This window comes from Biomphalaria glabrata, chromosome 4 (assembly GCF_947242115.1).
Source record: "Biomphalaria glabrata chromosome 4, xgBioGlab47.1, whole genome shotgun sequence".
NCBI classification, from domain to species: Eukaryota; Metazoa; Mollusca; class Gastropoda; family Planorbidae; genus Biomphalaria; species Biomphalaria glabrata.
Window position 1 is genome coordinate 2360530 of NC_074714.1, and position 121896 is coordinate 2482425.

The following is a 121896-nucleotide window of genomic DNA, read 5'->3' on the forward strand; positions in this document are numbered from 1 at the left end:
CTTCATATACAAGGCAAGATAAACATAACTAGATTTAAAGTGAATTTTTACTTGGCTTGTCATCAACCAGCAGTTCCTCTTATAAAAAAAGACTTAAAGCGCATGTCAGGTTTAGGAATTATATGTGTAGCTAAATAGCTGTACACGATTAAGGTCCCGAGGTTCAGCCTGATAAGAATATCATTCACACACAGTCGTACATAGAGTAACGAACTAGGTGGATGGAATAAAATAACAACAAAAAAAAAATGAATTTAATTGTATGAAACTGATATATGTATATGTACAACGAGGATGATAAATAGACAATATATATATATTAGATTTATAATATATATATATATATATATATATATATATTAGATTTATAATATATATATATATATATATATATATATATATATATATATATATATATATATATATATATATATATATAATTAAAGATATTATTCAATATTAATTTAAGCACCTCTGCTACTGCTATTAACTTGTCACCCTGGTTTCATAGTCCACCAGACTCTGACCGACTGGCGTCACAAAACTGCCAACCTCGGTAATAGTAAAGTTAGACCTCAGATGATCGCCAATTTGACAATGACAAAACTGTGATATATATTTCTGAGACGGCAGGCGACGCCCACACTAGCACAGACTCGAGCTCAGTACATACAACTCCAACACTGGCACCCTATAAACGAAATAACTCACCTTTAACAGGGGGGTCCGAAAATCCTACGGAATAACAAGTCCGTTTCAACCAAATTCAGAGGGTGAACTGCCTCATGACAAATAGATGTCACCGGACTTTGTGACGTAGCAAAAACTATTCAAAACAAAAACTACAAGGCACTCTCGCGCCGTACTTGTACTACCAGTAGAGGAAATAAAAAAAAACAGAGTTAGGAGAAAGAGATAGACACTTGTCTATACTACGCGACAGTGCAACATCATTGATGTGAGCATATTCGTTGAAGATAATGAAAAGATGGAACAAGCATGCGCACGGGAAAATTCGATGCTTAAAAAAAACAACAACTTAAAATCCTCATGTTCTTGGCTTTTGGGCCGATAACTATTATCATCTTGTTGGTCATTTAGGCGTCGTCGTAATAAATTCTTGTTGAGCTTTTTTTTTTCTAGAAATCGGTTATTATTATATTAACGAACAGGCATACTTTTTTTTTCCTTGATTATTTTTTCGGGGCTTTAGTGCCCCACTTGTAGTAATTCAATGCGCCACTTTTGGTTCATGCTCTATAGGTTGCCCATCCCTGTTATACTGGATACTTGACTTACTAGACTTAATCCTCCCAGTGGATTATAATAATAATAATAATAATAATAATAGTAATAACTGAGATAGAAAAACAAAGAAAATATGGGAACCTAGGCTTGGAGATTAAGCGTCTATGGAAATTGTCCAAAATAACAATATACCCCATTGTTATATCAACCGACGGAATAATAACAACTGACCTCACAGACACCTTCAAGGCCCTTAACATTCCTAGGAACATCTTCGTTGCCTGTCAGAGGGCGGTACTGCTGCAGACCTGCCACATCACCAGAAAATTCCTCAGTGGAAACTGTTAAAGGGACTACGATGAATTTTGTTTCTCTTTAGCGAAACTCGACCCTGGCAGCGCCAGAGAACGACTACTCGTTCATTTCTAACATAGTAATAATAATGATAACAATAATAATAATGAGATAACCATAATAATAATAACAATAATAATAATGATAACCATAATAATAATAATAATAATGATAGCAATAATAATAATAACAATAATGAGGATCCTAGCCAAGAGCCAGTCCTTTCAATGTAAAGTAAAGTTCCCCTTTCAGACCTTGAGGTCTATAGGGCAGATGATGTAAAGGTCTCATCTGTTTCTGTGGCTTACGATTAACAAGGGTGTCAAGTGGCCAGCACAACGACCAACCGCCTTTACTTTTCCCTAACTAATGTCAGGTACCCATTAGAGCTGGGTGGACTCAGGGGCGCCCGAAGATCCCGAAATTAAAAATCCCAGTCTTCACCAGGATTCGAACCCCCGGACCCCGGTTCGGAAGCCAAGCGCTTTACCGCTCAGCCGCCGCGCCTCTCCTTTCAATGTAGTCTAACGTTATATATGTAGAAGTATCCTCGTCGTTTGACATCTTCTAGTACTGATTATTATATTGATAAGAAACTAATTATACACTCTATACATAAATTCTTTTTTTATGCCCTAGTTACCTCTTTTTGACAAGTTTAACAAAAGTAGCACTGCATATATTAGTAATAGTAAATATTATTGACCTTTTTAAACAATCGCTTTTTGTTTCTCTTACAGAATGTGCATCCGACATTTTTCCGAATTATCCCCCCTGACGTCCACCATGTCTTGGCTATTCTCAACTTTCTGAATGAGAACAAGTGGCTATACTTTTCTGTGCTAGCACAGGACGATGATTTTGGCCGAGCCTCTCTGAAAATATTAAAGTTATTTGCAGCTAAGATGGGCATGTGCGTTTCTGTCACGTTGAGAGTTTCGGACAACAGTGATTTTAAAATTTACCTGGACACTCTAATAGCCTCGCCTGCCAAGGTGGTCGTGGCCCTGATCTCGGAAACAGCTGTGGCCCATATGATCAAGGTGGTGTGGTCGGAGAATGCAGCTGGGAAACTCATCTGGGTGGGCTCGGACCGATGGTTAGAGTATATGTACTTTAACAACGTGATGGAAGGGAACTTTGTCGTGTCGTCTTCGCCTCTGGAACTCCCAGGGTTCGACACTTATTTCTCAAGTATTAAATACAGCGACTCCCCGAACCCGTGGTTTAAAAGAGCTTTGAGAGACCTAGGATGCGACAATAATGAGTGCGCGTACTCTCTGCTGCGAGAGAAAGCGGGGAAAATAACGCTTTCCACCCCGGACATCCACGACACTATGATGATCTACGCCCATGGCTTGCACAGCCTCCTGATAACGTTGTGCCCTGGCGAGGAAGGGAGGGCTGCGGTCGAATGTTTTAACAAAAACTCTGACAAGTTCATTGGCTATCTCAAGAGGGTCAACTTTACCGGTGCTTCGGGTCAGATCTTCTTCGACAACAAAGGCGACCGAACTAGCATCCTGCGCATCTACCAGGCAGTACGCAGGCGTGTCCTCAAAAGGGAGGACATCAATGAGACAGAGGTGTATACGTCCCACATGAGCGTCGAGCAGGTAGGCTACTACGACATCCGTAAAGGCAGGATAGTCAATTTCCACAACTTGACTTTGACATTCACAAAGTTCGATAAGAATGAGACGCTAATAGAGTCGCTGTGTAAAATCCCGTGCCAACCCAACGAGTACAAAAGCATCCTTAAAGGCTGCTGCTGGCTGTGTCGTAAATGCCAGAACAATGAGAAGGTCGTAGACAACGACACGGCCTGCCAGAAATGCCCGCCCCTCTACTGGCCAGGTCTGTCGAACAACAAATACTCCGTCTGCGAGCCCATCGAGGTCACCACCTTTGACTGGTTGCACCCCGTGACCTTAGCCTTGCTCATCACTAACGGCTTTGACATTCTTCTGGTCTTCTTCGTGCTGGGCACGTTCTGGCTGAGCCACTTCCAGAAGGACGAGGAGGGTCCGACCTGGCTGGTCATCATTCAGCTGGTGGCCATCGTCTGGGGCTTCATGTCGGTGCCCATCTTCCTGATGCGACCAACCACCTTCAACTGCAACGCGGCTCACACCTTATTTTTACTCAGCTTTTGTGTGCTGTATCTTGCAATGTTTTTGAGGACCGTCGAAGTCTACAGAAAGTGTTTTAAAGTCATTGAGGACTACGAGTTGAGGTATACCAGTAAGAATTACCTAGTGATGTTTACCATCATATTGGTGTTCATTGAGGTAATCTTTTATACTATCTATCTATCTATCTATCTATCTATCTATCTATCTATCTATCTATCTCTAACTATATCTAATTCTATCTCTATCTATCTATCTATCTATCTATCTCTATCTATCTATCTATCTATCTATCTATCTATCTATCTATCTATCTATCTATCTATCTATCTATCTATCTCTAACTATATCTAATTCTATCTCTATCTATCTATCTATCTATCTATCTATCTATCTATCTATCTATCTATCTATCTCTATCTATCTATCTATCTATCTATCTATCTATCTATCTATCTATCTATCTATATCTATCTATCTATCTATCTATCTATCTATCTCTAACTATATCTAATTCTATCTATCTATCTATCTATCTATCTATCTATCTATCTCTATCTATCTATCTATCTATCTATCTATCTATCTATCTATCTATCTCTACCTATCTATCTATCTATCTATCTATCTATCTATCTATCTATCTATCTATCTATCTCTATCTATCTATCTATCTATCTATCTATCTATTTATCTATCTATCTATCTATCTATCTATCTATCTATCTATAATTCTATCTCTATCTATCTATCTATCTATCTATCTATCTATCTATCTATCTATCTATCTATCTATCTCTATCTATCTATCTATCTATCTATCTATCTATCTATCTATCTATCTATCTATCTCTAACTAAATTTAACTATATAGACCTTGTTTTTAATGATTTAACTGTATAGAATTTAGCCCTTGTTATGTAAAGGGAGAGTGATCCTTAAAGGATTACGGGCACGGCATGGCCTAATTGTGCCGATGTGCCTAAACTCAAAACTCAAACTCAAACTCATTTAACCTATATCTATCTATTTATCTATTTATTGATAATTTGAACAAAATTTTAATTATTAACCTGTCTTCTGACATCTTAAAGGTACAAATTTATTTATTATGTAAACAATAGAATCACATTAAAAAATAAATCGGATACGAACAGCATAGTACACCATTACCCATTGACATAAGGTCTTCTTCTCCTGATCAAAACATTGGCCTAGGTCTAGTTATTTTAAACATTAAACGTGTACATTCATACGAGTTCTAGTCTAGATATAGTAGACTTGTGGGAAGCGTGGTCGAGAGGCTAAGTGCGCTTGAACTTGGCTGTGCTTGACTACCTAGAAGGGGGCTCGAGGTTCGACACCCGACTCGAGCTGAGTTGTGTTTACTGAGCGCCTAAAGGCTGCACGGAAAACCAACTCCTAGGTACCCCCTCCCCCTCCCCCCCAACTGGTCCACAAATGAGACTGGACCAAAAGCGCTCTGAGCACATAAAATCATGAAAGTAGCGCTATATAAAAGCTATAATAATACTAATAATCAAGATTCTAAATCTAGTTCTAGATCTAGATCTAGCCTTAGATCTACTAGATATACACTTAGATCTAGCTAGATCTATGTTTAGTTTGTATGACAAGTGACAATGGAGATATTAATTTTTATTTGCGAGGAAAAGTCTTGTACACAAAGTAGGTCAAGAAGTTGTTTTTTTTTCGTGTTGCCAATTTATCTGATTTTGTATAAAGAAAAAATCTTTTTTAGCTTCTCTTTATTACAATGTAACTTGCTATTAATTTTGAATGTATGTATATGTTTAATAACTATTATTTAAAAAAAAATAAGTGTACGCTAAATGAATATATGGAGATGCTGTGGCTGAGGGGTAAAGCACTTAGAACCGGAATTTCCGTGTTCGAATCCTGGTGAAGACTCTAGGTGGACCATTTCGGGGGGTCCGATTTTGAGTTTGAGTTTCCACACAAACTGTCTTTGTAAACTTGTTCTTTCTTTGTTTTTTGCAGATGGCTGCATTTATTACCATTGGTGTGCTGTACCCTGTGCGTGCTGTAAGCCTCCAGCCGATTATTAGCGAGAAACTGGTCGAGTTGGTGTGCGAAGTTCCGGTTCCCCATACCATTATATTCCTCTTGTTTTCAATGGTGCTACTCCTTCTCTGCTCCATCTTCTCCCTCAAGTCACAGAACGACCCTTACGGGTTCGAACGGAACCGCTTCGTATCGATGTACGTGGTGATCTCACTGATCATGTGGATCGCCTTCATGCCGGCTTACTTCACGGCGATACACCACCGGATGAAGACCTACTTCCGGCTTCTGGTGGTCCTAGTCAACCACACCAGCGCGCTGATACTCAACTTCACGCCAGCCTTCCTGGAGATGTGCCTGCGGCGTAGGAAGGACTCGGGCCCAGGAGGGTTTGGCTACTTCCGGAACAGCAGACAGTCGGGGAACGCACCCGGGCAAACGGCCGTCCATGCGACAAAGATAAGCCGTGTGGAGAAGAGTAAGCCCAGCACTGGAGGGTCATCTGATATCAGAGATGTTCACAAAATTAATTTTAGCTTGCAGTCTGTAAGTTTTAATTTTATTGTCTCCCCTCTCTCATTGTTCTCCCTCTCTCTCGTTTCTCCCCCCTCTCTCCCATTTCTCCCCTCTCTCCCATTTCTCCCCCTCTCTCCCATTTCTCCCCCTCTCTCCCATTTCTCCCCCTTCTCTCCCATTTCTCCCCTCTCCCCCCTCTCTCCCATTTATCCCCCTCTCTCTCATTTATCCCTCTCTCCCATTTCCCCCCTCTCTCCCATTTCTCCACCTCTCTCCCATTTCTCCCCCTCTCTCTAATTTCTCCCCCTCTCTCATTTCTCCCCCCTCTCTCTCCCATTTCTACCCCTCTCTCCCATTTCTCCCCCCCCCCCCTCTCTCATTTCTCCCCCCTCTCTGTCCCATTTCTACCCCTCTCTCCCATTATTCCCCCCCTCTCTCCCATTTCTCCCCCCTCTCTCCCATTTCTCCCTCCTCTCTCCCCCCCCCCCTCTCTCTCATTTCTCCCCCCTCTCTCCCCCCTCTCTCTCATTTCTCCCCCCTCTCCCCTTTCTCCACCCTCTCTTTATCTTCCCCTCTTTCAAATCACTCATTTTTTTTCCCACAAAGCTTATATCAACTTACTCTGTCTGTCTCCCTTCTCGGATCAAGTCGAAACTTTGGGCTTACACAAGACATAATCAATAACAAAAAAAAATTAACCGATATGTCAATTAATTACTGGTAATTAATTATTTTTTTTAAATATCAACAAAGGAAATTAATCCTTTAGTATTCACATGTATGGCTAAGTATGTAGAGTTTACTCCCATCATATAATAATTATTATTTTACACTATGATAATAATAATAATAATAATAATAACAATAATCTTTATTATCCGTAAGGAAATTTGTCTTACAATTTGTGCATTACACCAAACAAAAAACATTATAACTCTAAGAAACCAAAATGTACATTCACACCAGACTCACTCATAATTTACATGTGACAAAGTTTATACCAGATTGTTCTTATTTAATGATTTGATTGCCAGGGGAACAAAAGAGTGTTTGTGTCTGTTTGTCTTTGCTATCGGTGTCTTGTATCTCTTTTGTGATGGTAAAATCACAAAATCCTGACACAAAGGGTGATTCTTTATTTCGAGGATCTTGTTAGCTTTTTTATAGATGTTTGTCTTAAACAACTGCCCAAATGGGGTTTGTTTTTTGCCAATGATTTTGCCAGCAGCATTTAGGATTCTATTAAGTTTATTTTTATTTTTAATGCTCAGATTGCCATACCAGGCAGTGATATTGAAACTTAAAATATTGCAGATTTGAGCGTGATAAAACATAGCCAAGGCCTTTTCGCTAACATTAAACGAGGACAGTTTTCTTAGTAGTCGTAATCTTTGCTGCCCTTTTTTGCTGATATAATCAGTATTTGCAGCAAAATTTAGTTTATTGTCTAGGATAGTACCAAGGTATTTAAAGGTTTGCACAATTTCAATAGTCTCTCCAGCTACAGAAACAATATCATTTTCCTTCTTGTCCCTACGAAAATCGATATATATATCCCTCACTCTATCTATCTATCTGTCTATCTATCTAACTCTCTATATATCTCTCTATCTGTCCGTCTGTCTGTCTGTCTGTCTATCTATCTATATCTATCTATATCTATATATTGACTCAAGATAACTGTATTATTTGTTTCTTTGTTTAGATACTTGGTTTATCCATCACTCGTAGCTCTAGGGAGACATCATGGAACGTGGACCCCAAGTAGATGTTGAATGACCTGAGTTCAAAACTTTGTTTGGCAGACCTATTTAGTTGGAAGTCGCGTTTCTCTTTTTGTTGTTGTTGTTTTTTATTCATTTGATAATGTTTTTTTTTAAAAACTGAAAAATTAACATAAATTAAGATACAATGAACAATAAAGTGTTTAACTTGATGTTTGCATTTTGTATTTATGATACGGTCTCTCTCTCTCTCTCTGTCTCTCTCCTTCTCTCTCTCTCTCTCCTTCTCTCTATCTCTCTCTTTTTCGTGACTGATTTTCACTTTCTTTTATCTCTTTTTCTATGTCTCACTGGAGTCGCGGTGGCTGAGTAGCCACGGAAAAAAAACTGTATTCTGTATTCATCTTTGGACTTCAAGACAAGCCTTATTATTTATTAGTACTAAGTCTTATGTTATTAGTACTAAGTCATATGTTATTAGTACTAAGTCATATGTTATTAGTACTTAGTCTTATATTTATTAGTACCAAGTCTTATATTATTAGTGCTAAGTCTTATGTTTATTAGTACCAAGTCATATTATTAGTACTAAGTCTTATGTTATTAGCACTGAGTCTTATGTTATTAGCACAAAGTCTTATATTATTAGTACTAACTCTTATGTTATTAGTACTAAGTCTTATGTTATTAGTACCAAGTCTTATATTATTAGTACTAAGTCTTATGTTATTAGTACTAAGTCTTATATTTAGGCTATTAGTACCAAGTCTTATATTTATTAGTACTAAGTCTTATAAAAAACAATTAGAATAATGGCAGTAGCTATGTCTTCGAATGTCTTTCAGTAATTGGACCGTCTATTCTTCGATGTTGTCCTTCCATCGCTTTCTCTGTCTGCCTCTTCTTCTTCTTCCTGGTACTGTTCCTTAAATGAAAGTCTTTGCGAGCCCTTACCACCTAATGATATGGCCTTACAGCTTATGTTTTCTGTGGTCAGCGGGTCATCTTGGAGCTCAACAGCTTTCGAATTATTCCTTTCTGTTGAGGTCTTTTAATAAGTTAAAAAAAAAAGATCCTTCGGGAATGATTATGACGTCATGGCCCAGACCACAGACCTATATATATATTATACCTAGACTGGACATAGACATCTCTATCACTGCACACAAATGTCGTGAAAAACTTCCAAAAAAGCTGAAACAAGGTTTTGTTTCGTAAAGAATTTATAGAAGTAAAGTTGTTTTTTTTTCAAATTCTAACCTATGTAACATATAATTTAAGTGTTTAGATCTAGTTATTGAACATTGAAAAAAAAAAAAGCACTTTCGTCTCATAATTATTATTTCGCAATTTTTAGATGCATTGTCTAGAAAGAGCTAGGTAACCAAACTCTTTAAATGTGCATACGATGATTCAAATGAACACTTGATTCATTTCGATCTAGGACTTTTGATACATTATCTCAATGGAAACCACGAGAAAATGGCTTTATTTCATAGATTTACGTGACGATACAGTTCTGTGATTAATGGCCCAGTCTATTTAAAATCCGCCAAATGATATTGCATTATTTCTAAACTTTGAAAACTAAAGATCATTACATTTCTAAGACAGAAAAGATTGATTTTCCTAGATTCGGGGCGACTTCCCTTACAGCTTTATATAGAAACACTGAATAACAAGCAAAAGAAAAAAAAAATCCTTTTTTAAAAACAAACAAAGCCTATCTAAGGGAAAAAACTCAACACTTACAACCATATCTCTAAAAAATGTAGAAGTTATTTCCCATATTCAATCTTAATCAAAATAATCAATTACCAATAATTAATCGACTAATTTGTTAGTTTGATGAGTTTTTTTTAGGTACAATAAATATTTATATAATTTTAAACTTGATCCATGAATAGGTGTGAGAGAAATAAAGTGTACCATTACATGAACGGAGTAAACCTACATACTTAGCCATAAATATTAATACTGAAGGATTAATTTTTTAATTAGGTAATTAATTGACTTATCAGTAATTTTTTTTTATTGATTATGTCTTGCCTATGCCAAAGTTTCAACTTGATCCTAGGATGGGTGCTGGAGAAATATCGTGTAAACAATATTTACCAGACACACAGACAGACAGACAGACAGAGTTTATATAAGTTTTTTAAAAATAGATTCTGGTGCATAGGTATCCACATTTTATTGATTAGCAACGTTTGACAGAAACAGAACAATTCCAATACTAATTATACAAACTTAAATGTGATATGATACATAACATGTTCAATAATAAATATATAAGTATTACACAATTTAAAAGACATGAAATTGATTTAAATTACTAAGGACAAACAGGAAAACTAAATGAAAATTAAAATAAAAGAAAGGACAGGAAGAGAGCAAAAAAATAAATAAAGAAAGAAAGAAAGAATGTAAAAAAAAAAAAAAGAAGTAAAGAATATAAATGTAAGGAATAAAAAAAGAAATAAAGATTGAAGAAAAATGTAAAAAAGAGGAATGGAAAGAAAAAAAAAGGTAAACAACAAGTACAATTAAAAATTAAAATTAATATGCTAAAAAAATTAGCCAGTCTTAAGAACGTTACATTTCTTGTGTTGCGTCCGACACCGCGTATCCTTAAACGCGATCGAGAGACTTGATAAAATTCCATCCCTTTGAGGAACGGGAAAGCTTAATTACCACTAGTCAAAGTTCTAGACTCGGCTGTCTGGTTGGGTGGTGGAACAAGATGGAGGCCGGATTGAGAAATCATACCAACTTTCGATTTCCGCCGCTTAAGGGGTGTAAGGAATCTACTCTCGACATCAAACGCACAATTTGGGGACTAGTCGATGAGGAAGAATCTGGTTTAAGGCTAGGTTTTGGAGTCATTTGCTCAAACTCCTCATGCTGTACTGGTTTATCCACAGCCGTTGACACTTTTCTTGCGGACGACTTCCGAGATTTCCTTCTTTCTGAGAGGTTCTGAAGCAGCATTAACGGCCCCGACTCTCGACTTTGCTTGATGACCCGGCTTAGAATGAGCGAGGGGACAAAGTTCAGCACGAGGGCGCTGAAGTGGTTGACCAGCACCGCGAGGATCAGGAAGAAGATCTTCATCATCTGGCTGGTAGCCGTCAGGTAGGAAGGCATGAAAGCGATCCACATGACCAGGGCAATGAACACATACATGGACTGGTAGCGGCTCCTCAAGCTCTCCCTCTCCTGGTTATGGGATTTGAACGAGAAGACGCTGCAGATCAGCAGGCATGTGATGGAGAAAATGATGAACACCACAGTATGCAAGATGGGGATATTGCAAGTGAACTCGACCAAAGGCTCTCCGAGTATGGGCTGCTGCTTGTAAACAGTTACAGGGTGCAGAAAATGTAAAGCTGAGTAGACTGCCACCTGTTGAGGATATAAATATCAAAAGTCACCTATTTATAATAGTAAAATACAACAGTTTTAGAAGTGTAGATCAATTCAATATTTTCTTATATATATATATAGTTCGTCCATCGTGATTCGATGATGACCACTTTGTCATCCAGGAGGCTGAGGGCTTTGCACTGGGGTTTTATGCCTCCTCATGTGGCTGGTGAGACCTATGTGAGCCCGGAATGTTCGGCCGCACACTGGGCAGGTTATTCCAGCTGTTCTCTTGTCCTCTGCAATTTGCGCGCCAGTTTACACAGCGAGACGCCATGCTCTATCACGAGCTTCCGTCTCCCAGAACCAGCGGCGTAGCTAGGTATTTTGGGGCCCCGGGGGACTTAATCTCTTTAAGGAGCCCCTGCCTTTTGACATTTCGACATCATGAAATTTGATAAATCAGAAAATGTCATAGTATTTAATGTTAAAAGGAATTTCAGACACTCCTTTGGGGGCCCTCTCAAGTGGATTTTTAAATATGGACACCCCCAGCCGAGCTACGCCACTGTCCCGAAAAAAAATTTAATATTTGTAGGAAAACAGAAATTTACTCGCATAGATGTATATTTTAGTAAAAAAAACAACACAAATTTACAGGTTGTTACAAATCCAGATCTATATGCTTGTAAATGCACAGATCTACTTATATTTCCATGCAATATGATTTACCTGGATGATCAGGGCAGCTGTGATGTAAGCTTTTTGATAGACCCCATCTGTGAGGTTGACGACATTCACGTCCTCAGCAGGCATATGGTACTTCCTGTAGGCTTGGATACAGATTAAGAATTGGCACAGGTACTGGCCACTAAAACTGACAGTGAACAAAAGGTTGGCGGCGTTGCAGGTCAGGGGCGTCGGGGATTTCAAAAACAATGGCACGGAGGCGTAGCCAAGGACGATGAACAAGACCTGCATCAGCAGCATTGGCAGTGGCAGGTCCAGGGTGTCGTACCTGAACTTGAGCATCGCGCAGACGTAGACCACCATGATGACCCCGGCCAGGTCAGCGATCAGCGTGGCTATGGTCACAGGGTTGGTCATGTCGAAGACGGTCAGCTCGACGTCCACGCAGACGGACAGCGTGCCGGCGTTCATTGCGGGCCAAGTCAGGGGCGGGCACTCTTCACAAGCGGTCTCGTTGTTGACAATTCTCTCATTGTTTTGACAAAGAAAACACTGCCAGCAGCATTCCCCTTTCTTCACCCTGATCTCTCTGGGGGAGCATGGATATTGACAGTGGGATTTGATGTCCAGTTTACTTAAAGGGAAATCGACCCAGTCAATATTTACATTCATAAGAAATTCCATCGCTTTAGTCTTTATGTAGTACGTAGCGAGATGGACCACCTCCTGCTCTTCCTCGATCACTTCCTTTTCCTCTACGAGGATCTGATAGACGTAGACCTTCTCCGGATCCAATTTGTTGCCCGACTCACGATTGAGGATGTTCCCAGACTTGCCACGAAAAGACACTTCCTTCAGGTACTCTAAAAACTCGCCGGAGTGTTTTTCAAAGCACGTTTTCGCTTGGGCCCCTTTCGCGCTGGGGCATTTCTCTCTGAGGAGACTTTGCAGGCCGAAAACGTAGACCATAAGTGCGTCGTGGATTAAAACATCGTCCATTGTTATGACGGACATCTGGTCGATCACATACATCATGCAGCCGTCCAGTTCGCAGTGGGACTCCTGCATAAATTTCTTGATCCATGGTATCAGTCTTAGAGCGTCATGGCGAAACTCGACAGTATCAAGTCCCAGGTTGAGATGGGTGAAGAGGACCATGCCGTGAACCAGCCATTCCGACTCCACAAGAGGCGTCCAATCCTCACTGAGAAGCATTACTAGTTTTCTCCTCTCAGACTCTTGACCTATGACGTGCAGAAGACTGTTCACAGTGGCCGATTCTACGAACATCATCACGACCTTTGACTGGCTTTGAGTAAGAGACTTGATAATTTCTTCGCTGTCCGAGGTCTCGGTGACAGCACTGGCCATGGAGATGCAGATCTTTTGGGCTTTCAGCTTTTTCACGATAAACTCCAGCAGGAGCCTCCCTGCCTCGTTATTTTCCACCAAGACAGACACCCCCATCCATTGATATGCCACCAGGTAGCTGATCATGGCCTCAACCAAATTACGCTTCATTGAAGACAGGTACAAGACACTAGAGTGCTGACTCTGACAGACGACAATGCCCAGGTGCATAAAGAAAGAAAAAAAAATGCATTGTAGTTATTGTAATTTTTATCCATCGTAGCTATTGTAATTTGTATCGATTTTTCAAGCTCCAGGCTTCTGGAGTATAAATTTGTATTTCAATATGACAGCTGAACTTATCTAGTCTTTACTTATCTTATAATTTACAGACGTCCCTTCAAAACATGAAAAAAAAAAAAGTTATTCGCGTATATTTCTTATCTTATCTTCTTATCTTATATAATCTTATATTATAGTCTAGTCGTGCTTGTTAATTAGATTGATAAATTGTTCAGGAAATCCGTTCCACGCTCTGAAGACACTAGACAAGAAGGATCATGGGATATCCTAGTATGTGGATTGAGAGAGAAAATTAAAACCCTTTCAGACCACGTGGTCTGAAGGACAGATGATGTAAACGTCACTGGTTTATGTGGCCCACTGTTAACTAGGATGTCATAAGCTTTACGATCAGCCGCCTTTGCTTTTCCCAACCGATGTCAGATAGCCGTAAGAGTTGGGAGGACTCAGAGGCGCCCTAAAGGTCCCGGAATTAACAATAAGAATAGTTTAATCTATACTATAGAGTGCTTTTGACAAGCATAAACAACTAACCATAGAACAAGTACAAGAATATAAATATTGTTGTAACTCTAGGTTAGGCACTCAACGAATAGGCATACAACTCAACACAGTGTAACAGGAAATAAAGACAGGTGTTTATTCACTAGGACAAACACATGGCATCCTTCAGCTTCCTCAGAGTCTTTCTACTAATTTACCAGTCCTTTAGACAGCAAGCCGAATGTGGACCAACGACATCCTTCCCCGCTCCGTTCCAGGTCCCTTCTACAACCTTCAGGCAGCACAAAAGCTTGCTTCTTAGTTTCCAAACATTCAGACTCTTCACAATCCCTGATGCACTGTTCTTCTCTCCATTCTAGTCTCTTCCTGATTACGTTCACTAGTGCGCTAGTGCGCATCTCAAGCACTGGTGCAAGGCAGGGTTACAACAATATCTAGGAACAACTATCAACAACAAACAGACATGGAATAAGCACTGTCAAAATCTATACACGAAAATTCACCAGCGACTCTTCTATCTCGGAAAGCTAAGAAAATTCAACATAGACAAAACAATAATCAAACTTTTCTACACAGCAACCATCAGTAGTCTTACTAACTTTTCCATCACCTGCTGGTATGGTAATACTTCACTGGCCCAAAGACTTAGAATAAATAGACTAATTAAAAAAGCATCGTATATCACTCAAGTACAGCTACCATCTCTTGAAGAGCTTTTCCAAGAAAAATGCCTTTGCAAATCACAATTCTTAAAGACAACCTGCACCCATTAAACCACTGTTACATCAGATCTGATCGACTCCTTTCCATTAGGAGTAAAACTGAAAGATTTAAAAACTCCTTTATCCCACTTTCGGTCAGAGTGTAACAAGATCAGCTGTCGTCATCGAGCCCTACCTAGAAGTCAAATTCATAAAGCGCTGGTTGTGAATCTGTATGTGTTTTCGTGTGTGAATGTTGTTCGAATTTTTCATCAATATTGTTTTTGTACAGTAGTTACGCTGAGGTTGTCAATTGTAGTCAAACTGAATTTCCATTTGATTGGATCAATACAAATTATCTTATCTCTTATCTAATCTTATCTTATAATGTAGGCTCAAGGTGCTGGTACATTACAAACATAAACACGAGAAGTTGAATGTCTGTCTGAGATCAATGTCCGTGCACTGAAAAAGCCTGCAAACCAGCGGTTCTCAACCTTTTATGCACGGCGACCCCTTTTTACGATCTCCCACTCTGCCGCGACCCCACCTCACACACACATACACACATACAGCAATAGAAGAATAGACAATAACAATCCACATTTTTGATAGTCTAATGCGACCCCTGGAAAATCGTCAATCGACCCGCCATAGGGGTCGCGAGCCACAGGTTAAGAACCCCTGCTGTAAACCGTAACGTTTGAGGCAACGTGGCATTACTAAAAGCTTTGAGTCCATGGAGTGCAGGTCTATCTAAGGGACACATGGATTCGAACCCGCTACCTTCGGTTCGAGAAGCCAAGTGCTCTACCCCTCAGCCACGAAGCCTCCATATGGAATGAGAAATTAGCTTTTATCTTTGTGTCCTTTTGAATATTTTATTAAGTTGTCTTGTAGTATGTGGAAATTATAATTCAGTGTTTTATTTATTATTGTTACTTTTTAATCTACTTGTCAGAAGTGTCTTCTAGTATGTTGATTGTAATAATGGGCGTTATATTGTAGTCAGACCGTAACATTAAACAGTTACTTAAAAAATATAATAGAATGAAATTAGCAAGACTGCCAGGTCGTGTGATATTTAAAACAACTATGTAATATATGTAATAACTTGTGATGTCAAAATGCATTTAAGAATATAAGAAAACGCTTGCTTGGCGTCGGGGATCCGCCTCGGAACCCGCTGAGGGAGTCTATAGCGCTCCCCCAGACCCCCTGGCTGTCAAAAGAAGGGCCAGCTAGTGTAGCTGGTTCTTCCAGAATGTAGCGGGCAGTGTCAAAAAGTCACCAGCTGCTGGTTTCTCCTTTTGTAATTGTTTTTGTTTTGTTTTGTTTTTGCTCTAATTGCAATATAGACCACTAATTGTTTTACTCTGATATATCAGAACTGACGCATTAATGCTTGACCACAAAAGCCCTCTGAAGCCCTCTAAACACAGTGTATATGAACCTCTGACCTGTAGTTTGTGAATGATCCGAGGCTCGCTCCAGACGCTTATTACCGGTATACCGGCACTACTGAACAAGATAGAGGTAGGAGTTTGTACGTACGGGTTTGCGGTCCCTATCATACCCACCACTTTGTAAGACGTCAGATAGTTGGATTCATCTAGTGCGAATAAAGAGAGATAAAGAAAAGACACTGGCGGATAAGATTAAGGGAGAAAAAAATAGGTGGAGAAGGAAGAAAGAAAGAAGACAAGAATACTAAAAGAGAACTAGAGAAGAAAAAAGGAGAAAAGACAAAGTGAGAGACGACAAAAAGAGAGAAAACAAAGAGAGAAGACAAAGAGAGAGAAGACAAAGAGAGAGAAGACAAAGAGAGAAAAGACAAAGAGAGAGAAGACAAAGAGATAAAAGACAAAAAGAGAGAAGAAAAAGAGAGAGAGGACAAAGAGAGAGAAGACAAAGAGAGAAAAGACAAAGAGAGAGAAGACAAAGAGAGAGAGGACAAAGAGAGAGAAGACAAAGAGAGAGAGGACAAAGAGAGAGAAGGCAAAGAGAGAAAATACAAAGAGAGAGACAACAAAGAGAGAAAATACAAAGAGAGAGAACACAAATAGAGAGACAACAAAGAGAGAAAAGACAAAGAGAAAAAAATACAAAGAGAGAGATGACAAAGAGAGAGAAGACAAAGAGAGAAAAGACGAAGAGAGAGAAGACGAAGAGAGAAAAGACGAAGAGAGAGAAGACAAAGAGAGAAAAGACAAAGAGAGAGAAAACAAAGAGAGAAAAGACAAAGAGAGAAAAGACGAAGGGAGAGAAGACAAAGAGAGAGAAGACAAATAGAGAGACAACAAAGAGAGAAAAGACAAAGAGAGAAAAGACAAAGAGAAAAAAAATACAAAGAGAGAGACAACAAAGAGAGAGATGACAAAGAGAGAGAAAACAAAGTGAGAGAAGACAAAGAGAGAAAAGACAAAGAGAGAAAAGACAAAGAGAGAGAAGACAAAGAGAGAGAAAACAAAGTGAGAGAAGACAAAGAGAGAAAAGACAAAGAGAGAAAAGACAAAGAGAGAGAAGACAAAGAGAGAGAAAACAAAGTGAGAGAAGACAAAGTGAGAGAATACAATGAGAGAAAAGACAACGAGTGAAAAGACAAAGTGAGAGAAGACATAATGAGAGAAGACAAAGAGAGAGAAGACAAAGTGAGAGAAGTCAAAGAGAGAAAAGACAAAGAGAGAAAAGACAAAGAGAGAGAAGACAAAGAGAGAAAAGACAAAGAGAGAAAATACAAAGAGAGAGAAGACAAAGTGAGAGAAGACAAAGTGAGAGAATACAACGAGAGAAAAGACAACGAGAGAAAAGACAAAGTGAGAGAAGACAAAGTGAGAGAAGACAAAGAGAGAGAAGACAAAGTGAGAGAAGTCAAAGAGAGAAAAGACAAAGAGAGAAAAGACAAAGAGAGAGAAGACAAAGAGAGAGAAGACAAAGAGAGAGAAGACAAAGAGAGAGAAGACAAAGAGAGAGAAGACAAAGAGAGAGAAGACAAAGAGAGAAAAGACAAAGAGAGAAAATACAAAGAGAGAGAAGACAAAGTGAGAGAAGACAAAGAGAGAGAAGACAAAGTGAGAGAAGTCAAAGAGAGAAAAGACAAAGAGAGAAAAGACAAAGTGAGAGAAGTCAAAGAGAGAAAAGACAAAGAGAGAAAAGACAAAGAGAGAAAAGACGAAGAGAGAGAAGACAAAGAGAGATAAGAAAAATGGTGGCAATGATAAATGAAGATAGCGAGAAGTGAAGTAGAAGGAAGACAAAGAGAAAGACGAAAATGAGAGAAAAGACAAAGAGAAAGGAAGAAAAAAAAAGAAGTTAGTTATCTTACTTGTATCAATATAGTCCGATGGATTTGAACGAGGTAGAAATCTGGCGGCCTGGATCATAGCTGCATTCGTGTTTGAGCAGAAGTCCAGAAATGCAAATCCCAGCTTGACACCAGGTAGAATCGTATTGTTCTGGCGCAGGACATACCGTTTAGACCAGTGTTTCCCAAATAAGCCCATTAATTGAATACTTCATTGTATGAGATATATGTTTTTTGAAGACCCAATAAAATGGCAATAGAAAAATGTTTTTAACGTTTGACTGTCCCATGCGAGATCAGTACCAAGTGTTGTAGAATATGCGTTTTATTTCCATATGTGTGGTTTAAAAGGTCAAGGTCTCTGATATTGTAGAATGTAAAGTATTTTTTTTGTTAGGGGGGGGGGGGTCAATTGCAGTGGCCTTAAGTCGATGTTAATATTGCCTCAGCTTATCGCTACCTTTTTACACGATCAAGACAAAGCAAGAACACTGCCATCGTAAATTTAAATTTATACCAAAAACCAGTTGGTAACGGAGAAGTTAGTTATTTCCCTCTTCTTCATGAGTTCACAACAAGCTCGGCTACTAAAAGAGATGCCTATGCTCTGATATACATAGCACAGCATTTTCGGACAGTCCGCAAATGAGCTTGAAAAACAATTTCCCTGGGTTAAACAGATAACACTGAACGGATAACATTTAAAATGAACCCAACATCCTTGTCGCAATGTTGGTCGCATACGGAAGAAGAACAATTGTTTGCATTGTCTTCAGACGCAGTCTTAAAAACCAAACTTAAGGCGCGTCGGCCTAGACCACCTGTGTGGAAAGAGATATGCTGGCCCACAGAACGCGAACAGAATCCCAAGGAATATTTTAAATTGGTAAAAAAAGAAGTTAAGGCTTTTTAAATGCAATTTAAAAAGAAATAAATTAGCTCATGTCTCAAGACTCCGTGATATGACGTGTATTTAAGTAGCATTTATCTATAGCTTATATAGACTCATAAGTATAATTACTTCGGAGGCGCGGTGGCTGGGTGACAAAACGCTTGGCTTCTTAACCCAGGGATCTCAAACATCGAGTTCACCCTGCTCTAATGGGTACCTGCCGTTAGTTTGGGGAAAAGTAAAAGCAGTTTGTCGTTGTGGTTAGCCACATGACACCCTCGCTATCCTTAGGCTACAGATGACCTTTATGACCTTTACATCCAGGGCTGCCCTAATCATCACGGGGACCTATGGAAAACTGATTGCGCGGGGCCTTGTCTGAGTAGGGATAAGAATAATAAGTAAAAGGATAATAAGTGAAAATCTAGACTTTGTATTAGAAAATAAATTCGTTTTTGCATTTTATTCATTCTTTACTAACTACAACATCACGATCAAATTAACTTTGAGTTTTGCTTGTTGCGAAGTCATAGAGTGTATCATTGAAGTTCTGTCCCCTACATAGATCACGTTCAATAGAAAGAATTACCAAATTGTTCAATCTATCTTCGTGAATTGTTGACCCAAAGTAATTCTTGATTAGTTTGAGGTGCGAGAAGCTTCTTTCACCAGAAGCCACTGTTATGGATATTGCTAAAAATAATCTAAGGTACAGCAACGTAGTTTGGGAAAGCAGTTTTTGATATTTGATATTTTGGGTTTTCGGCGCATCGGTAAAATTTAGGCCATGTCGTGCCCATAATCCTTCAATGGTTATTCCCCCTTTATAGCTCAAGAGCTAAATGTTGTACAGCTAAATTATTAACAATTAAGTCCAATTATAGCTCAAAAGGTAAAAATAGTAAAAATTTATATAACTTAATAAAAATCTGTTGTAAATATTATATATTCACAATGACTTCGACCTATCACAAATCAAATATTCTTGTCAAACCCCCCCCCCCCCCGGTTCAGAAACCAGGCACTATATCTTCCCTCTATTGCATTATTGGGCCTACTGTTCGGCTCTTTATTGAATGCGTCACTATCTCAGGCAATTGATCTATTCTACATTCCCAACTTCGTTTGTGGCCTTCTGTGGTGGATAGTGGAAACGTTTTAGGAAAAGATAAATGTACACGCGATGTATAGTTCCAAAAGGGGTGAACGCATATTTCGACCATGTCTGCTACCATCAAATTGTAATTACGACAATCACATACAATAAAAAAATGCCCTGGAGATTTTTCAGAAATTTACTGTAAATTAGGAGGCTGCGAGAACCATGTCATAAGTTTTAATGGTTTAATTTAATAATTTACACCTAGAATTAGCGCTGGCCTATGAAAGTGCGGGTCCCACTGCGGCTCCCGCAAATCTGAAAGGGGGAACTTGCATTTCAGGTACTTAATGCTTAATAACTTCCATTACGTGTAGGTTTATGTATTTCTACCAGAAGCTAAGAAGAATTAAATCGGAATAATTGATAATTTAAATCACTTATAACACAATATAGTGGCTCTGTCGTGGAACTCGAGAATGGGTGTGGGAGAAATACATATACACCTGAAACACTGACCAACACAGAAAAACTGACCAACAGAGTAACACTGACCTCGTTAATGCTCCTTATAATGTCCGTCAGGATGTACATGACGCGGAGAATTCTAAAAGCTTCCAAGGGTATTAACTTACCACACACCGGCAAGTTATCATACGCAGACACAGAAAATAAGCCTCCGAGGTTCAGATCTCCCAGGTCCTTATAAACTGTTCCCAGTCGCCTGTCCCCAAGAACGTAGGCTCTGGTCACCATAACAAGCGTGACAGTCAATAACACTGACCGCAAGGACAGTGACATAGAGCGACCCTTTACTGAAGTCACGTTACATGTCATTTTAGTTTTGTCTTGGGGGTTAAAAGGTTGGATACGAAATAGAGAACCTATTTTAAAATATCTTATGTTAATATACCTAGATCTAGATATCAATATAATCGAAATTCCTAGCCTAGTCTCTCGTTTCTAGAATTTAGACTATTTGAGTCTAGTCTAGAATCTTAGCTTCTATAGACTAGTCTATACCAGAGTTATGAGTAGATTTAAATCTCTCGACTCTACTAGATTTCTAGATCAAGATCTAGATCTAATCGTAATACTCGCAGTGTATAATCAACTTTATATGAAAAGATAAACTAGAGGCGTAATCTAAGCCAGTTTGTTTTATAACATTCCAATGCAATTCTGATGGAAGCTACTTGTTTTTTTTGTGTGTTTTTGTTTTTCGGTAGAAATCGGCTTAAAATTTTTATTGTTTGTCCCTAATCCCACAATTATTGTTAGGGATTCAACTGGGTGTTTTAGTCTAACTACCGGAACTTTCCGATCGATATTTGAAACATTGAACATCATAGCTGCTTTCAGTTGCATTACACCAAACAAAAAACATTATAACTATAAGAAACCAAAGTGTACATTCACACCAGACGCACTCATAATTTACATGTGACAAAGTTTATACCAGATTGTTCTTATTTAATGATTTGATTGCCAGGGGAACAAAAGAGTGTTTGTGTCTGTTTGTCTTTGCTATCGGTGTCTTGTATCTCTTTTGTGATGGTAAAATCACAAAATCCTGACACAAAGGGTGATTCTTTATTTCGAGGACCTTGTTAGCTTTTTTATAGATGTTTGTCTCAAACAACTGCCCAAATGGGGTTTCTTTTTTGCCAATGATTTTGCCAGCAGCATTTAGGATTCTATTAAGTTTATTTTTATTTTTAATGCTCAGATTGCCATACCAGGCAGTGATATTGAAACTTAAAATATTGCAGATGTGAGCGTGATAAAACATAGCCAAGGCCTTTTCGCTAACATTAAACGAGGACAGTTTTCTTAGTAGTCGTAATCTTTGCTGCCCTTTTTTGCTGATATAATCAGTATTTGCAGTAAAATTTAGTTTATTGTCTAGGATAGTACCAAGGTATTTAAAGGTTTGCACAATTTCAATAGTCTCTCCAGCTACAGAAACAATATCATTTTCCTTCTTTTCCCTACGAAAATCGATTATCATTTCTTTGTTTTTTTTTACATTTAATAATAAAAAATTATCTTTACAGTATTCCTCAATGTGTTCTAGTTCTTTGAAATACTAATTTACGTCTGAGCTCTCTGAGAGCAGGGCAAGAAGAGCCGCATCATCAGCGAATTTTGTGAAGGAGCAACAAGAACTATCGGATTGAAAATCATTGGTGTACAATACTGACCAACATATCATTACTGACCGAAATATCAATACTGACCAACACATCAATACTGACTAACACATCAATACTGACCAACATATCATTATTGACCAAAATATCAATACTGACCAACACATCACCACTGACTAACATATCAATACTGGTGAACACATCAATGATGACTAATATATCAATACATACCAACATATCAACACTGACTAAAATATCAATACTGACCAACATATCAACACTGACTAACATGTCAACACTAACATACCAACACTGACTAACATAATGTAACATATTATCTCTCAAATAATACTACTTTATATAACACATACCACCATCAATTATAACACCTTGTTAACATTTATCAATACTACCTCATTACATCTAATACTACCTTTTATAAAACATGTTGCTACGTATAAAACCTGATGCAATCTTTTATCAAGCCTGATGCTACCTGATGCTATTTTTTAATCACACCTGATGAGATGCGACGACGTTGATGCTACCACTTACTAAAAACGATGCCTACCCTTATACCTGTTGCTACCTCTTATAAACGCTGATGCTACCTCTTATAAACGCTGATGCTACCTCTTATAAACGCTGATGCTACCTCTTATAAACGCTGATGCTACCTCTTATAAACGCTGAGGCTACCTCTTATAAACGCTGATGCTACCTCTTATAAACGCTGATGCTACCTCTTATAAACGCTGATGCTACCTCTTATAAACGCTGATGCTACCTCTTATAAACGCTGATGCTACCTCTTATAAACGCTGATGCTACCTCTTATAAACGCTGATGCTACCTCTTATAAACGCTGAGGCTACCTCTTATAAAAGCTGATGCTACCTCTTATAAACGCTGAGGCTACCTCTTATAAACGCTGATGCTACCTCTTATAAAAGCTGATGCTACCTCTTATAAACGCTGAGGCTACCTCTTATAAAAGCTGATGCTACCTCTTATAAAAGCTGATGCTACCTCTTATAAACGCTGATGCTACCTCTTATAAAAGCTGATGCTACCTCTTATAAACGCTGATGCTACCTCTTATAAAAGCTGATGCTACCTCTTATAAACGCTGATGCTACCTCTTATAAACGCTGATGCTACCTCTTATAAACGCTGATGCTACCTCTTATAAACGCTGATGCTACCTCTTATAAACGCTGATGCTACCTCTTATAAACGCTGATGCTACCTCTTATAAACGCTGATGCTACCTCTTATAAACGCTGATGCTACCTCTTATAAACGCTGATGCTACCTCTTATAAACGCTGATGCTACCTCTTATAAACGCAGATGCTACCTCTTATAAACGCTGATGCTACCTCTTATAAACGCTGAGGCTACCTCTTATAAACGCTGAGGCTACCTCTTATAAACGCTGAGGCTACCTCTTATAAACGCTGAGGCTACCTCTTATAAACGCTGAGGCTACCTCTTATAAACGCTGAGGCTACCTCTTATAAACGCTGAGGCTACCTCTTATAAACGCTGATGCTAACTCTTATAAACGCTGAGGCTACCTCTTATAAACGCTGATGCTACCTCTTATAAACGCTGATGCTACCTCTTATAAAAGCTGGTGCTACCTTTATCCATGGAAAGCTAAGTTCAAATTTTCTTCTTCGCCTTTTCTTTATCTCTCATCTGTCAAGAGACTTTCAACCTACAGCAGGGGTGGGCAACCCTTTTTCCACCGAGGGCCGCATTAAACAAGTTTTTGGGAATGGGGGGCGGCATACATTTATATGAAATATGTAATTATAAATCAGAAAAATACGCTTTTAAAGTGTGGAAATGCTGCTTCTGGCGTCCATAAAACTCCCGCGGAAGAAGCGACAGGAACTTCTCTTTTAGATCGTAATTTGTTTGGAGGTATGTCTTCTGGAGCTGAATGAACTTCTGAACCAAATGGTAAGCAGAGGGTATTGAAAACTGGTTTCAGACTCTTGACGTCTTGAAATTTGCTTCCGAATTCACAATCAAGGAATTCAAATAAGTTTTGCACTTTTCAACCATTGTAGGGGAGACGATTAAGCCAATAGCATCTATCACGTGACTTTCGTCATAAGGGGGTTCTGCGACAGTTCTTGTAACCAAATCTCTCCACTTTTCAAGATTAGCAGCTGTTCTTAGTACGATATCAAGAGGCAGCCCGGTCCATTCTTTTACATTATTCAGCCGCCTTTTCTTTGGACGACCGTTTCTTCGTGATTTCTCCACTGTGCCTTGAATGACTTTTGATAGTGAGTCATGTCTTACAATATGACCAAACCAGCTCAGCTTTCGTCTCTTGTAATAATAATAATAATTCTAGCTTGTACATAGCGCTACTTTCACAGCGCTGTGGTCCAATCTCACTGGTGGACCAGTGGGATGGGGGGGGGGAAGTATCTGGGAGAAGGTTTTCCGTGCTGCCTCTTCTCGAGTCGGGTGTCGAGCCGCCTTCATAGGTAGCCAAGTCAAGTTCAAGCCTCTCGACCACGCATCCCACTTCATGCTTCTTCACAGTATTGAGTTCTTCCCTTTTTTGCCAGCCAGAGTGTTGACTTGTAGAAGTACAAACTCAGTCTTTTCTTCCTGGTATCTGATACGGTGATACCCGGTATTTTTTCTGTCGCAGTTACTCTCAAAAGCTTGGATTCTTCTTTCAGCCTCGGCGTTAAGTGTCCAACTTTCAAAACCATTTAGAAGTTCAAAGACTACTAATGAAGAATACAGTTCTGATTATACTGGGAAACTGATTTTACTCTTTCAGATTGTTCTATTTGGTCAAGGCAGCGGAGGCTTATGTTCGAGCATAGGACAGCAAAATAACAGAACCTCGGTTTAACTGCATGGTAGGGATGGGAAATAGACCCATCAACAATGCTACTATCTACACACCACTCTTCAGAGGCTGATGGTGTACACCCGCACGCCTGATGTACTGAGATTGAATATAGAGATGTTTTAACTTAGTGCTCGGCCTTCGGCCTCGCCTCTAACAAAAGCGTCATAAGATACAAGTCATCAGTAATATAGATGTAAAATAAAATTAACATCTTCTTGGATCCCTCACAGGCAGAAGAATAGTTCAGGCATGTTGATGGATTAGGGCTTCCAAGAGTTCCAATAGTCTTGCATGTAAAACTCTTTAGAGAATCATAGAGGGGAAGATACTCTTTCATAATTCTATAAATCCACATAAGCCAAGAACATTTCGCATCATCAACTCGTTTTATTATTTTTTTTTGTAAGAATCCATTAAACGAAACAAATAAATCTAATCACATTTCTAACTTCAACATGTGTCGTCTCTTACAAAACATCAATGTCATTTGCAAAGAAATTAAACGAAACATTATTACACATTGGAATTGTCATAAGTGATCAATACTTGATGGAATAGCAAAACACTACATTTGCTAATGAAGTTACAGTTATGTCCCATGACTTATTTGATGTGTATTACGATGTATAACTAATCCAACCAAGTCATGGTCCATTGACAAACTGACATCTAACATTAGTGCTAGTATTATCGTAATCCCAAAAGTTACACGAGTTACTATCTGGCTCATAAAAGTATTTAGACGCAGGGCCGGTCCTAGCAATTGCGGGGCCCTATGCGAAACTGATTGCGCGGGGCCTAGTCTGAGTGGGAATAAGGATGATAAGTGAAAATTAAGATTTTGTATTAGAAAAAAAAAATTTGACTTTACTAAGTATACAAAATTGCGATCAAATCATATTTATATGCCAGTAACTATAAAAGTAAATAAAGTATCGTAGCTTTTTTAAGGAGGTTTTTATGAGTTTTCAAGAAAATTTTAATAAATTCAGGAGATTTCCAGGAATTTTTTGTATATATTTTGCAATTTAAAAATTACACCTAGAATTAGCGCGGGGCCTATGAAAGCGCGGGGCCCACTGCGACCGCATAGGTTGCAGTGGCCTAAGACCGGCCCTGTTTAGACGAGTGATTGTAAGGAAATTGTTACACTGATTGACAGTTCCTAAGTGTCGACCTGCATTTTTAACTCTTATCTCTCGTAATTATTTTCCGCGCTCAGAAGGAATTATTCATTTTTTCCCATCTGGCATTGCACTAGCCTGTTAGGGTTAAACTTCCATAACATTTCTCTTTTGATCAGACAATGGTATAATTGGTAGAGATAAATACATGCCCTTTTACATAACACAAATCAAAGTTTATAAACCCAAAAATTAAGTTGAGGTCAAATCAACGATGGTACGTCAAACAAGAGAGAAAGAGATTATGTGTTGCGTTGTGATTTTATTAATGAGAAAATTATTTGGGAGAGAGAACCCGGCGATCTCTACTTGGGTGCCCAGGTACTTGGACTAAGTCTACTCCCTTGGGGTGTTTAAAAAAAAAGAATAACGTAACAGGCGCCTCCCCACCCCGACTCTTTGGCCCGCTCTGCACGCTGACTAGAGCAGAGCTTCGATGATAGGTTTCTGGGGAGCGAATTTGTAAAACTGTTTTGCATGTTTTAGGATGTTCCTTCAGAGTTGGAGATAATTTACTTCCTAGTCCAAACCTCCCGCAGGACGGCGGGGGATGGAAGCGGGCGGAGTTTGAACCCGGGACATTCGATAAGTCCGAACGACAGTCCAGCGCGCAATAGCATGACCAGGCAGCTATCCTCTGGCTGACTATGACTGTGCACGTATGTTTGGTAAACGAACTATGACTGTTGGTCTAAAGCTAACATTGATCAACCGCCATTCTCAAGACTAGGGGATAACTTAAAGGCAAGATTTTACTAGGCAAACAAGAATATATCCTTTTTTTTTAAAGTCAAAGGTTAGCCCAGTCTCTGGCCATCAATAAAAGTATTTAAAAAACTAGCAAAACCATTATAACAACTAATAATATATATATACTGCTATAAGCTTATCCTCAGAGATTTTTTTTCTCTTCATGAAAAAAAAAATGTGTCAGTAAAAAGACACTCTTTACAGTGGCGTCACTAAGGGATGCGTAAAGTGCGGTCCGCACTTGAATACTCTTTAAACACTGGATGAATAAACATGTTCGTCCGACACTGTTTCTATAGATGGCTGTAGAATTTCGACAGGACTAACGGGAGACGGAGTCTTCAATTTTACAGGAGGTGTTAGAGATTTTTTCTTTTCTTCAATGCTGTTCATCTTACTGACGAGAATACTCTTCCTGAAGCTGGTAAATTGATCGTACGAGGAAATACCCTTCTTGACGCAGATCCGCATTATCAGCCTCGGAGTGTAGCTTAGCATGAGGCAACCGGTGTGATTCACCAGCAGTGCAATGATCAGCAGGTGCATTTTTATCCTGTTATGCTCCGCGATGAAATACGCGGGCAGGAAGACCACCCAGCCGGTTAACGCCAACACAATATAAGTCAAGATGAAACGGCTGTGTTCGTATCCGTACCAGCCAGATTGTAGCTTCATGGCGAAGACTGAACACATCAACAGCTGTAGTATGCTGACGAGGAGAAAGTAGGCGACGATGTGGACAGGAAAGAAACATAACAGTTCCACAAATTTCTTGCTCAGTTCGGGCTGATTTTTGATAAGCCCAATTGGCTTAGACAAGTAGAGTAAAAGTAACACGGAGATCTAGGAAGTAGGAAATAATAATACAATGGTGTTATATGATGAATAATACGGATTGAAAAATGAGAAACAATTTTTTTAAAAAATTTAGGATAAAACATGAAAATATTTAGAAATACATTTTAAAAATAAAGTTTATAATGTAACAGATAGTTTGATTCATGGGTGAGCTTTTTTTTTTATCTCACTCGGGGTAGGGCTGGAACAAGTAGCCCGCACACCAGTCCAAAAAGTCCTCCGTACCGTTCCACAAGGGGGCCGTCATCAGTGACCCGTAGCTGGAGTGGTGGTCCTTGCACGGAACAGTGGCGGTTACAGTATAGAAATATGAGACAAGCTCCCCGCAGTTAGCTCTGTTCTCGGCCACTTGTAGCGAGTGGAGCCCAGGAACGGGGACGGAGCGCTATGTACACGGCACGGCCCGGTCTGGCCCAGTCAACCGATATGACCGTCTACCGTTGGGAGCTCTCAGACAGGACAAGGGATGAAGAGCCCCATGTCCAGGCCTGGTAGTTGGATAAAAGCCTTTCTAACCACCAAGGGGATAATGGCGCCTACGGCGCCGACGCCCTACTGGACTTCACTGAACGGCTGACACAGTAACCGCTCTGCTAATGGGAAGATTACGTACATGGAAGATTGTGTAGCTGTCTATTGTTTCTATAGCCTCGTCCTATTTTCCAGGTTTGTGTTCTCTAAGACTCAGACGACGACCTATAAAGGGGGACTAATTCAGCGTTTACCACTACTTCAGTTAATCATTATTTCTTTCCCTTGTTCTAGATACCAAACAAAATAATTTATTACGAATAGTTAATTAACTAACTGGTTTTTTTTTTCATTGATTCTTGTGTTGTCAGGTTAAAGAAATAGTTGTGCGAAATTTATGCTTGACCCAAGATTGCGTATGGGAGCAATATCAACTTTTTACCAGACAGACAGAGTGAGTTGATATAGGATTTTTAACTCTTTATATCCGCAGTCACCACATGACATAATTGTTCATTGTTCACATGTGAACATTCTACCCTGTCATGATTAAGCTTCAATAACATTTTTGTTTGTAATCAGAAAACGTTACTTTTGGCATAGAATTATAAGAGACTGCATGTTATTTTTATATAACACAAATTAAAAGTTTATAAACCAAAAAACAAAATTATTTAATTTAATGGGGTCAAATCAACAATACTATCGTTAATTAGGAGAGAAAAGGTTAAAAATAAATCAATACATATATATAAGGTACCCTTACGATCTGTAGGGCAGTTAATGTAAAAGTCATATATTTAAATGGCCGACTGGTAACGAGGACCTGGTGTTGCCAGAACATCGACCAGCTGACTTGGGTACTCATTAGAGTCGGGCAGTGGCGTAGCTAGGGTGGGGGGAGGAGGGGGGGAGAATTTGAAAATCCCCCCGGGCCCCTACATGAGGGGGCCCCAAATGAGTGTTTTTTACATTGAAAATTTGGTATTAAGCAAATGCAGGGGCCCCCAACGAGGTCAAGCCCCCCCCCCCGGGCCCCTGAACGATGGAAAATTCCTAGCTTCGCCCCTGGAGTCGGGTGTACTTAGAGGCCCTCTCTAAATAGTATTATTCAAAATCCCAGTTTTCGTCAAGATTTGACTCCTAGGCCCTCGGTTCGGAACCCAAGTGCTCCATCCACTGCCACCACCTCCCTTATAGAGCTAAAAGTAAAACCTGAATAGTCCTGATTTTAAAAAATATATATTATATTACTTTCTTATTACATACAAAATTATCCTGTTGGGAAAAAAAAACAATAAGAATGAATGTGTGTATTTATGGTGTATGGCAGACAAGGGAGACAATACAGATATTTATCGGTTAAATCCCCTTCCTCCTTTAAAAAAAAAGTGAAAAGTTGTTCCTCCTTGATGTTGCAGATGATGTGGCTCTCTTCTCATCTGTTTCTATGGCCTGATGTTTCACGAGGGTGTAATGTTGCCATAACAATGACCATCTGTCATTTACTTTTACCCCTATTAATGTCAGGTACTCAAAGGAGCTAGTGACCTTAGTGCGACATTTAAGAATCGAGGTTCTAGTCTTAGTTGTCAATGGCCTTCGAAGTTACTTAAACTATTTTTCCCATAATCTCTCTCAATCAATCTCTGTCACCCTCATTCCTTATCAATCAATCTCTTTCTCCCTCTCAAAAAATCTCTTTTTCTCCCTCTCAAACAATCTCTTTCTCCCTCTCAATCAATCTATTTCTCCCTCTCAATCAATCTCTTTCTCCCTCTCAAAAAATCTCTTTCTCCCTCTCAAACAATCTCTTTCTCCCTCTCAATCAATCTCTTTCTTCCTCTCAAACAATCTCTTTCTCCTCTCAATCAATCTCTTTCTCCCTCTCAATCAATGTCTCTCTCTCAATCAATCTCTTTCTCCCTCTCAAAAAATCTCTGTCTCTCTCTCAACCAATCTCTTTCTCCCTCTCAAACAATCTCTTTCTCCCTCTCAATCAATCTTAGTCTCTCTCTCAATCATCTTTCTCCCCCCTCATTCCTTATCAATCTCTCTCTCTCTTTCACTCCCTCTCAATCAATCTCTTTCTCTCTCAATTTATTTCTCCTCCGCCCCCACCCCATTCTCTCTCACATTCATTAAATCTACTCCTCTAACACTCTCTTTCGCTCATTCTATCCCTCCCGAACTTTCTCATCCTTTGACTCTCTCTCTCTCTCTCTCTCTCTCTCTTTTTATATATATATCTAAGGCACAGGGAATTCAAATATGCCACATCGCTGCTTCTCTTTACAAAGCTTCTATCATCTCACTCTGTCTGTCTGTCTGTCTGTATGGTGAAGGGTGTGTACACGTTAGTTGCCCCATGCCCATTCTCGGATCTAGTTAAAGCTTTGCGCACAATTATTTCTTGGCGAAGACAATGCATCAATCAATTTTAAAGAGTAACCAATTAGTCCATGGATTACTGGTAATTAATCTGTTAGTATTCACAGATGTGGCGAGTTTTTTCCCCTTAAATATTTTTACACGTTATTTCTCGAAAAGTTTAGGCACACTCCATCAGCTTCCTGTGAAAGCGAGAATCGACTACAAGATGGCTGCATTTTGTCGTCAGTGTAGCCTATCTATAATAAAAAAAAATGCCCTTGTACCTTAGCAAACTGATTACTCGATATGTCCCCCAGAGAGCCCTGCTTCTAGTGGTGCCACGTTTCTCCCTCAAAAGCTACGGTTTGCGTGCTTTTTCAGTGCACGGACCAAAGTGTTGGAACTTACTCCCCATTGATCTCAGACACACAACATTCTATACTACATTCAAGAAGAACATCAAGACCTACCTATTTAAAACTTTTTTAGATTAGTTTGTCATTTTAGCTGTCGTGTTTATGTTTGTTAATGTTATCACAGCGCCTTGGGCCTACATTTTGTTTGTTCACTGAGCTCTATACATAAAATGATTATTACGACATCATTAATAAAGACTTACCTCGATTATAATCACGACAATCAAAATTAAGGCAAGTTGCGGTGTCGTCTTAAGAACTCCTGCTTGTGCTTTATATACATAGATAATACGCAACAACAGGGCTGAGTACTGGACATAGAAAGAGAAGAGGAACAGGGCGATGGCGCTGGTACAGCTTAGTTTGCTGGGGGGCAGCAGGTAGAGGGGAACCGAGAAATAGCCGCAGACAGTGGCGTTGAGCTGCAAGACGACGAGCCACATGGGGGCGTCGCGTTCTTTGGGCTTGTTGTGGGTGAGCACCACGCCCAGAACCATCATCGCGAAGAGGCAGCTTCCAAGAGTGGCGCCGAGGAACGCCGCGGCTGTCGGGGTGTCCAAGCCGTAAACGGTTGGCTCTATCATCCTGCACTCGGAGAACTTGCCGTCTTTTAGCTCGGGCCACTGAAAGGACGGGCACTTCAAGCAGCTGGTGTTGTTGACCACGACTATCTCGTGGTCCAAGCAGCGCACGCAGGACCAGCAGCAATGGAACGCTTTGGTATACTCTCTCTCGGAACAAACAGGTTGACATTTGGCCGCTTTCTGCGTGTCCTCGAATCCGAAATCCAGCATGTCTAACGTTAGCGGCTCAATAAATGATGAGTCCTCGGTGGAAACGGTGTACGATCCGATAGGCACATTTAAAGTCTGTTTTTCGCCGTCAGAATTATTGCTGATTATCATCTGAGAGACATAAATTTCGTCGTTTCTGATGTTTTCTTGATACTCTGAGATTACGTCAGAGCTTAGGTATTTAATAAAATCTGTGTAATGCTTTTCAAAACATGCCGTCGCTTCTGCATTCATGGCCTCTGGGCAGTGTTCCTTAAGAAGCGACTGTAAACCCATGGCGAAGATGTCTATGGAGTGCTCCAGTGCTTCTTTGTTAACAGCTTCAATGTCGGTGATTGAAGCAACGTGACCCTGGCTGCAATCCTCATTTTCACAGTGGAACTGATTCAATAGCTTTTGAAACCACGGATTAGCCAGGACAGACTCGGCTTCAACCTGTTTATTGTTGTATGGACCTAATGAGGTTAGCATCACCATTCCAGATATGATGCCCTGGTTGAGCCAGGTGTCCGTTACAACCCAAAGGAACTGATTGCCAGCTTCCAAATGGTGCACGGCTTGCACGAGAAAATTAGCGGAAATCGACGTCACAAACGCCAGGACAACTTTGGAAATTCCACTCAATAAGCCAACGACTATGTCCTCAAAGTCTGAGTTGACCGTGACCTGCACGAGTTCGATGAGACACAAGTTAGAAACCTCAGACTGCTCCCGGATCTTCTCAATTTCAACCATGTCCTCGAGACGTTTCTCCAGAAGTATTGAGAAAACTTCTATTGACGATGTCTCTAAGACGTTAAACATTGTTTTTAGAATTTCCCAGAACGAGGTCGTCTGTCTCAAGAACGTGGGGAATTTACTCTGAAATACGTCCAAGAATAATAATTTAAATATAACGTCCAAGAATAACAATTAGAAATGAACTAAAACGTCATTATACAGTAGTGTACTTCTATCAATCATGACATTCAACTTTAATACATTAATCTAAATTCAGTAAACGAGTCTAAGCTCAATTCGTGAATCTCAATTCGAAACATACTTCTAGAAAAAGGGCCGGATTTAATTAAGGGCAGGCGATGCTACAGCCCTGGGAATTCACAAAAGAGATGCACACAAAAATATCCGAATTTTGTCAGGTCTGAAATTTTGAATTATTTTTTTTTTAACTTTTTTTTTTTTTTTCATTTTTTTGCTGACAATTCTTTAAATTTTAAAGTTAGCAGCACTGTCGTGCTTCGGGTATATTGTATATTATATACTGTAGCAATACGTAGCTCAAAGGGCCTTAACACCAACAAACTCAAAAATATTCATTCGGTAACTGAAATATGCATATTTAATATTATTAATAGAAGTAAAATGATTTTAAATAGAAAAGTAATCTCTTTCTTTTAAAATATGATGGTATGCTTGTAAATATAAATGTTATTTATAAATAAGTAAAATTTGTATTAAAGCTTTCGAAAAAGTGTAGAAGCCACTACAAAAATTCTGCCCCCCGGGGGTCTCCACATACTTAAATCCGGCCCTGCCTCTAGACTAGACAAACTGAATACATTTGATTTATGCTAAACACATACTTTTAGACTCAATACATACTTCTTTATTTGTATACATGAATTTGAATTAAATGACATAAATCTAAGCTGAATACTAATGGAGATTTTCATTATGAATCATAAATGACGAAAAGCGTACCGATAGCTATCTTTATGGTGTATCCGGTGTACAAAGTAAGGGAAGCGCTGATAAACTATGTTGTTGTTTTTTTTTAAATGAATAGGGTCATTTTTGTGTGTGCATTGTTTAGAACTGTAGATTCAAAATTTTAAGCCCCTTTCGTTCAATGCACAATAATAATAATAATTAATATGCAGAAAGCCTTAGACCTTATCTCTGTTGCTTCAAATCTATTAAAAAAACAATGGGCAACAAACTAGATAACATGTAATCGCAAAATACTTAAATCAATTATATGCCATGTTCTGGAGTATTGTTGAAATTAAAGCTTAATTACTTTTTTTTTAGTTGACAACAGTGAAGCTCAAATTGGCGTCCTAGACATTGGTTAATCTTTTGTGAAAAATCTTAAATAAACTAAATAAATTATTGAAAGTATGCGTATGAATCTAAACTAAATATATTACTCTAAATAATTTCCTAATCAAAAGCTTAATACATGGAATTAATAGATCATATAGCCAAATAATAAACGCAAGAGAGCAAATTAAAAATATCTACTATATATAGCAATAACAAATAACAAAACTTGAAAAGTATGTATCTTTAGTACTTTAGTGTAATGACACAGCTCTTATCTACATAATCAGTTTTAGGGGCTTAAATAGCAAACCCTTTTTTAAATATTGCTTTGTTCATTAGCATTTACCCAAGAGAGATAACCTGGCCTTATTCTATTTATGGTATTTTATCATAAATCTAGACTAGACCTAGAATAAGGCCAGGAAAGGCATTGGCAACAGCAATGCTTTACATAGGCATTGACTCGGGTCCAGGGGCGGACTGGCTATATGGGCAACCGGGCAAATCCAGTAGGCCTACCCTAATGGGCTGGTAGGGCCACGAATTAGCCGCATGGATGCCACCATGGAACGGATCAAAATGTTAAAGCCTTTATAAAACCTTATAAAAGGGCCATCTGAGCGTTGTGTTTAAAAACAAATCTTTCACAGATTCTACTGTGTAATACTATTTTAATCTAACACATTTTCCGAAATATTGTGATAGCCTACATCTGTAGATAATGCTACTAGTAGCCTTCATCCTTTTATGGCTAACACATTTAGCGACTAAAACATTGATGACAGGCAGGCCTAGAATTGGATTCCCATCATATGATATGCAAGTTATTAGCCAGATTGTATAGAAATGTGTTCACACAGGTTTTTTTCAGACTGTTTGGCGTCCAAACAGGTTTTTTTTTCAAACTTAGGGCTCGAAGAGGCTTCGGCTCAGCACTTGGACGATCAACAAGGTTATATCACTCGGGTAAATGCGTGAAAGCGAAACGATAAATCTCATCAAATGTTTAACCGAAATGATAGGTCTAATCAAATGTTTAACTGAAATGATAGGTCTTATCAAATGTTGAACCAAAATGATAGGTCTTATCAAATGTTTAACCAAAATGATAGGTCTTATCAAATGTTTAACCGAAATGATAAGTCTAATCAAATGTTCAACCGAAATGATAAGTCTAATCAAATGTTCAACCGAAGAGATAAGTCTAATCAAATGTTCAACCAAAGCAATAAGTCTAATCAAATGTTCAACCGAAGAGATAAGTCTAATCAAATGTTCAACCGAAGAGATAAGTCTAATCAAATGTTCAACCTCCATACAGCAAGAGCTACTAACCTGGTCGTTAAAATCACTTCCCGAGTCCCAAGCGCTCATAATGGGGATGCCTGCACCTCCGAATAGAATAGATATCGGCACTGTCACGTGGTTAATGGATGTCCCAATCACTCCGACTACCTTGTACGACGTCAAATAATTAGATTGGTCTTTAAAATAAACACAGATACTAATAATTATTTCATATTACCATAATATGTTCAATGCATATCATTATTCTGGCTTTCAAATAGATTTACGCTAGATCTGAAGACGTCTACCGATAATGAATACGTCATAGCGGAGATGAACAGGTCCGATCGTGGCCAAGCGTCATAGAAGGCCTGAACACTGACCTGCAACGTCGCCACCTGTGGGTAGTTTAGACCAATAGCTCGCTGTCACGTCACAGGTCTGTACGAGATGGCAACGAACTATTGGTTTTCCCTGCACACAGGTTGCGTCGTCGTAGGTCAGTGATCAGGTCTTCTATGACGCTTGGTCTCGGGGTCACTTTTTATTTTCAGAAGGAATGCCCGGGCATTTACTGCGGTGGGGACGATGTCTCCCCTCTCCATAAGCCAGGGGTTTTCAACCTGTGGATCGCGACCCCCTTGAGGGGTCGATTGACGATTTGCCAGGGGTCGCCTAAGACCATCAAAAATTAGGATTGTTACTGTCTATTCTTCTATTGCTGTGTGTGTCTATTGGTGTGTGTGTGTGTGTGGGGGGGGTTACGGCAGAGTGGTATATTGTAAAAAGTGGTCACCGAGCTTAAAAGGTTGTGAACCGCTGCCATAAGCGAACGAAAAATACGCGATTCGGTTTGACATTAATAGTGTAGCTGGTTCTTCCAGAATGTAGCGGGCAGTGTCCAAAAGTCATCAGCTGCAGATTTGTCTTTAGGGTTGTCTTATGTTTCATCTCCCATGTCTGAGTTTAAACACTATGTAGAAGTGGTTTGAATTCAGAGTTTTAAAAATACTTTTCACTAAATAATTTTAGCTCGCAACAGCAGAGTTCTAAAGGCTTTGTAGCAATTTAGATCTATTATTAACTTAAAATTATAAAGCTATTTTATAGGATGGCCGCCTGGTCGTGTGGTATGTGTTTAGGACTGACTAAGTATTCTCTGGTTCGAGCCGCAGCCATCTCCTGAGGCCCAGAGATCTATTTTTGGAACTTCGAATAGCCAGATTTCTATCGATGTATAAGAGAAAATAAGATTTTAAAAAACTTAACAATATAGTTCTGCTAATTAAAATAATAATAATAACTCAGCTAAAGAATGACAGCGTTAAGAATAAAATTATTTGCTATTTAAACGTATCAAATAAGTATTTCAAACGACTTACTTGTTGGGGTATAGTCGGAAGGGTCAGATCGTGGCAGAAATCGTTTGGCCTGAATCATGGCTGACTGCACATTTGAGCAGAAGTCTAGAAACACAAACCCAAGAGTGATGTTCGGAAGGAGGTCAGCATCCTAAAGTAACAATTTGATAATGCGGTAAACAAACTTCGCATGAGGACCCTAAGGATGTAGTGTACTGATTAATGACATAAGTGTGGGCACTTTAAGGAACACAACTTTGAACCTAACACCGTTGGATGTCTGCCTGTGCGTGTGGTATGCGCTTTGGACTATCATTCAGTAGGCTCGATCCCTGCCCGCTGCCATTGGAGTAGCTAGGGTGTAGGACGGGGTTCCTAATTTGAAAATTCCCCCCCCCCCCGGGCGCCCACAATCACATATCAACTTATCTAAAGATAAACACAATCATATATCAACTTATCTAAAGATAAGCACAATCACATATCAACTTATCTAAAGATAAACACAATCATATATCAACTTATCTAAGGATAAACACAATCACATATCAATGTATCTGAAGAAATGCACGTCGGGTATAACACAACACCACAATAACTTATAGGTAAAAATGATATTACAGAAGACAATGACCTAACAGGTTTATCTCGGGACCTACCAGGTTTATCTCGTGACCTACCAGGTTTATCTCGTGACCTACCATGTTTATCTCGTGACCTACCAGGTTTATCTCGTGACCTACCATGTTATACCTCGTGACCTACCAGGTTTATCTCGTGACCTACCAGGTTTATCTCGTGACCTACCATGTTTTCTCTCGTGACCTACCATGTTTATCTCGTGACCTACCAAGTTTATCTCGTGACCTACCAGGTTTATCTCGTGACCTACCAGGTTTATCTCGTGACCTACCAGGTTTATCTCGTGACCTACCATGTTTTCTCTCGTGACCTACCATGTTTATCTCGTGACCTACCAGGTTTATCTCGTGACCTACCATGTTTTCTCTCGTGACCTACCAGGTTTATCTCGTGACCTACCATGTTTTCTCTCGTGACCTACCAGGTTTATCTCGTGACCTACCAGGTTTATCTCGTGACCTACCAGGTTTATCTCGTGACCTAACAGGTTTATCTCGTGACCTACCAGGTTTATCTCGTGACCTACCAGGTTTATCTCGTGACCTACCAGGTTTATCTCGTGACCTACCAGGTTTATCTCGTGACCTACAGTGTTTATCTCGTGACCTACCATGTTTATCTCGTGACCTACAATGTTTATCTCTGACCTACCAGGTTTATCTCGTGACCTACCATGTTTATCTCTCTGATTCTTGCGACCAGTATCTCCGTGGTCTGAATGATGGCTGTCGCATCTAAGGAGACTCTCTCCCCGCACACTAACTTCTGGTCATACTCCGAGAAGGAAAACAGACCCCCGATGTTTAAATCTCCTAGTTCCTGGTACGTGGCATCCAGTCTCCGGTCACCAATGATGTAGCCCCTAACACTATCAGAGATACAGAGTATCAAGACTCCAAGGAACAGTGACATTTGATTTTTAAATGCCTCTAAGTTGAATATATTATACTGTGTATTATATAACAATTAGGCATCTCTCATTTCAAATGTTGTCCTGTGTGCATCCATGCTTAGTGGGTAGATGCCTTACGGAGCGGAACTTTTATGTTGACTATTATTTTATGTTCAAAATGTAAGTTTTATACAAGGTGCATGAGTATTGGCATTAAGCGAATATAGAGTAAAGATCTAATATACACAGCTCTGTAGACTCCCACATCTCCATTTACACAATAGGCGGCCTACATGCAGAAACTTATTATCCGACCAAGTAGATTAAATTTGGTCTGCCTTTTCGATAGGACATGTTTAAATAAGTTTATAACTAGATCTAGGAATAAAAAAAAAAACCCTAGTCACTAATCATATTGTAACAGAGCAGAGTGTTTTGCAGACCTAGATGTAATTCTTAACACAATTTTGAGAAGAGATTGTATTGTAGTGTTTTGTTGTCACTTTAACTATTAATATTAACTGTCACCAAATAAATGTTGTTAATATGAACCTATTTAGTCTATATGTAGTACTAATGTATGAGAACGGAGAAGTTAATTTCTTTAGTTCGGGTAGTCTAGATAGACCATATTTCAGAAAGTGAGTTGAATATTTTCCCTACACTAGAACTAAATATTTCACTTTGTTATTTTCATTTTATTCATTTCCGTTTAGCATTAGTTTCAAATGGTGCTGGATCTTGGCATCACTTTACATGTTTCGGATGTTCCTTTCGAATAAAAGATTAACCCTTTCTCTCCTTAACTGACGAAACCCAGCATTGATTCCACCAGAATGTGGTAAATAATTACGGAGAGAAAGAGTTAAGCCTATGACATCGTAACAGAAGGCCTCAACGCTAACCTGCTGCGTCACAACCTGTGGGCGGTTTAGACCAATAGTTCGTTGCCAGGTCGTACAGACCTTCGGACTCGAAGACAAGCCTTATTATTATTATTATATAATGCTTATTATCTTATTACGACATGTTCACTTAACACTTTGGCCGTAACCCAGAACCTTATTTTTTTTTTTTGCAAATTCAATAAAACAGCCCGCATTTCAACCCCCCCCCCCCCCAACATCGTTTGGCCAGTGTATTATGTTACTTTTAATCTTAGGATCGAGGTTATAGCCTACATTCTGTTTCAACCTTTATGTAGATCGAATTTTAATTTTAAATTTCGCAAAAAAAACAAAACTCACTGTTTTAAAAAAATATTTAAAAATTAAAACAAAGTATCTTGTGATTAGAGATTTGAACCAATGACCTTCTGGTGTAAGAGTCTGACACTCTACCGACTGAGAAAACCGGATGTTATTAATACATGTGGAAATCAAAACGAAAATATAAATGTGTCATTTTTAAAATATGACAGATTAACTTAAATAGGTTGGGTCGAAATTGTGAATTAAGAATTGTTTTCGGTAAATGTAACCGCTGCTGTTTCGATCGTGTAAGATGTTTAGTTGTTACAGACAAACAGAAAATAGTAACTGGTGAAATTTTCTAATTTATTCGTCCAAGGCAAGTGGTAGAATTAGTGATATGTCAGTTCATAAAGGGTCCTTACGTTTACATTGATAGATCATCATCATCAAACTCCATTAGAGTGAGGGCTTGAGAGGCTCCAATCCTCTCTTGCAAAAGCCCTGGACAGAAACCCTGCTGTCTTGCGTAGTGCATACATGTCGCCATACAGGTCGAGAATTTTGGGTTTCCCAGACCTGTCGAGACGGAGATCAGCAAGTCTGGGGCAGTCAAACAGAATATGAGGCACGGTTTCCTCTTCTTCCCCGCAGCGGGGGCACCGTGAATCAAAATTTGGCCATAGCCGCGAGAAATATGAGCCAACAGGACAGTGGCCTGTCCTGCACTGTGCTATAATAGCTTGCTCAGGCCTGGACAGCCTCCCAGACTCCACGGGCTTTTTTGGGACTTGTCCCAGCACTCAAACCACTTTTCCATTTCTGTTTTTTTGTATTATAGCCAGGGCTTGATGAAAGCTTACAGCCTGTTCAGTGGGTGGAATTTGCCTTCCCTGGTGGGCCAAAGAGTCTGCAATTGTGTTGTATTGATAGATAGATTGATAGATAGATAGATAGATTGATATATAGATAGCGCTTTCTTTTCATAAGAATACACCAATTCTAAAACAATTACATAAATGTAAGGGAGGTAATGTTACAATATGTTAACAAAGAAAGACAATTTCTATTTTTTATTTTCAGTATCAGTAAGTCAAATATATGTATAAAATGTACAAGAAATGTTCACAACAAATATAAATATTAGGTAAAGGTTTTTTTTTCTAGTCAACTAGCTGTTAAAATTAAATGAAAACATTTATAATTGTTTATAAATGCCATGAATGCACTTTGTATGTAAATATCACGCACATTTTTTAAAATGAACTTTTTATGCAGCGACTTTCGTGCAGTAGAGTAACAAGCAGCTGCAAAACACGGTACTAATCAAGTTTCCTCAAAATTGTTTTAATAATCACATTTTATTTATTGTTTGTTTAGTGTCCACATCAGGATAAAAGACACTTATTTTTGTGCGTTTTGTTTGCCATTCGGTCTGTCTGTCACGTTCTGATAACAAAAACAACAACTGTAAAAGCTATTGAAAATCGGATTTAACCTTTAATGTTCCTTCCAAAACATTTCAAAAGTTTTAAGTATATTAGATTGCTCCAGATGTTTTTGTGAGAAAAAAAATCAATGCCAACCAATGTTTGTTTGCTTTTCTAACTTAAAAAATTAATTATGCAAGCGATCCATTTAAATGAAAATGCCAATAGCTCTGTTGGTAACTGTGCTGGGACATCGAGCAGCTTAATGCCTTGTTCTTTTCTTTTTTTATTATAAACCAATACCAAAAGATTATCTAAAATCGCTCGTCTGACATATTGTACATATCCGGTAGTTGTCATGCCGTAATATGTGATATATATCTCTTTATCCATAATAGGCTATTCGTTTGTTATTAAGTTAACAGCAATGCCTGGTTGTGCAGTTAGCGGGCTGGACTGATTATCTAAATGGTCCCAGTTTTAAAAATCACGTCTTGAATATTCCTTGCGAATAGGCAGATCCTACAGGGATCCGACTCCGACGCGGGCCGCCTCTGAGTTTGTGTGACAACACAAACTCTCTTTGTAATGTTGTTGTTTATTGATTCATGTTTTGTTAGGTACATACTGCTAAATGGTGAAGGCCTTTTAACTTTTTAACTCTAAAATCCAAGGCAAACAGATAATAAAAAGAAAATTATAAAATAATTAGACAGTTCATGTAAATGTCAAGAGTCGGAATTAAAAAAAATTAAAAAATTTGAGACAATCTGTTTGAGGTTTTATTTTGTCATTCTTACACAAACAAGACAAATATTTACAACACAAAAAAAAAAAGTTAAACATCCTTATTGTTAACCTCAAGATCAACACAACTATTGAATGAAGAAAATGCAATATTCCAATCTGAACATATAAGAACTGAGTCCACATAAGGTAATAACAACAGTTTTCAGGTAAAGATAGAAAGACTGATCCCAAACAGTACTGTTCCTATTCTTTCTATTGGATACATCATCTGTGTGGAGTGTGTGCAGCATTCTTCCAACTAGCTAATACCCAGGCATTCATTTCATGTAATACCCAGACATTCATTTCATGTAATACCCAGGCATTCATTTCATGTAATACCCAGGCATTCATTTCATGTAATACCCAAACATTCATTTCATGTAATACCCAAACATTCATTTCATGTAATACCCAAACATTCATTTCATGTAATACCTAAACATTCATTTCATGTAATACCTAAACATTCATTTCATGTCTTTGCTACTAAAGGAGGTCATTGATAGAGAAAAACTAATTATGTCTAATTATGTCTCAAGTCTCAATTTCAAAATTCAACTGGTGACAGAAATTCAGGATTTGTATCGTGGTCTTTTTAAAAACATGTTTTAAACATACCTTTTGACTAAAACTAATCATAATAATAAGATTGTGTTTAGTTGGGGATGAAATTAATCTCATCTCTAAGATGACTGTGAAGTCTGATCTTAAACTTTGAAAAACAAGCCACACCCAAGGCATGGGTAGGTTGGGTCTGCTGTAGTAAAACCTGCCTTTACTCTATGCAATCATCAAAAATAATTTGATGAAAATTATATCAAACAAAATTATTTAATTTTGCAGGCCGATTATGTTACTGTAAACTTCAATTCAAAGTAATCAAATCTTCTTTCTAAATCCTCACAAATGACTATTTTCAAGTTTCAGCTACGGTGTGAATATTTTTTTTTTTTTTTTTTTTTATCGTAGGTTACCAATATAATTTGTTAGCCACTGATGTAAATAAGAAAAATCAACACATGCATCTCACTTCATAGTGAGTCACAAAAGATGGAGTTTTGGTTCATCAAAAGCGAAGACTCCACATCGCCCTCATGGGGAAGAAACAAGCCACTACAGTGTGAGGAGAACATACGAACAGTGGAGGTGAATCTAGTATTGTTTAGACTTTCACCAGAGCTTTTCCAAAGTTGAAGAGACTGATGAACGCGGCAGGCATGTTCTCAAAGCCTTCGGTCACGTGTTCTTTGGTTTTTAATTTACCCTGAAAAAGAAACAACTAAGAATTATATTCAATTACAAAAGTGTCACAGGTAAAGCAGTGAACTTATAGTAGCATGTTTTATTTAGCTGAATTTAATTGAATACTGAGTGTAAAAGTACAAATTGTGAATAGTAGTTATGTACAACCAAAGTGGAGGCGCTGTGACAGCGATAAAACGTTTGCTTCTAAATTGGATGTCCCGGGTCCCAAATCCTGGGATTATTTTAATTTCAGGATCTTTGGGCACCTCTGAGTCCACCCAGCTCTAATAAGTACCTGACATTAGTTGGGTAAAAGTAAAGGCGGTTGGTCGTTGTGCTGGCCAACGATGACACCCTAGTGTCAGGTGGAGGTATGGCGAGAGTGAATATGTTACTTTGATATTTTTGGTACGATAGTTATATCCCCTTGTTTATGTACTCCCAGGTTACGAATGTGAATAGTCTTGCACGTGTTATGAACTGAATGATTCCTTGAATGTGCGAGAGAGTGTGTCAGTCAGTGAGGTCTTGTTCTTGGTCCGGGAAGGTTGGACGGTTGCCTCCAGGACTGGTGGTTGTTTATTAATATTAATATTTATTGTGCATTATTTTGTGCTCTATCGGATATTAAAGTATCATTTGTATTTCCACGGATAGCTGGAGTTGAAGTGTATTTGTTTAGTATTATTTAATTGTGACCCCTAACGAGCCAAGCAAAGCAAAGAACCCGACACCTAGTTAGCCATTGGGCACAGAAACAGACGAGCTTACCATCAACTGCTCTATAGACCACAAGGTGTGAAAGGGGAACTTTATTTTCTTTTTAAGACCGGAAGAAAGGGCGTAAGAAAGATTGAGAGTTTAGTTGGCGAAGTTAGCGATGTGACCATGTAAGGAGTAAGTTATAAAAGTCAACTAAGGTAATGATGTAACTAGAGAGTTAATAGAGCAGCGGTTCTCAACCTGTTAGGCTCGGCGACCCTTTTTAAAATCCCCCACTCTGCCGCGCCCCCCCCCCTCCACACAAACATACAGCAACAAAAGAATAGACAATAACAATCCATTTTTTTGATGGTCTTAGGTGACCCCTGGCGAATCGTCAATCGACCCACAAGGGGGTCGCGACCCACAGGTTGAGAACCCCTGTAATAGAGAGTTAATAGTCATGTACAAAGTGAATAGTTTTGTGAATAGATATTTAAGTTCAAGTGATCAGTGTGTATTTCAAGACAGTACAAATTATATTTATCTATCAAGATCATGACTAGACTGAAGGCCTTAGTCAGGTCAATGAACGCAATATATAAAGACATCCTTTGTCCTCTGTCCAAAACAGTGCTCCACACTCGCATGAAAAAGTGTTTTACAAGATGAACCATAGTTGTTACAACTGAAGTAGGCCAACTATCATGTTGTTTTAGTAAATAAACATATTATTCAGCAAAGAGTTGAGTCATTCCAGTGATCGTTGTCGTCCAGTCTCTGGACAGTAACACTGCCCACTAATTCTGTGCCTATAAGCAACCTACATCTAAGGGTCACGATGTTATTTATATCATTGAGCCAAAGATAAAGGAAGATACTTTGTGTTTTAAAAAAATGAAAACATGACCATAAAGTGCTGCAGCAGTTTCTGAACAAACATGCATGAGGGATTGTATGTGCTTCGGAAGAATTTGTGTCAGGCTTGTTAGTGGTTTGGATTTTTTGGAGGGGAATTAAGTTTTACAATCGCTTAGTAACATTCGGCAGCAAAGGAGCCATTACATGGATTCCTCTCCCCCTGCCATGTTCACACAAATGACTAGATGAAAGATGAACTAAGCATGTTGTTTTTTTTAAAGATGAAATTTACAAATAAAACTAATATTCAAATTTTCACTAACTCTAAAACTATGCACATTAAATGGAGAAAATGATAAAATGAAAAATATTGTTGTAACTCCATCTCCGCACCGAGATACATGGTGCGCACTAGGCACTGTTCCACACGAGTGTGGAACAAGGGAGAGGAGGAAATGGAGACATGATAGTAGATGCCGGCTTATTTCGTTGAATCAAACTAGATCTAGAACAAATTGACATTCTGTGGTTTGTGTGTGTTCTTTATTTAATCATTAAATCCTTATCTATATTATCATTAACCTGTTGAGTGTTTTCCTGGAAATTTATAGCAATATAATAATCAAATGTCGCATGAATACTAATTAGCATTTATGTTACATTTTAATGACCAAAAAAAAAGTGAATCTATTTGCTCTTTATAAAAATGAAATGTTGACATTATAGAAATCCACAGTCCACTATCATAAGAGAAGAAATGCACTATTATAAGACAAACTCAGAGAAGGTGATAGAAATCTACTATTATAAGATAAGAAAAGCAAAAGTATAAGACAAACTATGAGGATGTGAAGCTAATTACCTGTTTGATAAGCTCAATCAGTTCCCACCTGACTTCTTCAAAGTGGGATAAGTTTTCTGGACTAAAGATTGCAAAACTTTCATGTCTGACACTCTTCTTACGTTTTTAATGACCTTGACCTGGGTGATACAAATTAATATTGCTAAATACACTTAGCCTATAAATTATTTTTTTTTACTTTGCTTTTCAAAATGCAGACACAGTTGTTTTTTTAAAAAAAGGGTAAATTATTGACTTGACTGGAGTTGCACCACTGGAGAGAACTATCAGCCAAACTATTACGCACATCCATACAGGGTGTCGGCTATACCAGTTTGTTGAGATAAAAGGGCCTATTTGTAGAATAACTAGGGACACTTTAAGAGGATATTGACAGTTTCATAAACGTGGGCCCACAGTCTGCAGAGGGATAAGATTCTGGTTTTAAAATTTATTGACATCAGCCGAAACCTTCATTATAAGTACTGATGATAGATAAAACATCTAATCAGTATGCTTAGGACAGCTACTGAGCGGGAAGATTTGGTAGCACACACCATCATAGCACTCCTATGATGAAAGTCAAGAACTGGTAATTACGATGATGCATTCTTAACATAACAAAAAAAACAAAAACTTTCTAAACGTAAGAGTTATTTAGACAACAAAATGTCAAGCAAGATTCGTATCAGACAAGAAATATTGATGAGAACCGAAATATTGATGAGAACCAGAGTCATTATTACAAACACACACTTTTTGATGCCAAAAAATTCCTGCGGTCGCGGTGGCCGAGGTTCAGGGTTCAAATCTCAGTGAAGACTGGGATTTTAAACTTCAGATTAACCCTAATTACAATGATGCATTCATTAACATAACAAAAGAAAAACTTTCTAAGCGTAAGAGTTTACACAACAAAATGTCAAGCAAGATTCGTATCAGACAAGAAATATCGATAAGAACTGAAATATTGATGAGAACTGAAATATTGATGAGAACTGAAATATTGATGAGAACTGAAATATTGATGAGAACTGAAATATTGATGAGAACTGAAATATTGACGAGAACTGAAATATTGATGAGAACTGAAATATTGATGAGAACTGAAATATTGATGAGAACTGAAATATTGATGAGAACCGAAATATTGATGAGAACCGAAATATCGATGAGAACCAGAGTCAATAAAACTTTTTTTTTGATGGCGAAAAATTCTTGCTGTCCTCATCTTACATCCGCGGTCGCGGTGGACGAGGTTGAGGGTTCTAATCTCAGTGAAGACTGGGGTTTTAAGCTTAGGCTGCCCAACTCTAATGGGTACCTGACTTTAGTAAGGGGAAAAATTGGCGGCTAGTTGTTGTTCTGGCCAAATGACACACTGCTCGTTAACCGCTGGACAAAGAAACAGAAGACCTTAACATCATCTGCCCTCTAGATAGCATGGTTTGAAAGTGGAAACTTTTACCTTACATCACCATGAGGCTGTAACCCTCGCATTACAGCTCTTCATAGAAGAAAGGAGAAAGGTGGTCCACAAATCTTGCATGGTGCCCCAACAGACTAAGGGATAGCTGAGGTGTTTGTTTGTAAAATGTTTTGCATGTTTCGGATGTTCCTTCAGACCTTAACATCATCTGCCCTCTAGATAGCATGGTCTGAAAGGGGAAACTTTCACCTTACATCACCATGAGGCTGTAACCCTCGCATTACAGCTCTTCATAGAAGAAAGGAGAAAGGTGGTCCACAAATCTTGCATGGTGCCCCAACAGACTAAGGGATAGCTGAGGTGTTTGTTTGTAAAATGTTTTGCATGTTTCGGATGTTCCTTCAGACCTTAACATCATCTGCCCTCTAGATAGCATGGTCTGAAAGGGGAAACTTTCACCTTACATCACCATGAGGCTGTAACCCTCGCATTACAGCTCTTCATAGAAGAAAGGAGAAAAGTGGTCCACAAATCTTGCATGGTGCCCCAACAGACTAAGGGATAGCTGAGGTGCTTGTTTGTAAAATGTTTTGCATGTTTCCGATGTTCCTTCAGGGTTGAATATAATTTACTTCCTAGTCCAAACCTCACGCAGGACGACGGGGGATGAGAGCAGGCAGGGTTTGAACTCGGACCATCAATAAATCTGAACAACAGTCCAGCGCCCAAACCGCACAACCAGCCAGCCATCTGTGAGGTGAGGTGAATTAGCTCAAGTGAAACTACACTAGTTTTTCACTACTGTCTAGGTGCTCGTCGTTTTCAGCGGCTACATATGAAGAGACTCAATAACTCAGTCATAAAGACACTTAAACTTTATTACTTTTATATCACATCACACACTGGCAAACTGTTCTTGTGTAAACTTACACAATTCCGGTTATTCCATCAGACATTTCCCCTGACACATACAAGGGAAATTTGATTATACAACACATTCTTCTGTGACATGGCTAAACACATCATTAAAAACTATTTTGGATAAGCATAGTTACTGTTAATATCAGTAAGTAAATCAGAGATGTTATGGTCACTTGAATCAGTGGACTCATGAGTTTCCAAACTGCTTCTGTTTTAAATGTTTCGGATGTTCCTTCAGTTTTTAAGAATATTACATATTGGCCCTAACCTTACGCAATTCGGCGGCTGATGGCAGTGGTTAGGATTCGAACCTGAACTATTGAGATGACAGTCAAGAGCACATACCACACAACCAGACAAACAATGGTTATTATAAATCTTTTCTTACTTGCTGAGTCATCATTGTAAGTAGAAATACTACCGCAGTCTAAAACACGGCCATGAGATTTCATTTTGCTGTTTACTGTGTTAGATATATTGCCACCCACCTGAATAGAAATGAAATGAATATTGTTAGCCTTGCAACATTAGAATTACATGCTGTAATCAACAACAATAAAAAATGAGAACAGTATAAATAGAATGAGATCTGAAAACGTACATTGTCAAAGTAAATGTCAACGCCAGAAGGTGAAGCAGTGTCAAGACTGGATGAGATGTCATCCATTTTGTAATTTATGGCGTGATCAAAACCAAGGTCTTTTATATACTGGCACTTTTCATTAGATCCAGCTATACCGATCACAGTCAGACCCTGGATTACAAGATAGATGACTAAATGATACAGATTAAGAAAAGAATAAAGAATTTGTTGTAAAATGTTTGTTTCATCAACTTTTAATAGCTGATTCAGAAAACTAAATAGAAAAATATTGCTTTCAATAGCTTTATTAATGAAATGTTAGATAAGAATCAAGAAATCTGATATATCAGAGCCCTGCAAGATACAAAATACTGATATTTACCATTTTTAAAACTATGTTATTTCTTTGACTTGAAATTCACAAGTATTAAATCTGAGAATCTGAAACACTGAATACAGACTATAGAAATTTTTTCTATCATAACATTTAACTTTTTTTAAAACGTCAGAGCATTTATTTACAGACAAAAAGTCCAGCAGTGGGCTCTCAAAACAGATTGAGTAAACTTTAAATGTCCACAAACCTTTAACTTGGCCAACTGACCTACAACACTGCCCACGGCCCCTGCAGCGGAACTGACCACTATAACTTCACCAGGCTTGGGATGACATTTGTTGTGAAAAGCCATGAAGGCAGTGACCCTGTGAACATAACAAAAAAAAACAGCCCACCTCATCAAGGGTATAGTTGATGCTACAGGTAAACATCATTGGCAATAAAGCAGATAAAGAATGTTTTATTTTGTAGCATAAAAACTAACAAACAACATTAAATTCTGCGAATGTTGATTAGCATTAAGAACAAAGTCTATTGACTAGATGTAAGAAATAAATACTAGAACACATGAAACAAAAACTCTTATCCATTAAGTCTCAGTTTGAGCTATTTAAAAAGAAATGTCAATATTAGAGAGTCATCATCAGAACTGATGCCACCTTCAACCATTCCTAAACATTAACTTCACTATTGTTATTTATCAGTTACATTAAAAGATTTGAACAAATGAAGTCAGGGACAGACTGGCAGTATGTACACAAAAGATCTGTACAATCAAGTCAGGGACAGACTGGGAAGTATGTACACAAAAGATCTGAACAAGTCAAGGACAGAGGCAGTATATACACAAATGATCTGTACAAGTCAAGTCAGGGACAGTCTGGCAGAATGTACACAAAAGATCTGTACAAGTCAAGTCAGGGACAGTCTGGCAGAATGTACACAACAGATCTGTACAAGTCAAGTCAGGGACAGTCTGGCAGAATGTACACAAAAGATCTGTACAAGTCAAGTCAGGGACAGTCTGGCAGAATGTACACAAATGATCTGTACAAGTCAAGTCAGGGACAGTCTGGCAGAATGTACACAAAAGATCTGTACAAGTCAAGTCAGGGACAGTCTGGCAGAATGCACACAACAGATCTGTACAAGTCAAGTCAGGGACAGTCTGGCAGAATGTACACAAAAGATCTGTACAAGTCAATATTAAGTCAGGGACAGTCTGGCAGAATGTACACAAAAGATCTGTACAAGTCAAGTTAGGGACAGTCTGGCAGAATGTACACAAAAAATGATCTGTACAAGTCAAGTCAGGGACAGTCTGGCAGAATGTACACAAAAGATCTGTACAAGTCAAGTCAGGGACAGTCTGGCAGAATGTACACAACAGATCTGTACAAGTCAAGTCAGGGACAGTCTGGCAGAATGTACACAAAAGATCTGTACAAGTCAATATTAAGTCAGGGACAGTCTGGCAGAATGTACACAAAAGATCTGTACAAGTCAAGTCAGGGACAGTCTGGCAGAATGTACACAAATGATCTGTACAAGTCAAGTCAGGGACAGTCTGGCAGAATGTACACAAAAGATCTGTACAAGTCAAGTCAGGGACAGTCTGGCAGAATGTACACAAATGATCTGTACAAGTCAAGTCAGGGACAGTCTGGCAGAATGTACACAAATGATCTGTACAAGTCAAGTCAGGGACAGTCTGGCAGAATGTACACAAAAGATCTGTACAAGTCAAGTCAGGGACAGTCTGGCAGAATGTACACAAAAGATCTGTACAAGTCAAGTCAGGGACAGTCTGGCAGAATGTACACAAATGATCTGTACAAGTCAAGTCAGGGACAGTCTGGCAGAATGTACACAAAAGATCTGTACAAGTCAAGTCAGGGACAGTCTGGCAGAATGTACACAACAGATCTGTACAAGTCAAGTCAGGGACAGTCTGGCAGAATGTACACAAAAGATCTGTACAAGTCAATATTAAGTCAGGGACAGTCTGGCAGAATGTACACAAAAGATCTGTACAAGTCAAGTCAGGGACAGTCTGGCAGAATGTACACAAATGATCTGTACAAGTCAAGTCAGGGACAGTCTGGCAGAATGTACACAAAAGATCTGTACAAGTCAAGTCAGGGACAGTCTGGCAGAATGTACACAACAGATCTGTACAAGTCAAGTCAGGGACAGTCTGGCAGAATGTACACAAATGATCTGTACAAGTCAAGTCAGGGACAGTCTGGCAGAATGTACACAAAAGATCTGTACAAGTCAAGTCAGGGACAGTCTGGCAGAATGTACACAAATGATCTGTACAAGTCAAGTCAGGGACAGTCTGGCAGAATGTACACAAAAGATCTGTACAAGTCAAGTCAGGGACAGTCTGGCAGAATGTACACAAAAGATCTGTACAAGTCAAGTCAGGGACAGTCTGGCAGAATGTACACAAAAGATCTGTACAAGTCAAGTCAGGGACAGTCTGGCAGAATGTACACAAAAGATCTGTACAAGTCAAGTCAGGGACAGTCTGGCAGAATGTACACAAATGATCTGTACAAGTCAAGTCAGGGACAGTCTGGCAGAATGTACACAAAAGATTTAAACAAGTCAAGGCAAGGACAGACTGGGCAGTATGTACACAAAAGGCAAGGACAGACTGGGCAGTATGTACACAAAAGGCAAGGACAGACTGGGCTGTATGTACACACCCTGGCATGCCAGCAGCTCCTAACCAAAGCGATGGAGAGACACCAGAGACATCCACAATTTTCACAACTTTAGTCCCGTAACTTCTGGGCTTGGTCACATTGATGACGCTGTGCGACCTCCAACCGGCATGGACACACACTAGAGAACCAACTGGATATTCAGCAGATTTGGAGTCAAGCACTCTGAAAATCAAAAGCAAGGTATAAAATACTTATTTAGATAGTTCTATAATCTTGGTCTCCCTCTGTAGATTAAGAAATTAAAAAAAAAAAACTGATTTTAAGAAGAACATTAAGACCAATCTGTTTAAAACTTTTTTAGATTAATTGTCATTTTAGCTGTCATGTTTGTGTTTGTAATGTTATTACAGCGCCTTGAGCCTACATTTTGTTTGTTAACAGCGCTTTATAAATAAAATAATTATTATTATGATTGTAGTGCAGCATTAGAGCATAGATTACTTTGAGTGTGACATTACAAACATCACACAATAAACATCTCATTAGTGACAGAGTCTAGACTGTTCCTGCTCTGTATTTAAGTTATATTCATTGTAGATCTGCGGTAAACTTACGTTATTTTTACCTTCAATCTTGTTTATGTCTATGTTGCTGTTTTGAAGTGTACCAAATGTATAATATTGCATCAAAATACACCCACACAGTTGTACGCATGCTTCCTCTCAACATACTCAACGGCAGCAAGACATATCACAATATAAAATCTGCTTTAATAAAATGCTCAGAAGAGTTTGTTTTTAAAAGTATAATTTATTACAGGCATTAACTAAATTTGTTTTCAACCCTATATTCTGTCTTACAATAACCAATTTATTCTGGAACATGGGCTATCTGCATTTTACATTTATATTGAATGATAAAATGGTAATTGGGTGTCACCGAGGTTCTAGCATATTCTACTCACTAGATCAGACACATTATTACAATGGACAACAGCTTTCTCTGCATCAGATGTGGGATAACATGCAGGTCCCAAATGGGTTTGGGTGGCCATGTCAATTACTGCACTCATCCTTAATCTTCAGAATCAATGACATTGCTATTCACTCATTCATTCATTAAAAGTAACCAAAGAAGATGTTCCTTTTTTAACTTGGTAGTAAATGAAATTTATTTCTGACCACAAATTTAGACATTAATTCAGATCAAGTATGTTTGCTAGTAAGGAAAACTCAAAATACAAAGAGTACATTCCCTTCTCTAATAACCTACAGCATTTAAAATATGTGTGTCTTCACACATGATACTGGTTAAAAAAAAAAGAGTTTGAGCTGCCACGTGGATACTGGTTGTGTGTTTTCACACAAAACACTGACTATAAAAAAATATTCAATCACCTGCCAACTTGTTCACCTGGTAAATTTTTGCCACTTGAGAAAACTCTAGAAGGTAAAAAAAAGGAAACAGCTTTAATTAAAGTAAACTTCATACAATAATTGCATCTAATTGAAAAGGGATATCAGTATATAAGATGATTAATTTTAATACAAACGATTTACTGAACATAAACCAAACAAACTAGACAGTTTCAATTTTTTTTCCCCTGCAAAGAACAATCTACAATTTTTTTACACAGAAGTTCTTACCCAAACAGAACAAGCACAGCTCGACCATCACAGAGTCACAAAAAAACAAATATGAAAAAATGCCAAACTTTGCCAACAGTTGCCTATGTGGATGCTGGCACTGGGAATCAGGTGTCAGGCTTTAACAAACCTGGAAAAGATAAGTCACCAGTGAAGCTGAGGATACTGGAATGACATGGGATCCGATGAAGAAGGCTGCTCAGAGTTTGGTGGAGATGTGTTGTTCCTTCCTATGCTCCCTTGTGGGTTCACAGTAACAAGTCAAGTAAATCAACCACCCTAGTACAGACAGTGCGACCCATTGTCAGGGATACACTCTTAGGATGCACCAAGTTTTTTCACCTCACAACCCAGCATATCTCACAATGTATTGTGCAGATCAGCGGAGAAAACAGTTAGATACTTTTCCACAGTACAAACTGCAAAACAGCCTACAAATCAGCAGCAAAATGGCCCTGGCCTCAAAACTCATGCCTCCTGCGCCATTGGATTGAACAGCTTTTCACAGGGATACAGATTGTGACATGTTTATTGGAAATTTGTATGACCTCCAGACCAAAATAAGGCTGGAAACCATTGCTCTAAGCTTAAGATGTCTAAAATCTTAACTATATGTTGCAGTGCTGAAAACACTGAAGACTGCAAGTTACACATAAAACTTTTTGAAAGCCAAGCTTATATTGAGTGAAATTGCATCAATTATTAGGGCATGCCAGGCACACATTTTATATCCTTTTAAAAATTAAATTACTATAAAGGAGCTTATAATTATTTTTAAGCACCTTATTAGGGTTTGTATAATTGGAATTTCAACAGTAAAAGCCCATATAAACAAAATTCATTCATTTCTATTACTTGATCGTAAGCCTAATTTGTTAATTTTTTGTATTGATTCATCTATTGTCATTGACAATGAATAATTATGAAAAAGTTTCAAAATGTTCGTAAGTGAGAGAAAAAACATGTCAAAGATTTTCACCAGACAGGCAGATAGGGTGAGCTTGATATAACCAGACAGGCAGATAGGGTGAGCTTGATATAACCAGACAGGCAGATAGGGTGAGCTTGATATGACCAGACAGGCAGATAGGGTGAGCTTGATATGACCAGACAGGCAGATAGGGTGAGCTTGATATGACCAGACAGGCAGATAGGGTGAGCTTGATATAACCAGACAGGCAGATAGGGTGAGCTTGATATGACCAGACAGGCAGAAAGGGTGAGCTTGATATAACCAGACAGGCAGAAAGGGTGAGCTTGATATGACCAGACAGGCAGAAAGGGTGAGCTTGATATAACCAGACAGGCAGATAGGGTGAGCTTGATATGACCAGACAGGCAGAAAGGGTGAGCTTGATATAACCAGACAGGCAGATAGGGTGAGCTTGATATAACCAGACAGGCAGATAGGGTGAGCTTGATATAACCAGACAGGCAGATAGGGTGAGCTTGATATGACCAGACAGGCAGATAGGGTGAGCTTGATATGACCAGACAGGCAGATAGGGTGAGCTTGATATGACCAGACAGGCAGATAGGGTGAGCTTGATATAACCAGACAGGCAGATAGGGTGAGCTTGATATGACCAGACAGGCAGAAAGGGTGAGCTTGATATAACCAGACAGGCAGAAAGGGTGAGCTTGATATGACCAGACAGGCAGAAAGGGTGAGCTTGATATAACCAGACAGGCAGATAGGGTGAGCTTGATATGACCAGACAGGCAGAAAGGGTGAGCTTGATATAACCAGACAGGCAGATAGGGTGAGCTTGATATAACCAGACAGGCAGATAGGGTGAGCTTGATATAACCAGACAGGCAGATAGGGTGAGCTTGATATGACCAGACAGGCAGAAAGGGTGAGCTTGATATAACCAGACAGGCAGAAAGGGTGAGCTTGATATGACCAGACAGGCAGAAAGGGTGAGCTTGATATAACCAGACAGGCAGATAGGGTGAGCTTGATATAACCAGACAGGCAGATAGGGTGAGCTTGATATGACCAGACAGGCAGATAGGGTGAGCTTGATATGACCAGACAGGCAGAAAGGGTGAGCTTGATATAACCAGACAGGCAGATAGGGTGAGCTTGATATAACCAGACAGGCAGATAGGGTGAGCTTGATATGACCAGACAGGCAGATAGGGTGAGCTTGATATGACCAGACAGGCAGAAAGGGTGAGCTTGATATAACCAGACAGGCAGATAGGGTGAGCTTGATATGACCAGACAGGCAGATAGGGTGAGCTTGATATGACCAGACAGGCAGATAGGGTGAGCTTGATATGACCAGACAGGCAGATAGGGTGAGCTTGATATGACCAGACAGGCAGATAGGGTGAGCTTGATATAACCAGACAGGCAGATAGGGTGAGCTTGATATGACCAGACAGGCAGATAGGGTGAGCTTGATATGACCAGACAGGCAGACAGGGTGAGCTTGATAAGGAAAGAAAACATTTATTCCACTAGTGCTTTCGGTGTTGGGACATAAAAGAAATTCTCTATTTTGTAGAAGTGAGGACAACTTTTAAAAAACAAAATTAACTCAAATTCTATTCAACTTAAAAGTAAGATTCCCCTTTCAGACCTTGCAATCTATAGGGCAGATAATGTAAAGGTCTTTCTGTGGTCTACGGTTAATGAGGATGTCATGTGGCCAGCACAACAAAAAAAACGCCTTTAATTTTCCCCAACTAATGTCAGGTACCCATTAAGCTGGGTGGACTCATAAGCGCCTATAAATCCCGAAATTAAAAATCCCAGTCTTTGAAAGGATTCAAATCCAGGGTGCTAAGTGATTTACTGTTGAGCCACTGTGCCTGTGAATTAGTATGTTCATTTTTGCTTACAACTTCATGATTAACAGAAAAAAGAAGAACGTCATATTATACTGACCTAAAATATGGATCCAGGCTCAAATAAACTGCTCCAATCAGTACATCTTAAAAATGAAAAAGAAAAAAAAAAAAAGAAAATGCACTTAAAAATGTGGCCTGTCCTTTATTGATTAATTTATATGATTGTTGATTTAAAAAAAAAAATCTGCACTAAAAATACTTAAATAGCTACACTGGACCTTATAATGAGGAATTTAAGTCTTTTAAGACAATTAAATGCTTAAAATTTACATTGTATTCTGAAAAAGAAAAATAATATTTACAGTCTAAATCTAAACTTCATTTATGCAAGTAGAATTGTAAAATAAATTATAAATGTTTTACTTCACCTGGCCACTTGCATTGTAGAAGGACGGGTGCCGAATAGTGTGATTTGCACTTCAGACTGTCAACATGATGGTTCTGAGTTCAAGCCCCATTTGATGACATTCCCTGCAAGGAGGATTAGGGTAGGATGTACATTCTAATAATTTTCATTTTTGAAGAAATGTCCAAAAAAATTATTTTCTTTATACAAAATTTTGTCTAAAATCTAGATCTATGTCAATAATCAATTCATATTATTATTATTAAATAACCTACTCCTACAGTCTTATTAAAAAGAATGGTTTCAATTTAATTGTTCACTTATTATAGACTAGTATAGATCTATTCTAGATTTAAATAATTTTATTTATAGAGAGCTGTTAACAAATAAAAGGTAGGGTCAAGGCGCTATGATAACATTAAAAACATAATTATGAGAACTAAAATGACAAATTAGTCTATAAAAGTTTTAAAGAGATAAATCTAGGTCTTAATTCTTTTCTTGAAAGTAGTGTAGCATGTTGTCTGTCTGAGATCAATGGGGAGTGAATTCCAAACCTTTGGTCCATGCACTGAAAAAGCCTGCAGACCGTAGATTTTGATGGAGAAACGTGGCACCACTAGAAGCGTTGAGTCCATTGAGTACAGGTCTCTCTGAGGGAGGGGTCAGTTCGCTAAGGTACAAGGGCATTCTTATAGAGATACACTGATGACAATGTGTGGCCACATTGTAATCGATTGTCACTTTCACAGGAAGCCAATGGAGTGTGCGGAAGAGAGTAGCAGGACTATTTGTGCGGTGTTGTTCTGAATCTGTTGCAGCTTGGCAAATTTGTCCTTGTATTATACCTGCTATCACGGCATTGCAGTAGTCAAGGCAGGAGAGTATGAATGCCACAGCTAGATTTTTTGTTGACTCTGTTGTTAAATATCGTCAGATCTGGCGGCGTCTGGCCTAATCTGAGCAGCTGCAAAGCTGACTTATGACTGGGTCAAAAGATAGCGTTGAGTAGAAAACGCCAATATTTCGCACTATGTCTATATGGACAAAAAGGAACATGGATATTAACTGGATTAACTTACCTTTGCTAGAGAGAGAAGGTAATTCTTCTTCTGTCAGTACAAAGTTTTCAACTCTGGGTAGGCCATGAAATGAATCAGATAGCCTCCAAACTTTAGCCATTGTGACCATTCTCTAGGTTATTTTTTGACCACTCAGTTCACTCAGATGAAAATCTAATTCTCTCTAATCAGTCACATTCAGTGTAATCTATATTCAGATTATTCCATTCTCATGTTATTCTGAGTTTCTAGATTAATCTAGAACTAGATCTAGGTCTACTTAAGTTACAATTTTCATTTTTATTAATAAAAAAAAAATAACTTGTCATCGTCTCTTTTTGTGAAGTCAAATTTGGGTCTTGTAACCTTACACTTTACACTCAGTCTCAAGTTACAGTCAAGGCGTCAAACTGTTGAAATTAATTTATGTTATTAAACTTAAATTAAAGTAAAGATTTAAAGGTAATTTATCTCATCTACAAATGATAAAAATGGAATGGCAATCGCCTGAATCAGTGAATGGACCTCATTCAAACTCATTGTCATTCATACTGTCATTGACATTGTCATTGGATGATTGCCTCAAAAAAGCTCATTCAATGATATTATCATCATTTATCATTATGATTCAGTTCACCAAGCCGGTCCAAGCCCTGCCCTCCTATCCTATCGGCACTATCGCCTTTATATAGATCTAGATCTAGATACGTCAAGTCTTTTTTTATTTATTTTATCTATCTAGATCTAGACTAATCTATTAGTATTATTTCTTCCACATTGAGATTGTGAGACTGTAACTGTAGTGAGTAGTGTATATACTTGTATAGTATGAGACCGTGACTACGCCATCTTTGTTTATGTTTACATTCTGAACAAATCCCAAAATCATGTCTTTAAACAAAAACCCAGATTGGAAATGCATCTAAATCGGTGGTTCCCAAACTTTTTTGTCTCGTAGACCCCTTGCAATGTTTTCCAGTTTTCGGTAACATCAACTTCAAAAGTGTTTTTTCACTGATTTCTAGAACATATATTTTCACTATTGAAATTCAAATTAAAATGAAGCAAAATACATTATATGTCACAAATTAACTAAACAGAAAAGGAAAAAAGCATATCGATGGGCAGCTTTGATAATAAAATCTCAATATTGGGCTTCAATTTAGTTAGGCTTAATATTAGGCCTATATTTTCTCGATTAGATAATGTTTGACTGTTGTAAATTTGGAAAATTCATCCAGTAATAGTATTTATATGCCTTATTAATTTAACCTCATAAGAAACAGTGAGATTTTGACTGTTTTATTAAATTTAGGTTATCACCTTGTCAATGCAAGTTAACCACAGTAAATTTATGAAACAAGTATATTTCTGATTCCCGCTTTGCTTTAAACTTGGACCTTTAGCATCCTAGAACTGAGAAAAAATATTTGTCAGACACACTTTTAAACAAATATCATATACTCCAGTGTGTATAAGAGCAATTGATCAAAGTTTCAAATATCAGGCAAAGAGCAGTTCTTATGGATTTCTAATTTAAAACAAAACGAAAATATGATAATTATGACACTATATTATCAGGCAAGGTTAACTAGTTCACCTTTATTTTTTAGAAGCCTGTTATTTGAAAGCAATTACATAAGAAAGAACCTGTAAGTGACCTAATTCATTTTACCATTAAACTTTTGAATAGCATAATTGCTTAGAGAAATTTTTATTATGAAATCAGATATAGAATTGAGTAGTACAGGTTTTAAAACCTCTTTAATGGCCAAGTCAATTTTTTGCCTATACTAGCCTATAGTGTGCAGTTTTCTGGGGTTAGATATAGGTCTAAGTAAAAATAAGATGCTCACAAACATCTTCCTTTTTGTGATGTTTAATCAAATATTTTTTTCTACTGTGGTTCTATTCTTAACTTAAAGTGTTCCAAACTATTTCAAATCATAATCTATTTTATAATGGTGGCATTGTCTCCAAATGATGTTCCACCTTAAATGGTTTAATAGCGACATAACTTCAAACTTTGTTGCGTAAAAAACACAAATTCAATAGCTTGTTTGACAAGGAGGGAATGAAGCCTATTTCTAATAACCAACACTGTACAGTCTACATTTCATTTTAGATTTGGCCACATACAATATTACTTTCATGTAGACAAAATTAAGCTATTTAAAATAAGATGTTAAAATTTAAAAATAAATATAATTCATTCAACTAACAGGGTTAAAATTAGAGGAATTAACTAATGAAGCACAAATCAAATGTGCGTAAGACTTAATATCATTAATGGTCATTAATTAATGGGAAATCAAATTAAAAGTCTCGACATGCTTATATGAAATCTACTATTGTAGACAGTCATTTACAGGTTATAGATCTCAAATTTATTTTTTCACTTCTGTAGACCCCTGGGGGCTTTATAGACCACTTTTGGAATCACTGATCTAAATCCATTTGGGAGTCCTTTATGCTTTTGATTATATCATTAATTAAATGATTTTATTGCAAGGGCAAAAAATGAGTTCCAGTATCTGTTTTTGTGATGGAAAATTTAAATTGGTAAATCTTCTCCATCACAATCTTTTGTTAAGTTTTGATTTTTAAGTTTAATAATAATAATAATCTTTCTAGATGGTTTTGAGCTTTCCAAGTACTGCTGTAGACTGTGCAATTCTCTGGCCAGTAGTTCAGGTTTGGTTTCTTTGTATTAGCAAATATTTCTTTATTTGATTCTACACGAAAAAAAATTTAAATAGAAAAACAAACGTAAAAAAAAAAATATTTTTACTAACGTTGAGTTTGATCATTTTAATTGATTTAATAACATTGTCATCATGAACGGCATCAAATCAATAGAGCATGTCAATTTATTTCAAATAACAAGTGCAACCACAATACAGCCACAACACAGGAAGAAAAAATATCAGACTGGAAATCTAATCAATATCTTTTGATATTAAATGTGATGTTACTGTAAACTGTTATACATTGCCAGATCTTGAGTTATGAATAAAAACCAATAAAACAAGCTAGTAGAGACTTAGCAAATAGTTTTAAAACATGACTGTTTAGACTGCTAAGTGACAGCTCAGGCAGGTAGGTCTTTGAATCAACATTTTAAACTTTCTCAACCACATGTGATTATCGGCAAGACAATGCCCCTGGCCATAGATGATTAAGTATGAATGACAGAAAAACATTTTCTAGTCCTTAAATTTTAAAAACAAAAAATTGAGAAATGTTAGGAGGAAGAAAATCTATACAATTTAGTTAAACCAAAAAAATGTTGATTGTCAATTCTGTGAGACCTGACCAAAAAATGAAATTTTGTGATCAATCAGGATTCTCATCACACAAAAAAAAAATGTGAACAAAGCAATCATCTCACTTTTGGAAGATTTGACTATAATTCTTACATAATTCTATTCCAGTACTTTAAATAATTTTAACACATACAACCACACCAACAATAATTACACTTATCAAAGTCTATTTATCTCTCTAGAGAGAAATGTTCACATCCATCAAATCTGTTGATATGCAGTGTAATGGCCAGTGTTCCCTCACTGGTTGATTCATTCCAGTCCCACATTTTTGTTCAAAACCACCAAGTCCACGATCAACGAACCACAAAGTAGCAGGGAAGTGCTGCAAAAAGAAAACTAAACTTCGTGATAGAAGAGCAATAAAGAGAGAAAAAAAAACAACCAGAATAACGGGCACATTGAATCTATGGAGAAGCTCTGATTAGTTTACAACCACGGCAATTAAGTGGTCACAAACTGCACAAAAAAGTCAAGTCTTAACACCATTTTCCCACATGTTATTACCCCATTTTTTCATGTCTCGACCCATTTGTCCATGAGTGTTCACCTCATTTGTCCGACTCTTCATCTTATTTGTCGATAAAAAACAGCACACTTTTTTTCCTTGGCACAGTCTGCAAAAGAGCTCACAGCTCAGCAGCAATAAAGCTGGCTAGAAGAAGAAGAAGAATTTGTCCATAACAATAAACCTAAAAACAAAATCATCTGACACATCTATAAAAACAAATGTGAATAAATATCAAAGCAATGCTTGACGTGAACAGCCAATAACCAAGTAAAAAACAGCAAGAAACTGCTGCAGATAGAATTTATTACAGCATAGATATGGCTAATGAGTGAAAAGTTTTTTTTTTGTTTCTGAATCATTCTCCATATCCCTCAATACATTCAAAAAGAACAGAAGATGTTCTCCCTTTGTATGAGGAACAGTAAGTTGAAATGACTGTCACATGGATGAAATGATAATGAAACTCTCTTTTCCTTAGAGTGGTGCTTTGTCTGCTACTAAAACTAATGACTTAGTTCCTGCACACTTTTAAATCTCTTATTAAAAAGACATCACAGTACGGGTACAGTATTTAAGATATTTTAAATTTTAAGAAAATCAAAGTAACAATATGACAATGATGAAATGTCATGTAGTGAAATATACAAATTACAGCATATTCTCAGAACAAGAACAAAATCTTCTATTCAGATGATTATTAATTATAAAGTTTTGGTAGAATTGTCAGTACCAATACCCCACAGGTACCAACAATCATTGAACAATGTCACTGATCTATTCTATTTAAAAATCTAAAAACAATTTCATTTTCACTTTGTCTAACTTAAAGAGTTTGTAAATTTGTTTTACATGTTCTGTCAGAGTTTAAGATAATCTAATTCCTAGTCCAAACCTCCCGCAGGACGACGGTGGATGGCAGTGGGTAGGATATGAACCCAGGACCATGGAGACGACCATACAATAATCTAGAGTGCATATCGCATGACCAGGCAGCCAAGACTGTTAAAGTGTTTGATTTAAAATGTTTGTTTCTTTAAAGTCTTCTTTTTTTTAAAGAATACATTTTCACAAAATCAATATTATATAATGTCAGTAAGAAAGATAATTGCAAATGACAACAGGTAAAAATAGAAACGGATATTTTGATTTAATTAAGTATGTTCTCTTTTTATGAAACCTCTATAGCTACTCTTTAGATTATGATGAAAGTTATAAATAATTTAATTATGTTGTAGAATTTATGAAATGACAACAAAAAAATTTTTTAGTTTTTGATTTTTAAACAACTTATGATTTTTTTCCCAAATTAATAAAAAAAAAAAAAAAAAAGAAATGGATAAAAAAAATAAACTGAAAATACAAGTTTGCTTCCTATAATGAAAAAAAAACAAACATTATAAATTATTAAATGTTGATGAAAAAAAAAAAAAGAAACTTTAGCTTAATAAAAGAACATTTTTAAATGATTCACTTTGCTGGCCCAACTGTGTATCACAGACTAGTAATGAATATATCTTTGCTATGTACAACATCAAAACATCAGTGATAAAAGCCTCTTCACCGATACAGAGTAGAGCCTCACAAACAACCAGTGGACATGAGAAACCAAAATGGTTTGTATGCAATGGGAAATGACACATACTCATTAGGGCATATACAAGTTACCGCAAATCATCTTTGACTGCCAAAGATCAAACGCACAATGAAAACCTCATTGATTTATAATAAATAAAACAGATACAACAGAAATTTCCTTTTTCTCAAGTCACCAGTCACCACTGAAGATGGTCAGGTCTAGAGGATCTATTGGTCACATTTTTTCCTCATCCTGCTGAATGTGGTGGGGACGAAGGCTGAATCTGAAGGCTAGATGTGTCAAATAAAATGACTGGTAGGTCACCATGAAGTCTTGGATAGGGCAAATCTACGTCTCCCTGAAAAACAAAACAAAAAAATCTAGAATTAAATATATCAGGTTAGAAAGAACAGTTATTTACAAAATATTTATAGATGCTGTCTAGAAAAAGTAAAACAGTGATGTAATTCGTATTATATACAAGTGAATTTAAAATACATCTGAGTTATGATTGGCCCCCAGTGTTTCCGCAATATGACCTAGCCTTAAACGGTACAAGGGACATGGTAGCTAAGGGGTAAAGCACTTGTATTCCAAAACAAGTGGTCATAAATTCAAATCCCAGTCAACACTGGAATTACTAATTTTAGGATGTGCCTGAGTCCAGCCAACTGTTATAGGTACCTGACATTACTTGGAAAAGTAAAGGCAGTTGGTTGTTGTGCTGGCCCCATGACACCCATGTTAATAGTGAGCCATGGAAAAAGATGACCTTTACAACAATCATGGATCACAAGGTCTGACATAATAAATGTACAAAGAATAGTAATATGTCAAACATCATTACAGAAGGCTGCTTGTCCAAACAAAAGCATCCAGGATAAAGATGCTAAACACTATTCAAACACACCTACAGTTTCAATATTGGGATTCACATTCCTAATGTTCTAGAGGAGGACAAGGGATGAAGCAGAGCAGGGTAAGAATTTAGGACCATAGATAGAAGTGAAGCACAAGACATGTGGCCAGCCTACCATCAATAGATGGACAAGGGATGATGCAGAGCAGTGTAAGAATTTAGGACCATAGATAGAAGGGAAGCACAAGACATGTGGCCCAGCCTACCATCAATAAATGGACAAGGGATGAAGCAGAGCAGGGTAAGAATTTAGGACCATAGATAGAAGGGAAGCACAAGACATGTGGCCAGCCTACCATCAATAAAAATAACATTTTAAAAATTTTACTCTTTAAGGTCTTCCCCAGTCAGCAATTACCAAAACTGAATGACTGGCCAGAATTGCACAGTCCACAGAAGCACTTGCAAAACTTAAAAACAATCACAAGACATGTGGCCAGCCTACCATCAATAAAAATAACATTTTAAAGTTTTTACTCATTAAGGTCTTCTCCAGTCAGCAATGACCAAAACTGAACTACTGGCCAGAATGGCACAGTCCACAGCAGCAGTTGCAAAACTTAAAAACAATCTGGAAAGACACATGGTCCTCGATAAAAAAATCAGAATGATTGGGATCTTTAGGGCACCTCCGAGTCCACCCAGCTCTATTGGGCACCTGACATTAGTTGGGGAAAAATAAAGGTGGTTAGTCATTGTGTTGGCAACAGGACATCCTCTTTTGCATGGGCCACATAGAAAGATGACCTTTACATCATCAGCCCAACAGACTGCATGGTCTGAAAGGAGAACTTTTAAATTTTACTACTACCGGTACTTCCCAGACTAATGTTTGTTTAATAACAGGTAAATTGAATATAAATATTCACACCCTTATTTATAACAGACTGGAAAAGATGTGGAAGTTTAAAACAATTTTTCCCAGTTTTTTAGATTACTTTGTCATTTTAGCTCTCATGTTTACGTTTGTAATTTTGAATTGAAAGCGGACCTACTTCTGGTATCAAATTTCTATTGTATTGTCTCATAACAACTTTCTTGGTGTGGATATCTTTTTCTTCACAGTAAAACTCATGAGCCAAATCTCCATCTTCATCAAAGAACATGGAACTAAAAAAAAAAAGAAACAAATAGAATTATATGGTAATCTCTATAAATATCTATGAATGGAAGACTATTTATATAATGTTTTTATTATGTTCTTACATCACAACTGACACACATATACATACATCTGTTTGGACCCCTCAGCTCAAGGAAACATTAACAAACTAGATCAGACGCAACAATAGACCAATATATTTGACTAGAGTAACACCATTAGAGAAACCTCTAAATTTAGAGACACTTCAGGACAGAAGACTAAAAAGTAAGTGGCAATTATACATAAAACACTGAACCATAACTTACAAACACAAAAACACAGCTTAATAAAATACTCAGACAAACAAATAAAGGCAAATTTCTTAATCCACATGCTAGGACAAATTTGTACTAAAGCTCTATCTTCCCTATTGCCATTAGAGCATGGAATACATGGCTTGAATCAGCAAGGAAAACCAACTTGTAACTTATTAAGTCAATGATTAACATGCATGACTGGATTGAAAGATGGTGTATTTTCGCACATTCACCCTGCATATGCGGATACCCCATACAAATTACAAAATAAGTAAAAACAAAATCATACAAACCACACCCTTATATACCCTCACGTGTGCGAAGTGTGACATGCCGTAAACTACCAGTACATAAAGTACTATCATCGGTACTAATTGTTTTCTTGAGGTTTAGAATGAGAAGTTCATAAAATTTTCCATTTCACAACCACACAGCGAACTAAAGGAGGTATAAAAACTCTTCTCTCTCCACAATTATTTTCCACATTCCGACCCATTTATTCATTTTGCTCATTTGTGTTTCACTACCCTTCAATATCACTTTTTAGTATGTAATCAAGAAATGTTCTATTAGGCATATAATTATGCTCTTTTTATAATACAAATTAAAGCTTATAAAACCAAAAATTAATTTAATTTAATGGGGTCAAATCAACATTGGTATCGTTGGGAGAGAAAGAGTTAAAGACCATGGTGCCATACACGAGGAAACAGGATGGAGGACTCTTCTAACCAAGAAATATACCAGCTGTATGAAGACCCCTTCATGGTGATGTAATTAAAAAGGAAAAGGTTGCATTCGTCAGGTCACACCTTGAAAGAATGTCAGAGAACAGAGAATGTTCACCAATCTACAAGCTAATAGTCCAGGTATGGAGAAGTTAAGTCCAAGATAGATCAGAATGGAAAGATGTGCAGGCCAAGGCCTTCCATGGGCTGTAGTGTCACTGGGATGGATGACGCATAGTATGTCCATAGTTTCCGTTTTTCTATGTTTATGAGTAAAATAAATTTTGTAAAACCTGTACATTTGTAACCCCCCACAGCTGTTTGTAAAAACATGTATAACCTGCGGGTTATATGTGCGAAAATATGGTAATTATCTTCTTGATAAGATTAGTGGCTGCTGTTCTCTTTGAAACCATAAACTACTATTCCCTTTTATGTATCATTAAAAATCTTTTTTTTGAATGATTGGATTGAATACTTAACCTTATGATCTCGACCTTTTTTATTTTATTTCAGGCATGACCTATTTTTAAAATTCATTTTTTTAATTGATGGACCAAGTTCTCTAATTAGCATGAATGACTAGATTAACAAATGGATATGAGTATGATGTAATTATCTTCTCTTTTGAAGTAACTTCTAGAATTTGTAATATAAGATTTAAATATATATATATATATACATATTATATTTTTTAATTTTATAATATATATAATTTTTAATTTGACTTCCTGAAATTTATAATTAAATATATATTTATAATTCATTTTAATGATGATTTCATTTGAGAGAAAATCAAGAAGTTATTTGATCCCGTTGAATAATTGAATGAGGAGAATAAAAAATATTTGTTATATATACCGGTATTCTATTGGATATATATATCTTTAAATATATATAATTATAATATAAATATCTAATACGTTGAGTGCATGGCCTGCCATGGGTCAATTTGTAATTTGGTTTGTAAATATACATAAAAATAGAATAGACACATTATTTATAAAGCAATATGAGGCTTTTTTATGATCTGTTTGGGTCGATATTTATGAAAGGCATATCATCAATTGCTAAACTGCTATAACCTAGACCTGTCCACCAAATCACATGCGCATGAAATCCACAACGGTCAAATAAGTTGAAATGTTTTAAATGGTTACAACTGACATTGCTCAGAAAAATAATAATTTTTTGACTGGTAACATGGCCTTCTTGTTCATTCTGGTTTGCCCTGAAAAAATCTTTTTTTTTAAAATCAAAAAATTAAATTAAACAATACAAGAGTTCATTTACCCTCGTCTTTTGAACACAAACAGAGTGGCACCCTTGGGTATCAATCCATTTTGTGTTAATCCGTCAGAGCGTTTCTGTTTATCTGATCCTCGAAACCAAGTTATAGGACTGGAGACAAGTTTTGAAACACTTGATGCAGCCTGGCCCATTTTATTTCATGGTAAACATTGGCTAGATTTAGACTTTAGACAAGAGTCTACAGGGTTTAGAGTCTAGAGTCTAGGCTTGGCAGACTCGAAGGCTTAGATTACACCTAGAGTTAGAGTACTACACTGGACTTCAGTAGATGATGTCTAGATCTATAAATTACTAATAATGTTTATTTAAAAGTTTTCAACTTAAATTTAAGTGATAAAAAAAACTTCGGCAAACTTCCAAAAGATGGTTCAAGAACTTGAAGAAGTCTAGTCTAGCACTAGCTGACTCTAGCTAGTTCTAGACTTGATTATCATCTAGATCTAGATTATTCTAGCAGACTAGATTCTGTATCTATTCATATAATTCTAGATCTATATTAGAGTCTAGACTAGTCTAAAGTAGACTTGAGTGTCTTGAATTTGAAGTTCCTTGTTTTATATTTTTAACTTTTTTTAACGACAACGTAGATCTAGATCTAGATTTAGAATCTAGATCTAGATCAAGTAGTAAATACAGAAGTAGATTTTAGTAGATCTACTATCTAGTTATCTGTTATTATTCATGGAATACTTTGAAAATTTAGGTTAGATTCAGATTTATCAAATATTTGGTAATCCTGTATATCAACAAAAACAATATTAATATAGATAGTATTCCTAGACAAAAAGCCTAGAGGCTAGAATCTACTAGATTAGATCTAGCAACAATAACGTCTTAGGTACTTCCGGAAATAAGTTTAGAAGGGAGTGAGGGCCCTTGACAATCATGCCCTGGCACATATAGATATATAACTTTGAAACTAACACTGGAGGCTATTTGGTAAGGGAGACGACTATATACCATATTTTTAACACAGCAATGCAAATGGTTTTAGATTTTTGTCAACATTTTTTCTACAATTGTAGGCCTATTACAAAGTTAAGTAAGTTCGGTCATAATAACTACTACATTTAAAAAAAAAAAAGGTTACTTTTACTTTTAAAGAGAAAAAATATATTAAGTCAGTGGCGACTGCCTTTGGTATTCCATGGCGTGAACAACTCCGATTGACGGACTTGGACTTTGCTGATGATGTTGCACTACTCGGGGCTACAAATAAATGCATTCAAGAAATGACGGAGAGCCTAGACAGAGAGGCACCCAAAATTGGCCTCCGCATAAACTTGGATAAGACTAAAATTTTGCGAGTGGGATATAAGGCAAAGGGTGCCCCCGTCAGACTTGGCGAGTCAAAGCTTGAAGAGCTGGACAAGTTCACGTACCTTGGCAGCATCATAACAAATGATGGGGATGCCTACCATGATGTAGCGTGCCGAAAAGGAAAGGCAGGGAGCATTTATAAAGGCTGCAGCTTATTTGGACTAGCCAAGCCATTGGACTTGAGACAAAAATACACCTTCTCAACACAATCGTCATTCCAACTGCTACATATGCATGTGAGACATGGAAGTCATCGGTCAAAATTGAGAAAAGACCAAATGTGGCTCAACAAAAATGGCTGAGACGGATTTTGGGAGTCAGTTACACAGATCGGGTCTCAAACAAGGAAATCCTATGCCGAACTGGGAGTCGAACACTTAGTGAGGTTGTGACAGAGCGTCGCATGAGGTTTGCGGGACATGTTCTACGACAAAATGAATAGCTCACACCAAGAGTTGCGATAACATGGAAGCCAATACGAGGAAAGCGCTAACAGGGACGTCCTTGTATTACTTGGCGACACACCTTCATGGAGGACTTCAGAACAGTGGAAACCAGGTGGGAGGAGGCGTCAGACATTGCCAATGACAGATCTTTATGAAGACAGCTTGCCGCCTAATGCGCCGAACGGCGCGGGAGGACCTAAGTCTAAGTAAGTAAGTAAGTAGCATTCATGGCGCTAAGGAGTTCAATGAACCCGGGCTCACGACCATTTAAGGGCCCACACCCGATGGTGTAACAACCATGGGGCCAGGGTCGGATTTACCTCTATACAACATTAACTCTAGCTTAGGGGCTCCAAGAAATATTTAGTAGTTAGTAGTTACATACAATATCTTCTTATATAATACAGACGTTACTTCAAAAAAGAAGATGATTACGTCCTACGCGTCATGCGTATCTGGAAATATGGAGCCCCATATCTTAAATAGCTTAAGGCCTTTTCAAGTCTAAATAAGGGACTACATGGCGCGTAGGGGTTTCATACCGCCTGGTCCATAACTAATGACCAATAGTGGCTTACCCTACAATGCAATTTTGTAAAAAAAAAAAAAATGGTAAAAAAAAAAATATGTCCTTAAAATATCCTAAACGTCATATCAAACCCGTGTTTTCACCTAGGGTCAGTGTAAGGAACTGCTTTCAACAGGTTTATTGTAATGTTGTGACGGTGCGTTGATGGTGACCGTTGGGTCCTATACTCCTTTTGTTTTGTTGTTTTTTTTTTTCCGCTATGTTAATTAAACCGTTGATAGTGTTACCTTTTTTTTTAAAAGTAAGCATTGTTTTATATTCTATTACCGGAAATCTAGATTTAATCTTAAAATTAGATAATAAACAAACAAAAAATCATGTTCTGTTTTTTTTTTACTTAGGGAAACATTAAAGATGTTGATTTTTTAGCTACTTATTGTGACTGAATTGGGGAGGAGGTTTATAAAAGAAAAGTTTTAAGATAGAGCGATAAATACATTTATCATGGAATAGTGTCTTTCACTTGAATGGCTGTGCACTGGGCAGTCATTCGGATAGTCTCGATGGTCTCGGGTTTATACCCTGAGACAGCATCAATGTTTCATGTTTTCCAACCGTATCGTCAAATTAAAAAAAAAATGATAGGCCTACTAATTACTTTTCCAATCGAATCGTCAAAAAGATAAATGATAGGCCTACTAATTACTTATTAACTTCATTAACAAGCTTGCCCAACATACAGACAACATGAACGTCCGAGAACTGCGGACGGTGTAAATTTCACTGTAATTAAAGGAACATATTGAAGAAGTTGAGAGTAACTCATTGCACAGTGAATGTTAATTTTAAGTTTAGCAAGAAACAACCATTCATTTAGTGGTCATCGCGAAGAGTGTCGTTTTGGTGACATAAGTAACAACGACAATGTCTTGGCAGTACATAAATTCTTAAGACAACGAAAACATTAGCCTTTACTTCGACCCACAGATTCAAAATAATAGACCCGTTGGGCAATGCAATTTTATCACAAATACTAAAGAAAATCCAAATCCTATCTGTACCATTTTTCTCTATCATGATTGACAGCACTCAAAGACAATAAAAAAAAATATTAAATTTGCATTTTTTCTTAAAATGTTTTGCGAACTCTGATGAAGAACTACCCAAAGAAATTTGTCATTTACGGGTTTTCATATTTGTGAGAACCAGAAGTCTGCAGGATTGAATAAACAAATACTCTTAAATAATAAAATATCACCATCTTTCTTTAAATTACTTATGATGCCAAGGCTGTGACAGGTGGGGAAAGGTGACGTGTGTTTGGCACGTTTTATGTCTAGGGGATGATTATTTTTAAATGCTATCACACCCCCACTTATCAGCATATGAATCGGGAGCAGACACGCAACGAGACAAAGCAATGAAAGATAGATACAAAAGTTAAAATAAAAGAATATTTATTTACATAAATATACATATAAGAATAAAAGGGGGAGGGTTTGCATCTATCTCTAATTAGTAAGGTATTTTGATCATCACTGTAGCACCTAATAAGAGAGTATGTCACTTTGTCCTCTGACTTAGCTGGTTGTCCTGTTGATGTCGCAGCTGGCTGTGTCCTGGCTTGAGGTTCTGCAGCGGTAGGTGGCGCTCTAGCGGATAGAGGGACGCCGGCGATATAGTTCTTGCGGAGTCTCAGTCCCAAGTTCTAGTATCTGTAGTGGGCACAGTAGGGCGGGTGGCCGGGTACCGTGGGCACAAGGTTATTGCGGGCAGAGCTGATCTGCCGTGGGCAGTGTAGGTAACAGGATATGTCCAGTTAGTTGCAGAGGGTTGGCGTAGCTATGACGTCTCACACAGATCTGAATCTACGGGAAGTCGCGCCTAATAGCTTGACAGGTGGGCTGTCGAATAGGCGGGCAATGCCGATAGCGCCAAGTGGTAGAGTTGAGTAGATCTCAGTAGGCAAGTGCAGCGCTGAATAGCACTAAGCACAACTGCAGGTAAATGGATCGTTGAGCCAGTAACTAGGCAATAGGTGATAGGCAAATAGGCAGGTAAGTGATCCGATAAATAGGCAGGTAAATGATCCGATAAATAGGCAGACACCTGAGGGAGGCTGCGGATAAATAAAGACAAGTTAGGACATGTCTCTCATGCATCTTATCGATGCCCTCGACTGAGGTGCATTCGTCAGATTGGTGAAATTGCTTTAGAGCACAATGAGGAGATGATGACAAATGGGATTTGGGAAAATAGATGGCAGATAGTAGCAATATAGAAATGTACATAAAAGGGGAAATAATAATATCAAATAAACAACGCAGGTGGATAGAGAAAGAAAAGGGGGGGGGGTGAGTTGGGCGGTGGTCAGTGACCGAGACGCTTTGTTTGCATATGACCGTGGGTCGAGAACAATGGAGCGTGCTTGAATGTCCCTTCAAGCGGCGCAACTCTCCTTAGAGTAAAATGAGTAAAGGGGAGATAATTCATTACAGGGGAGATAACTCATATCTCCTTTCTAAGCGCAGTATTAGTGCGATAGTAAAATTATCAAGGCGGCCAACCGAGATAAAGGAAATAGACTAAGATGTACAAATATATACATGGTTGCATCAACGATCAATTGAGCAACGTAGCATTAATAGATTAATGCAATACTAAAATATATACATAGCACATGTTTATGTTTTCTACTTACGCCAGTGAGAAATACACAATGCACTAATTAAATATAAATGAACTAATAAAATACACATGATAAAATCCAATGGAAATATACACAGAGTAATTAAGATGGAACTTGTGATTAAGTTCGGCTTACCACCAGGTATTCCTCTAGGAGAAAGAATAAGTGATATAGTCCAGATTCGATAGCTCAGCTCGAATGAGAAGGAGAGGGTCTGACTTTATTTAATCTACTTATATATGCCTGGGAAATGTGGGCGGACACAGGAAACGTCCAAGGCTAAGATTGCTTACACGTGGGTGAATTTGACTCGAGGTGGGAGCCGCACCTTGGAATATCACGTGGTGTGTTGACCAGGGTAATCCCTTAGATCAAAGAGAGACGTGAGAGAAGGGGGGGGGGGGAGAAGGATTAGCTTGCATTCAAACCAAGGCGGTGTCAACCGCGACCGTCAGTCAGACATCCGGCGGATAAGACAAAGGAGATAGTGTGATTATCTTTCCCCGATCAAGGGCAGATAAATGACTGGACGCGCCTTAGCTATCTCCAAGGTGGTCAACTAAGTCTAACCTGGAGAGGAAAAGGTGTGGCGGGTGAATGATTTAGGGGTAGGATGGACAAATAATTAAAATAAAATAAATAAATAATGAAAAATAATAATTAATGCTGTGATAATTTAGAGTGACTCTGACAGCGAGTTTTTGACTTGTCACATACGCCGCCGCCAAGATGGATCTATCGCAGAAAGATCCATAAAGTGCGAGCAGACTGATGTCACTCTAACTTTAAGATCAGTTGTTATCACAGCATTAGAAAAAAAATCTGGAAAAATAAGGGGTAGCCATGCCAGGAGGAGAGTCTGTCCAAGTCTGTCCGTGGTCTACTTTCCGTCCCTGAGTAGGTAGTCACCTGAGTGAAACACATGGGGTTGCTTGGGAGAGTAGATTGGGCGATTGGATGAGTTATATTTCCTTCCTGGGGCGGATTGGGGAGGGTGATTGGGGCTTAGGCGGGGTGCCCAAGGTACGTGTGCCCGTTGGGGCTTACCTCCTAAGCCGCTATGAGGCGCTTCTTCACGAGAGTAAGTGGTCAGCTTACCTCGGTATCGTCTGACACGATCAATGTCAGGGAAGAGTGGCCTGATAAAGAATGTGGAGTTCTGCCTGAGAACGTCCCCACGAGTGCGATAATCTGGCTTACATCGTGGCCTCCTGACACGGTTAATGCCAGGGAAAGGTTGATATTGAATGGTGGCTGAGGGGCCAGGGTGAGAATAGTCTTGACGAGCGCGAGGGTTCGGCTTACCTCGTGACTTCCTGACACTATCAATGCCAGGGAGAGGTTGATTCGGAATGGTGGCCGAGGAGCCATGAAGAGGAGCAAGTCCACGAGAGCAAGGGTTCATCTTACCTCGGGGCATTCTGACACTGTCAATGTCAGAGGAATGTTGCGTGATTTTGGCTGAGTAGCCTGGGTCAAGTAGACCCTCACGAGTGCGGGTATGCGACTTAACTCGTGACTTCCTAGCAGAGTCAATGCCAGGGCGGAGTGGTTTGAGCTTCGCCGATGAGTCGGGACCGGGCGGGTGAGTGTGGCGACCAGGGCTTCCAACCGGCTGGTTGCTGCCACGTTTCTGCTTCGTCGATCTACCGACGGGCAGAGAGAAGTATGGCTTGTTGACTACTCCAAGAGGGACATATTTGGAGCCTAGAATGAAATCATACACTGGCGTGTCCATGACGGCGGCATCAATGGTGCCATGTACGTATCTGCACTCCACGTGTACCCTCGCGACAGGTAGAACCTGCGGAGGAGTGCCACGGTCTATGGACTGGATTGTCACTGTTCCACCAGTGAGATCCGATGGGTCAATCAGCGTTCTATTTATAACCGCGCCGAACGAACAGCCTGAGTCGTAAAGGCCCAAGACTTCAACACCGTTGGCCAGAATGTTCTCTACTCCCGGAGGAGAAGAGGTGGGGTGAGGTAGCACTGGTGGGAGTTCTGGTTGGCCGAGATCAATGGCAGTGGGTTGAGGAACCACGGCCATCGTGGAGACGAAGTATGTGTCCTCCTCCGGTTGGTCAGAAGGATCGATCGCGGAGGGTTGAGAGACTGGCGTCACCGTAGATAGGGTCCGTGGGGCCTGCTGCTGCCGTTGTGGAGTGGGTCTACTGTCACGCGCGCTATGACGTGAGTCACGCTGAGAGTAGTTGGTCTGGTTATAGCGAGACTGGTGGTTGGGGCGGTTATTGTGGCTATGAGGGGCTGATTGCCGACCTGGTGCCAGGTTGTGCTGAGGAGTTTTAGGAGCAAGGTTGGACTGAGCAGGAGAAGTTGGTTGGTCTGTTTGCTGGTCTGTCGCGGTAGCCTTGCCTTTTAAGTCCTTTCGGGCGTTCAAGTACCGGTCAGCGGCGGAAGCTATGTCAGCGGGTGCAGTTGCTTGTTGCTCCTTGACATAAACTCTGACCTCTGGGGACATGCACTCCAACAGTTGCTCAGAGAGGACGAGGCATGCTAGGCCATCAAAAGTCTCTGGCAACCGGCTGAGGGCGTGCCACCTGACAAGGTACTTGTCCAGCCTTTCGCAGAGGTTGCCGTAGGTCTCTCTGCGTTCGAGGCGGGAACTTCTGAACTTTTTGTGGTAGGCCTCGGCGGTCAGCTCGAACTGGACGAGTAGCGCCTGTTTGAGGGCTGTGTAGTCCTCTCTCTGGCCGGAGGGAAGTTTAGAGTAGACTTCGTAGGCTTTGCCTCGGAGGCATTGGGATAGCCGGAAGCACCATTTCTCCTCTGGCAGACCGTAAAAGCGTGCTACTTCCTCAAAACGGACAAGATAAACTTCGATGTTCTCTGTCTTGTCGTCGAAGTGCTCCATTGGCATGTGGGGCAGACCGTTCAAGGAACTTTGAAAGGATGCTGGGCTAGCCGGGCGAGACTCGGAAGAAGCCTGGCGGGCGGCCTCGTTCTCTTTGTCCGCGGCTATCTTCTCTCTCGCTGTTATTTCTTTCTCCTTCTCCCTCAGAGTTATTTCCTTTTCCCGCTCGGTGACTTCTCTTTCTTTAGCAATAGCTATTTCAGCTTCCTTTCTCGCTTCCCTTTCCTTCAATGCTGTTTCAGTTTCCCTTCTCTCCCTTTCCATAGCTATTTCATGCTCCCTTGCTAATCTCCTTTCTTCCTTTTCGTCTTCCTTTCTTTTTTCTTCCTTTTCGTCTTCCTTCTCCTTTCTTTTTTCTTCCTCCCTTTCAAACGCCTCAAATCGTGCTCTCACGAATTCTTTCCGTTCTGCCTCATCGTCAAATAAGGTGGCCGCAAACTCCTTCAATTCAGCCATTTTCTGCTTCATGTCAGAGTCCGCTTTCGAGCGTGTGCCGCTGGCCATAATGATGAGGGGTGGGTAATGAGGGGGATAAAGCAGAAGTAGAGTAAGAGGTGGAGACGAGGAAGGAGCTGCTGAAAGCAATTACTTGGAAGTTATAGGGAAGAGTGCAAAAGGAATGTGGTGTCTGCCTATGTTAATCACAAGGTTCCTGCAAGAAAATATTACACATGAAATGCAATAATAATAATAAATAAAATATGACAGAAGTGACACTCTTAATAATGCGAAGTGATGATACTTATAAATATTTTAAGGAAAAAAAATATTGATATGGAATTTAGTTATTGCTGCCTGTTCGTGCCTGCTGTACTAATGGGTTAAATCCACGGACGGGCTCGCCAAAATGTGACAGGTGGGGAAAGGTGACGTGTGTTTGGCACGTTTTATGTCTAGGGGATGATTATTTTTAAATGCTATCACACCCCCACTTATCAGCATATGAATCGGGAGCAGACACGCAACGAGACAAAGCAATGAAAGATAGATACAAAAGTTAAAATAAAAGAATATTTATTTACATAAATATACATATAAGAATAAAAGGGGGAGGGTTTGCATCTATCTCTAATTAGTAAGGTATTTTGATCATCACTGTAGCACCTAATAAGAGAGTATGTCACTTTGTCCTCTGACTTAGCTGGTTGTCCTGTTGATGTCGCAGCTGGCTGTGTCCTGGCTTGAGGTTCTGCAGCGGTAGGTGGCGCTCTAGCGGATAGAGGGACGCCGGCGATATAGTTCTTGCGGAGTCTCAGTCCCAAGTTCTAGTATCTGTAGTGGGCACAGTAGGGCGGGTGGCCGGGTACCGTGGGCACAAGGTTATTGCGGGCAGAGCTGATCTGCCGTGGGCAGTGTAGGTAACAGGATATGTCCAGTTAGTTGCAGAGGGTTGGCGTAGCTATGACGTCTCACACAGATCTGAATCTACGGGAAGTCGCGCCTAATAGCTTGACAGGTGGGCTGTCGAATAGGCGGGCAATGCCGATAGCGCCAAGTGGTAGAGTTGAGTAGATCTCAGTAGGCAAGTGCAGCGCTGAATAGCACTAAGCACAACTGCAGGTAAATGGATCGTTGAGCCAGTAACTAGGCAATAGGTGATAGGCAAATAGGCAGGTAAGTGATCCGATAAATAGGCAGGTAAATGATCCGATAAATAGGCAGACACCTGAGGGAGGCTGCGGATAAATAAAGACAAGTTAGGACATGTCTCTCATGCATCTTATCGATGCCCTCGACTGAGGTGCATTCGTCAGATTGGTGAAATTGCTTTAGAGCACAATGAGGAGATGATGACAAATGGGATTTGGGAAAATAGATGGCAGATAGTAGCAATATAGAAATGTACATAAAAGGGGAAATAATAATATCAAATAAACAACGCAGGTGGATAGAGAAAGAAAAGGGGGGGGGTGAGTTGGGCGGTGGTCAGTGACCGAGACGCTTTGTTTGCATATGACCGTGGGTCGAGAACAATGGAGCGTGCTTGAATGTCCCTTCAAGCGGCGCAACTCTCCTTAGAGTAAAATGAGTAAAGGGGAGATAATTCATTACAGGGGAGATAACTCATATCTCCTTTCTAAGCGCAGTATTAGTGCGATAGTAAAATTATCAAGGCGGCCAACCGAGATAAAGGAAATAGACTAAGATGTACAAATATATACATGGTTGCATCAACGATCAATTGAGCAACGTAGCATTAATAGATTAATGCAATACTAAAATATATACATAGCACATGTTTATGTTTTCTACTTACGCCAGTGAGAAATACACAATGCACTAATTAAATATAAATGAACTAATAAAATACACATGATAAAATCCAATGGAAATATACACAGAGTAATTAAGATGGAACTTGTGATTAAGTTCGGCTTACCACCAGGTATTCCTCTAGGAGAAAGAATAAGTGATATAGTCCAGATTCGATAGCTCAGCTCGAATGAGAAGGAGAGGGTCTGACTTTATTTAATCTACTTATATATGCCTGGGAAATGTGGGCGGACACAGGAAACGTCCAAGGCTAAGATTGCTTACACGTGGGTGAATTTGACTCGAGGTGGGAGCCGCACCTTGGAATATCACGTGGTGTGTTGACCAGGGTAATCCCTTAGATCAAAGAGAGACGTGAGAGAAGGGGGGGGGGGAGAAGGATTAGCTTGCATTCAAACCAAGGCGGTGTCAACCGCGACCGTCAGTCAGACATCCGGCGGATAAGACAAAGGAGATAGTGTGATTATCTTTCCCCGATCAAGGGCAGATAAATGACTGGACGCGCCTTAGCTATCTCCAAGGTGGTCAACTAAGTCTAACCTGGAGAGGAAAAGGTGTGGCGGGTGAATGATTTAGGGGTAGGATGGACAAATAATTAAAATAAAATAAATAAATAATGAAAAATAATAATTAATGCTGTGATAATTTAGAGTGACTCTGACAGCGAGTTTTTGACTTGTCACAAAGGCCATGATGGTTTTTCAATATGAGTGGACAGTACAATAGCCTTCAGTTATTGTTTCATCAAAAGCTGCCACTTGCGCATTATGTTCACTGTGCTAAACAGTACTTAAACATACTAAAACACGGTCTTAAATGATTCTGTCAGCTGTGCTAATGAACTTGCATTGGAATGTCTTGTAGTAAATGTACCGATACATACAAACTACTGGATTTCTTTGTCACACAAAATATTTGTCATACGGGGGAAAGGAGGGCCCATCAACATATTCTTGAACCCGGGCCCACGGGTACCCTGTTACGCCACTGTATTTAGTATGCATATAAGTGGAACATAATTTAAACAACAACGAATAAGTAGTTTTTCATATTATCGCGTGAACTGCGGGCCATGTCTAAGCCCGTGTAACACATAAACAAGGGATTTTTTTTTTCTACGGAAATGTTGCTTTTTTGTTGTTGGTGCTGGACCGTTGGGGCACCACACACGATCTTCTTTCTCCATTCTTCTCTGTCATTTGTACACCCTCTATTATCTAGACATTCTATTTCAGTGATGTTGCCCCCTCTAGGATTAAGTCTATCTCATCTTATCTTATATAATACAGACGTTACTTCAAAAAAGTATATGATTTCGTTCTATGCTTCATGCATCTAGTCATGCATGTTAACCGTTGACTTAAATTCTGTAAAGTCACTGGTTTTCCTATCTAAGGCAACCCACCCATTCCATGCTCTAATAGCACTAGGGAAGAAGGACATTTTGTACTAATTTGTCCTAGCGTATGGAACAAGGAATGTTCCTTTATCTTTGTGTATTTCTGAGTATTTTATTATTATTATTTGTATTTGAAGATTATGGCTCATTGTTTTATGCATTGTTTTATGCATAATTGCTACTTTACTTTTAAGTCTTCTATCCTGAGGCTTTCCAAATTTAGTCATTTTACTAAAGGTAAAGGTTAACATGCTTGACTAGATTGACCTAGGAACACGCATCGGACGTAATCGACCTTTTTTTTAAAGTAACGTCTGTATTTTATAAGATAAGTCTGAACCATGACTATGTATATATATAGTCTATGGTCTGAACCATGACTGAACTAGCTCAGCTTTCGTCTCTAGCACCTTAGAGCACTAACTAAAAGGAAGTCTCAAAATATGAAAAATTCGGACTAGCTAAGAAAAGAAATAAAGATTGAATCTAAATACATTTATTTTTCTAATCATTGTTTAATCGCCAAGTTTAGTAATTCAAAGTTCTAAAAACATTCAATGAAACAAACTTAACTGATGGCTAAGCATGTTGATCAAACTGTCTTAAACGTTTATGACATAAGCCTATTCAGATCAGTCTAGATTGATATTCTTAAATTATTATAATGAAAACATGAGTTTTAAAATAATACGCCTAAGGACGTTCCGTCTAGATCTAAGAGCTGCGTTGTTAGTCTTGTATGTGGCTAGAGCTGCCGAAGGCTACATCATTGGTAATCGGGCAATGGACATCTCTTATGAAGATCTGGGGGACCTGAATGTTGGGGGTCTGTTTGCTATTACAAGCTATGATGGCGACAGTATCTGCGGAGAAGATTTCGCAGACGATATCTATAGTACTCTTCATATGATGGAGTTACTTAAAGATACTGTCATGAAAGTAAACTTGGTAAGTTTGGGACAAAGAGATTTAGGCCTGTGTGCATTCATGTATCAATAATATGTGCATTCGTTTGTCATAGGGTTCATTCGTTTATCATTATATGCATTAAATCATCATTATGTGCATTCGTTTATCATATGCACTCATTCATCATGATATGCATTTATTTATTCTTATGTGCACTCGTTCATCATTATGTGTATTCATGTACCATTATGTGAATTTGTGTATCATTATGTGCATTCATGTATCATTATGTGCATTCGTGTATCATTTATGTGCATTCGTGTATCATTATGTGTATTCGTGTATCATTATGTGCATTCATGTATCATTATGTGCATTCGTGTATCATTATGTGCATTCGTGTATCATTATGTGCATTCGTGTATCATTATGTTTATTCGTGTATCATTATGTGCATTCGTGTATCATTATGTGCATTCGTGTATCATTATGTGCATTCGTGTATTATTATGTGCATTCGTGTATCATTATGTGCATTCGTGTATCATTATGTGCATTCGTGTATCATTATGTGTATTCATGTATCATTATGTGCATTCGTGTATCATTATGTGCATTCGTGTATCATTATGTGCATTCGTGTATCATTATGTGCATTAGTGTATCATTATGTGCATTCATGTATCATTATGTGCATTCGTGTATCATTATGTGCATTCGTGTATCATTATGTGCATTCATGTATCATTATGTGCATTTATGTATCAGTATGTGCATTCATGTATCATTATGTGCATTCATGTATCATTATGTGAATTTATATATCATTTTATGTATTCACTTATCATCATGTGTATACACGTCTCCATATCCGGACTTTTAGCTGATCTGCCTGTACATCCTCAAGCCACTGTACTCGTGCTCTGCCTTTGGGACGCCAGCCTTTTGGTTGGTGCGAGTTCTCCATCCGATTTCTTCATGTGAGGCACAAAATGTTTCTGAGGATTTTCCTTTCCTAAGTATATATCATGGGCGTAGCCAGGGTAGGGGTACAATTTTATGTTAGAACTCGCCAACTGTCTCTTTTAGATGAGGGCGACATGGCTCCTTAGTGGATCTTTATAGCGCTTACGGGAGGATCTCTGTTACGCCATCATCCATCCCAGTGGCGCTACAGCCCACGGAGGTCTCTGACCTGCTTCAACACATCATTCCATTCAGATCTGTAAAATGTTTTACATATTTCGGATGTTCCTTCAGAGTTGAAGATAGTTTACTTCCTAGTCCAAACCTCCCGCAGGACGACGGGGGATGGGAGCGGGCAGGGTTTGAACCCTCGACCGTCGATAAATCCGAACGACAGTCCAGCGCGCAAACCGCACGACCAGGCAGCCATCCTCTTCTGGACCTTTCATCTCCACGCCATAACCCCAAGCTGTTGTAGATCTGCCTCTAGATCATCAATCCATCACATTCGGGGTCCATGCGGGGATAGGTGCTCGACACCGCGCAGCTGTCGAACGGAAACTAATGCTTCTAAACTGTGCACACCGGCCACTAACAGAACATACCGGTAGTTATTTGTAATGGTGGGAAGCGTGGTCGAGAGGCTACCTAGAAGGGGGCTCGAGGTTCGACACCGACTCGGGCAGAGTTGTGTTTACTGAGCGCCTAAAGGCAGCACGGAAAACCAACTCCTAGATACCCCCCCCCCCCCCGCTGGTCCACAAATGAGATTGGACCAAAGCGCTCTGAACATGCTATAAGCATGAAAGTAGCGCTATATAAAAGCTATAATATATATGTAGTCTTGCCAGCGTACGTCCATCGTGAAGTAAAGGCACGTTAGACAGATGCTTCGAGGAGCCTAAAGAGCCACACAAAAGTTTGGTGAGAACCACTGCTTTATAAAGAGCGATTTTGGCTGCTAGGTGTAAAGACCTATTCCGCCATACACTCAGTCTGAGACGACCAAAAGCGTCACAGGGCCTTTGTAAGACGGTTGCCTTTTTTTTCCTGGACAGTGGCGCATCGTTGGGCACTGCGCTGCCTGGGTAGGTCAAGCGGTCAACAACATGAACGTTTTGTCTTTTAGGTTGATGGACAGACCACAAGAGGCAGCAGCCTCGGCTAGATCACAGTCGGCAAGTTGAAGCTCCTGGTTGGTGTGTGCAAGAAGGGCGGCATCGTCCGCATAGAGCAGCTCAAATATAAGATATATAAGCTCCTTAACTCTTTCTCTCCGTAATTATTTGTCCACGTTCCGATGGAATTCTTCTTTTTTACCATTACTATTTCACTACCCTTGTTATGATCAAGCTTAAACAGCTTTGTCGTTTGTTATTCGAAAATGATTTATTTGGTATAGAATTAAAAGGGGTGAGTGCATATTCTTTTTTTATATAATGCAAAATAAAGTTTATAAAATTAAACATTAATTTAATTGAATGAGGTCGAAATCAACGATGGTAGCGTCGATCAGGAGAGAAAGAGATAAAAATGATAAAAGCATAACATGCGAGGTGCGAGGTTTATTTTATGATTAAAAGGACAGAGATGATTTATTTGGTCTAGAATTAAAGGGGGTGTTCTTTTTTTATATAATGCAAAATACAGTTTATAAAATTAAACATTAATTGAATTGAATGAGGTCGAAATCAACGATGGTAGCGTCGATCAGGAGAGAAAGAGATAAAATGATAAAAGCATAACATGCGAGGTTTATTTTATGATTAAAAGGACAGAGATGATTTATTTGGTCTAGAATTAAAGGGGGTGTTCTTTTTTTATATAATGCAAAATACAGTTTATAAAATTAAACATTAATTTAATTGAATGAGGTCAAAATCAACGATGGTAGCGTCGATCAGGAGAGAAAGAGATAAAAATGATAAAAACATAACATGCGAGGTTTATTTTATGATTAAAAGGACAGAGATCTGCTGCAAGACGTGAAGTTTGGATTTGTATTTCTTGACATGTGTTCTAACGTGCACGCTGCCATGACCCAAGTCAAACGTTTTCTGCCCAGATCGAATCCTTTCGATTATACACCAACCGGTAAGTTATATACATATTGTTACGTCTCTCCTTACTATCTAGGCTCTCTGCAAACTGCACCACACGGCACAACGAGCTTAAAGAACAGGCTCTCTTCAAACTGCACCACACGGCACAACGAGCTTAAAGAACAGGCTCTCTTCAAACTGCACCACACGGCACAACGAGCTTAAAGAACCTCACAACTCAGGGCTCCAAAGTATCAGTGTCAGTTTAATTTCAAATACATCACAATGGACCTCATTCACCAAACGTAAACAAACAACATTTAGTCACGTGATCTTATTGATAAAACAATGAAAAAAAAAACTGTCACGTGACAGCCATCATGAATTAAACACGAGATCGTAAATTATATAGAAGAGATAGAGCACCACGTGGCTAAATGTTGTTTGTCTACGATTGGTGAATGAGGTCCATTAGCAACAGCATTAACACTGTCTTTACAAAAACCTAGTCTCTTGCTCCGCACTGACTTCACACACCGTGCTGGTTCTCGCCTCGTACTGGTCACATTGCGAGGTAACGTGAAGTGAAGTCTTTCTGACACACTCGCTCTTATATAGTGTCTCTACTGGCCTCGAACCTTCTTGACCACTCCAGTTGATCACTTTCGCCGTGACTTGCGTGCGCGATATTTACTACACTGGTCCTTGCCGAACTGGCGTGCACTGTCACTGGTCTCGGTTGACCGCTCGTATTGCGCTGGACTGTGGCGATTTGGGTAGGCTAAAAACACACAGCACTACCCCCATCTGTGTCACCACCAGGTTTACAACAATATACATACATACATACATATATATATATTACGATCTTTTCCCTTTGCAACTTCTTATGTGGCTAAAGAGGCCAATCCTTGACACACAGCTGCGATCACAGGTTGGGCATATGTAATCACCAGGCGCAGTTATATATATATATATATATATATATATATATATATATATATATATATACATGTGAACTAAGAGCCTTTTTTTCTTTCTCTCTCTCTCTCTCTCTCTTTCTCTTTCCCTCTCTAAATGGGAATCAAAGTGGCCAGGAATCTCATGAAATTCTATCAAAGACAAATGACAGAGAAGAATGGAGAAAGAAGGTTGACGGATCTTGTGTGGTGCCCCAAGCGGTCCACAGACCAAAGGATAGGTGAAAGTGAATGTGAAGTTAGATGTGAACCTGGCCTAACTAATGTCTTATAATGAATATATAATTGCTCTAATTGTTTTGTAAAGGGACAATCTCTTATTCCTCAGGAAAAAAAACAACATTTCCGTAAAAGAAAATAAAAAATTCCATTAGTTCAGTGTTCTATTATCTATGTACAAAGTTGTAGTTCACGCGATAATATGAAAAACTACTTATTAATTGTTGTCTTCCACTGTGTTATACCTATTAAGGAGACTCCCGTGTTTGTTACTATTGACAGTGAATAGTTGTAAAAGTGGTGTGTATTTTTATGAAAAAAACTGCTTGCATAAGTGATTTAAAAAATTAGATTTTTCGCATTCAGAAAAGAAAAAAAGTAGCCGTTGCATCAGAACTTTGAATGGACTTGGACTAAAATATTATGATATCGGATTTTCACTATCTTTTCTAGTTTATGAGATCTAAACGGGACGAACGGACAGACATTCCGCACAAAACTAACAGAAAATGAAAAAGTTGGAGTGGAGCTGAATAGGGCACACCTAGCAAAACCCAGCTACCAATGTTGCAAGGCAGGCTCCTGATTGGAACCAGCAAGATAAGGGGAAAGTAGGCAGGCCCAAGCAAGCCTGGTTGGTCGTTAGCGAAGCTAGGGATACTGGAATGAGCTTGTAAAGAAAGCTGCCCAGAACCCAGATTCGGTGAAGAAGTGTGGTTGCGACCCTGTTTTCCCATGGGGGGGGGATCAGACCTTGCAATATATAGGGCAGATGATGTTTCTGTGGCCCACGGTTGACGAGGGTGTCACGTGGCCAGCACAACGACCAACCTCATTTACGTTTTACAGATGCGCCCCAAAGTTCCCGAAATTAAAAATCCCATTCTTCGCCAGGATTCGAACCCGGGGCCCCGGCTCAGAAGCCAAGCGCGTTATCGCTCAGCCACCACGCTTCTGTTGCACTAAAGCGAAGAAAATTTCCTGATGCTCAAAAGATTGAATGTTCTTTCTTTGTTTTCTATTTACAGGAGAGTCGAACTATCTGACGTCCTACAAAGTGATAGGGGTGATTGGAACACCTTTCAAACGCGCTACACTGCCAATAGCCATCCTTCTAGGCGGCGCTGGCATCCCGATTTTGAACTTTTGGGATTGGGGTAATGACTTTAATTACAAGGTTTGTATGACTACCAGATTGTGACGTTGGTAGCTGTTTGTGTGAAAACCGGATTGTTACGTCGCTAGCTGTTTGTATGACAACCAGGATGCCACGTTGCTGTTTTTATGACAGCAAGGATGTCACTTTGCTAGTTGTTTGTATGACAACCAGGATGTCACTTTGCTAGTTGTTTGTATGACAACCAGGATGTCACTTTGCTAGTTGTTTTTATGACAGCAAGGATGTCACTTTGCTAGTTGTTTGTATGACAACCAGGATGTCACTTTGCTAGTTGTTTGTATGACGACCAGGATGTCACTTTGCTAGTTGTTTGTATGACAACCAGGATGTCACTTTGCTAGTTGTTTGTATGACAACCAGGATGTCACTTTGCTAGTTGTTTGTATGACAACCAGGATGTCACTTTGCTAGTTGTTTGTATGACAACCAGGATGTCACGTTGCTAGCTGTTTGTATGACAACCAGGGTGTCACGTTGCTAGCTGTTTGTATGACAACAAGGTTGTGACGTTGCTAGCTGTTTGTATGACAACCAGGATGCCACGTTGCTGTTTTTATGACAGCAAGGATGTCACTTTGCTAGTTGTTTGTATGACAACCAGGATGTCACTTTGCTAGTTGTTTGTATGACAACCAGGATGTCACTTTGCTAGTTGTTTGTATGACAACCAGGATGTCACTTTGCTAGTTGTTTGTATGACAACCAGGATGTCACGTTGCTAGCTGTTTGTATGACAACCAGGGTGTCACGTTGCTAGCTGTTTGTATGACAACAAGGTTGTGACGTTGCTAGCTGTTTGTATGACAACAAAGGTGTCACGTCACTAGCTGTTTGTATGACAACAAGGTTGCAGCGTTGCCAGCTGTTTGTATGACAACAAGGTTGCGACGGCGCTAGCTGTTTGTATGACAACCAGTCTGTCACGTTGCTAGCTGTTTGTATGACAACAAGGTTGCGACGGCGCTAGCTGTTTGCATGATAACAAGGCTGCCACGTTGCTAGCTGTTTGTATGACAACAAAGATGTCACGTCACTAGATGTTTGTATGACAACAAGGTTGCAGCGTTGCTAGCTGTTTGTATGACAACAAGGTTGCAGCGTTGCCAGCTGTTTGTATGACAAGGCTGCCACGTTGCTAGCTGTTTGTATGACAACAAAGATGTCACGTCACTAGCTGTTTGTATGACAACAAGGTTGCGACGGCGCTAGCTGTTTGTATGACAACAAGGTTGCAGCGTTGCCAGCTGTTTGTATGACAACAAGGTTGCGACGGCGCTAGCTGTTTGTATGACAACCAGTCTGTCACGTTGCTAGCTGTTTGTATGACAACAAGGCTGCCACGTTGCAGACATAAATATCTGCACTCTGTAACACTGCGGAATACTAATTATAAACTCCTTCCCTCATAGCCCAAAAGCAATAGTTATTAAACTTTGAAATGTCCCTGAAATTTTTATTTCGCCTTCCCCCCCCCCCCCCCCAACATTTCCCCCAAGCTTTTAAATAACTTCTCCTTCACCTAAATTCACCTTATCGTTATCAATCTTTTCTTATCATCTCTTTATTTTTCTCTGCAATGCAATCCAGATCTAAAAAATATATCCTCGTAAACAAATAGCAGATTTCTGCGATGGACATTTCGCTCCTTTAGTTTTAAATCCTCTGTGATAACAGTGCAAACTAGAGAAAACAAAAATGAAAAGCGTATGATTATAAGGTACTTAAGTTCACGTCCGGCCTTAGACATAGGTAAACTAGGCAGCAGATTGGTGGAGGCCCCACACAGGACTCGTCAAAAGATTTTCAGAGACGAAATAGTGAAACTTGTCTTCAATCTTAGTGTTGGAGTAGGCTAGGTTTTTAGGAGGCGAGGTGGCTGAGCGGTAAAGCGCTTGACTTCCGAGGGTTTGAATCCTGGTGAAGACTGGGGTTTTTAAATTCGGGATCTCCGGGCGTCTCTGAGTTCACCCAGCTCTAATGGGTACCTGACATTAGTTGGGGAAAAGTAAAGGCGGTTGGTCGTTGTGCTGGCCACATGACACCCCCGTTAACCGTAGGCCACTAAATCAGATGACCTTTACATCATCTGCCCTATAGACCCCAAGGTCTGAAAGGGGAACTATACTTACTGTACTTACTTACTTACTACGCTAGATTTCTAATAAAATCCATAATTTTAATTTTTTCCCTTTTTTAAAAAAAAATTTCTCTTTCATTTAAGGCCACCAAAGTCACTTCGCCTAGGGCCTCCAATTATCTAAGGCCGGTGTGCTAGGTCAATGCTAAAATTTAAATTAAAACATGTTTTCATTTTTTTTTTCATTGTTTCCTTAATATCAATGACGTTTCCTTTTTTCCTTTGTTACGCCCCTTTGTCCAGCAAACACAGCCAACCTTCATGAGAATGACGTCCCCCAGCTGGGATCTCTTTGAGGCTATGCTGAATCTGATGCTGAAGGAGAAATGGAGTCTATTCTCAATCGTGCTGCAAACTACGGAAGAAGATATCATTACGAGGCTGCGTAGCAGGTCCAGCAGCAAAGGCATTTGTCTTCATGAGGTGTACCAAGTAACGGACTCGTCTGACTTTGACAACGTGGTTGGCGGTCTGAAAAAGGGCATGTCCAGGATCGTCATGGCGTTTCTGTCCAGTAAATATGCATCTCTACTGATGACGGCCCTTATCGAGAGGCGATTAGGACGTCAATTTATATGGCTGCTGACCGACGCTTGGCTGGGTATGGACATCTTCGAGGGCTCTTTAGTATTTACATCTTCAGTGCTGTCTGTGGACTCGTTTTCGATAAATACGCAGTCACTGCTTCAGAACCCTTGGTTCAGGAAACTGATTAACAAATCGAACTGCATTGCAGAAGATGAGCACTGCATCTACCCTCTGGTGAGTTCCACGTCCAGGATCACCACCTCCAATTGGGGCAGCATTCGTGACACTATGATGACGTACGCCCAAGGGCTTCACAACTTCCTCGCTCACTATTGCCCCGGGGCGAAAGGGCGAAACGCAACATCCTGCTTTGAAGCCTATTACATTTTCTTCATCGACTATCTTCAAAATGTCAACTTCAAGGGAACTGTCGGAGACGTGTTTTTTAAAAAAACTGGAGAAAGGCTGGATTTGATACATATATATCAAAACGTGAGTAATCAAGAAGCCCTTTCCCAAGAGCTGAACTACCATATAAGATTGATCGCCACATATAACGTGACTAATGGAACGTTGGACAGCTTTGAAAGTCTCCAGCTCCGATGGATAGCGTTCCCGATTAACGAGACAAACTTGAAGACAATATGCCAACCCTTCTGCTCGGCTAAAGCGTACAGCAAGGTCTATCTCTGTTGTTGGTCTTGCATGCCATGCAAAGACAACGAAATTATCTCCCAGAACAATAACAGCTGTACCAAATGCCCACCCTTCCAATGGCCGACTCTCTATGGCAACAAGTACTCCATATGTACAATGATCGAGCCGATTTTTTTAAATTATCGTCAGCCCACGGCGATGGCCACACTCGTGGCGGTGGTGGTCAGCCTTATCCTGGCCCTGGTGGTTCTTTACGTCGTGTGCCGTGGCACCCAACAGGACGAAAGGGACACGCCCCTGTGGCTCAACGTCTTGCAGCTTCTGTCTACAATCTGGGGGTTGATGGACGTGCCTATATTCCTGGTGCGCCGGAACAATTTTACTTGCCTGGCGGCGTTTAACATCTTCCTGGCCAGCTTCTTCGTACAGTACACAGCCATGTTTATACGGACTATCCATCTGTACTACATGTCCAACGAAGCTAAACAAACGGTCCCCCTGTCACAGCAGAGGTTTGCCCTGGTCCACAGGCTCAATGCCACCCTTTTTTTCATTGCTATCATATTTATTCTGGTAAATACCTTTTTATACGTTATTTCAACAGTTATTCCCCTTTGTTTTTAAAAATTCCAGTGTTTCTACTTGAAAGGCTTGCCAAACAGCGGAACCATTGGCTGGACTAGTTGATGGCCGCCTCTGAGTTTGTGTGTAAACACAAACTATCTTTGAAATCAGATTGAAGAACCATGTTTATAATAAATACAAATGCAATTAAGGCAGAAAAAAATACCCTAGATGTTAGAACATCAGGGAATCACTAGTAAACACATGTTTATAGGCGCGTTATTTCTTAACTCAAATCTCAAAGCATGTTCAATAGAATTGTTCAAATTGAGCTCAGTAAGCATGTTCAACTTTAGCTCAGTTTGTATGTTCAACTTTAGCTCAGTTTGTATGTTCAAATTTAGCTCAGTTAGCATGTTTAAGTTTAGCTCTGTTAGCATATTCATCTTTAGCTCAGTTAGCATGTTCAACTTAAGCTCAGTTAGCATGTTTAAGTTTAGCTCTGTTAGCTTGTTCATCTTTAGCTCAGTTAGCATGTTCAACTTTAGCTCAGTTTGTATGTTCAAATTTAGCTCAGTTAGCATATTCATCTTTAGCTCAGTTAGCATGTTCAACTTAAGCTCAGTTAGCATGTTTAAGTTTAGCTCTGTTAGCATGTTCATCTTTAGCTCAGTTAGCATGTTCAACTTTAGTTCAGTTAGCATGTTCATCTTAAGCTCAGTTGACATGTTCAACTTTAGCTCAGTTAGCATGTTCAACTTTAGCTCAGTTAGCATGTTCAACTTTAGCTCAGTTAGCATGTTCAACTTTAGCTCAGTTAGCATGTTCAACTTTTGCTCTGTTGACTGAAGTTAAGGTTAGGGTTAGAGACTATAACTATACATAACATATAACTATACATAACATATAACTATATATAACATATAACTATATATATAACATATAACTATATATAACATATAACTATATATAACATATAATTACATATAACATATAACTATATATATAACATATAACTATACAATCTTCTCTAGCCATAAGTACTTAAGTGGTAGAGTGGTTAGTACGTCGGCAAGAGGAGGCGTAAGCCATGAGTTTGAATTCAGGTCGTTCTATTTGTAATACTTTTAAAACCCAATTACGGTAAAATCCACCCAGATCTCCCTTTCTTTCTTCCCCCTTCCCCCACCCCCACCACCACCAATTTTCCCAACTGGTCCAGATATGTGATAGGATCATAGCGTATTGAGAAAGCTAAAAGTATGAAATAGCGCTAAACAAAAACAATGGCACAGATGTAGTGTTGCTGGTCTAGATCTCTTACCAATGTAATTACGTGACTGATCCAAACTAATTGATACATTTACACTTTGTATAGGAGGCGCGGTGGCTGAGCGGTAAAGCGCTTGGCTTCTGAACCGGGGACCGGGGTTCGAATCCTGGTGAAGACTGGGATTTTTAATTTCGGGATCTTCGGGCGCCTCTGAGTCCACCCAGCTCTAATAACTAGTAAAGGCGGTTGGTCGTTGTGCTGGCCACATGACACCCTTGTTAACCGAAAGCCACAGGAACAGATGACCTATAGACCACAAGGTCTGAAAGAGGAACTTTACTACACTTTGTATAAGTTTGTATGTTTTTCTTTTGCTTAGGCTGCCGTAATCACTGTCATCTCCACGCTCTACCCAGTGACTGTCGCAAAGGACCACTTGGAACTGACCAAGAAAGAAGTCGACCTCGTCTGCTTTTTCCCCGTGCCCCAAATTTGGGCCTTTCTTCTCTACACCATCATGAACCTTATGGCCTGCTCGATCTTCTGCCTCAAGATTTACACGCAGTGGACTGGCTACAGGCAGAGCCGGTTCCTCTTCACTTTTGTGGTGGTGGCGCTGATTGGCTGGATCATCTTCATGCCTGCCTACTTCATCACCATAGACCCCGCGATCAAGGAGCAGGTGCTGATCCTGACCCTGCTGGTCAACCACAACTGCTCGCTCATCCTGTGCTACACGCCGAAGTTTGTGATGTTCCTGTTTATAAAAAAAGAAGTTCGCGGAACGTTGAATAGCTCTTCTGACACCAGAGTCATGTCGAAACAATGAGGGCCACATTCTTCAAATAATGGATTATTGGTGGTCCATGGCCTTGACAGAGACACAGAACATTGAATAGCTCTTCTGACACCAGAGTCCTGTCGAAACAATGAGGGCCATATTCTTCAAATAATGGATTATTAATTGACACTAAAGCCGCATCTTTAATAATGTATTATTGTCTGATACCGAGGCCATGTTTTTCAATAATGGATCATTGGTTGTCCATGGCCTTGACACAGACACCAGACTTGGCTTCGACAGAGACACCAGACTTGTTAAGATGCTGACGCGAAGCACAATCTTGTGTGAATTTCATGTCATGGCTTCTAGCTTATTTTGCGAAACAAGAACAAGTCATTATCTCCGGAAACTAAAAACTTAAAACTGGGATTGATAGGCCTACTTGACTCTGGGCCAGAGAACCATTATAACTACGTCATCGACTTCAGTTGGTCAAGAGAGAAACTAATTCTGCATGTATTTACTAATGCTCATAAGACAGAGCATGGTTTATACTGAATCACGTGATTTAAGTCAAACAAATTCGATAGCCTCTACTGTAAGCCAAAAAACTAATTGTTTCGTCATTTGCTATTCCTGTGTAATATTTTTGTTTTTGATCATTTCAATTTGAAATCAAAGAGTTTATAAACATTTGAATTATTTTAAAGATGTGAACGGAACGAAATGTAAATAGTTGTCAAATTAAAGATGTATGTAGTATATAAGTTGTTTAATTTAATGCATAGACTTTAGACGTGATCATTAGACTTTTAGACAGAAATTAGACATTTAGAGATGAACATTAGACATTTAGACATGGACATTAGACATTTAGACATGGACATTAGACTTTTAGACATGGACATTAGACATTTAGACATGGACATTAGACATTTAGATATGGACATTAGACATTTAGACATGAACATTAGAATTTAGACATGAACATTAGACATTTAGACATGAACATTAGACATTTAGACATGAACATTAGACATTTAGACATGAACATTAGAATTTAGACATGAACATTAGACATTTAGACATGGACATTAGACATTTAGACATGGACATTAGACATTTAGACATGAACATTAAACATTAAGACATGAACATTAGACATTTAGATATGGACATTAGACATTTAGACATGGACATTAGACATTAAGTCATGAACATTAGACATTTAGACATGGACATTAGACATTTAGACATTTAGACATTTAGACATGGACATTAGACATTTAGACATGAACATTAGACATTTAGACATGGACATTAGACATTTAGACATGGACATTAGACATTTAGACATGGACATTAGACATTAAGACATGAACATTAGACATTTAGATATGGACATTAGACATTTAGACATGGACATTAGACATTAAGTCATGAACATTAGACATTTAGACATGAACATTAGACATTTAGACATGGACATTAGACATTTAGACATGAACATTAAACATTTAGACATGGACATTAGACATTTAGACATGGACATTAGACATTTAGACATGGACATTAGACATTAAGACATGAACATTAGACATTTAGATATGGACATTAGACATTTAGACATGGACATTAGACATTAAGACATGAACATTAGACATTTAGACATGGACATTAGACATTAAGACATGAACATTAGACATTTAGACATGGACATTAGACATTTAGACATGGACATTAGACATTAAGACATGAACATTAAACATTTAGACATGGACATTAGACATTTAGACATGAACATTAGACATTGAGACATGGACATTAGACATTTAGACATGGACATTAGGCATTTAGACATGAACATTAAACCTTTAGACATGAACATTAGACATTTAGACATGGACATTAGACATTTAGATATGAACATTAGACATTTAGACATGAACATTAGACATTTAGACATGGACATTAGACATTTAGACATGGACATTAGACATTTAGACATGGACATTAGACATTTAGACATGGACATTAGACATTTAGACATGTAGGAGATGAAACTTACACCTTCAGAATTGAACTTTAGACATTGTGACGGAAATTGATTCGCTTATCTAAAACCTGAAAGTTTCTTTCTTGATTCTAATCTAGGTTAATGGTCTCTCATCTAGTTTCAGTGCTTAAGAGAGATAGAAAAAGAGAGAGAGAGTAAGAGAGAGAAGGAGAGGAAGAGAGAGAGAGAAAGAGAGAGGGAGAGAAAGAGAGAGAGATAGTGAGAGACTAAGGGAGACACTAAATATGAAAACAAAAAAGTAAAATGACTAACCTTCAAATAGAGTTTCTTACATTGAGTGAGTGATCACACTTAGCTACAGATCCAGTCTGCTCACAACACATTCCCGAGAGAAACGGACGTCTGAGATAATAAAGTGTATACACATTCACGATAGAAGTGGACGTCTGAGCTAATAAAGTGTATACACATTCACGATAGCAGTGCACGTCTCAGCTAATAAAGTGTATACACATTTTCACAAGAACAACTCATTGAGCTGCTTCACTCTTCCCTAATATTGGGGACTCGAACACAAGCCATCAGAAAGATCAGCATGTGAAGAAACAGAGAACTTAAAACATCATATTAGACTCCGGCTATTGAAGATGGGGACAGTATTTCACGTAAACTAGCCTGCTTGTGACCTACATATATTGCCACACCTGAAACAGACAAAGCCGTAGTACGCCGGGGGTCTATGAAAGCTTTTTTTTTTTTTTTTTTTTCTTTTTGCGTTGTCTGTTTTTGACATAATAAAGCCTTATTTGACATGTAAAGTAATTTTGAAACTTGCTGACAGAGATTGTATTATAATAATAAAAGTTATTATTTATTTATTTATTTGTATTCCTGTTATAAAAAATATATTTGTTATATTATTCTAATACCTGGCATTTTGGGAACATAACATGCAATACCAATATTATTATAGCTTTTATATAGCGCTACTTTCATGCTTATAGCATGCTCAGAGCGCTTTGGTCCAATCTCATTTGTGGACCAGTGGGGTGGGTGGGGGCAGGGGGTATCTAGGAGTTGGTTTTCCGTGCTGCCTTGAGGCGCTCAGTAAACGCAACTCTGCCCGAGTCGGGTGTCGAACCTCGAGCCCCCTTCTAGGTAGCCAAGTTCAAGCGCACTTATCCTCTCGACCACGCTTCCCATGAACTGAACTGCCTGAGCTGGAACCCACAGCGCGGTTCACCTCAGATATAGGATTACAGATCTGAACTTTTCAACGTGAAAAAATGAGAACGATAAAGAAGAAACAAAAATTGCTAACAATGACTTTAAGCAGACGTGGCTCTCCTAGACATGCTATTATCTTATCTTATCTTATATAATACAGACGTTACTTCAAAAAAGAAGATGATTACTTCCTATGCGTCATGCATTCAGTCATGCATATTAACCAATGACTTAAACTCTGACAAGTCACTGGTTTTCCCGGCTAGCTCAGGCAACCCATTCCATGCACTAATAGCGCTAGGGAAGAAGAAGTATTTGTACAAATTTGTCCTAACATAGGGAATATTAATTATGATATTGGCCGCCGAACAAAGGGGCTCCCTCTGATAGTCAGTGGTCTAACTACAACTGCGTAGGTCTACTATACTGAGAAATGATTGCCACTAGTTCTTTCAATATTGAATAGCATTGTCTTTATAATGAAGCAATTTAAAAAAAAAAATCAAGTCAGCTAAATAAAAATCGCTTTAACGCTATTAATAAATACCGACACATATAATAAATAAAAACAATCAAAATGTTCCCTTTTTACTTTCTAAAAACTTGTAATTAAAAACAAGGTAGATAATACACAACATTAGTAACATAAGCTATCTTTAAACCATTCAGAATTACGACCCTTTCTATAGATTTCTTTTCGCGCAAATTAGTCTAAAATAAAATAAAACAATGGAAATCCGAGATACGTGAATTACAGGGCTACCTTAAAATACAGGGCTACCTTAAAATACAGGGCTACCTTAAAATACAGGGCTACCTTAAAATACAGGCTACCTTAAAATACAGGGCTACCTTAAAATACAGTAGGGCTACCTTAAAATACAGTAGGGCTACCTTAAAATACAGGGCTACCTTAAAATACAGGGTTACCTTAAAAAACGGCTACCTTGAAATACAGGGCTACCTTGAAATACAAAGACAACTTGAAAAAAACAGGGCCCTTTGAAATACAAAGACAACTTGAATACAGGGGCTACCTTGAACTACAGAGCTACCTATATTTATTGAATATGAATATAGCTGTAGCTCAGAGTAGCTCTATAGTTCAAGGTAGCTTTGTAGTTAAAGGTAGCTCTGAATTTCAAAGTAGCTCAGTATTTCAAGGTAGCTCTGTACCCATTAGAGTTGGGTGGACTTAGAGGCGCCCTAAAGATCCCGAATGTTAAAATCTTTACCGAAATTCAAACCCCAGGATTCTGGGTTCGGAAGCCAAGCGCTTAACCTCTAAGCCACAGTGCCCCCCCCCCCCCCTGTGTACGTAAGTCAACTCATTAGATCTTGGGATGTTTTGTTTAGACATATACACGCATCTATTTAATTAGCCCGAAATGTTCCCCATTTATTTTCATGTCATGTTCTGATACAGTCGAGCTCACTATCGGATAAAGTGGTTGATGAGGGGTTGTATATCAATAGCAGTTAAGCAGAGGTTGAACATGGTTGAAAGCCCAGCAATGATTGTATCTCTTTGTATTTGAATGCATCAAATTGCAATTTATTTGTGTTTCCCCTTTGTTAGCAAGGGAGGTAATGCTACAATACGTTTAAGTTAATTATCAGGAGATGCATTTACGTTAAAAGGTTGTCATGACAACACGATAGCCTGAATTGCCAGTAACGTAACTGTCAACGGGGTCGATCAAAAAGTGGTGGACATTTTTTTTTTAAAGTGCTTTATTCAGATTATACTTTCACTTACAATACCACACAAAACGACCCTGTTAACGGATCGACGCCCAGACCTCGTAATAATTATGCATAAAACACTAAACCATAATTTTCAAATACAAAAACAAAATGTAATAAAATGCTCAGAAAGACACAAACAGAGACACAATAGCGGACGCACTCTATATGCAAGGACAAATAAGTACAAATGTCCCTTCTTCCCTAGTGATATAAGAGCATAGAATGGGTTGCCTGAGTCATCCAGGAAAACCAATGACTTGGCAGAATTTAAGTCATTGGTTAACATGTATGACTAGATTGACCTAGGGTTACGAGTAGAACGTAATCATCTTCTTTCTTTAAAGTAACATCTGTATTTTCTAAGATAAATTCAGAGCAGTCAAAGGTATTGAGAAATTGTATATAGTTCATGATCATTTACAGTGCTCATTGCAATACACCCGCCGCGGTCAAGACATTAGAAATTCTTGGTCTCTACTATAGGAGCATAAGCGAGTTGTCAGAATGAGATCCGTTTTAAAATGTTGATCTCAAAGAACGAAGATCTCGGAATTCAGACCACAAGTAAATTGGAAATTGTTCATAATTGAAGATTGACTGTCTGAAACTATAATATATTGGGGGAACAATTGACAGTTCTAGCTCAAGAAAAACTAGCGAAATAGGATTGAAAAGATTTCTGGAAAACAATTTTTTAATCACTTAAGCGTGGTGGGTGAGTGATAAAGCTTGGCTTTCTAACCAAGAGGTCCCGAGTTCAAAACTCAGTGAAGACAGATTTTTTTTTTGTTAACCCTAACCTTGAATTTACTATTTTACTGTTTAACTTACTATTTTATTGTTTAACTTACTATTTTATTGTTTAATTTACTATTTTACTGTTTAACTTACTATTTTATTGTTTAACTTACTATTTTCCTGTTTAATTTACTATTTTACTGTTTAACTTACTATTTTATTGTTTAACTTACTATTTTACTGTTTAGCTTACTATTTTACTGTTTAGCTTACTATTTTTCTGTTTAACTTACTATTTTACTTGTTTAACTTACTATTTTACTTGTTCAACTTACTATTGTACTGTCTAACTTACTATTTTACTGTTTAGCTTACTATTTTACTGTTTAACTTACTATTTTATTGTTTAAGTTACTATTTTACTTGTTCAACTTACTATTGTAGGCCTACTGTTTAGCTTACTGTTTTGGACGTAAAAAAATACAGAATGCAAACTAAACAACGATAATAGAAACAAAGCATTTTGTGTGAAACAATACATGTATATTTGAACATTTGACTTTTCATTCATTCTGATATGTTTCTTCATAATTTCTGGTTCTAGGAATACAATCTGATGTCCTAGGTTTTGATATGAAGTATTCAAATAACAACTCCAACACGGAGTTTTAACTTTTTTTTTTTGCTTCGGTTTATCGATGGTCGACTAAACTTTGCATCCACGGATTTTTTTTTTTTTTTTTTTTACAGCAAACTAGAAGAAGCTGAGTGTTAAGTATTTAAAAAAAAAAGTTAAAAAACACTAACATTTTATCACTTATCTCCCCTGCGACGCACCACTCAGAATACTGGAGCGTGAATTTCAAGCCGCAGGAGTTGCCGGCCTTAATTATTGCCTCTGCCTGTTACGAAGTAGAGTTGGTTTTAAAAATACGTTAAAATATTAGCTTTTTTTTTTCTCATTACATCGTTCAAAACTATATCTTGAAAGCGGAAACTGCAGGAAAAAGAAGAGGTACTGTTGTTGGATATTAGCAGTCGTTTAAGGTAAGACTTAGAAGTTATCTTCTCTAGTTGTGAGTGAGAGGGTTGAATGATGGTCTGTGTCGCGTTCATTCTAACGCAGGACAAGTGTGTAAGCGTGTAGATTGTATTCAAAATGTGTAGGCATAAAATGTAGTGATATAAAAATAAAATTTGTAAATAAAAACTTTTTTTTTTACAGTGAAATGATCTAGTGATGTGGTTGTAGACTCCAGCAGACTATTGCCACTAAGAGACTAGACTTTTGCCATTAACAAAATAGACTTTTGCCATTAAGAAACTAGACTTTTGCTATTAAGAAACTAGACTTTTGTCACTAAGAAACGAGACTTTCGCTACTAAGAAACTAGAATTTTAGCCAATAAGAAACTAGAATTTTAGCCACTAAGAAACTAGATTTTTAGCCACTAAAAAACTAGATTTTTGTCAATAAGAAACTAGACTTCGTCAATAAGAAACTAGACTTTTGCCACTAAGAAACTAGATTTTTAGCCACTAAAAAACTAGATTTTTGTCAATAAGAAACTAGACTTCGTCACTAAAAGATGGACTTTTGTTACTTAGAAATTAGACTTTTGCCACTAAGAAACTATACTTAGTGGCTTAAAAACTATAATTTGCCACTAAAAACTAGACTTTTTGTCACTAAGAAATAAGACATTTGTCACTAGGAAACTAGACTTTCGCCACTAAGTAACTAGACTATGTCACTTTAAAAAACTAGACTTTTGTTAATGAAAACTATACTTTTGTCACTGAGAAATTAATCTTAGTCACTAAGAAATAGACTTTTGTCATTAAGAAACTAGACTTTTGGCACTCATAAACTATACCTTTGCTACTAAGAAATTAAACTTTTGCTACTAAGAAATTAAACTTTTGGCATGAAGAATTTTTTGTTGCAAACATTAAGAAAAAAAAAAAAAGCTAATAAACTTATAGCACATCGTTGCAGTTTATGAGAAATATAAATCTTGGTTGAAAAATATCGCTACAAGAATATTTTGTTCTTTATATTAATGAGACATCTCTTTACGCAGGGTACAGCACTTAATGTGGACTAGGTCTAGAAACTTAAAACAAAAAGTGTGCAAGTTCTTAAGTAGAAAGGGAGATAATCCTGCTAACCGTTAACCTCATGGTAGACGGCGGTCAGAATGTTTCATTCATATTTGACGGTATTTGACCTCGACAACGACTGATAAGACCAGAGGTTCTCAATCTGTTTATTTCGAATGAACTATTGCACCACCGGCCCATTTTAATATTAAAAACTCACCGTTACCATTTAATGTAATTTGCCAGTTAATCTCTAATTTACATAAATGATTTACCAAATTGCATTAGTTCAGGAACAAAAGTCAGATTATCTGCAGACGATTGCATAATATATAGAACAAAAGAAAACAAAACAAGACACAGAAATTTTACAAAGAGAATTAGATGAATTACAGAAATGGGAATCAAATTGGAGCATGTCTTTCCACCCAGAAAAAAATGCTAGTCATTTAGAGTAACAAAAAAAACTAAAACAAATTAATTCCACTTATCTTATTCATGGTAAACAAGTAACATACACTAAACACTCAAAATATCTAGGTGCAATAATAAATGTATTGTTACCAGTGAATACTCACCTTATCTTATCTTATATAATACAGACGTTACTGCAAAAATAAAGATGAATAAAATAAAAAAAGTCCTATGCGTCAAAATGCCCCATTTTGATCGAATTATTAAAAAATCAAGAACAAATTTAGGGTTTTTACTAATCAATCAAGAACATAAAACTAAAATGTTATTTAACGTTGGTTAGGCCAATATTAGAAAATGCATCCTCAGTTTGGGACCCCCTCAACTCAAGAAAACATAAAAAAAAACAACAACTAGAACAAATTCTTTTTAGAAGTGGGAGATTGAGAGAGAGAGAGAGAGAGAGAGAACTAAGGAAGGAAGTTTGAATGACCAGTAGTTTGAGCATTGAGAGTTGCACCCCAGGAAGTCACTGAAGTGTAACCAGACAATATATCAGGGAAAGGGTCAAGATGGAGTAGGAACGCTGGTCACTGTAAGGTTAAGGGTTGAAGGCCAGCGTGCGTAGCTAAAGAAGAAGTCCGCGAGGTGTCTGCGTATACATTTATTTCCTCCCCCCTCTCTCTCTTTCTCTCTCTCTTTCTCTCTCTCTCTCTCTTTCCCTTTTTCTTTCTCTCTCTTTCTCTCTTTCTCTCTCTCTCTCTCTTTCCCTTTTTCTTTCTCTCTCTTTCTCTCTTTCTCTCTCTCTCTCTTTCCCTCTCTGTCTCTCTCTCTTTCTCTCTCCCTTTCTCTCTCTCTTTCTCTCTCTTTCTCTCTCTCTCTTTTTCTGCCTCTCTCTCTTTCCCTCTCTCTTTCTCTCTTTCTCTCTCTTTCTTTCCCTCTCTCTTTCTCTCTATATATTTCTCTGTCCATTTCTCTTTCTCTCCCTTTCTCTCTCTCTTTCTCTCTCTTTCTCTCCTTTCTCTCTCTCTTTCTCTATCTTTCTCTCCTTTCTCTCTCTTTCTCTCTCTCTTTCTCTCTCTCTTTCTATCTCGAGTGGGTGTGATGAAGTTTTTATTACCATTGTTTAAACAAAAAAATTCAAAACATATGAACATCTTCCTGCCATGAACAGAACCAGCAATAAGAAATAGAAGAAAAGAATACTTTTAAAAAACAAAGCTTATCTAAGTGAAAGAACCGCTAATTACTGCCATTTATCTGAAAATTACAGTGTTTAGCTCGCTTCCTGCTGTATAAAACAAAAAATGTATTAATTAGTACTAAAGGATTAACTACATTGTTGATTTTCGTATTGATTCGTGTATTGTCATCAACTATGAATAATTATGCAATATTTCAACGACCCGAGAATGGGAAGCTGGAGGAAAAACTTGTCAGAACGTAATAAAGGAATTAAGTCCATCTCTCGTCAAGTAGCATTTATTCCCCATTATTTCGATATCAAACGAAATAATCAAACATCAACAATATGTTAATTAATTGATTATTTTGTGATTGATTCATATGTTGTCAGGATCAATGAATAATTGTGCAAAGTTTTAACTTGATGCCAGAATAGGAAATGGGAGAAAAAACATGTTAAAAACTTTTTACCAGACAGACAGACAAAGTGAGGTGATATAAGCTTCGTTAAAAATTAATAGGCAGATAAATGAAACGACGGAAACAGTATTAAGGCGGCTAGGGGAGACGACTTAGATGCTGGAAAAAAGAATTTGGCTTTATTGGGGAATTAGGAGAGAGAGAGAGAGGGGGGGGGGGGCTTTAAATAAGAGAATCATTTTTAGTGTATAGGTTTTTCTTTAATTTACGGAAATTTATTATTCAGTGTAACTCGGCAGTTAAACAAACTAGAAAAGGTGAATGTTAAGATGAATAAATGTACGCTTAAGAAAAAAAAAATGAGATTCTCTTCACATTGAGAAACACTGAGCAGTGAGTACGAGACCCAAATTCTATTTGCCATGATTCAATGATTGCAAAACAGAATTACTATCAACTAGTGACCCCTCGCGACTTCCCCCCCCCCACACACCATTTCCACGTTACACCTGGACTCTATTGTTATCAAACTATTTCGCTGCGTCATATCGTCAACTCGTTTTTAACACGTGTGCAAGTATGTCACGGTTAGACTAACCCGTGTGCCTCTTGAAGACTGGTTTCATTGACCCCCCCCCCCCCCCCCAGACTCCACAGGTGTTGGAGTTTGTTTGTCTGTGGACAAATGTTTCCATGACAATAATTTTTACAGTTGTTTTCACTTTCACAATTTAGGATGGCTGCCTTGTCGTGCGGTTTGCGCGCTGGACTGTCGTTCGGATTTATCGATGGTCGAGGGTTCAAATCCTGCCCGCTCCCATCCCCCGTCGTCTTGCGGGAGGTTTGGACTAGGAAGTAAACTATCTTCAACTCTGAAGGAACATCCGAAACATGTCAAACATTTTACAACAAACAAACTAGAAAGTGAATGAAAAGATTGATGGGAAGAGTTAACTCTTTCTCTCCGAAATTATTTACCACATTCTGGTGGAATCAACGCTGGTATCGTCAGTTAGGAGAGAAAGAGTTAATACAAATTTCAAACATTAAAGCTAGACACTTTCCGTGAACAAAAAATGCAAAATATGATAATACTAAAAATTAAACGGCTTATATACGGGAAAGAACCGCACAACTACTGACATACAGACCGTAGAAACGCACTTTAGGGGACTGCGAGTGAACGCACGATTATGACGCATTTAATTAAAAACGAGACTGTAGATTAGATCTAGATAAACGAACTGTTTAGGCTACGCTTTCATAGGAGCACCATCGTTTATCCTAGTGATGCCCAACCTAATTCGACCAGCGGGCCGTTTTAATTCCCAACACTCGTCTCGCGGGCCATATGACCGATGCTTTTCAAAAACGAAATGAAATTGTTCTGAAACTATTTTGTTAGAAATGGTGAATTTAATACTTAATTAATACATATTTGACTTATTTTTTACGCGTCAGAAAACAGCTTCATTTCTCTACTTAAAATGTGATCAACAGTGAAGGTAGCTTTACAACCGACTAAATATTTTGGTCTCTTTTTGGTAAATATTCACATGGATCCTCCAATCTCTAGGAGTAAACAATCTTTTATTCGCGACTCAAACCAAGAATGCCGCCATATATATTTTATAGTGCCGTTTTTATGTTGTCGTTTTATTAAAAAAGCCTCACGTTCTTTATAAAACAAATATGTTGGCTTATTAACATATTCAACAAAACAAGTAAAGATAGGTTCACTTTTCTTTTTAGATTCTACATTCAGAGTTCCAATGCATAAACACACAAATGTTAAAGATCACAATACCAATCCATCGGAGAAAAAGTGAGGGCCCAAACGTAGGTAAAGATACATTTTTTCAACTCTTTTTTTGGAAGGGAGATTTCTACACTTTGTGCCGAAGTTTCGGCGGGCCTGATGGAACCACGTCGCGGGCTGGCGGCAGTATTTTGGGCATCACTGGTTTATCCTAGTTACTAACCCGACACATGGATGTCCTGAACTAAACAGTTTTATTCTTACATACACCTGTTGATTGACTTTATTGTGGTATGTCTTGATCTGCATGTCTAGTAATAGTACGCGTACATCAACACGCAACCTATCTTCAGATCAGTACAAATTAAACTGACTCAGATGAGACATCTTCTCTACCATTCATTGCAAGATATTTCTTCCTTTTGCTAATCAATCTAAATTGACACATATTCTTTTGTTTGTTTGTTGTTGTTAGTGAATGTTTAGAAATAATGGCAATTTCTTAGATTCACGCGGAGTGACTACGCAGACCCAGTTGCGACCTACATATTTTCTCACCCCTCAAGCAGACAAAGCCGTTGTCCCTTGGCGGTCTACTATTTTTTTTACGTATTTGGCTTTCTACAAGGGCTTTTATTTGGGTCTCAAATGTGTGTAAGGAGGCCTTCATGAAAGCTCACCAACTGTCTCTTTCAGAGGGCCATCTTCCTCAAGCTATTTTCCTCTATGCCGGTGAGGGCAAAATGGCGCTTAAGTTGATCTTTATAGCGCTCACGGGTGGCACCTCTGATATGTCATCCCTTTTTAATCTCTTCAAAAAACGATCGCCTTTGGCATGCGGTTATCTTCGGGGACTAGTGACCCAGCGCAGCTGCCGAATGATAAGTAGTGCTTCTATACTGTCCACATCGGACTCCAGTAGGACATGGTTATTTGTAAGGTAGTCCTGCCAGGTCATCACACCAAATCTCTGATCAATCTGAAATTTTGCACACATTTTTCTTTTCCCTGCCAACACAAGAATCAATAAAAACAATAAACCAGTTAGTTGACTGTAGGTAATTAATTACTTTGTTTGGTATCTCGAACAAGGGAAAGATATTGTACTTGACTGATAAGGTGAACAAGTCTAGTGGACAAGAACAGGGAATGGTTGGTTTGTCGTTGTGCAGACCACAGAATACCCTTGTTAAATTGAGCGCTCTCATCCCCCGTATTTCTGAGCAATTAGCGCACCGCCTTGTGTAGAAATAATCTCAGAGGCGGCCAAAAGGGGTGGCGAGTTGGGGAACAGTTCCAGGCCCCTCGCCTTAGGAGGCCTTGCGATAGCAGAAATTATTAGTTTTCTGATTCTCCAGGCCAAATGTTACTTAATGATTAGTTCCGTTGATCGGAGGTCACTAAATCAATATTAGATGACTTGGGAAAAAATCTTTTAAATCTTTCATACAGAACAATCACAACACAGTTCGTAGGGTAGTCAAACGGCCAACAGTAGAGTACCTACGTACTGTGTTTTGTCACAATAATAAGGCCAACAGCATTCGAGGAGGTCGGGCCAGTAAGCGTGATTTGGTACAGTATATATTTAGTGTCTCTTATGCAGGACTGGCCCTAACATTGTGGGGGCCCTATGCGAAATTAATTTTGCGGGGCCCATTCAGGGTAGGGAAAATGATAATAACTGAAAATTAAGATTTTGTATTTGAAAATAAATTCGTCTTTCCGTTCCATTTTATTTAATGAAAGCTGACAAAAGTGTTTTCTGTTTATCGCGCGTAGCATTGGCGTTTTTCTATATTGAATGACACCACAAAACGACAAATTTGGCTATTTTGAAGATTTTTATGAGTCTTCAGGAGATTTTAATAATTTCAGGACTTTTCGTATATTTTGCAATTTCAGATTGCCAAGAGCTCCTGGAAATCAGGAAGCCGCGGGAATCCTTATTATAAGTTATAATGGTTTAGTTTAATAATTTACACCTAGAATTAGCGCGGGTGCCGGGCCATTGCGGCCGCATAGGTCGCAGTGGCTTAAGGTCGGCCCTGCTCTTAAGGTTCACGTGCACGCGTATGACACTTGCCTCGGTCACCGCGAAACTGCCAAGGCCGACTATGATTAGTGGGACTATAATAGAAGAACTTAATTGTGCAAGTTAACAGGAAAGACTCCTTGCAATATATAAGCATGGCAAGAATGGCAAGAAATATATAGAATGACAAATAAAAGACAATCACCCGCTTAATAAAGGATGAGTTTAATTTTTTTTTTAAATGTTAATTATGTCACTATCAAGGATCAGTGGCATAGCTAGGATGGGGGGATGCGGGGGAATTTGAAAATCCTCCCGGGCCCCCACTTGAGAAGGGCCTCAAAATGAGTGTTCGAATATTTCGCTATTATCAAACGTCATAATGTCGAATGTCAAAATAAAGGGGCCCTTAAAGAGGTCAACCCCCGGGCCCCCAAATGATGGCTAATTCCCAGCTACGCCACTGTCAATGATAAATTCCAAAGTTTCATCTTTTTGTTTTGAAAAATTGGAACTTTTATGGAAATTAATGTCGACACATTTATACCAGGAACTATTCGAGATTTTCCTGACCAATCATGACCACGGCGAAGGTGTGGAAACAGACTCAGGCGTTTGACGGGGTGCCGAAACTCAATGACTTTATCTTGGAGGAAGAGACTTTACCAGGATTACAAGAGAATGGTAGGTCTTGAAATAGTTTGAGCTTTTGAAGGCAGCTAGTCCAACTATCCCTTTTAGACTTTTGATTCACTTGATACAAAACTCTGTAATAAAGCTTGAACACAAACTTCCCTTTTATTGACAAATGTAGAAATTGTATTCAAGTTTTATGTACATGTATGTAGCAGCAAATAAGAAATTACAAGATTTCAAAGGATTTTAAAAAATGTTTGTATTCACTTTAAATCTTAATATCATCATACGTCCTTTTGTCTTTTGTCTTTAATCAGCCGTCATCCACCCACTTCTTATCCATTCATCAGGATCAACCCTATTTAAGATTACATCAGATTTCCACAGCCAATACACACAAGCTCACACAAAGCATACAGGAAGTAAACACTGTGTTTGAATAGGATCATCTTTCCATCTTTCCATACATTAAGCATGTACGTTTACACGTCTTCTTTTATGACCAATGTTGTCAACCTTTTCTGAATACAATATATTCCTAAATAAATGAGTTGCTGTTAAACACATTTATACAGAGTACAATGGACATAATGAATAGATGGATCATAATAACTACTAGTACTTAAATTCTTTTTCTTCCCAGAGATTTTGGTCGAAGCTCTGTACCTCAGCCTTGATCCATATTTTAGGTAAAATTATGCAGCTATTTATACGTTATATTTCTTGATTTCTTGTTTGAATATTTGTGTAATATTTTATGCTATGTTAGTTATTAAATTCCCACAAGCATAAGAGCTTTATATATTTGTATGTGTTCAGAATTCTCTGGCACTGTTAGGAAAGAGATTCAATAAAGGAAAACAAAATTCGTATATTCTATTGTTATAGAATTAAATGAATTTTCAATCCCAGGCACAGCCAGGCCAAGTTTCGTTAAAGGAAAACAGAATTCAATGTAGTCCTTTTAACGGTGTCCACTGACAATTTTTTTTTAGTTGATGTGACAGGTCTGCAGCAGTACTGCCCTTTGACAGGTAGTAGTGATGGGCAAAAGTTAACTAAAAAGTTAAAAACTATTAGTTTAACTTAAAAGAAATTAATTAAGGCCATTGTTTAACTAGAAAAAAAAAGGTTTAGTTAAAATCGTAGTTTAATTAATTTTTTTTAGTTATTAACTAAAAAAATTAATTAAAATTTGTACAACTTTTCAACATGTGGTCAGGGTTGAAACGTACATACCTGTTTTCTGGTCATGTGATATCAATAACTTTGATTATCAAAAAAATGATGCAGTTAACAACTATCTAGTCAGTCTACATTTGAAGAGGGTAAAGTAAGATGCTGGTAGAAGTTATGGGATTAAATATTTACAATTCAAAGTAGCAGTATTATAAAATGTTGTTATACATTTTTTGCTAAAAGCTACTTTGCAATATTATGAATGGGATTGTTCCGAATTTTTTTATGAGTCACGTGGTTGGTGTTTAATTTCTGTTTCTAGTGGGAATCTGATTAGTGAGTTAGGTCAATATTTAGTGGTTTTAATCAATTCATTTGAGGCAAAAAATAATTTATGAACTTTAGGGAATTAATCAAGTACATCCTTTTTATAGTCTTAAGACTTATTATTGAGATCTAAGAATCAACACTTAGGCCTATATATATATCTTAAAGCATTAGGATAACCAAATCTATAAAATAAATCTTAATCCACACCCTCTCTTGACCATAAAGTCCATAAAGTAAATAGACTGTGTCCAACTGATTTTAACGCTAGATATACACACGTAGGCCTAGTGTACTGTACATGTGTAGTTGATGATACTACAAGACTACCTTGCATTTTTTTCATTACGCGTTATGCAATAGTGTTTTTCGCTTAATGTGGAGTGGTCAGACGAGGCATGGCTAGTCAAGCGTGTTCTTTACACTAAAATAGTTACACACCCTCCCAGCCCAGAAAGTAAATTGACGGTGTGTCCAACTGATTTTAACAACCTGACCAGATAGACGTACACGTGAAGGCCTATATAGTGTACTGACTGTGCAGTCCATAAAGATATTATAAGACCACCCTGTTTTTTTCCCTTGCGCGTTTAACGGTTATGCAATAGTGTTAGTTGTATTTTTAATGGTCAGACAAGAAAATAGCACATTGGCTAAGATCCTCTTAGGAATGCTTGCGGGTTCGAATATGATTGCGAGGTCAGTTGTCATTATTTCTTCGGTTGATGACCACTGTTGCCTCCTCATGTGGCTAGTGAGACCTATGTGAGGCCGGAATTTTCTGCTAAGGGGTTATCCCAGCGGTTGCTAGTGTCATTGTAACTGTAGGTAACTTCCGTAGTCGTAATATACCTAGGTTTTCATATTTTTTTTTTTTTTTAAATTCCAGCTCTTTATAATGTGAGATAACGGTACTGCAATGTCAGTGACAATTATAATTATTTTTATTATCATTATTATATTTTAATTAAGGTTAATTTTATTTATGTAAGGCTTCGTGAGGTCAGGAGTAATCAATATATACAAAATAAATATATTCTTCTTTTCAAGTTCAGTTAATTAGACAAAATTCCTGTTCACAATAAATATTTTTATGAGCTCCTTTGGATTCTCGCAGATTGCTGGCCTCACCAGACCAAAGTCTACCAGGAGAGCAAGTAGCCAGGTAAGACACAAGAAAATAGGAATGTTTGGCTGAGCAGCATAAACCCTTTGGCTTCGTAACAAGGGGGCTAGAGTTCGAATCCCGATGTAGACAGCTAATTTTGAATAGCAATTTCAGATTTGATTCTGTTTGAGCCGAAAACGCAGCGGATAAGCCCAACCACACATGTCTAAAGCTTGAATCACAGCGCTCTGAGCATTATGTAACAATATTTAAACATTGGGGAGGGGGATAATTCGACAAATATTACACATACAGTTGACTCTTGTTAGTCTTGATGGTCCGAAGGTTATGGGACCTAAGGGAAAAGGGGGGCGAGGGGTCGTAGTATTGTCCAAAACTTATCTATAAAACGTTAGCTCAAAGAATGAAATCGTAGGTCTAAATGCCTAGAAAATTCTATTTTTTTGATGTCATGAGATATTTTCTTAAAATTCCCCTAACTCACTTGGCCTAGGGCTTCCAATTACCTCAGGCCGGCCCTAGGACTATCATGAGTCAACTGTATATATATTTACACATATATAACATACTGCTTTAGTTACTTTACTTAGACTTAGGTCCTCCCGGGCCGTTCGGCGCATTGGGCGGCAAGCTGTCTCCATAAAGATCTGTCACTGGCAATGTCTGAGGCCTCCTCCCACCTGGTGTCCACTGTTCTGAGGTCCTCCATGAAGGTGTGTCGCCAAGTAATACGAGGACGTCCCTGTTTTACACTTTCCTCGTTTTGGCTTCCTTGTTATCGCAACTCTTGGTGTGCGTAATTCATTTTGTCATAGAACATGTCCCGCAAACCTCATGCGACGCTCAGTTACAACCTCACTAAGTGTTCGACTCCCAGTTCGGCATAGTTACGTGTACACCCTCTATTATCTAGACATTTTATTTCATTTAGTACATTTGTTTGCTTCAGTGCTGTTCCCACTTCTAGGACTAAGTCTAAGACTGCTTTATTGATCCTTATGGAAATGTGTTGTGATTACAAGGACTCTGTGCTAATATGTTTATATTGCGTCATTGTGAGTAAGTAGGATGTGACGTAATAAAAAAAGATAGTCTTCTATGTCTACTGGTATAAACACAAAGTCTCTGTAATTGTTATTGTTATTATTAATTAATGTCTACAGTATGTTATTTAGTTGTCTGTGACAACAGAACAGACTCTTTTCTCATATAAAATCAACGCAACAGAAATATTCACATAATTAGAGCAGACACAACAAAAAGAATTTATCAGCGACTACACACATACATCTTGGTCCTTTTCATGTTTCCTGATCAACGAGTGGCGTTGATATAGTCTGACTGAGTAAGGAACGAACGAGTTTTTGTACCGCTCGGTTCTAGCCTTCAGTCATACCTTACACACTATATTAGATGTTCACTCAACCAAGCATGAAGAACGATCGGGACATGGATTTGAACGAGAGAGAACTGCTTCATGTGCGACGTTTGGTCTATCCTTGTTCGGGGGCTAGTCGACCGCTCACTGACCGCTTCCTTTCACGTGCTCTAAGGGACTAAATCTTAACCATGGTTCGCTACCAATGGGGGTTTCTGATTCGGCAAGGGTCCCGCAATTGACATTTAGCATATCACAGTCATTCATGTGTCCTGTCACAGGCTTTTAAAGATGTAGGACTTAAAAGGTTAACATATTTAGTGTATCGTGCGATTGAGGTACTTTTTATTAATTCTCTGGTATCTATTGCGTTTCAATTGCTTCCTATGCATGTTGTATACTGAATGTTGATCTAATAATTGTAATAGTTGTTATTGTAAAAAAAAATAGAATAGGGGCCTCGGAAGCATCATTACATTTGGCCCTTCAAATTACATTAGGCTTATCACTATCAGTTATGGATCTTGTAACAGGCTTTTAAAGATGTAGGACTTAAAGGTTTAACATGTTTACTGTATCGTACGATTGACATAACTTTAATTAACTCACTGGCACCTATTGCGTTTAAGTTGCTTCATATGCATGTTGTATAATAAATGTTTGTATAAAGATCTAATTAATACTAATAGCTGTATTTGTAAAATTTAGAAGAGGCGACTCACAAGCATCTATAATATTTGAAAGGCCGGCCCTGACTGCACTCATCCTTTATCTTTGGAATCGAAGCCATTCCAATTATTAGATATTTTAACCCTTTAAGTGATGATTTGTTTTACATTGAGAGCATACAAACTGGAATTACAATTCTGATTTTTAGAGGCTAAACTACCACACGCGTTTTAAGGGTTAAAATACAATAAGTCCTATTTCTTAAAATATTGTGAAAGTAAAAGTTCTAAATGGAAGATATTTTAAAAGTAATATTCCCGAAAGTGAGATATTTATGCAGCCTTTTTTTCTTTTTATTGGTCCACAAGAGTGCTTCAATCCAAGTCTCCTGAGTATCCTGTCGGTTCACTGGTCTGTGCTCACTTGGGCTGGAGGTCACACACTGTGGTCAATGTAACAACACCAAGGGTGTTCGGCACCACTGTTGACCTTATCAACGAGGTGCCAGGTTTGTCGCCATCTCTGTGGCTCGGCACTGTGGGTATGCCAGGGTAAGGCTCTTTATGTTTTTAAACATGTTTTTATGTTGTTTTTTTCTGCTAATAGAGCTTTTTTTTTTTTTTTAATGATTACGCTAAAATTGTTATATAAACCCCCTGGAATTGCACAATGTGGAATTTCGTCAAGGAGTATTTCTATTATATTTCCATTTGCTAAGACAAATTCGTACAAGTGCTCATTTTTCCCTAGTGCCATTCTAGCATGAATCGAGCTGCCTGAATCAAACCGGAAAACCAACAATTTAGCAGAGTCACTGATTGACTTGCATGTATAGATTGGCACATGAAACGCGTAGGACGTAATAATCTTCTTCAACCTGAAATGTTTATTGACAGGGTGACTGCGTACTTGTCCTTTTTTGAGCACTGTGATCCCAAGCCAGGAGAAGTCCTTGTGGTCACTGCTGCATCAGGTGCTGTGGGATCCATCGTAGGACAGCTGGCTAAACACAAGGTCAGTGGCTGTTCATGTTGCAATTCTCAACCTTATTCATCCACGTCTTCAAAACTATGTAGTCACGAGCCGATCCGCAGCGTAGCATACGCTCCCCTCTCTTTTTTTTTTTTCCTGAGCCTCGCTCTTCGTCACAGCGAAAATTACATGGGGTAACTCTAGTCCGACTTACAGAAATAAAAGAGAAATCTTTCCATGACGTTTTCATCGTGGTGTCCTTCCTGCATGGTTGGACGACGAACAGAATTATATATATATAGATGTCAATTCAAAGAGTTTTAAAAAAATAAAAAATTACGTATTTTTCAGATACATTTTCGATTCTAGACTAAGACTGATCCTTATTGTGGATTTTCATAAATGGCGGAAAAACTATAAATAGCTTACAAAGAGAATTAGATGAATTACAGAAATGGGAATCAAATTGGAGCATGTCTCTCCACCCAGAAAAAAATGTCAGTTGTTAAGAGTAACAAAAAAACTAAAACAAATTAATTCCACTTATCTTATTCATGGCAAACCAGTAACACAGACTAAAAACGCAAAATACCTAGGTGAAAAACTGTCATGGAATCCACATATTGATGAAACTACAAAAAAATCAAACAAAGCATTAGGATTTATTAAAAGAAATTTCTATAAATCAAATAAAAACATAAAACTAAAATGTTATTTAACCTTGGTTAGGCCAATAATAGAATATGCATCCTCCGTTTGGGACCCCCTCAACTCAAGAAAACATTAAGAAACTAGAACAGACACAAAATAGAGCAGTGAGATTCATAACAAACGAATATTCACATTTGACTAGAGTAACACCTTTAGTAAAATCACTAAATTAAGAAAGCCTTCAGGACAGAAGGCTCAAAAGTAAAGTAGCAATCATACATAAAACACTGAACCATAATCTTCAAATACAAAAACAAAATTTAATAAAATACTCTGAAAGACACAAAGATAAAGACACAGTCCTCGTCCCATATGCTAGGACAAATTTGTACAAATACTCCTTCTTCCATAGTGCTATTAGAGCATGGAATGGGTTGCCTGAGCTAGCCAGGAAAACCAGTGACTTGGCAGAATTTAAGTCATTGGTTAATATGCATGACTAAATGCATGACGCGTAGGGCGTAATCATCTTCTTTTTTTGAAGTAACGTCTGTATTATATAAGATAAGATAAGATAAGATAAGATAAGATGATAATAGCTAGTGTTTTGGTGTTTCCGTTGCACACATTTATAAAAGAAGCTTTGTTTTTTAAAAGGTATATAATGGTTTTTATGAAGTTTTTAGCACTACAGAATCATATTTTCTGAGCTAACAATGTTACGGACGATAAATGTAAAGTCCACTATTGCTAATTCAGCTGCTTTGTGCTACATACGAGTTAAGAAATTTAGATATTTTCACCGCGTTGAAAAAGGGAACAGAAAATAGACGTATTCCTTGTACATTACATAGCTAATCAGCACATTTTCTATACACCGGTTACACAAAATAACTATCTGAATTTATCGTTATCTCCATAGCGAGTAATCTTCATTAAATTTTAATGACTCCATTTCGACCTGTTGTCATATGACTATATCATTAGTTAGCGCGATTCAAGGGCCATAGAACTTTTTATTTTATCTTTTTTTTTTTTGTTTGAGAACATTTGTCACTGGCCAATCTGGCAAGTGATTAGCATGACGTCAATTTTTTTTTAAATTTGTTTATTTTATTGTACTCATTCTAGGGTTTGACGGTGATTGGTCTGGCGGGGTCCAACGAGAAATGTGATTACATCAGAGATCTGGGTTTCGATCATGCGATCAACTATAAGACTGAGGACATCTCCAAGGCGCTGGATCTGGTCGCACCCTCTGGTGTGGATATTTACTTTGATAATGTAAGGGAAACAACTCAAATTATTATTTTTTTTTATTTCATTGTAGGAAGAAAAAAACAACCTTGGAGATCATTAAGCCCCTTGGAAAATTATACTTTTTTTAAAATAGGAACTTCTAAATTATAACAGAGGTGTCGTTAAAAAACCAAACTACTAATTCCTACCTAATGAAACTCGTGTATTTATTCGTTGATGTTACTAAGAGACTGTAAAGTAGATTGTCATTGTTCTATTCATTCTATTGGATTCCATAGGCAGATCTGGATTTATACTTCAAATTTTTTTGTGAGGCATGGAACCTTTGTAAGGCAATTCTCCCTTTGCTTTTTTTTTCTTCAAAGCGATTGAAAATATCCCCAGAAGCAAGCCCCAAAACAAGTGTAGGCTCTAATCTCTAGATTATGTTGCCTATAGGTAAGTGGCGTAGCTAACCTTGGAAGAGGTGGGTTCAAATTTTAAAAATTCCTCCCAGGCCGCCACTTAAAGGGGCGGGGGACCCCAAATGAGTGTCCGAAATTTGCAGGGGCCCCTAAAGATGTCAAGCCCCCAACCCCATGTCCCCAAATACCTATCTACGCCACTGCCTATAGGTAAATCGAGCTCAGGGCTTAGACAATCAGTTCCATGCGCGTGTAATACACGGGAGAGTTTGTGTGCGTTTTGCATATAGAGCAAGACATCATTTAGCACCAAGACATCATTTAGCATCAAGCCATCATTTAGCATCAAGACATCATTTAGCACCAAGACACCATTTAGCACCAAGCCATCATTTAGCATCAAGAAATCATTTAGCATCAAGACATACTTTAGCATCAAAATACTTTAGCACCAAAACATCATTAATCCTCAAAACATCAGTTAGTATAAAGATTCGATTCCAATTAGGTTTATTAATGAAATAGAAATTTTAAGTACTCCTATACATTATGCAATTATATTCATAATTTCCACATTGTGCAGATGTTTGGAAATTCAGATATATTAAAGGTATTAAATGTATAGCGTCATTTGCCCTATTTTAGCAAGGTCAGAATTGATATCCCATCTAACATGAACAAACTTTGGCAGCTGAGATAAATCCTAATTTATTTTTTTAAAATTCCTTTTGCATGTTGGAAAAAAAAAATGTCGATGTGGCAGGAAACGTCTCATACCGCCCTTACAGTAGATTGCCTCCCTTACCAATTTTGCCCCTTAAAGATTACCTCCCTTACAGGATATTATCTTATCTTATCTTATATAATACAGACGTTACTTCAAAAAAGAAGATGATTACGTCCTACGCGTCATGCATTTAGTCATGCATATTAACCAATGACTTAAATTCTGCCAAGTCACTGGTTTTCCTGGCTAGCTCAGGCAACCCATTCCATGCTCTAATAGCACTAGGGAAGAAGGAGTATTTGTACAAATTTGTCCTAGCATATGGGACGAGGAATGTGCCTTTATCTTTGTGTCTTTCAGAGTATTTTATTAAATTTTGTTTTTGTATTTGAAGATTATGGTTCAGTGTTTTATGTATGATTGCTACTTTACTTTTGAGCCTTCTGTCCTGAAGGCTTTCTAAATTTAGTGATTTTACTAAAGGTGTTACTCTAGTCAAATGTGAATATTCGTTTGTTATGAATCTCACTGCTCTATTTTGTGTCTGTTCCAGTTTCTTAATGTTTTCTTGAGTTGAGGGGTCCCAAACGGAGGATGCATATTCTATTATTGGCCTAACCAAGGTTAAGTAACATTTTAGTTTTATGTTCTTATTTGATTTATAGAAATTTCTTTTAATAAATCCTAATGCTTTGTTTGATTATCCCGGTTCTCGAAGGCCAAAATGTAAATATGTGTTTTTAAAACTAGATGAATGTCGTATTGTAGGTTTCCTAACTTACTTTCCTTGAATAATTTTTTTTTTTTTCTGTTGTCTCCCTTAGGTTGGTGGTGAAATAGCGGACATTGCGTATGGTAAACTTCGAGACTATGGCCGTGTTCTGATCTGTGGTTTGATTTCAGACTACAATAAAAGCCCAAAGGAGTTAGAGAAAGGTGAGCAATACTGGGCAATTGTGTCGCTGAGGATTTGTCCCGCATCCAATGAGAACTATGACCGTCCAAACCCAACCGTAGGTCCGAAGATACTTATATCAGTGATGAAACAGAACAAAAATCGTCATTATGAAAGAAAACACTTTTATTCCTCAACTTACAATCAATAATGGGCTAGCTGGGGCTTGTGACCTTTGATCACTGGGGTGGTAATTTGCATACGGGCGAAATGACTCTGGATCAGAAGAATGTTTTTTTTGGGATATTCCGATGGTCTAGAGGTAAGTTTCGCTTGGTGCGTTATCGCTAGGCGGTGGTGTCGAATCCAGTGTCACAGGTTCGAGCCTCGGTCGGCGCATGCCCTTATTTTCGTAGCATTTTAATTCACTACTTTCTCTCTTAAAGACTAGGTCCCTGGTGCTGTTATTCATTTGTGTTTAATATATGTATGTATAATTTGTTTCAGCACCTCGCTTCAACTCTATGTGTACGTTCACAGCAAAATAATTAATACATTTTTATTTCATTACATTTTAACAACAGTGTTCTCCAAACTGTGTTCCACGAAGCCCGAACAGGTGTTCCACAGACTACTGGAATAGTTAACCAGTAGGCTACCCATGAATTAACCTCTTAATAATTAGCAAGGTGTTCCAGTTAGTACTGCGAAGTGTTCCGTTGAGGAAATGTTTGGGAACCATTGGATCATTTGTGAGATTCACAAAATGTAGATACCATAAACTTATTTGAAAACTCGACGACCAACGGTAGTTGTCTTTTCTTGTATATATAGCCAACCTAATTTGCGTTTCTCCCATTACTCAGACAAACTAGTAATCTACTTTTTGTACTACGGTATTTCCGGTGTTTATTGTTCACTAGTTATCGTATTTTCTCGCGGCTAATTACTTGTAGACAACGTTTTACACACGACACAACTAACTCAAAGAACTTGATAACTCAGGGCGCCAAAGTAACAATAACAGCTAATTTCAAATACATCGCAGCCAACACTGTACAATTGGCAACAACATTAACACTGATTGTACAAAAACCTGGCCTCTGCTCCGGACTGACTTCACACACCGTGCTGGTTCTGACTTCGCCTCGTACTGGTCACATTGCGAGGTAACGTGAAGTGACTTGATTCTGATACACTCGCTATTATATAGTGTCCCTACCGGCCTTCTGGAACCGGATGGAAAGTCGCTTGACCACTTTGAATCAGATGTCCTTTGTGGTTCGAGATTTCCACATCCCTTTTATGAACCACGTGACCAGGGAAAGGTTTTTATCCCGTGGCCAGGATGAGAAATTGGCTTTTTACCAACCCCTCTGTCTGGAGTCCCCCAGCGACTGGATAATCATGTAATCACATCCGTCTGGACGTAGGACACGGTCCCTTGAGCCAACGATATGAATTCTTCCTCCCATGCGAGGCCGGAGCCCGAGCCCACGGGTGGCCCTCCATAAGCCTAAACTGTGCCACCGCACCCGTGAGGGGACCATCACCACCCGTTTGGCCCCCGTCGGGGAACGAAGCGGTGGGGGTTTCGGACTGGTTAGCAAGCCTTTTTTTACATCCCCACCACGTGCAAGTACACTCGCTAGAGCATAACTGTGGTAACTCGCTGGGAGCCTTGTTCACAGCGATTCTAAACGAGACTCCTATCCACTTCCCTGGGCGGACGTTTCCACGGAGGTGCCACGCTGAGGCTTGACCACTCTAGTTGATCACATTCGCCGTGAATTGCGTGCGTATAGCCGAATAGCATACCCGGGATAGGTTTGAACCAGAATCTTCTATTGGAAAGATCCCTACTTATTTTAAGATCGCTTGGCTATTTTTAGTTCTATTGGAAAGTTACTGTTGTTTCTCGAAATGTAAACATGTTTATTGTTTCTAAAATGAAAACGTCATTGATATTAACACTTATTAATTCCAATGTCGCTATGTCGAATTTCTAAAAGATCCTTGCACTTTTATTAGCGATAAAATTTTAATAAGTATAATGGAGTAATGCGCAGTGGCTAAGGGGTTAGGCACTTTACTTAAGAACCAAGGAGTCTCGGTTAGAATCCCGGAATTTTAAATTTCGGGATTTCTAGGGTGCGACACAACGCTAATGGGTAGGATAAAGTTGTGCAGGCCACATGACACCCTTGTCAACCGTGGGCCACAGAAACAGATGACCTTTTAAGTTTCTTTAGTTTATTCTTATGTCTTTAAGCTTGTAGCCCATCGAGTTTATGGTACGAAGTGCAGAATAAAAATTTTAAAATTATATTTTTGAACTTGACCATATTATGTGAAGTTTGATCATGCATTTATACTACATTTTGGGGACTTTTTCATTAATTGGCTTTGTATGATTTATATTTTCAGTAACCAATTGGAATAAAGTAATTCTGTTTAAACAACTGACCATCAAAGGATTTATGATCTTCCACTCCAAGAATTTAGCCGAGTTTCCCAGAGTACGCCAAGAGATCGTCACATTAATTCAAAAGGTATTTTATTCATCATCTCATCGCCATTCTTACCTGTCCCTTTTGTGTGAGGTGCTGTCACAGTTCGTGTGACCATGTCCACCCACTTTCCCAATTCAGCAGCTTTTCTTAGTAGGATATCAGAGAGAGATTGGTCCATTCTTCTACATTGTCCAGTCAGCTTTTTTTTTTGACGACCCTTTCTTGGTGTTCCCTCCCCTGTACACTGAAAGATGACTTTTGACATAAAGTCATGTCGTACAATTTGACCGAACCAGATCAGCTCTTGTCTGATTCATAGTACTGAGTGCTTCCTTTTTGCCAACTTGAGTGTTTACTTGCAAAAGTACTAACTCATCTGATAGTACTGATATCCAACATTTTTTCTGGAGCATTTACTCTCAAAGGCTTGAATGAATTCTTTTATCAGCCTTAGTGTTCAGTGTCCAACTTTCACAACGATATAGGAGTAGAGAAGCTTTATTACGTTTCTGGAAGTCTTCAAGCAATCAAAGTTCTGCCTAGGATTCTACACATATACATCTTTTATCCATCTTATCTTATCTGCTTATATAATACAGACGTTACTTCAAAAAAGAAGATGATTACGTCCTACGCATCATGCATTTAGTCATGCATATTAACCAATGACTTAAATTCTGCCGAGTCACTGGTTTTCCTGGCTAGCTCAGGCAACCCACTCCATGCTCTAATAGTTCTAATATCCATGACTGGATTTAGAGTTTCTGGAAGTCTTCAAGTAATCAAAGTTCTGCCTAGGATTCTGCACATACACATCTTTTATCCAGGACTGGATTTAGAGTTTCTGAAAGTCTTCAAGTAACTTTGCCTAGGATTCTGCACATACACATCTTTTATCCAGGACTGGATTTAGAGTTTCTGAAAGTCTTCAAGTAACTTTACCTAGGATTCTAACACACACACATCTTTTATCCGTGACCGGATCTAGACTTGATAAGGCCCTAAGCTATTTGAAATATGGGGCCCCTTGTAATCAACACAATGCCATTTTTCTTTTTTTTTTCAAAATAATTTTTTGGGCCCCCAAAGCAAGTGGGGGGCCTAAGCCTTAGCTTTTAAGGCCTATATGTAGTTTATCAGATGTTTCGTACTTATTGTTCTGATTGAGTTGAATAATGAACACATCGCATTCATTACAGGGTCAGCTACAGACTAAAGAACACGTGACGGACGGATTCGACAAAATGCCTGCAGCATTCATCGAACTGTTCACCGGGTCTAACTTTGGCAAAGCTGTGGTCAAGGCATAAGTGTCTCTTCTGGACTTCTTATCATTCTCTTCTGGACTTCTTATCATTCTCTTCTGTAACTCTTCAATACTTGATTTTCTTTTATTTTGCATAAGTCTCAAATAAGCCAGTGGATATTTATTTCTTTAAGTTGCAAAGGGAAAAGATCGTCTCTCGAGAGAGACGTAAAATGCCACAGATTTATTTCTTTATTTAAGGCTCTGCGCTACTCATGAGGTAGTGGGATTTGCTGTTACACATGTCGTGCTAAGAGAATGTCTCCTGTAATTACTACTACTGACAACATGTTATTGTTTGTCTTGTATTGGTTGTGACGTGTATATCAATGAATTAGCTCTTTTTTTATGTACTATATTATATATATGTTAATTAACATATGTCTCATTTAAGTATTACTACCGACAAGGTGTTATTGTTTGTCTTGTATTAGTTGTGACCTTTATATTAATATATATTACGTCTTATATTAATATATTATACTATATCATCTCCTATTTTTGAAGTAACGTCTGTATTTTATAAGATAAGATACTGCCCTGGAGTCAAAAATTTTTATATTATATCTGCAATGTGGGCCAGTGTTGTTTTTTTAATACAACCTTATTTCTTCTTTATCAGTTAAATTACATTAGTGTCCAGACTAAAATTAGTGATAAAGTGACAAATCACATTATTCTGGGTAATTTTGGTTTGGAATGAGGTAGCTGGTAGCTGCCAATCACTTTGGTACATATTGAATAGGAGTAGGTGCCAGCTATTACACTACATACTGTGTAACTTGTGAAGTAAATAAATAATTGTTGCATGTAAACTTGTTTTATTGTTGTTGTTTTTTTTGTTTTTTTATAAGTTCATTTGTTCTTTCACACAATGTTTTAATAAATCTAGGGGGGGGGGACCCAAAGAGGACATGTCTTTACTCGATGGACATCACAAACCTAGATTATAACGAATACAGCTTCTACTCATGCTCCTATACTTTGTTGGCGGAACTCTGTTACTTGTCAACAATGGCGACACATCCCCCCTCTTAGATCTGCTCATGCCTTGTATAACATCGCGCTGGTAAGCACCATATGCGTCGCCCGTAGGAGCTGTAACACAATGTTTGTCGCTTTCTTCAGACGACTATAGTCCATGTCCTAGACATGAGATGAAAGCCTTGGTGTTAGCTATGGTCCAAACGATGTCACTTACACAGCCATTCCTCCCCCCCCCCATTTTACCCTTTTTCTGCGCAGCTGTTATGTTAAAAAGGAACGTCGAAAACTGATACAATTTTAGATCCGCGGCGTCGCAAATTCTTAGAGAATCTTATTGTGTGCTGCGGGCAGACTAAAGGTAAATCTGCTGATGGGACAGGACGTTGATACGTCAAGACAGTCAACAGTACATACTACATGCAGTCAGACTTTGCTTGCTATCCTTACAACGGAAACATGTCAAAGGGAGATCACTGATGAAATTTAGATTTAGACTTGATTACATCCCTTGGTATATATATATATATTTTTTTTAATGGTAAATACTTGCGCAGTTTTGATCTCAAAATTCCTACAGCTACCAAAAAGTTGTCATTAGACGTTAAACCCAGGGCCGGATTTAACGGAGAGCAGGTGCGGCTAATGTCACGTGGTCTCCACAACAAAGGAGCCCAAGCAATAGAGATTTAAATAAATATCCGAATTTCGACGGGTCAGAAACTTTAAAATTATTTTTTTTTCGTATTTACAGACAATACTTTTGCGTGCTGTGATAAAGCGCTTGGCTTTCGAAGCAAGGGTTCCCGGGTTCGAATCCTGGTGAAAATTGATATTAGTTTTACATATCAAACACCTTAATTTCTGTCACAGAATATTTCAGACCTTGCGCTCTTTAGGGCAGATATTGTAAAGGTCATCTGTTTCAATAGCCCATTATTAACGAAGGTGTCATGTGGCCAGTACAATGACCAACCACATTTAATTTCCCGACTAATGTCAGGTACCAATTAGAGCTACTCAGAGATGGACTAAAGATACCGAAATTAAAAATCACAGTCTTCATCAGGATTCGATCCCGAGACTTCTTGGTTCGGAAGCTAAACTCTTTACCACTCAGCCACCGTGCCTCTGATCGTTATACACTAGTTTGAAATTTGAAAGCAATTCAGTGAATTAACGAAAACTTGCAAACCAGTGTTTGACTTGGTCTAAACACCAAACTTTTACAAAGGTGATGTGCATTAAACAACGGTACCCAGTTCCATTTAATTTTCTGGACTAAATACTTTATGTGTTTTTGTCTTCCTTTCATTTCTCATTAAACTTTCGGACACATTTTGTTTTTTTCGCCACTCTAAAAAAATTTCGCAAGTAATAGACGTCTGCCTTGTGCTTACCTACATTTTGTCAACGCCCCTGCTCAAGAAGCCATTCTCCATCTTATCAACTGGAACGGAAATGAGAGATCTTGTAGTTAATGTCCAGGGCAACACTTGTCAATCAAAGTCTAGAAAGCAAGCTCCTCCCACAGTCATCCCCAAGCCGTATTACCCTCCCCCCCCACCTATTTTATATTCTTTCTCCTTAACAGTAGCCAATTCTTTAACACTTTCTCTACCCTCGCCACCCCCCCCCCAACCTTTTTAGCCCACAGTTCTCTCTAAAATTCAATATTACCTCTTGTGTCTTTCACAAGGGAGTATATGGTTTGTGTTTCTCTACATGAGAACAACCCTCGCCCCCAATCTGGCTTCAAACCATGACAATCTGGAGTTAGACATAACATAAAGCAGTGGTTCTCAAACTTTTATCATGCAGCATATCCCTTACTCCAGTTGCCCCCCCCCCCCCCAGAAAGCAACATTTCGTTAGCGCCCCCTTAGGCAGCTCGGGTCGAGGAGAGCGCTCTGGGCTACCCAGAGTGGGGGTCCAGCACTGATGTGATCAGAGCATAAAATGAGACTTACAGACTTATAGCTACAACAGAATTTTCTAGTTTTTATTTACATTTATATGCTTAGAATTCACAATTAAGTGTGTGTGCGTATGTGTGTGTATAGGAGGCGCCGTGGCTGAGCGGTAAAGCGCTTGGCTTCTGAACTGGGAGTCCCGGGTTCGAGTCCTATTGAAGACTGGGATTTTTAATTTCGGAATCTTTGGGTACCTGACATTAGTTGGGGAAAAGTAAAGGCGGTTGGTCGCTGTGCTGGCCACATGACACCTTCGTTAACCGTAGGACATATAAACAGATGACCCTTACATCATCTGCCCTATAGACCACAAGGTCTGAAAGGGGAACTTTAGTTTTTTTCTTTTTATGTATGTGTATGTTTGTGCGTATGTGTTGCGTATGAAAGTGTGTGTGTGTGTGTGTTTTAGTAACACGTGTTTCCTAGATAAGTCTTTT

The 121896-nt window shown here is 38.5% G+C and overlaps 8 protein-coding genes across 13 annotated transcripts in view; 3 read left to right on the forward strand and 5 right to left on the reverse strand.

The window, feature by feature from the left end:
* LOC106060358 (metabotropic glutamate receptor 4-like) overlaps positions 1 to 8232 on the forward strand; it is a 14610-nt gene extending 6378 nt beyond the window's left edge. The window contains exons 4-6 of the mRNA XM_056028060.1: positions 2343 to 3893; positions 5757 to 6326; positions 8002 to 8232. Coding sequence (XP_055884035.1) covers positions 2343 to 3893; positions 5757 to 6326; positions 8002 to 8064 — 2184 coding nt within the window. The 3' untranslated portion in view covers positions 8065 to 8232. The remainder of the gene's footprint in view (positions 1 to 2342; positions 3894 to 5756; positions 6327 to 8001) is intronic.
* A 2030-nt stretch (positions 8233 to 10262) lies between these two features.
* On the reverse strand, positions 10263 to 21459 carry LOC106060523 (metabotropic glutamate receptor 3-like). Of its 2 annotated transcripts, XM_056025283.1 has the most exons (5): positions 20785 to 21459; positions 18260 to 18389; positions 16395 to 16546; positions 12119 to 13630; positions 10263 to 11425 (listed from the first exon to the last, which is right to left on the reverse strand). In XM_056025283.1, the coding sequence occupies exons 1-5, from the start codon at positions 21064 to 21066 to the stop codon at positions 10784 to 10786; spliced, it is 2718 nt and encodes a 905-aa protein (XP_055881258.1). In that variant the 5' UTR covers positions 21067 to 21459; the 3' UTR covers positions 10263 to 10783. The 2 variants fall into 2 exon arrangements, with proteins under 2 accessions (XP_055881258.1, XP_055881259.1); XM_056025284.1 differs by lacking the exons at positions 16395 to 16546; positions 18260 to 18389; positions 20785 to 21459 and adding an exon at positions 14431 to 15055.
* Positions 21460 to 25658: 4199 nt separating this feature from the next.
* LOC106060219 (metabotropic glutamate receptor 3-like) lies at positions 25659 to 39251 on the reverse strand. Its single transcript, XM_056027760.1, has 5 exons — positions 38126 to 39251; positions 36833 to 36962; positions 35499 to 35647; positions 31527 to 32978; positions 25659 to 28048 (listed from the first exon to the last, which is right to left on the reverse strand). The coding sequence occupies exons 1-5, from the start codon at positions 38363 to 38365 to the stop codon at positions 27458 to 27460; spliced, it is 2562 nt and encodes an 853-aa protein (XP_055883735.1). The 5' UTR covers positions 38366 to 39251; the 3' UTR covers positions 25659 to 27457.
* Positions 39252 to 41799: 2548 nt separating this feature from the next.
* On the reverse strand, positions 41800 to 58061 carry LOC106060218 (prostaglandin reductase 1-like). 2 transcript variants are annotated; one of them, XM_056027761.1, is made up of 9 exons: positions 57288 to 58047; positions 55897 to 55942; positions 52749 to 52793; positions 51391 to 51573; positions 48924 to 49041; positions 48358 to 48510; positions 48145 to 48244; positions 45428 to 45546; positions 41800 to 43021 (listed from the first exon to the last, which is right to left on the reverse strand). In XM_056027761.1, the coding sequence occupies exons 1-8, from the start codon at positions 57394 to 57396 to the stop codon at positions 45533 to 45535; spliced, it is 768 nt and encodes a 255-aa protein (XP_055883736.1). In that variant the 5' UTR covers positions 57397 to 58047; the 3' UTR covers positions 41800 to 43021; positions 45428 to 45532. The 2 variants fall into 2 exon arrangements, with proteins under 2 accessions (XP_055883736.1, XP_055883737.1); XM_056027762.1 differs by lacking the exon at positions 48358 to 48510 and having other exon boundaries at positions 57288 to 58061.
* A 1989-nt stretch (positions 58062 to 60050) lies between these two features.
* LOC129925879 (tumor suppressor candidate 2-like) lies at positions 60051 to 67790 on the reverse strand. Its single transcript, XM_056027288.1, has 3 exons — positions 67021 to 67790; positions 64594 to 64708; positions 60051 to 63037 (listed from the first exon to the last, which is right to left on the reverse strand). Exons 1-3 carry the CDS (start codon positions 67167 to 67169, stop codon positions 62927 to 62929), a joined length of 375 nt encoding a protein of 124 aa, XP_055883263.1. The 5' UTR covers positions 67170 to 67790; the 3' UTR covers positions 60051 to 62926.
* Positions 67791 to 72902: 5112 nt separating this feature from the next.
* Positions 72903 to 77321, reverse strand: LOC129925752 (uncharacterized). Its single transcript, XM_056026174.1, has 2 exons — positions 77278 to 77321; positions 72903 to 76573 (listed from the first exon to the last, which is right to left on the reverse strand). The coding sequence occupies exon 2, from the start codon at positions 75399 to 75401 to the stop codon at positions 72903 to 72905; it is 2499 nt and encodes an 832-aa protein (XP_055882149.1). The 5' UTR covers positions 75402 to 76573; positions 77278 to 77321.
* Positions 77322 to 79077: 1756 nt separating this feature from the next.
* Positions 79078 to 93566, forward strand: LOC106052214 (metabotropic glutamate receptor 5-like). The gene is made up of 5 exons (XM_056025462.1): positions 79078 to 79518; positions 82410 to 82539; positions 84715 to 84863; positions 87247 to 88761; positions 90405 to 93566. Exons 1-5 carry the CDS (start codon positions 79243 to 79245, stop codon positions 90852 to 90854), a joined length of 2520 nt encoding a protein of 839 aa, XP_055881437.1. The 5' UTR covers positions 79078 to 79242; the 3' UTR covers positions 90855 to 93566.
* A 3823-nt stretch (positions 93567 to 97389) lies between these two features.
* LOC106079036 (prostaglandin reductase 1-like) lies at positions 97390 to 118620 on the forward strand. 4 transcript variants are annotated; one of them, XM_056028216.1, is made up of 11 exons: positions 97390 to 97587; positions 102415 to 102505; positions 105007 to 105140; positions 105736 to 105781; positions 107716 to 107763; positions 110143 to 110325; positions 110671 to 110788; positions 112529 to 112681; positions 114613 to 114724; positions 117111 to 117235; positions 118396 to 118620. In XM_056028216.1, exons 3-11 carry the CDS (start codon positions 105035 to 105037, stop codon positions 118504 to 118506), a joined length of 1002 nt encoding a protein of 333 aa, XP_055884191.1. In that variant the 5' UTR covers positions 97390 to 97587; positions 102415 to 102505; positions 105007 to 105034; the 3' UTR covers positions 118507 to 118620. The 4 variants fall into 4 exon arrangements, with proteins under 4 accessions (XP_055884191.1, XP_055884192.1, XP_055884190.1 ...); XM_056028217.1 differs by having other exon boundaries at positions 102415 to 102501; XM_056028215.1 differs by lacking the exon at positions 102415 to 102505 and having other exon boundaries at positions 97391 to 97587.
* The last annotated feature ends 3276 nt before the right edge of the window (positions 118621 to 121896 follow it).

What these genes read in the sequence shown, in the direction of transcription:
- LOC106060523 (XM_056025283.1), bottom strand. Translation starts at nt 21,066, where the DNA reads ATGACATGTAACGTGACTTCAGTAAAGGGTCGCTCTATGTCACTGTCC. An exon ending in GGATCATTCACAAACTACAG is followed by an intron (nt 13,631 to 16,394) that starts GTCAGAGGTTCA and finishes GTCGTCTGTCAG; the next exon opens with AGTCAGCACTCTAGTGTCTT. An exon ending in CAGCTGCCCTGATCATCCAG is followed by an intron (nt 11,426 to 12,118) that starts GTAAATCATATT and finishes TATCCTCAACAG; the next exon opens with GTGGCAGTCTACTCAGCTTT.
- LOC106060219 (XM_056027760.1), bottom strand. Translation starts at nt 38,365, where the DNA reads ATGTCACTGTTCCTTGGAGTCTTGATACTCTGTATCTCTGATAGTGTT. An exon ending in GAATCAGAGAGATAAACATG is followed by an intron (nt 36,963 to 38,125) that starts GTAGGTCACGAG and finishes TTGTTACTTTAG; the next exon opens with GATGCTGACCTCCTTCCGAA. An exon ending in TTGTCGTGATTATAATCGAG is followed by an intron (nt 28,049 to 31,526) that starts GTAAGTCTTTAT and finishes CCTACTTCCTAG; the next exon opens with ATCTCCGTGTTACTTTTACT.
- LOC106060218 (XM_056027761.1), bottom strand. Translation starts at nt 57,396, where the DNA reads ATGGTCACAATGGCTAAAGTTTGGAGGCTATCTGATTCATTTCATGGC. An exon ending in CCAGGTGAACAAGTTGGCAG is followed by an intron (nt 51,574 to 52,748) that starts GTGATTGAATAT and finishes TTTGATTTTCAG; the next exon opens with AGTGCTTGACTCCAAATCTG. An exon ending in GGAGCTGCTGGCATGCCAGG is followed by an intron (nt 49,042 to 51,390) that starts GTGTGTACATAC and finishes TTATGTTCACAG; the next exon opens with GGTCACTGCCTTCATGGCTT.
- LOC129925879 (XM_056027288.1), bottom strand. Translation starts at nt 67,169, where the DNA reads ATGGGCCAGGCTGCATCAAGTGTTTCAAAACTTGTCTCCAGTCCTATA. An exon ending in TTTGTGTTCAAAAGACGAGG is followed by an intron (nt 64,709 to 67,020) that starts GTAAATGAACTC and finishes TTTTTTTTTTAG; the next exon opens with TTCCATGTTCTTTGATGAAG. An exon ending in ATAGAAATTTGATACCAGAA is followed by an intron (nt 63,038 to 64,593) that starts GTAGGTCCGCTT and finishes TTTGTTTTTCAG; the next exon opens with GGAGACGTAGATTTGCCCTA.
- LOC129925752 (XM_056026174.1), bottom strand. Translation starts at nt 75,401, where the DNA reads ATGGCCAGCGGCACACGCTCGAAAGCGGACTCTGACATGAAGCAGAAA.
- LOC106052214 (XM_056025462.1), top strand. Translation starts at nt 79,243, where the DNA reads ATGAGTTTTAAAATAATACGCCTAAGGACGTTCCGTCTAGATCTAAGA. An exon ending in CTGTCATGAAAGTAAACTTG is followed by an intron (nt 79,519 to 82,409) that starts GTAAGTTTGGGA and finishes TATGATTAAAAG; the next exon opens with GACAGAGATCTGCTGCAAGA. An exon ending in TTGCTATCATATTTATTCTG is followed by an intron (nt 88,762 to 90,404) that starts GTAAATACCTTT and finishes TCTTTTGCTTAG; the next exon opens with GCTGCCGTAATCACTGTCAT.
- LOC106079036 (XM_056028216.1), top strand. Translation starts at nt 105,035, where the DNA reads ATGACCACGGCGAAGGTGTGGAAACAGACTCAGGCGTTTGACGGGGTG. An exon ending in TGGATATTTACTTTGATAAT is followed by an intron (nt 112,682 to 114,612) that starts GTAAGGGAAACA and finishes TGTCTCCCTTAG; the next exon opens with GTTGGTGGTGAAATAGCGGA. An exon ending in TCGTCACATTAATTCAAAAG is followed by an intron (nt 117,236 to 118,395) that starts GTATTTTATTCA and finishes CATTCATTACAG; the next exon opens with GGTCAGCTACAGACTAAAGA.